General features: G+C 40.0%; 2 protein-coding genes, 1 long non-coding RNA gene and 1 pseudogene across 7 annotated transcripts; 3 read left to right on the top strand and 1 right to left on the bottom strand.

Annotated features, from left to right (window-relative positions):
* Positions 1 to 61,408: 61,408 nt before the first annotated feature.
* LOC122041229 lies at positions 61,409 to 64,060 on the bottom strand. Of its 5 annotated transcripts, none has more exons than XR_006128904.1 (4): positions 63,419 to 64,060; positions 63,248 to 63,345; positions 61,826 to 61,986; positions 61,409 to 61,662 (listed from the first exon to the last, which is right to left on the bottom strand). It is a non-coding gene; the product is annotated as an uncharacterized LOC122041229 (long non-coding RNA). The 5 variants fall into 5 exon arrangements; XR_006128901.1 differs by lacking the exon at positions 63,248 to 63,345 and having other exon boundaries at positions 63,419 to 63,506; positions 63,589 to 64,060; XR_006128903.1 differs by lacking the exon at positions 63,248 to 63,345 and having other exon boundaries at positions 63,419 to 63,701; positions 63,787 to 64,060.
* A 13,575-nt stretch (positions 64,061 to 77,635) lies between these two features.
* Positions 77,636 to 84,518, top strand: LOC122041228 (protein-tyrosine-phosphatase PTP1-like). The gene is made up of 9 exons (XM_042600844.1): positions 77,636 to 77,867; positions 78,072 to 78,171; positions 78,287 to 78,369; positions 78,486 to 78,623; positions 82,150 to 82,284; positions 82,806 to 82,954; positions 83,040 to 83,181; positions 83,992 to 84,073; positions 84,243 to 84,518. Exons 1-9 carry the CDS (start codon positions 77,697 to 77,699, stop codon positions 84,305 to 84,307), a joined length of 1,065 nt encoding a protein of 354 aa, XP_042456778.1. The 5' UTR covers positions 77,636 to 77,696; the 3' UTR covers positions 84,308 to 84,518.
* A 7,769-nt stretch (positions 84,519 to 92,287) lies between these two features.
* LOC122041227 lies at positions 92,288 to 99,221 on the top strand (annotated as a pseudogene).
* Positions 99,222 to 110,085: 10,864 nt separating this feature from the next.
* On the top strand, positions 110,086 to 117,013 carry LOC122041226 (probable catabolite repression protein creC). The gene is made up of 11 exons (XM_042600843.1): positions 110,086 to 110,508; positions 110,611 to 110,925; positions 111,010 to 111,118; positions 111,214 to 111,307; positions 112,523 to 112,610; positions 112,706 to 112,789; positions 115,115 to 115,211; positions 115,301 to 115,388; positions 115,767 to 115,872; positions 115,955 to 116,047; positions 116,177 to 117,013. The coding sequence occupies exons 1-11, from the start codon at positions 110,362 to 110,364 to the stop codon at positions 116,600 to 116,602; spliced, it is 1,647 nt and encodes a 548-aa protein (XP_042456777.1). The 5' UTR covers positions 110,086 to 110,361; the 3' UTR covers positions 116,603 to 117,013.
* The last annotated feature ends 27,166 nt before the right edge of the window (positions 117,014 to 144,179 follow it).

Here is a 144,179-nt window from a genome sequence, read left to right as displayed (position 1 = left end):
ACGAAAGAGTTAATGATTTATTAGGACTCATGCATACTAAGTATGCATCCCTTTTAATATAGCAGCTAGAGAAGGCTATCAACACTTCATTACCTTTACTGATGATTTCAGTAGATATGACTATGTGTATCTCATGATACACAAATCTAAGTCCTTTGAAAAGTTCAAAGAATTCAATAATGAAGTACAAAACCAACTTAGAAAGTATTTCAAGATGCTTGATCAGATCAAGGTGGAGAATACATAATCCAAGAGTTTCATGATAATCTCATTGACTTTAGGATCATATCTCAACTTACTGTTGGTGCAATATCCCGTGGGTCAAGGTTGACCAGGTTGACTAAGCTTAAGTTGGCTCAAGTTTGAGTCTCAATATTTGGATTTCGATGTTTGACAATACATGGAGATTGCAGATGTAATCGTCTGATTAGGGAGATTGTTGGTGCAATTCCCCTTTGGTCAAGGACTGACTAATTTGATGTGAAGAAGAGTTTAGTAGGTCAAGGCTGACCAGATATTTGATTGGGAAAGTCCTAACTAGAGGTTAGGCAAGGGAAAATCCTGGTGAGTGAAGCTAGGTGAAAGACCTAGTGAGTGAAGGTAGGCAGTTGGAAAATCCTGGTAAGTGAAGTTAGATGAAAGACCTAGTGAGTGAAGCTAGGCAGTTGAAAAATCCTGGTGAGTGAAGCCAGGTGAAAGACCTAGTGAGTAAAGTTAGGCAGAAGAAAAGTCCCGATGAGTGAAGTCGAGATGTGGGAAAATCCTGGTGAGTGAAGCCAGGTGAAAACCCTAGTGAGTGAAGCTACGTGAAAGTCCTGGTCAGTGAAGTCAGGCAGATGAAAAGCCCTAGTGAGTGAAGCTAGGTAGAAGGAAAGCCCTAGTGAGTGAAGCTAGGTAGAAGGAAAGACCTGATGAGTAAAGTCAGGCACGTGGAGATCCAGGTGGGTCAAGATTGACCGGACACCTGGTGTTGGAAAGCCCAAGTAGGTCAAAGGATTGACCAGATACTTGGCACGAAGAAATCAAGATGGGTCAAAGGTGACCGGACATCTGGTGGAAGTCTGAGTCATGGAGGACCGGACACTTGGCATGAGATGGAAAGTCCAAGTGGGTCAAGGTTGACTGGACACTTGGCACGATGAAAAAAGTCCAAGTGGGCCAAAGGGTTGACCGAACACTTGGCGACGAAGTCCCAGTAGGTCAAGATTGACCGGATGCTAGGCATGACGAGTTCCAACAGGTCACGGTTGACTGAATATTGGAATTGGAGACCCTAGACTTGAGTTAAGAAATTCAAAGGGAAGTCAATCGATCAACTGATCGATTGAACTGTGGTTCAATCGATCAGCTGATCGATTGAAGGTGTGCTATGAAGAAGGCTGACCCAATCGATCGACTAATCAATTGGACCCCCTAATTAATTGGGCTCCCTAATCGATTGGTCAATTGATTGGGGCAAGTTTTCTCGAGCACATAAGAAGGCTGAATCGATTAGTCGATCGATTTAACCTCTCCAATCGATCAGCCAATCGATTGGGATGTGACCATTACATAGGTAGTGAGCAATGGATGGCTGGGATGATGCTGATCTGACATGGTAATCGATTGGGAGCATGCCCAATCGATTGGGAGCCCTAAAAGAGCGAAGTATATAGGCGTTGGCGAGCTTCTTCTCCGCAACGCTTCTTCCTCGATCTTCACGTGATTTCTCCGAGCACTTACCACTAGTTCTTAGAAGCTCTTGGGAACAAGTGTTGTTGCACTTCCAAAGTTCAAGAGGTGTTCTTCACCAACAAGGTCAAGCAAGAAGAGGTTTTACTTTGTATTATTGTATTTTTCTTCTTGCGTGTGTTATATCTTGTTGTGTGGGTTTGTACAAGGCTTCTCCGCATTTGGTAGTTACTGAAAAAGAGTATTTTTTTTAGTGGAGAGTGCGTCATGTGTGGATCCTTAAATTAGTCACCTCTTCTTGAGGTGGATATCAAGTAAATCCTAGTGTTAGATGTTGTGAGTGTGATTTGTGTGTATTTCCGCTACATATCATCATCACGAAGCAAGAAACCGGAGCGCAATGAGCTATTCACCCACCCCCCCTCTAGCTACAAATCGAACCTAATAAGTGGTATTAGAGCAAGGTCTCTCTTCATCGGAATCATCACCGGAAAGGGCAACAAGCTAGAGGGAGAAAAAGTTGAAGCAAATTTCAACAATTCAAAGAATTTATCAAAAGCTCAACTTCAAGATGGAATTCCGAGATGGACTCGGATTCGACACAAGGGTGCCTCCACCATTCATATCCACAAGCTTCAATTCTTGGAAATCAAGAATTGAAAATTTTCTTATGATGGAGATAGAGCAATGGAAGGCTCTAATGGAAGGCTTCGAAGCTCCAAAGAATTCAAAAGGTAAGATCCTCAAGAAGAGAAAATGGAGTCAAGAGCAAATCCAAAGGTGCGAGGCGAATGACAAGGTAACTAAATTATTGGTTAATATATTGTCAAGCACAATTCTATGCAAAATAGGAGAATTTAAAGATGCCAAGGAGCTATGGAGCAAATTGGCTAAAATCCATGAAGAACCCTCCACTGCACTAATACAAGAGGAATCCAAAGAGGGTGATTCATTGGAAAAAGAGGAAGAAGAAGAGGACTCAGAGTTGAGAGATGCTCAATATGCAAAGAAGAAGTCCAAGAAGCTTCATCTTTAAGGGAGTGCAATGAAAAAGGCAAAGAGGGAGCATACTCTTTATTCCATGTACAAGATGAAGATGAAGAAGTCTCCACCTCTAGGATTGAGGGGGAGCGACATTCGGTGACTCCGGACTAAGAAGAGGAAGAAGCTTCTACTTCCGGGTCAAGCGAAGAAGAAGAAGATGGGGCATCCTCCAAAAATTAAGAGATGTCAAATGGAGGATCAAGTGTCATCCCTACACGTGAAGGTATAAGTGTCTCAATTAAAAATAAAAAACATATTATATATTTTGAGTGTAGGGAACATGGGCACTACAAGAGTCAACAACAACAACAACCAAGCCTTTTCCCACTAGGTGGGGTCGGCTGTATGAATCCTTTTACGCCATTGAGCTCTATCTCCTATCATATCATCATCTATATTTAAATAAATTTTATCTTGTTTTATTATTGCTAACCAAGTCTTCTTTGGTCTTCCTCTTCCTCGTTTGATATGTATGTTTATCATAGTTTCACATCGCCTAACTGGAGCATTTATTGATCGTCTAAGTACATGTCCGTACCATCTTAAACGTGTCTCTCGGAGTTTGTCCTCAATAAATGCAACTCCGACATTCTCTCTAATGCTCTCATTCCTTATTTTGTCCATCTTCGTATGTCCACACATCCACCTTAACATCCTCATCTCTGCAACTCTCATCTTATGTTCATGTGCTCAAGTCATAGCCCAACATTCAGCTCCATATAACATAGCAGGTCTAACAGCGGTTTTATAGAACTTACCTTTAAGTTTAAGAGGTACTTTACGGTCACATAAAACACCCGACGCTCCCCTCCATTTCACTCATCCTGCTTGTATTCTATGTAAGACGTCTCTCTCAATCCCTCCATCATTTTGTGAAAATGGTCCTAAATATTTAAATCTCTCGGTTCCGGGTAACTCGTCCTCTCTTATCTTAACAATTGTTTCATTACTTCTAATATTGCTAAATTTAAATTCCATATATTCTGTCTTTAATCTACTAAGCTTAAAACATTTCCCTTCTAGTGTTTTCCTCCAAGATTCTAGCTTAGAATTTACTCCTTCACGTGTCTCATCTACCAAAATAATATCATCTGCAAACAACATGCACCACGGTACTGTGTCTTGAATGTACGCAGTGAGTTCGTCCATAATTAGTGTAAAAAGATATGGACTTAGGGCTGATCCCTGATGTAACCCTATCTTTATTGGAAATGCTTCAGTTACTCCGCCTGAAGTCTTTACTTTGGTCGTTACATCCTCATACGTATCCTTAATTAGTTCAATATATGTTATGCTAACACCTCTCTTTTCTAAAATTCTCCATATAATTTCTCTCGGGACTCTATCATAAGTTTTTTCTAAGTCAATGAATATCATGTGTAGATCTTGTTTTTGCTCCCGATATTTTCAATTAATTATCTAAGGAGATGTATAGCTTCTATTGTCGACCTTCCAAGCATGAACCCAAATTGATTTTCTGTCACTGTGGTCTCCTTCCTTAATCTTTTTTCTATTACTTTTTCTCAAAGTTTCGTAGTATGACTCATTAGTTTAATACCCCTATAGTTTGCACAATTTTGTATGTCTCCCTTGTTCTTATATAAGGGAACTAGAGTACTTATCCTCCATTGATCAGACATTCTTTTCATTTTCAATATCATGTTAAATAATTTTGTAAGTCATTCAATACCTTATTTCCCTAAGCACTTCCATACCTTTATCGGAATATCATCTGGTCCAACGGCTTTTCCATTGTTCATCTCATTTAAAGTTTGTTTTACTTCTGAAGTTTGAATTCTACGATAAAAATTAAAATTTCTATACTCATTTGACCTAATTAAATTACCTAAGTTAAGTTCGTCACCTAAACCTTCATTAAAAAGTTGATGAAAATACCTCTTCCACCACTCTTTTATTCCTCCATCATTTACTAATACCCTATTACATTCATCTTTAATACATTTTATTTGGCTAAGATCTCTTGTTTTCCTTTCTCTCACTTTAGCTATTCTATAAATATCTCTTTCCCCTTCTTTTGTATCCAATTTTTGATATAACCATTCAAAAGTTTCATTTTTTGCTTCACTCACTACTTTCTTAGCTTCTTTCTTGGCTATTGTATATTTTTTAAAGTTTTCCTCGTTCTTACAAATATATAATTCCTCATAAGCTATTCATTTTTTCTTTCACTTTCCCTTGTACTTTCTCATTCCACCACCAAGATTCTTTACTTAGTGGTGCATGTCCCTTTGACTCACCGAGTACACTCTTAGCTACTATTTTCAACTTTGATACCATCTTATTCCATGTTGTATTAGAGTCATCGTATATTTCACCTAATGCTTGTACTTCTACCTTCTCCTTAAATATATTTTGTTTCCCATCCTTTAATTTCCACCACTTAATTCTAGGAATTGTATATATTTTCTTTCTATTGATACTATGTTTGAGGCGTATATCCAACACTACTACCCTATGTTGGGTAGTTAAGCTTTCTCCAGGGATGACTTTGCAATTTTTACAAATCTTTCTATCCTTCTTCCTAACCATAAGAAAGTCAATTTGCGATTTATTATTGCCACTTTTGAATGTGACTAAGTGTTCTTCTCTTTTCTTAAAAAATGTATTAACTAATATAAGATCATATGCTATCACAAAATCTAATATAGTTTTCCCCTTCCTCATTCCTTATTCCAAACCCATAACTCCCATGTACTCTCTCATATTCCTCATTTTTCACTCCGACATGCCCATTTAGATCGCCTCCTATTAAAATCATTTCATTTGGTGGAATATTTTGTAATATTTTATCTAAGTCCTCCCAAAACCTTGATTTGGTAGTTTCATCTAATCCTACTTGTGGTGCATATACACTAATTATGTTCATAGTTTCTTTCGTCACTATTATCTTAAGGGCTATAATTCTATCCCCTTTTCTAACTACTCCTACAACTTCATCCTTTAACAAATTATCTACAATGATACCCACTCCATTTCTTGCTTTACTCTTTCTAGTGTACATAACTTAAAACCCGAGTTCTCTATCATCTTTGCCTTCTCGCCTATGCATTTTGTCTCTTGTACACACAAAATACTAATTTTTCTCCTAATCATCATATCTACTACCTCCATTGATTTACTAGTGAGAGTTCCTATATTCCATATTCCAAATCTTAGATTATTAGTTTTCCTATCATATTTGTTCTTATCTAACCTATGGTGTGAGAACTTTTGCCTATTTAACACTACACCCAAGTTCTCATGGAGATGTAGTGGTCCTTGCTGAGACGTTACAACCGGGCCTTGAAACGCGAACTCTTGCATATTTATCACTACACCCGAGTTCTGGAGATGTAGCGGTCCTTGTCGAGACGTTACAGTCGGACCCTGCAACGCGTTCCTTCCGGGGAACAACCTAGCATTAGCACAATAGTTTAATGGCCAAGAAGAAGAGCCAAGTGGCACCTAAGGGTAAGGAAAAGCCCAAGGAGACCACCCCCACTACATAGAAAAGCAAGGAATACATTGTGTGTTTTCTTTGCAATCAAAAAGGACATTATCGGAGTCAATATCCTAAGGGGAAGAAATCGATCAAAGCAAAAGGAGGAAGCTCAAGTCAAGGGGGAGCTTGTAAGAGCAAACCCAAGGTATCATTTATCGAACTAACTCCTTTGAATAATGATAAAAAGCATGCTAGCTCTAATTTTTATCATTCCAATGCTATTTATCATAAAATAGGAGGCATGACAATGTTAGAAAAAAATATGTAGCTCTTCATGCCAAGACTACCACACCTAGGGTTAGGAAGGTAAATAAAAACTTAGGAAATAACTCTAAGGATCTTAGTTATAGGCCTAAAAGTAGAAATGCTCATAGAAATCAAGAAAGATCAAAATCTAAAGATTTAAGGTTGGAAAACCAAGCCTTGAGGTTAAGGTTTGACAAATTAGAAAAGATCGTAAAGAAAATGGAAAATATTATTAAGTGCCAAAATGAGCATATCCTAGGGAAGTTACATAAAAGCCATCAAATGACCATAGAGGTCTGGGATACAAACCAAAGGCCAAGAAAAATTTGGCTTCATATCATAGGGTTCCATATAGTTATGGAACCAACCCTAGGCCTAGTGGTCAAGTCAAAAATACAAGGGAAGTTATCTCTAGGAGTATTTTTAGAAAGACCAATGTGACCAAGACTTCTATGAAGTCAAAGAAAGTCACTAAGAAGGTCACAAGGGAAGCAATTCCTAGAGTTGACTTAGAGAAAGAAAGTGACCATGGCTCCTAACAAGCCTAGGAAGGTCATTAGGAAGGTATCTAGGGAAGTCATTCCTAGTGAATACCTAGAGAATTCAAGGAGCACCAATAGGTTTTGGATAATAAAATTGGAACTCAGCTCAATATTACTTGTTCCAATTACCTTAAGTTTTCCGTCGTTGTCGAACGCAACTGACCCTAAGTTCTTAAGTTGTAGCTTAGTGAATTTCAATCTGTCTCTAGTCATGTGTATGGAATATCCACTGTCTAACATCCATTGATCCAAATCTTTATGTTCCTACACAAAAAGTATTTGATTTGGTTTAATCAAAAGATAGTTTGATTGAAATCGGCTCCTTAATATTCCATCTCACCCAGTCTAGATTGTTAAATATGTTATTCCAATGGATGACTATAAGATGGTTTTGTGTTTAATTGAATTTATTAATTAGATTTATTAAGTTAAGTTAAGTTATGAATTGGTTAGATTGATTAGTTTTAATGAATAAGATTTATTAATTAATATTTATTAATTAATTAAGATTTATTAATTTAGATTAAATTATTAAGATTAATTAATTGATTAATTAAGATTTATTAATTAAGATTTATTAATTTAGAATTAATTAAGATTTATTAATTTAGAATTAATTAAGATTTATTCATTTAGATTAATTAATTAAGATTTATTAAGATGTATTAATTTAGATTAATTAATTAAGATTTATTAATTAAGATTTATTAATTTAGATTAATTCATTAAGATTTATTAATTTAGATTTATTCTAAATTTTACCTAAGTCCATGTCATCCTTTTCTAAATTATCAATCAAGGAACCTTATAGATTTTTGTGAGATGGTTTATCTTTGATTTAGATTATCATCTAAGAATTAATTTACATTTGAATTAGATTCAAGTTTTACAATCAGTCAATTAAATATTCATTTTAATGATTGTCTTCCAGGCTATGCCGAGGCACTAGACCTTCTTGGGTATGGAATCATCCATCACTTCTAGACAAAGTCTTTCAAAGAAATTGGATATTTAATTTCCTTTCTGAACCCCCTAGGTCTAACTAGTCAAGTGTAAATCATGCCTAGTTCCTTATCTCTCCTAGTCTAAGCATGCATAATGAAAGCAGTAAGGCAAGCATCAAACAAATATATTTATTGATAAAAACGGTTTTTCTATTGGCTCCCCCTAGATCATAGCCTCGATAAGGTCTATTAAGGTAATGGATTTGATCCTTGGAGACCTAATATTGACCAAGTCCAATTTGATTAATCAAGTTTGACTTGGGGACCCATGCTTAGACTAATTTTCTATTTGTTCTATTTACAAGCGATAAGTAAGATTTGTATTTTTGTTTAGCCTTAAATCCAAGTCTGGATCGGTTGTAGATGACTCTTAGTTTTCCAAGATTCAGATCAAAATTCTTAGAACCCAAGGTGAACCATTCCAACATGTCCTTAAGTTTTTTAACTTGAGTTTTTAAATTGGAATTTTCTTCCTTAAGTTGTTGGATTTAAGTTGAACTTCCATTTTGAACTGGCTCAGTCAAAGGACTTAGTTTAGTCTCCTCCTTAAGGATTGTTATATCCTTTTGGAGTGACTTGACTCGGAGGTTGAAGTTGTCTAATTTATGCATGAGATAATTAACTAAATTATGCAATTTATTTAATTGAGAGGTTCTTATAGTAGGGTTAGGCCCTTCAGAAACGAATACGGATCTGTGGCTTCTCTCAAATTCTATTTCTGACTCGCTCTTGGTTTCTGATTCGTCAACTTGTTCCTGGGTCATAAGTGCGAGGAAGCTCGTCTGTTCGAGATCTTTGTCAGAGTCTTCTAAAGAAGACTCATCCCATGTCGTCTACAGTGCTTTCTTCTTCTTTTGCTTCTTTATTTTCTTTTAGTTCGAATAGTTAGCTTTAATGTGTCCCTTCTTGTTGCAGCCGTAGCAGGTTACCTCGGACTTCACTTTTGGACTTGCTTGCACTGTCTTGGACTGAATCACCTTCTTGGTGAATCCTTTTTTCTTCTTGTAGAGCTTTCATACCAGATTTACCAGCTCAGTTGTGATTTCGTCGTCGTCGTCATCTGAGTCCAGTTCTTCTTCAGACTCGGGTTCAGTTCTGCGCTTACCTGCAATCAAAGCAATACCTTTCTCGGCCATAGGTGTATTAGACTGTTCATGTAATTCAAACTCTGAGAATAATTCATCTAATATAATTGAGGAAAGGTCCTTAGAGACCTTGTAATCATCTACCATTGATGCCCACAAGATGTTCCTATGAAATGCATTTAATGCATACCTGATGACGTCGCGATTTTTCACCTTCTGCATGATCGCGTGAAGTCCATTCAGTAGATCTTGTATGCGAGCATGAAGTTGGCTCGCTGACTCACCATCCTACATTTTTATATTATACAATTTATTTAATATTAAATCACATTTACTTACCTTAGTATCGGAAGTACCTTCGTGCAGCTCGATCAGCTTCTCCCATAGTTCTTTTGCACTTTTGAAGGGGTCGACCCAGTTTAGCTCCTCTTTTGTTAAGCCACATTGGAGAGTGTACGTCGCCTTGGCGTTGGCTTCTACTTTCTTCATTAAGGTTGTGTCCCAGTTCTCGCATGATACTAGTTTCCCAACGCTGTCAAGTGGGAGTTCGAGGCCCGTTTGGATGATTATCCACATCTCGACTTGCATCTTGAGGTGGTACTCCATTCGACCCTTCCAGTAGCCAAAATCTTCGCAGGTGAAGAGAGGAGGCAAGATGTGTTATAGCCTTCTTGGTGGGCCATTAAAACAAGAATCTCGCACACAAAAGAATAATAACAAATGTTCCAAAACTTGATCTTGGATTAATAGTGCGGTAGAAAAGTAAAACTAGCAATTCACTAATTTAAAAAATTAATAATAAAATAGTTAAAAACTATTAATTTTCAAAAAGAGCCCCCTCTGCTCGATTGGTGGTTTCACCAATTCAAAATAGTCTGGCTCTGATACCAATTGTAGGATCGAAAAAGCGCTAGAGGGGGGTGAATAACGCTCGTGGCTAAGTCGTTGTTTTCGTAAATACGCAGCGAAATATAGAAGTAAACTAAAAAGAAATTGCTAACACTTTTGGTTACTTGGTTCGGAGCTTGTGTCGACTCCTACTCCAAGGCCCACGATAGTTGATCGCTTTCGGTGGACAATCACTATAAGCTCGAGAATCTTTACAAGATTAATTACAAGTAGTGAACTTAAAAAGATTATACCGACAATAAAGATTGTGGAAGTAGTCGTTGATTGTCAGAAAATTAGCTAAGCGTCGTTGAGTCGTTTCGACGTAGAGCGCAGCTTCGAAGATTGATTGTAGAATGGTTATCTGAAGTAGCTGGTCGAGCCCCCTTTTTATAGCAGCATCAAGCCTAATCCAAATCCCCTGATCTTCAGGATCAAGCCTTGACTCAACCCAGATCGGTCAATTGATCCCCTGGTTCGGTCGACCGATCAAGGTTATGTGTGACCCTGCAAAACTATTAGTTTCCTGCAAAATATAGTTAAATAATATGAAATAAATAAGTTGACAACCTTTGGACTGCCTGATTCTGACTTCGAATTTCCTCCAAAAATCCTAGGTCTAACCGACGCCTACTGTTCCCTCAATGGGAAATGCATCCTCACCTACTCCACTCAGGAGAAGCTACTTGTTGCCAGACTGATCCTCAAGACTAACTGGACTTTTGCTCAGTGCCTAAAGCTGTAGGACTTTCTGCTGGACGTCCGCTCCACGACCCACCCAAACTTTCACCCGGCTCGTGACACCAGGATTTCAACCTAGAGCCCCCGACTCTAGGATTTTGTCCGAAGCTCTCGACCCGCCAAGACTTTCCGCCTAAGGTTACCACCCCCTAGGACCTAGGGTTACCACCCCCTACGATTTTCCACCTGCCTAACCATAGCTAGGGCTTTTGCCTAAGAACCCTTAGGACTTTCCTTCAATCTCATTCAAATTTGTTATACCACAAATAACCTTAACTTTAAACCCTTTGCTATTATCAAAACTCATGTTCGATCGTCGGATGCTTCCCACTCCAACAATGATTACCAGAGTTGATATATATTTCCTAGGTCTAGGGGTCTTTTTATAGTCCCTAGGAAAATTTATCCCATGTTGGAAGGCGCCTCCAGCAAGGTAAGTACAGATAAAACTTATCCTCTTGCAACGGTAAAATTTGCTTGGTCGAAGGTGCCTTCCATAAGGCTGGAAGGAGCCTTCGTACTGTTCATATAAGGTGTATTCCATCCATGGAAGGTGCCTTTCATAGTGAAGGTGTGGAGAGGCGTAGAGGCACCTCGAAGATGCCTTCAACTCCCTTTGAAGGTGCCTCTGGCAGTATTTCCAGCCTTCTTTTAGCTCTTCTACTGCTCCGATCGCCTGGGTGATCGCAGCCATCTAGGATAGGGCTCACCCGAACTCATTTCCCGATCTTCTCCTTGAGCAGGCTTCTGCTCTGACTTCACGTCCCTTAAAACATCGCGCATGTCATTCTCGTCCACCGGTGTACTCTTCCGCAGCACCTCATCCCTCAGATGCACCGAGCCCGTCGGCTCCCTTCCCGTGGCATTCTTCTCGCTAGCTGCATCTTCTGCTCAACTTCTTGTGTTCCTAAGCTCCTGCCTATTGTTCCCTCAATGGGGAATGCATCCTCACCTACTCCACTCAGGAGAAGCTACTTGTTGCCAAACTGATCCTCAAGACTGACTGGACTTTTGCTCAGTGCCTAAAGCTGTAGGACTTTCTGCTGGACGTCCGCTCCACGACCCACCCAAACTTTCACTCGGCTCATGACACCAGGATTTCAACATAGAGCCCCCGACTCTAGGATTTTGCCCGAAGCTCTCGACCCGCCAAGACTTTCTGCCTAGGGTTACCACCCCCTAGGACCTAGGGTTACCACCCCCTATGATTTTCCACCTGCCTAACCACAGCTAGGGCTTTTGCCTAAGAACCCTTAGGACTTTCCTTCAATCTCATTCAAATTTGTTAGACCACAAATAACCTTAACTTTAAACCCTTTGCTATTATCAAAACTCAGGTTCGATCGTCAGATGCTTCCCACTCCAACAATGATTACCAGAGTTTATATATATTTCCTAGGTCTAGGGGTCTTTTTATAGTCCCTAGGAAAATTTATCCGATGTTGGAAGGCGCCTCCAGCAAGGTAAGTATGGATAAAACTTATCCTCTTGCAACGGTAAAATTTGCTTGGTCGAAGGTGCCTTCCATAAGGCTGGAAGGAGCCTTTGTACTGTTCATATAAGGTGTATTCCATCTATGGAAGGTGCCTTTCATAGTGAAGGTGTGGAGGTGCATAGAGGCACCTCGAAGATGCCTTCAACTCCCTTTGAAGGTGCCTCTGGCAGTATTTCCAGCCTTCTTTTAGCTCTTCTACTGCTCCGATCGCCTGGGTGATCGCAGCCATCTAGGATAGGGCTCACCCGAACTCATTTCCCGATCTTCTCCTTGAGCAGGCTTCTGCTCTGACTTCACGTCCCTTAAAACATCGCGCATGTCCTTCTCGTCCACCGGTGTACTCTTCCGCAGCACCTCATCCCTCAGATGCACCGAGCCCGTCGGCTCCCTTCCCGTGGCATTCTTCTCGCTAGCTGCATCTTCTGCTCGACTTCTTGTATTCCTAAGCTCCTGCACACTTAGATACAAGCATCAAACATAACAAGACCTAACGTAACATGGTTGATCACATCAAAACTACCATGGGGTTCTAACAATAAGTAAGCTGAGCTCTCATATCTCCAGACTCTTGAGTCATTCAACCAAATTATAAGTGAGCAGAACCCTCGTGCTAAATGTCAAAGACTCTTAACTCATTCGAACAAGTTATAAGTGAGATGAACTCTCATACCTCCTAACTCTTGAGTCGTTTGGCCAAGTTATAAGTTAGCAAAGCCCTCGCACTAAGTATTAAAGACTCTCGACCCGTTTAGGGGAGTTACAAGTGAGCTGAGTTCTCATGCCTCAAGACTCTTGAGCTATTTGGCCAAGTTATAAGCGAGCAAAGCTTTCGCACTAAGTGTCAAAGACTCTCAACCCATTTGGACAAGTTATAAGTGAGTTGTAACGACCCAAATTTCCTCATTCCAAGTCCTAATAGCATTTAAAAATATTTAGAAATACTTAGAAATATTCTAGAGATTTTTATGTAATTTTTGGAGTTCGTTTGGTATTTTTACTAAACGAAAGAAGTTTCGACAAAAATAATGTCCAAGCCGAGATTCGAACCCGCGACCTCCGACCGAACCAAGTTTTAAGCAAATCCGGCTGACCAAGTGCCCAAGCGGGCGTTGCTGATTAAAGAAGGAACAAAAATCTATTTAAGCAGTAGTTGAGGAATAGGAAATAAATTGAAATAAAAAGGGGCGGCTGAGGAATCGAACCAGCGACCTCTGACCGGGTCAAGATTTAGCAAAACGCGACTAACCAGGTGGCCCAGCGAGCCTTGCTGATTAAAAAGGGGAATGAAATTTATTTAAGTAATAGTTAATAGGAAACAAAAAATAAATGGGAATAAAAGGGGCGGCTGAGGAATCGAACCCGCAACCTCTGACTTTCGGCGAATCCGGTGGACCAAGAATCCAACCGGACAGATCTGTTTAAAAAAGATAGAAAAATTTATTTAAGGAGTTAACAGAAATATTAAGTTATAAAAAAAGATAAGTTGATGCTCTGTTTTTCCGTGACCTTGCGTACGATGGCGGAGCTTAGGCAGAAAACAAAAGGGAGTTAGGGCATCGTCTCCGGCGACCGGCCAAGGTCCTAGAAGCCCTTCTTGTTCAGTTGTGAGTCCAAGAAGCAAGGTAAGTGCTACTCACCTACGGTAAGGGTAGTTTCGAGCTTTGATTTAGTGTTTCTTTTAGTTTTCGGAATATGCTATAAAGGATTGTGGTTGCTTGGGAATTTAGAGTAGATCCAAGATTTGTTTTTCCCTTGTAATTAGAAATTCGGATTTTTATGTGAGCTTATAGTGCAGATTTTTAATTAAGTCTATAGTGCAGATTTTAATTAAGCTTATAGTGCAGATTTTTATGTAGACTTATAGTGCAGATTTTAATTAAGCTTATAGTGCAGATTTTAATTAAGCTTATAGTGCAGACTTTTAATTAAGCTTATAGTGCAGATTTTTATGTAAACTTATAGTGAAGATTTTAATTAAGCTTGTAGTGCAGATTTTTATGTAAGCTTATAGTGCAGATTTTAATTAAGCTTGTAGTGCAGATTTCTTAGAGCTTAAAATGCAGATTCCTTTAGAGCAGATTTCTTTAGAGCTTGTAGTGCAGATTTTTTAAGAGCTTATGGTGCAGATTTCTTTAAAGTTTATAGTGCAGATTTTTTGTGGAACTTATAGTGCAGATTTTTGGTGGAATTTATAGTGCAGATTTTTTGTGGAACTTGTAATGCAGATTTTTGGTGGAACTTATAGTGCAGTTTTTAAAGAAAAAGATTATAGTGCAGTTTGGTTAAGTATTATAGTGCAGAATTTATGTTTGCATAGTATGCAGAAATAGTGTAGCATAGAATGCAGAATCTTGATTAGTATAGTATGCAGAGTTTTGATTAGCATAGTATGCAGATTTTTGTTTATGCATTTCAAAGTTATAATTTGTTTAAACATTTCAGTTTTTAAAGAAGCATTCTTTTATTAGAGGTATTAACAAGTATAAGAAAGATAAAGAAAGGAAAGAAAAAGGTCAATGCCTTAAATAGATCCCAAAGTCAAGACTTTAGAGATTTTGGCACACAAGGTGCTCGTTAAAATGTCAAGGCATTTAAAGAAGAAGTAATTAAGATAAATCAGCTTATGAATCAGTATTTTACTTTTATCAGTGGCACTGTGCTGGACTCTTAGTTGTCCTTGGGTTGGGCTCCCATAGTCGTCCCTAGGTTTAGATAACCTAGTAAACCCTACTAGATTCGGGACTAGCTACCTCGGGTCTAGTTAGGGGTGCGCGCATAGCAAGTACAGTTGTCGGGCCCATCAGTAGCATGATTATTATTTTTAACTATTATGAAAATAGTTTTCAAAACTTCACAAATCAGTTTTAGATTTATTTTATTCACATGCATATTCGAGTTTTGTGAGTTAGATAGCGTTTACTAAGCAATTTTACTTATAGTTGCATTTCCTCTTACTGCAGATAAAGGAAAGGAAAAGTTATAGCAAAGGAAGGCGACAAGGAGGTGCAGATGGATGTGTGATGCCTGGACTATAGAAGTCTTGGGACCTAGCATAAGAATTTATTAAGATTGTCATTTATTAAGAATGTATTAAATGAGTCATTTAGTCTTCCGCTGCTAGTTAATTGTATGTTTTGAGTTCTCCGAGAGTTTTAGGAATTTCTATCAACATGTGAACAAGGATAGTTAAGTAAAGTTAGTAGTCCAGTAGCGCTCCGCCTCATAGTCTAGTAGTGAGGAGGGTGGGGTGTTACAAATTGGTATCAGAATAGTTCCTATTCTCCAATATCACACATCAGCACCAACCTTGCCGTCTTCAAGTAAGAAAGTATTTAAAATTCTTTTATTAGTATGCTTTTCCTTATTAATTGTAATATAGAGAAACTCTTAGAAATATTTGTTTATAAGTGCTAAAGTGAGATAAAAATTTTGAGCACTGAGCAAAGTAACAGTTAAGGACAAGTACCCTCTTCCCAGAATAGATAATTTATTTGATCAGTTAAAGGGGGCAATAGTGTATCAGTTAAAGGGGGTAATAGTGCTCTCTAAAATAGACCTGCGCTCTAGGTACCATCAGTTGAAAGTGAAAGGAAGTGATACACCCAGAACAGCTTCCAGAACCAGATATGGACACTACGAATTCGTAGTCATGCCATTTGGGGTGACTAATACACCTACGGCCACCAGGGACTTTATAGCAGGTCTTCCAAGGACCACTAATGGGTACGATGCGATATGAGTGATAGTGGACCGAGAAGTTAAGAAGACTAAGGGACAGAGAAGTACCACTAGTAAAGGTCATCTGGCAGAACCAGAAGCACGAGGAAATTACTTGGGAGTGTGAGGACAGCATGAGGCAGAAATATCCAGAATTATTCTAAATTCGAGGATGAACTTTTTATAAGGTATGGGGGATTGTAACGACCCAAAATTCCTCATTCCAAGTCCTAATAGCATTTAAAAATATTTAGAAATGCTTTAGAAATATTCTAGAGATTTTTAGAAATTTTTAGAGTATTTTTATGTAATTTTTGGAGTTCGTTTGGTATTTTTACTAAACGAAAGAAGTTTCGACAAAAATAATGTCCAAGCCGAGATTCGAACCCGCGACCTCCGGCCGAACCAAGTTTTAAGCAAATCCAGCTGACCAAGTGCCCAAGCGGGCATTACTGATTAAAGTAGGAACAAAAATCTATTTAAGCAGTAGTTGAGGAATAGGAAATAAATTGAAATAAAAAGGGGCGGCTGAGGAATCAAACCCGCGACCTCTAACCCGGTCAAGATTTAGCAAAACGTGGCTGACCAGGTGGCCCAGCGAGCATTGCTGATTAAAAAGGGGAATGAAATTTATTTAAGTAATAGTTAATAGGAAACAGAAAATAAATGGGAATAAAAGGGGCGGCTGAGGAATCGAACCCGCAACTTCTGACTTTCGGCGAATCCAGTGGACCAAGAATCCAACCGGACGGATATGTTTAGAAAAGATAGAAAAATTTATTTAAGGAATTAACAGAAATATTAAGTTATAAAAAAAGATAAGTTGATGCTCTATTTTTCCGTGACCTAAACCATTCTCTCCTTCTCTTCTGCGTACGATGGCGGAGCTCGGGCAGAAAACAAAAGGGAGTTAGGGCATCGTCTCCGACGACCGGCCAAGGTCCTAGAAGCCCTTCTTGTTCAGTTATAAGCCCAAGGAGTAAGGTAAGTGCTACTCACCTGCGGTAAGGGTAGTTTCGAGCTTTGATTTAGTGTTTCTTTTAGTTTTTGGAATATGCTGTAAAGGATTGTGGTTGCTTGGGAATTTAGAGTAGATCCAAGATTTGTTTTTCCCTTGTAATTAGAAATTCAGATTTTTATGTGAGCTTATAGTACAGATTTTTAATTAAACCTATAGTGTAGATTTTAATTAAGCTTATAGTGCAGATTTTTATGTAGGCTTATAGTGCAGATTTTAATTAAGCTTATAGTACAGATTTTAATTAAGCTTATAGTGCAGATTTTTATGTAGGCATATAGTGCAGATTTTAATTAAGCTTATAGTGCAGATTTTAATTAAGCTTATAGTGCAGCCTTTTAATTAAGCTTATAGTGCAGATTTTAATGCAGATTTTTATGTAAGCTTATAGTGCAGATTTTAATTAAGCTTGTAGTGCAGAGTTTAATTAAGCTTATAGTGCAGATTTTTATGTAAGCTTATAGTGCAGATTTTAATTAAGCTTGTAGTGCAGATTTCTTAGAGCTTAAAATGCAGATTTCTTTAGAGCTTATAGTGCAGATTTCTTAGAGCTTAAAATGCGGATTCCTTTAGAGTAGATTTCTTTAGAGCTTGTAGTGCAGATTTCTTAAGAGCTTATGGTGTAAATTTCTTTAAAGTTTATAGTGCAAATTTTTTATGGAACTTGTAGTGCAGATTTTTGGTGGAATTTATAGTGCAGATTTTTTGTGGAACTTGTAGTGCAGATTTTTGGTGGAACTTATAGTGCAGTTTTTAAAGAAAAAGATTATAGTGCAGTTTGGTTAAGTATTATAGTACAGAATTTATGTTTGCATAGTATGCAGAAATAGTGTAGCATAGAATGCAGAATCTTGATTAGTATAGTATGCAGAATTTTGATTAGCATAGTATGCAGATTTTTGTTTATGCATTTCAAAGTTAGAATTTGTTTAAACATTTCAGTTTTTAAAGAAGCATTTTTTTATTAGAGGTATTAACAAGTATAAGAAAGATAAAGAAAAGAAAGAAAAAGGCCAAGGCCTTAAGTAGATCCCAAAGTCAAGACTTTAGAGATTTTGGCATACAAGGTGCTCGTTAAAATGCCAAGGCATTTAAAGAAGAAGTAATTAAGATAAATCATCTTCTGAATTAGTATTTTACTTTTATCAGTGGCACTGTGTTGGACTCTTAGTTGTCCTTGGGTTGGGCTCCCATAGTCGTCCTTAGGTTTAGATAACCTAGTAAACCCTACTAGATTCGGGACTAGCTACCTCGGGTCTAGTTAGGGATGCGCGCATAGCAAGTACAGTTGTCGGGCCCATCAGCAGCATGATTATTATTTTTAACTATTATGAAAATAGTTTTCAAAACTTCACAAATCAGTTTTAGATTTATTTTATTCACATGCATATTCGAGTTTTGTGAGTTAGATAGCACTTACTAAGCAATTTTACTTATAGTTGCATTTCCTCTTACTGCAGATAAAGGAAAGGAAAAGTTATAGCAAAGGAAGGCGACAAGGAGGTGCAGATGGATGTGTGATGCCTGGACTATAGAAGCCTTGGGACCTAGCATATTTATTAAGATTGCCATTTATTAAGAATGTATTAGATGAGTCATTTAGTCTTCCGCTGCTAGTTAATTGTATGTTTTGAGTTCTCCAAGAGTTTTAGGAATTTCTATCAACATGTGAACAAGGATAGTTAAGTAAAGTTAGTAGTCCAGTAACGCTCCGCCTCACAGTCTAGTAGTGAGGAGGGTGGGGTGTTACATGAGTTGAGCTCTCATGCCTCCAGACTCTTGAGTTGTTCGGCCAAGTTATAAGCAAACAAAGCCCTCATCCTAAGTGTCAAAGAATCTCGACCTGTTTGGGCCAATTTTAAGTGAGTTGAGCTCTCACGCCTTTAGACTCTTGATCCATTCACCAAGTTATAAGTAAGCAAATCCCTCGTGCTAAGTGTCAATGACTCTCGACTCGTTCGAGCGAGTTTTAAGTGAGTTGACCTCTCACGCCTCTAGACTCTTGAGCCTTTCAGCCAAGTTATAAGCAAGTAAAGCCCTTGCGCTAAGTGTCAAAGACTCTCGACCCATTTGGGTGAGTTATAAGTGAGCTAAGCTCTCATGCCTCTAGAATCTTGAGTCGTTCGACCAAATTATAAGAAAGCAAAACCCTCACGCTAAGTGTCAAAGACTCTCGACTCGTTCGGATGAGTTATAAGTGAGCTGAGCTCTCATGCATCTAGACTCTTGAGCCATTTAGCCAAGTTATAAGAGAGTAAAGTGTTGGTGCAATCGACCCAAGTTTGATCGGTACGATCATGGTTTTGATGTGTGTGTCAAAGAGTTTAAGTTAAGCTTTCATATTGGTTTGATATGTGTTTGAGTCATGCAAGACTAGGTGAAACACACATGAGGAGCTTGGTGCGGCTAAGCTTGGGAAGCTCATCCTATGGCTCAAGTCCATGAGATCGGTGAAGGATGGTGCATCCGAGGGACTGCGGACGAGGAGCAACGGAGTGAAGCCGAAGGAAGCAGACTTCAAGGCAACGTGAAGGATGGCACGGAAAGGAGTCGCGGGCTCGGGTGCATCTGAGGGATGAAGGTCGAGGAAGAGGACTTCAAGGGTGACTCCGAAGAGGATGAGTGTGAATGTGTAACCAGGACCAGTCGACTGCTGGAAGTTGCAGTCAACTGGTCTAGTCGACTATGCAGTTGACTAGGAGCAAACAGAAGAATTCTGTTCACTCAGCCAGCAGCGACCAGCCGACTGGTACTTTTATCAATCGATTGGTAAGTAGCCGTTGGCAAACCGTTGGCACTACAAAGTAGTCGTTGGCTACCTCCAACGATAGCACCAGTCAACTGATGGAAGTGTCAGTCGACTAATGTCGAGATGAGTTGATTTGTTGATCAACTCTCTTCTCTTATTTATAGGAAGCTTTGGAGCATGAAGGATGTTACTGATTATTGTTGAATCACTCTTTGTCATTGTCTAAAGCTTCAAAGCCATACTCTTTTTCCTACTCTTAAACTCTTTGTCATTGTAAAAGAAGAAGAGTGCTTTGTGAGAGGTTGCACTCCACTGAGAAGGAGTAAGCTCTAGCTGGAGATTGTCGGGGGCTGATCCACCGAAGGATCAAAGGTTCATCCACCTCAAGGACACGCCGTGGAGTAGGAGGAAGCAATCTCCGAACCATGTAAAGGAATTGTGTTAACGTTTATCTTCTTGTTTCTTTCATTGTTTTAATTTTTGTATTTTCGCTACGCACTAATCTTTTGTACAGAAGAATCTAAGTTGGGAGTGACCTAGCTATCCAACCCCCCCCCTTCTAGCCGGCCACCGATCACCTACAAGTGGTATCAGAGCGAGGATGCCCTTCAATGGACTAATCGCCGAGAAGAGCACTTCATCAAAATGGTTGGTTCAAGCATCCATCCACCCAAATTCGAAGGAGACTTCTCTTGGTGGAATAAGAAAATGGAGGTATTCTTCGAAACTGATTTCGATATAATGCTAATTATAGAAAATGATTTTGAGATGACTAGGGACTAAGACAACAAAATAATTGAGAAAATAAGGTGGAACAAGAAGCAAAGAGAAGAACACATAGCAAACTCAAGAGCATTGCATCATCTTCTAAGTGTTCTAACCCCAACAAGAAGTAACAAGGATTGGAAACTATTCAAGCACCAAAGACTTGTGGGAAAAGCTAGTGGAGCTTCATGAAGGGACATCGGAAGTAAAATTGGCAAAAAGAGACCTTCTTCGATCTCAACTCAACAACATCAAGCTTGAGAAAGGAGAAAAGGTATCAATTTTACATTCTAGAATTAAGGAAATTATTAATGGACTAACAAATGTAGGTGAGTCACTTTCAAATTGAGACATGATAATGAAAGCCCTAAATGCCTTCCCAAGAACCACAAATTGGATGTCAATAATAGACTCGTTCTACATCTCAAAGGATCTAGAGAAGTGCACTCTAGATTAGTTCTTCTCAACCATGGAGCTTCACGAGACTCGAGTTGAAGGGTTAGATGGAGAAGCTTATAAATCAAGAGGAGTAGCCCTTGTGGCAAACAAGGGAAAGGGTAAGAAGAAGAAGTCTTCATCCCTACCATCCTCCGACTCCGAAGAATCAAGTGCCTCAATGGATAGTGATCAAGAGGCGTATATGGTAAGGAAAATGAGAAGGGCATTTAAAAAGTTTTCAACTAACAAATCTCATGCTAGGAAAAGCTCAATAAGCAAAAGTAGAACAAGGAGGGTCATTTGCTACAATTGCCAAGGAGAAGGGCACATGAGGGATGAATGCCCTCTCTTGAAGAAGAAAGAAGAAAGAAGAAAGGAAGAAGGAAGAGAAGAGAAAGTCAAAAGAAAAGGAGAAGAAGGTCAAAAACCTAAAATCAACATGGGATAATCCATCGTCATAGGAGGAAGAAGAGCACCAAGTGTCCCATTTTGCTTTAATGGGAATTGATGATATAGCCTCCACATCATCAGAAAATGAAGAGGGAAAGATCTCAAGTGAAGATGAAGAAGGGAGCTCAAGTGAAGGGGGAGGTCAAATATCGGATTTGGATGTCTCGGTAAGTGAGGTATATAATCTTCCTTCTCATGTTTTAATTAAGATTATTAAAAGTACAAAATGAGGATTTGTTCAAGGCAAAAAGAAAAAATAAGTCCTTGAAAAATGATATTGTCTGCCTTGAATAAAAATTAGAATCCATGTATTATAAGGATAATGATATGCATGCATCTTCTATAAATTCAAATAATTTATGTTTATTAGAAGAAAATAAGACTTTAAGGGAAAAGGTAGAATACCTTACCAATGCCCTTAAAAAATTTGAAATTAGATCCAAAACCCTAAACATGATAATTGGGAACCAAAGGGCAAGTTTTAAGAAAAATGTGTTAGGATACAATGAACTCAACAATGAAAAGACCTATCATTGTCTACTTGCTAGGGGCAATCAAAAACTAAGACCATAGATAGAAAATGGATCCCCAAGGAATATTTGGTTAACCCAATTAAAAAGAATTTCTATTAGGTGTCAAAGTCAATCCTTAAGGGTTAGAGGATTTTGGGCTAGTCAACCAGTTAAATCATAATTCAAATCTTTGAAAAATGATTGACTTGAGACCTTAAGGGGGAACACTTAGCCTTGATAGAAATTCATGATAAAGTGGGCTAAGTAGAGGTTACCTTTATTTCATCTCACAATGACTTTCATTATTTTCTAAACATAAATATGAGATGATAGGATGATACAAATAATTCACTTATGTTTATGGCATTTTGATGAGTTATGAAATGTATCAATTATTAGTAATCATAGGTCAACTATAGGGAAAGCAAATGTTTAATTAATGGGCATCTTGCCCAAAGACCATAATTGGACATTTTAAATGTTTTGAAAATAATTATATATTTTATTTACTGTGGTATAGCTATTTTGAAATTTATGAATTCAAAACAACTTTTCAAATTGATACAAACTTAAGTGATTTTCAAGGTATTTGAGTTTTTATCAAAACTTCAAAAATATGATGAATTTTCATGGAAATATATTTTTCCCTGTTAAAGAACATTATAAGAAATATGTGTTCAAAATTTAATGATTTTTCAAATTTTCTAGAATTTTTTATGTATTTTTGAAGTTGACTTCAAAATGTTGAAATTAGAAATCAGTTTGTGTCAATCGACTGCAACAGATGGCAATCGACTGGTACATGTTTTCCAGCATTTCTAGAAGCTGATTGTGGTTCATTTAATCTACATTTGATGCCATGGTATGCATGATTGTTTGGTACAATCTTTTTGATAGTATCAAAGGGGGAGAAATGGGTAGGTTTAAGTTAGTAACATACTTGTGTGCAAAACTTAAAAATTAAGGTTGAGAGTGTTAGCTAGAGCTCTAGAGTCAATCATTTAATGATTATATTTTGGACTTGTTGTATCATATTCTATATAAATAAAGGCATTTGGTTTTTGGTTATTATACTTACTTGTATTGGTGCCAAATAAACTAAGTATAATAACGTCCTTGAGTAGACGGTTCTCACATATATCAATCGGTTAGTTGAACCGATAGTGAGATGATATAGGGAACACTACTCTTAATCATTCCTAGTCGAGTATTAACATTCAGGGACAATGTTAATGCAATAAGACTAGCATGTAGGTCAACTTGATGACTTGATCTCACAAGTCATGGATATAGAGATATCAAGTTGACACATGGGTATACATTGGAGAATGTATACTGAATGACCCGCCATGAGAAAGTATCATGGATCGTTATATGAGTGTCATATACTTTCTCATATGGCTATTAGTATGACTACTAGTCCTTAGACCTGAAGTCACCATGGATCCCTACATAAAGAGTTATGTACTTTGGTTTCGTCAAACGTCACCCGTAACTGGGTGAACTATAAAGGCGATTACTGGGTATGTAACGAATTATGCAGAGGGATGTGAGTGATGTAGATGGGATCTATCCCTCCTATATGACGGGAGCGACATCGATATTCTTGATAGAGTGAGACCAGAAGTGCATGGCCATGCCCAAATGAGTCAATATAGGATATTGAGCTCATTTGATTGAGTGAGTCTACTTGGAGTTCAAGATTTAGATTGATTAGAGGATGACAAGGTCTATGCCTCACATTGATCAATCTAGATGTCTAGGATAGAAGGACACTTGTCATATTTTGTGAGGAGTCACAATTAGTAGTCACAAGGTGATGTTGGATCTCAACATTCTTGTAACTTGGGTAGTAATGATGTGTTGCTAGATACCGCTCATTACTTATGCTCCTAAATGGGTTTAGGGGCATTGCCAACGTTACAAGAACCTATAGGGTCACACACTAAGGGTAATTAGATGGAGATTAGGTTCATTAGATGAACCTAAATGATTACGTTCATATGATGAACCAAATTGGATTAAGAGTAATCCAAAGTAAGCTAATTGAGTTGGACTCAATTTGGTTCATGTGTTAAGTGGGTCTAATTTGGACTTAGACTCATTTAATTAATTTAATTCAATGAATAGAGATTCATTAAATTAAAATTGACTTGAACCAATAGTTAGATTAGATCAACCAAGGGAGAGAAGTGGTCAAGTTTGACTTAACTTAAGTAGGAAGATGAAGAGTCAAGTTTTGACTTGACTTTGACTTGACCAATGTCACATCATCAAGACTTCTTCATTTGGTCAAGTTTGACTTGACCAAATGCCACCTCATGGAGGAGATCAAGAGACTTGACTCTTGATATTCCATGGGGGTTACATGCCTTGAAGTGGCCGACCACTTTTAGGTGGAATAGAAAATTGATTTTTCATTCAAGTGGTTGTAACTCCATCTTCTTCTTCCTCTTGAGTTTTCTTCTTGCTCTCCCTCTCCTCCCTACTGATCTCTAAGGTTGCTAGCACATCCTTAGAGATTTTTCTCCATCTCATGCTTGTGTGGATACACATAGAGAAGTGTCTACTTTGACACTTTCGAGATCCGGCGAACCGAGGACAAGCGGGATTGCAAAGGGCTTCGCATCAAGGGTATATTCTTTCTTCATGTAGATCTAGGAGTAGATCTAAGTTGTAAACTCATACTCATAAATTTTGTTCTATACTCTTCGCACGGATCCGTTGGCTAGGGTGATTCGGGGTTTCCGCGACGCGAAAAAGCGATTTTCGCGGCTCGAAAAACCCAACAGTGGTATCAGAGCCACGTGCGAAGCGAGTACGAGTTTAGATTCATATTTTTATGAAAAATATAGATCTGTAAACTTTCTGTAAATTCATGTTTTTATAGTTTTAATGGGTATTTTTCTCGTAGAAGCGAAGCACAAGTGTTTAGACACTTGTAGGCTTCGACTACCGAGAAGAATTTTCTGAAACGACAATGTTTCGCCCCAAAATTTTTTTGGGACAGCGGGCTTAGGCGCTGTTAGATCGCAAAGGAACCCTCGCGATGGTTAGATCGCGGGTAGGGGCGCTGCCCCTGGCCCCGCAAGGGGATTCGTTCCGTGATTGCGCCCGAAAACGCTAAACGGGACCGCCGGGAAAAATTTACTCATAAAATTGTAAAAAAAAATTATGAAAATTACATAAAATTATGAAAAATATATAATTTAGAATTATATATTAATTTTGTGATAGTCATGGCCCAAACGACCCAAATTGGATTTGGAAATGTGTTGTAATTCATAATACGGCCTGCGTGTCGTTATGTGATGTGCGTGCTGTATTTATTTTATTTTATTTTCGCGACCTGCGCGTCGTGCCTTTCTCTTATATTCTAGTTGTAAATTAGATTTAGACTCGAATGTAACTCGAGTTTCAAAATTGTAATGTACAAAATTGGAGTTGTGGAAGTTCCACTCGAGACGAAGTTAAGAGGAGGGCACGAGCAACACGAGGTGGTCAACGGAAGGAGCTTGAGAAGCTGTTGACCTTAGGTTGACCATCCGATCTTCTCATTGGCTTGAGAAGATCGTAGTAGGGCCATGACTAAATCACAAATTAATTTAATTAATTGCTTTTGTGTGTATGTGATGCATGCTAGTTAATTAAGTAATTAATTAGTGTCTAACGATTAGATTAGATCTAAGTCGTGCACATGATGCACCCTTCGATTAGATTAGATCTATCGAGTATATGATACGCATCATCATTTAGATTAGATCTAAATCACGTCAACTCGTAATGTCTACTATGTCGTGATACCTACCACTACCTCGATCGCATGTAGTTGTTGAATCTGCCAAAGCAGAGCAACACATACTATCTTGGTAGGGTACGGAGGGACAATCTTGGTCCCGCCTATCAACGCATGGGTGAGTACAACTCAATTAGATTGAGTATTCCTAATTAACTCGGTTAGATCAAGTATAACTATAGGCATTCTTCCAACGGTTGGAAAGTTAGGTCAAAATCACATATATATTAACTCTCGGGCGTATTAGCCAAAGCTAACTCGAGTTTTAATATAAATACGGATTTTGATTCTATAAACAAGAGTTGCATAGAGATGTAATTGGTAATCGTTACCTACCGATCATACTAAGTCTTGGGTGTATTAGCCAAAGCTAACTCAAGGGTTAGTATGATGTGGATCTTGTCCCACATGAATTATAGAATTCAATGGGAGCATCATTTAGTTAAAAGCCTAATTAAATGATTAAGAATATGATATTTATTTATGCTTTTATTTCTGTTGTAGATTACCATGACGTCGAATACGAACACCTTCTCCCTGCGATCTGTCCTCGAGAAGGACAAGTTCAACGGAGCAAACTTCCTGGACTGGTACAGGAACCTGAGAATCGTTCTCACCCAAGAACGTAAACTGTACGTTCTGGAGCAGCCCATTCCGGAGGCTCCTCTTGCCACTGCCTCGCGAGCTGACCGAGATGCTTTCAAGAAGCATCAAGATGACGCATTAGATGTGTCTTGTCTAATGCTCGCGACCATCAACTCTGAGCTTCAGAAGCAACACGAGTTAATGGGCGCTTACGATATGGTTGAACATCTTCGTCAACTGTATCAAGGTCAAGCGAGGCATGAGAGATTTGAGATCTCAAGGGTACTGTTTCAGTGCAAGATGTCAGACGGGGCTCCAGTAGGCCCATATGTACTCAAAATGATTGGGTACATAGAGAACCTACAAAGGTTGGGGTTCCCTCTTGGCCAAGAGCTGGCTACTAACCTAATCTTGCCATCCTTGCCAGATACTATAGTCAATTCATTCTAAACTACAATATGAACGAGATTGACAAGCCACTGCCCGAGCTGCTTAGCATGTTAAGAACTGCTGAGCTAAACCTTAAGAAGGCTAAGCCCAACACTGTTCTGATGGTTCAGAAACATAAGGGCAAGGGCAAGCCCAAAAGCAAGGGAAAGTCCCAAGCCAAGGGCAAAGGCAAGGCACTGAAGCCTAAAGGAGGGGTCGCCAAGGATGCTACCTGCTTCCACTGCGGTCAGACCGGGCACTGGAAGAGGAACTGCAAGGTATACTTGGAGGATCTTAAGAAGAAGCGAAGTGAGACTTCCACTTCAGGTATATATGTTATAGAAGTCAATCTATCTATTTCTACATCATGGGTATTAGATACTGGATGTGCTTCTCACATTTGTACTGATGTGCAGGCGCTGAGAAATAGCAGGGCATTGACAAAGGGCGAGGTGGACCTATGAGTAGGCGTTGCTGCTGTTGCTGTAGGGACTTACTTTCTATCTCTGCCCTTTGGGCTTGTACTAGAGTTAGTCGATTGTTGTTATGTGCCTGCATTAACTAAGAACATTATATCAGTTTCTTGTTTGGACAAGAAAGGTTTCTCGTTTACTATAAAGAACAAATGTTGTTCCGTCTATTTAAACGATATGTTCTATTGTAGTGCACATCTGATAAACGGACTCTATATTCTAGACCTTGAGAGCCCTATCTATAACATAAATACCAAGAGGTTCAAGTCAAATGACATGAACCAAACCTACCTCTGGCACTGTCGCTTAGGTCATATAAATGACAAGCGCTTATCCCAGCTCCATAAGAATGGTTTGCTGGACTCATTTGATTTTGAATCATATGAGATATGCGAGTCATGCCTACGAGGTAAGATGACCAAGACTCCCTTTAGTGGGCACGGCGAGAGAGCGACTGATTTGTTAGGACTTATACATAGTGATGTATGTGGCCCTTTCAATGTCGCTGCTAGAGGTGATTATAGGTACTTCATCACATTTACTGATGACTTCAGTAGATATGGTTATGTGTACTTGATGACACATAAGTCTGAATCCTTTGAAAAGTTCAAAGAATTCAAGAATGAAGTACAGAACCAGATTGGCAAGAGTATTAAGATACTTCGATCCGATCGAGGTGGAGAATACCTTAGCCATGAGTTCCGTGACTATCTAGCTGAGTGTGGGATTATATCCCAACTCACTCCTCCTGGAACACCACAGTGGAATGGTGTATCCGAAAGGAGGAATCGTACCTTATTAGATATGGTACGATATATGATGAGTCACACAGATCTTCCGACATACCTTTGGGGCTATGCTTTAGACACGGCAGCTTTTATACTCAACCGAGTTCCATCCAAGGCCGTGATAAAGACACCATATAGGATATGGACTGGGAGAGATGCCCAGGTGTCTTTCATGAGGATTTGGGGTTGTGAGGCTTACGTTCGATGTCAAGTCTCAGACAAATTAGGACCCAAATCCGACAAGTGCTTTTTCATTGGATATCCCAAGGAAACTAAGGGATATTACTTCTACATTCCCAGTCAGCACAAGGTAGTTGTGGCAAAGACTAGTGTCTTTCTAGAAAGGGACTTTGTTTCTAGAAAGACTAGTGGGAGCGCGTTCGATCTTGAAGAAGTTCAAGATGCGAACAATAGCACTGATGCCTCGATGGAAATTGAACTGGAACCACAAAGTGTTGTGGATGATGTTGTTCCACAAGGAGTTGAGGAACAACAACCAGTTCAAGTAGACATACCTCTTCGTAGGTCTGATAGGGTACGTCGTCAGCCTGAGAGATACTCATTTCTCTTGTCTGACCATGATGACATTATGCTCATAGAGGATGAGCCTACCACCTATCAGGAAGCTGTGATGAGACCAGATTCCAAGAAATGGCTAAAAGTCATGAGATCCGAAATGGAATCCATGTACACCAACCAAGTATGGACTTTGGTTAATCCACCTGAAGGGGTAAAATCCATTGGGTGTAAGTGGGTCTTTAAGAGAAAGACTGACATGGATGGACTTATCTATAAGGGTCGCTTGGTGGCTAAAGGTTTCAAGCAGATTCATGGTATTGACTATGATGAAACCTTTTCTCCAGTAGCAATGTTTAAGTCCATTCGGATCATGCTTGCTATTGCAGCCTACCATGACTATGAGATATGGCAGATGGATGTCAAACCCGTGTTTCTGAATGGAAACCTGCTCGAGGATGTGTACATGACACAACCTGAGGGTTTTGTAGATCCACAGCATACTAGCAGAGTATGCAAGCTGCATAGGTCCATTTATGGACGAAAGTAAGCTTCTCGGAGCTAGAATCTTCGATTCGATGATGCAATCAAACAGTTTGGTTTCATCAAGAACGAAGATGAGTCTTGTGTCTACAAGAAGGTTGTAGGGGATATAGTTGTCTTCCTCATATTGTATGTGGATGACATACTACTCATTGGGAAGGACATCCCTATACTTCAGTCTGTCAAGACCTGGCTACGGAGTTGCTTCTCAATGAAGGACTTAGGTGAGGCATCCCGCATTCTAGGGATACAGATCTATAGAGATAGATCTAAGAGATTGCTTGGCCTAAGTCAGAGTACATACATTGACAAGGTACTCCTACGGTTTGCCATGCAGAACTCCAAAAAGGGATTTCTGCCGATGTCACATGGCGTGAGTCTTTCGAAGACTCAAGGTCCCTCTTCTAGAGAGGAGAGAGACCGCATGGATCAGATCCCTTATGCCTCGGCCATAGGATCGATCATATACGTCATGCTATGTACTCGACCTGATGTCTCGTATGCTTTGAGCATGACGAGCAGATACCAGTCAAATCCAGGTGAAAGTCACTGGATAGCGGTCAAGAATATTCTTAAGTACTTAAGAAGGACTAAAGAATATTTCTTGATATATGGAGGCGATGATGAGCTAGCTGTAAAGGGTTACAGTGATGCTAGCTTCCAAACCGACCAGGATGACTATAGATCGCAGTCGGGGTTCGTATTTTACATTAATGGTGGTGCTGTCAGCTGGAAGAGCTGATTCTACAACAGAAGCCAAGTACATTGCTGCATCAGAGGCAGCAAAGGAGGCAGTTTGGATCCACAAGTTCATCACTGAACTTGGGGTGGTTCCTAGCATTGCTGACCCTATTGAGCTCTATTGTGACAACAATGGAGCTATAGCACAGACGAAGGAACCTCGCTCACACCAACGGACCAAACACATACTACGGCGCTTCCATCTCATTCGAGAGATCATCGAGAGAGAAGATGTGAAGATTTGCAGAGTACCTACAGAGGCTAACATCACAGATCCCTTGACCAAGGCTTTGGCACAGAGGAAGCATGATGGTCACACTAGGTCATTGGGGCTTAGAGCCTACACTGATTGGCACTAGTGTTAGTGGGAGATTGTTAGCTAGAGCCCTAGAGTCAATCATTTGATGATTATATTTTGGACTTGTTGTATCATATTCTATATAAATAAAGGCATTTGGTTTTTGGTTATTATACTTACTTATATTGGTGCCAAATAAACTATTATAATAACGTCCTTGAGTAGACGGTTCTCACCTATATCAATCGGTTAGTTGAACCGATAGTGAGATGATATAGGGAACACTACTCTTAATCATTCCTAGTCGAGTATTAACATTCAGGGACAATGTTAATGCAATAAGACTAGCATGTAGGTCAACTCGATGACTTGATCTCACAAGTCATGGATATAGAGATATCAAGTTGACACATGGGTATACATTGGAGAATGTATACTGAATGACCCGCCATGAGAAAGTATCATGGATCATTATATGAGTGTCATATACTTTCTCATGTGGCTATTAGTATGACTACTAGTCCTTAGACCTGAAGTCACCATGGATCCCTACATAAGGAGTTATGTACTTTGGTTTCGTCAAACGTCACCCGTAACTGGGTGGACTATAAAGGCGATTACTGGGTATGTAACGAATTATGCAGAGGGATGTGAGTGATGTAGATGGGATCTATCCCTCATATATGACGGGATCGACATCGATATTCTTGATAGAGTGAGACCACGAAGTGCATGGCCATGCCCAAATGAGTCAATATAGGATATTGAGCTCATTTGATTGAGTGAGTCTACTTGGAGTTCAAGATTTAGATTGATTAGAGGATGACACGGTCTATGCCTCACATTGATCAATCTAGATATCTAGGATAGAAGGACACTTGTCATATTTTGTGAGGAGTCACAATTAGTAGTCACAAGGTGATGTTGGATCTCAACATTCTTGTAACTTGGGTAGTAATGATGTGTTGCTAGATACCGCTCATTACTTATGCTCCTAAATGGGTTTAGGGGCATTGCCAACGTTACAAGAACCTATAGGGTTACACACTAAGGGCAATTAGATGGAGATTAGGTTCATTAGATGAACCTAAATGATTACGTTCATATGATGAACCAAATTGGATTAAGAGTAATCCAAAGTAGGCTAATTGAGTTGGACTCAATTTGGTTCATGTGTTAAGTGGGTCTAATTTGGACTTAGACTCATTTAATTAATTTAATTCAATGAATAGAGATTCATTAAATTAAAATTGAGTTGAACCAATGGTTAGATTAGATGAACCAAGGGAGAGAAGTGGTCAAGTTTGACTTGACTTAAGTAGGAAGATGAAGAGTCAAGTTTTGACTTGACTTTGACTTGACCAATGCCACATCATCAAGGCTTTTTCATTTGGTCAAGTTTGACTTGACCAAATGCCACCTCATGGAGGAGATCAAGAGACTTGACTCTTGATATTCCATGGGGGTTACATGCCTTGAAGTGGCCGGCCACTTTTAGGTGGAATAGAAAATTGATTTTTCATTCAAGTGGTTGTAACTCCATCTTCTTCTTCCTCTTGAGTTTTCTTCTTGCTCTCCCTCTCCTCCCTACTGATCTCTAAGGTTGCTAGCACATCCTTAGAGATTTTTCTCCATCTCTTGCTTATGTGGATACACATAGAGAAGTGTCTACTTTGACACTTTCGAGATCTGGCGAACCGAGGACAAACGGGATTGCGAAGGGCTTCGCATCAAGGGTACATTCTTTCTTCATGTAGATCTTGTTGGATCGAGATCGCGCTAGAGGGGGGGTGAATAGCGCTCGCGGCTATTTTGTTCGACTATCGGAATTGTAAAACGTTCGTAGAGTAATTAAAGCAGCGGAATAAAAGAAACAAACACAAGAACACAGTCGTTTACTTCGTTCGGAGCCTAGGTCGACTCCTACTCGAAGGCCCGCGATCCTTGATCGCTTTCCGTGGGCAACAACTATAATTTCGTATGGATATTACAGATGAATTACAAAATGTAACTATAATTAAAATTATACCGACAACAGTAGTAGAAAGGAAATCTGAGCTCCGGGTCGTCGGAATATTGCAACAGCACTTCGGAAGCAGCACTAGAGCAGACCACAGCAGAATGGAAGCTTGTGAATACTTGTTGAGAGCTGCTGGTCGAGACCTCTTATAAAGAGGGTTCAAGGCGCCTTACACTGTTCATCAAGGCGCCTTGAACGAGCCGAGTCACCCGCGTGGATCAGCACTGACCTGGTCGAACTCTATCTGGTTCAAGGCGCCTTCATCCTATCCAAGGCGCCTCCAACCTCCGGTCCAAGGCGCCTTGAACTCCATCCAAGGCGCCTCCAGTCAGCTGCTCGCAACCGAGGCGCCTCCAAGCTCCATGGAGGCGCCTCGGACACTGTTCATCCGAGTTGTAACTTGCTCCTTTGTTCCTGCAAAATGTGTTAGTCCCAAAACACATACCCTGCAAAACAAAGTTAGCATAGTACACATAAACTAAAGTATAGACAGTCTCCGGACTGTCCGAGTCTGACTTCGGGTTTCCGACCGGAAACCCTAGGTCGACTCGACGCCTACCGTTACGGGAACGCGCCTCACCTACTCCACTCGGAGATTTACATTGCCAGTCGATCCTCCAGATCGACCGGACTTTTGCTCGGCACTCGATGCTTGACTTTCTGAACATCCGCTTCACCCGGCCAGACTTTCACCGGTTCGCGACACGGGACTTTCCACCTAGGGTTACCACCCCCTAGGACTTTTGCCTGAAGCCATCGACCTGCCAAGACTTTCCGCATAGGGTTACCACCCCCTATGACCTAGGGTTACCACCCCCTAGGGTTTTACCTTGCCTAACAACAGTTAGGACTTTCCTGAAACACTCAGCAAAAGCTGTCAGATAACAACGCACCTTAACTTTGAATCCTTTGCCATTATCAAAACTTAGGTTCGATCGTCGGATGCTTCCCGCACCAACAATCTCCCCCTTTTTGATTATGGCAACACGTAATTCAAAGTTAAGAAAAATAAGATATGTAATAACTGCATAAAGTTAACCAAGCTTAAATAAACTTCAAATGTAATAACAGTTAAGCTGGAAACTTTTAACTTTGTAATATTAGACTCCCCCTTAAATAAAAGCCCTCCATTTATTAAATACTTTGAATTTTCCTTTAACTTTAATTACCTACTCTCCCCCTTTGCCATATATCAAAAATAAACCAGTTTGAGAGTAGACAGGGAAAATATTCAAAGAGGGAAAAAGATAAGTTTTCTTCTTAGCAAAACTACTTAGCCTTTTGAATTTTGGATTTCGCCAAATTTGAAAATAGTTAGCTATATTTTTAGCTTTGAAATGATTTGTCTTGAGAAAATGTTTTGCCAAATAGCTAAGTTTAGAGTACAATATAACTAAGTCTAGTTAAAATAGTCTTTTTTAAAAAAAAAAATAGGAGTATTTGAATTTTCAATAAAAAGGATTTGTTTAGAAAATATGAAGTCACTTAATAAAAACTTTTAAACGGTTACAAAAAGTTGACTAGATTTGAAAATAATTGAATATTCACTACATAGATAAGTTTTCTTAAAAACTGTAATTAAGTTTTGAATACCCATTTTGAAGAAAATTTGATACTAAGGAAATATTTAGTTTTAGGACAAAGGGAGTAGCAGTAGTTTGTTTTCTAATCCAAGCATGAGTCAAATTAAATTATTGAGTTTAATTTGATTAAGTATCAGAGCCTTTAAAATAATCAGGTAACGTAATTTGATTAGAACCTTAAGTACTATCATGCTTGACCAAAAATTGAAACATACTTTTCCCAATTGTCTAACCTTTAGCTACTAGCTGATTGCCTAGAGGGCAGTAGCTTTCACATGGTTAGTCAAGTTAAGTCCTTTTGGTCCAGTTAGAATTGGCTAGAGCTGGAAGACTTGACTTGATTACTCTTTATGATGTGTTTAACGCCCAGACTCATATTGATGCACAAATATAAGCATTCCTGAGTCTAGGCTGTACCCTATGCATCTCACGCCTTTCTAAGTTTTTCAAACACAAGCAAGGTAGACCTAGGTGTTTGTGAGATGCTTTGGTTTTAATCTAGGGGTACATGATGTCTAGGGGGAATACCTAAGCTAAATCCAAATTGAAAAAATCTAACAAAATTGGAGTTTTGAAAACTGTTTTCCCTAGCATTTGAATGAGTGATAAGTAAACTTAGATAATCATGCAAATAAGTATATGGACAGAATAAGGAAGTCTAAACAAGTGTGACAATAATCCACAGAATACTGCATAACAGAGTCATATCAAATAGCAGGATCATCTGCTCGAGGAGAACTAGCTGGAGGATCATGGGGCTGCTCAGGTGCTGGCTGACCTAGCCGTCGTATCTCGTCACGAAGGGACGTAAATCCAGCAGCCATCTCGGATCGAATAGAGAGAACTATCCATCGTGTCTGGATGGACTCAACCTCCAGTCGAGCAAGTCTGTCCTCAACGGAGAGTGAGGAAGAGGTCGAAGGTCCAGCTGAGGTGGATGGTCTGGCAGACGGGGAGGGATCCGCGAAAAGATCCTCAGCTAAGAAATCAGCCCACTCCTCTCCCTCGCCTGGTAAATCCTCGGCTGCTGGAGCGATAGGGGCAGCTGCCTGCTGTGGTCGTCCTATCCATGCTAGAACTCCATCAGCTGTGATATCGGCACTGGCTAGTCTACAACTACGGGATCCTAGCTCATCATATATAGTAAGAGGAATGACTGTTCCTCTGGTCACGTCTATACCCTCTATAGTCGAAAAGAAGCGTGTCAGAATATGACAATAGGGCATGTGGACTATCTTGGAGGTAACTGTCCCAGATGCACAGATAATGTTCTGGAACATATGCAGGGCAATATCGATATCCAATCGATGACATAGGGCGTACAAGAAGAATGAGTGTGAGGATCTCATCTTCGGGACATCCCGAGATGAGATCGGCAGAATACATGCTGTCAGGACCCTATACATCATGTAGTCCTGAATGCGAAGAGTAACTGACCTGACCTCAGTCAAGTCAGCAGGTCTCGCTACACCGAGGAAATACGTATAGATAGTATCTAACGTAATGTGGGAGTAAGGATCGCCAAATGGTAGATCCCTACTGGGGTAGCATAGAAAGGTAGACTCAGAATCCCTAAGTCCTAAGGTGGTGCGTAGTAGAGTGGGAGTAAGCTCAATGTCTACGCCAGAAACTCTGGTGCTGTACCTATTATCATCAATCCTCTCAAGATTGTGATAAAACTGTGCACACAACTCCTGGTTTACTGTATCGGTGCAGTAAACTACTTGATCCAGTTGATAGTGCTCTATCATTTGGATAGTTGGTTGACAATACTGGGTATAAAAAGTCTTATTTACATATCTTGGTTTGATAGGTTCAAAGACGTAATTAGCAAAGGTATCCCTAAGATGAATAGTTGGGAATCTGATATCTGCTGATGGAATTCTAGCTGGATTAAGATCAACATGTCGGCGTTTCCTATTTTGAACGATTTTTACCAAAAATTGACAGAAATAAGCAAAAAATTTTAAGTAGAACTTGATCGGAAGGGATTAGGATTATACCTAGGAGGCATTGTCACGTAGAGAGAAAAAAAACGGTTGAAGGCGCCTTAGTTGGGAAGAAAATGCACGAGTTTTGCGTGCTCGGCGTCGGCAGAAAACGAGCAGAAGAGCTTCTGTTCGTTTTGATATAAACGGTTGAAGGCGCCTTAAAACAAGGACTAAGGCGCCTTCAATAAACGGTTGGAGGCGCCTTGGGTTGATCCGAGGCGCCTTAAGACGAAGCGGCGGGAATCTTCCCGCGGCTTGCTAGGGCACCTCCTTTTGATGGGAGGCGCCTCCGATAAGCTCCAAATTTTAAATTTAATTTAAAATTTTGAGTTTAAAATGAAATTGAGTTTTAACTTTGATTTTAAAATTGATTCTTAGATTAAGTTTTAAAATAATTTTGAAATTAAGTTTTTAAAATAATTTTGAAATTGAGTTTCAAAATAAAGTTTTAAAATAATTTTGAAATTAAGTTTTAAAATAATTTTGAAATTAAGTTTTTAAAATAATTTTGAAATTGAGTTTTAAAATAAAGTTTTAAGTTTTAAAATAATTTTGAAATTAAGTTTTTAAAATAATTTTGAAATTGAGTTTTAAAATAAAGTTTTAAAATAATTTTGAAATTAAGTTTTAAAATAAAGTTTTAAAATAATTTTGAAATTGAGTTTTAAAATTAAGTTTTAAAATAATTTTGAAATTAAGTTTTAAAATTAAGTTTTAAAATAATTTTGAAATTGAGTTTTAAAATTAAGTTTTAAAATAATTTTGAAATTAAGTTTTTAAAATAATTTTGAAATTGAGTTTTAAAATTAAGTTTTAAAATAATTTTGAAATTAAGTTTTAAAATAATTTTGAAATTGAGTTTTAAAATTAAGTTTTAAAATAATTTTGAAATTGAGTTTTAAAATTAAGTTTTAAAATAATTTTGAAATTAAGTTTTAAAATTAAGTTTTAAAATAATTTTGAAATTGAGTTTTAAAATTAAGTTTTAAAATAATTTTGAAATTAAGTTTTAAAATTAAGTTTTAAAATAATTTTGAAATTAAGTTTTAAGATTAAGTTTTAAAATAATTTTGAAATTGAGTTTTAAAATTAAGTTTTAAAATAAAGTTTTAAAATAATTTTGAAATTAAGTTTTAAAATAATTTTGAAATTGAGTTTTAAAATTAAGTTTTAAAATAATTTTGAAATTGAGTTTTAAAATAATTTTGAAATTAAGTTTTAAAATAATTTTGAAATTGAGTTTTAAAATTAAGTTTTAAAATAATTTTGAAATTGAGTTTTAAAATTAAGTTTTAAAATAATTTTGAAATTAAGTTTTAAAATAATTTTGAAATTAAGTTTTAAAATAATTTACTAATGAATGTTATTACTTAGTCATCTCACCCGATCTAAATTTTCAATCAGGGAATCCTATGATTGATGTGAGATGATTTATTGTTGAATTCAGGATTTTGGTTTAACTTGTGTTAGATTCAGGTTTGGCTTTGGGTTCAACAAGTAAGCATTCTTTGGATAAACTTCTGGGCTATGGTGAGTCACAAGGAGCTCATTAAAGTAACCATGCCTTCGAGGTTTTCCAAATAGTCCTACCCATTGAACTTAATACCAATCCTTGGTCTAACTAGTCAGGATCCATTTAGGGGTAGCTTCGGTCAGTTCCACTTGGCCAAATGCACCAGGTCGAAGCCATATCTTCCTAGACATGCGATGCCCAAGCTTCCCTAACGTACTATCATCCAAAAATTTCACCAGTACTGTGGTTCAAGTTAACCTTAGTCCGTTTTAATCTAATCTTAATTACCATGCCGGGTAATGTACTCTTGTTTTACCCATTTCGGGTAGATTAGGTTCAGTTACCCTGCCGGGTAGTTTAGTTGGGGGTGCCAGCGAATCTGGATCCCTCATCTTTATTTTGAGTTTTACTTTCGAATTTTGAATTTAATTTTGAATTTTGAATTTTGAATTTAATTTAATTTTAATTTTGAATTTAAATTTAATTTAATTTTAATTTCGAATTTTTAATTTAATTTAATTTTAATTTTGAATTTTGAATTTAATTTAATTTTAATTTTGAATTTAAATTTAATAAATTCTTAGGATTGTTTTTCTTTTTGCTCCCCCTGGATCATGGCCTCGATATGGTCTATCGAGGTAGTGTATTTGATCCTTTGGAACCCAGTATTGTCCAAGTCCAACTTGATTAACCAAGTTAGACTTGGAGACCCATGCTTGGACTGTTTTATTACTTTGTTTGTTTATTAATGATATATAAGATTTATATTTACTTTTGTAACCTAGCCAAGTTCTGTTGTAGATGGCTCTTTGTGTCCCAAGAATCAAGTCCAAATTCTTGGAGCCCAAAGTAAACCGTTCTAAGGTATTTTCTAAATCTTTAACCCGATTTGTTAGACTTGAATTTTCTTCCTCAAGTTTTTGAACTTGAGTTGGAAATTCAGCCTGACTCTGGTCAGGTAAGGGTTTGGTGTTAGCCACTTCTTTAAGGACACTTACTTCCTTTAGAAGTGACTTAACCTTCAGGTTTGACTTAGCTAATTTGCGCAATAAATAGCTAACTAAAATGTTCAACCGGGAGACACTTACAGCGGGGTCTGGACCTTCGGAAACGGATTTGGATCCGTGGCTTTGCTCGGACTCTGCCTCAGACTCGCTCTCGCATCCAGATTCGACGACTTGGTCCCGGGCCATTAATGCAAGTAGACTCGTTTGTTCGAGCTCGTCGTCGTCGTCCTCCGATGAAGATTCGTCCCATGTTGCCTTAAGGACCTTTTTCCTTCTTTGCTTTTTGACCTCCTTCAGGTTAGGGCAGTTGGTTTTGATGTGCCCTTTTTGGTTACACCCGTAGCATGTAACTTCAAACTTCATCTTTGTATTTTGTGGGCCTTCCTTTGATTTTACTGCCTTCTTCAGATCTCTTTTGTCGAATCCTTTCGTCTTGTAGAGCTTCTTCACGAGGTTTACCAGCTCGGTTGTAATGTCACCTTCTTCATCCTCAGAGTCTGGTTCAGTTTCCGATGCTGGTTCGGATCTCCGTCGTGGTTTTGGTTCCCGGGTTCGGCTTGTACCTGCAACCAACGCAATACCTTTCTCGGTTGGCTGTGCATTAGTCTGCTCATGAAGTTCAAATTCACTAAAAAGTTCATCTAGTTTTAAAGAGGATAGATCCTTGGAAACTTTGTAGGCATCTACCATTGATGCCCACAATGTATTCCTTGGAAACGAGTTTAGGGCATACCTTATTACGTCCCGATTTTCTATCTTCTGGCCAATTCCGTGAAGAGAGTTAAGGATGTCTTGTATTCTTGCGTGAAGAGAACTCGCCGTTTCGCCTTCCTGCATTTTTAGATTATATAATTTATTAAGTAAAAGATCTCTTTTACTTACCTTGGTGTCATCAGTGCCTTCGTGGAGTTCGATGAGCTTTTCCCAGAGCTCCTTTGCAGAGGAAAACGGGCCAACTCTGTTGAGTTCTTCCTTGGTAAGACCACACTGAAGGGTGCAGGTAGCTTTGGCGTCGGCTTCTACTTTTTTTATTATAGGAGCGTCCCACTTCTCGCAGGGTGTGGTTTTGCCGTCGTCATCGACTGGCAGTTTCAGTCCTGTCTTTATGATCATCCATGTTTCAAATTGTATCTTTAGATACGTTTCCATTCTTCCCTTCCAGTAGCCAAAATCCTCTCCGGAGAATAGCGGGGGGCGTACAGTGCTGAAACCCTCTTGTTGGGCCATTTATAATATGTAACAACAAAGAAAGACAGAATATGTTCCAAGACTAAGTCTTGGATTAGTAGTGCTGGAATAAGGAATAATAAAGACGAACTCGAGTGGTGTTGCACCTACTTCGAGCAAAAGTCGATTCGAGGGAAACAAAAAATTAGAATATAGCTATAAGGCTAAATTCTAATTCGACTCCGAAAACAAAAAAAAATTGCGAAAAATTTGTTTTGAAAGGTGGTTGCACCAATTCAAAACGACCCCGCTCTGATACCAATTGTTGGATCGAGATCGCGCTAGAGGGGGGGTGAATAGCGCTCGCGGCTATTTTGTTCGACTATCGGAATTGTAAAACGTTCGTAGAGTAATTAAAGCAGCGGAATAAAAGAAACAAACACAAGAACACAGTCGTTTACTTCGTTCGGAGCCTAGGTCGACTCCTACTCGAAGGCCCGCGATCCTTGATCGCTTTCCGTGGGCAACAACTATAATTTCGTATGGATATTACAGATGAATTACAAAATGTAACTATAATTAAAATTATACCGACAACAGTAGTAGAAAGGAAATCTGAGCTCCGGGTCGTCGGAATATTGCAACAGCACTTCGGAAGCAGCACTAGAGCAGACCACAGCAGAATGGAAGCTTGTGAATTGTTGTTGAGAGCTGCTGGTCGAGACCTCTTATAAAGAGGGTTCAAGGCGCCTTACACTGTTCATCAAGGCGCCTTGAACGAGCCGAGTCACCCGCGTGGATCAGCACTGACCTGGTCGAACTCTATCTGGTTCAAGGCGCCTTCATCCTATCCAAGGCGCCTCCAACCTCCGGTCCAAGGCGCCTTGAACTCCATCCAAGGCGCCTCCAGTCAGCTGCGCTGGCCTTCGCACCCGAGGCGCCTCCAAGCTCCATGGAGGCGCCTCGGACACTGTTCATCCGAGTTGTAACTTGCTCCTTTGTTCCTGCAAAATGTGTTAGTCCCAAAACACATACCCTGCAAAACAAAGTTAGCATAGTACACATAAACTAAAGTATAGACAGTCTCCGGACTGTCCGAGTCTGACTTCGGGTTTCCGACCGGAAACCCTAGGTCGACCCGACGCCTACTGTTCCCTCTACGGGGAACGCGTCCTCACCTACTCCACTCAGGAGATTTACCTGTTGCCAGTACGATCCTCCGGATCGATGCTTCCGGACTTTCTGCTGAACATCCGCTTCACCGGCCAGTTCAGACTTTCACCTGGTTCGCGACACCAGGACTTTCCACCTAGGGTTACCACCCCCTAGGACTTTTGCCTGAAGCCATCGACCTGCCAAGACTTTCCGCATAGGGTTACCACCCCCTATGACCTAGGGTTACCACCCCCTAGGGTTTTACCTTGCCTAACAACAGTTAGGACTTTCCTGAAACACTCAGCAAAAGCTGTCAGATAACAACGCACCTTAACTTTGAATCCTTTGCCATTATCAAAACTTAGGTTCGATCGTCGGATGCTTCCCGCACCAACAGATCTAGGAGTAGATCTAAGTTGTAAACTCGTACTCGTAAATTTTATTCTATACTCTTCGCACGGATCCGTTGGCTAGGGTGATTCGGGGTTTCCGCGACGCGAAAAAGAAGTTTCCGCGGCCCGAAAAACCCAACAGAGAGCATACGTTAAGGGGGAGCTTGGATTTATGCTTCATGTTTACATATTGCTTGTAATTTCCAATGTTATTATTTGTGGCTAACTTAAACATATTGTCACACATAAAAAGAGGGAGATTGTTGGTGTAATCGACTCAAGTTTGATTGGTACGATCATGGTTTTGATGTATGTGTCAAAGAGTTTAAGTTAGGCTTTCATATTGGTTTGATATATGTTTAAGTCATGCAGGATTTGATGAAACACACATGAGGAGCTTGGTGTGGCTAAACTTGGGAACCTCATCCTATAGCTCAGATCCATGAGATCGGTGAAGGATGGTACATCCGAGGGACCGCGAACAAGGAGCAACGGAATGAAGCCGAAGGAAGTGGACTTCAAGGCAATGTGAAGGATGGCATGGAGAGGAGTCGCGGGCTCAGGTGCATCTGAGGGACGAAGGCCGAGGAAGAGGGCTTCAAGGACGACTCCGAAGAGGATGAGTGTGAGTATATAACCGGGACCAGTCGGCTGCTGCAAGTTGCAGTCAACTGGTCTAGTCGACTATGCAGTCGACTGGGAGTGAACAGAAGCATTTTGTTCACTCAGCCAGCAGCGAGCAGTCGACTGGTACTTTTACCAGTCTATTGGTAAGTAGCCATTGGCAAACTGTTGGCACTGCGAAGTAGTCGTTGGCTACCTCCAACGATAGCACCAGTCGCCTGATGGAAGTGGCAGTCAACTGGTGCTGAGATGAGTTGATTTGTTGATCAACTCTCTTCTCTTATTTATAGGAAGTTTTGGGGCATGAAGGATGTTACTGATTATTGTTGAATCACTCCTTGTCATTGTCCAAAGCTTCCAAGTCATACTCTTTTTCCCACTCTTAAACTCCATCTTGTAAAAGAAGAAGAGTGCTTTGTGAAAAGTTGTACTCTACCGAGAAGGAGTAAGCTCTAGCCGGAGATTGTCGGAGACTAATCCACCGAAGAATCAAGGGTTCGTCCACCCCAAGGACACGTCGTGGATTAGGAGCAAACAATCTTCGAACCACGTAAAGGAATCATGTTAGCATTTGTATTCTTGTTTGCTTTCATTGTTTTAATTTTTGTATTCCCGCTACGCACTATTCTTTTGTAGAGAAGAATCTAAGTTGGGGGTGACCTAGCTATCCAACCCCTCTTCTAGCCGGCCACCGATCACCTACACAAAGTCCTTGCGCTAAGTGTTAAAGACTCTTGACCCGTTCGATCGAGTTATAAGTGAGCTGATCTCTCACACCCCCAACTCTCAACCTATTTGGATGACTTATAAGCGAGCGAAGCTCTCGCGCTAAGTGCACAAGACACACATGTTGCTTGGTCATGTTATAATCAAGCGAAACACTCGCACTAAGTGCTCAAGGCAAACATGTCATTCAATCATGTTATAAGCGAGTTTAACTTTCATTCTACATATTACACAGACAAATCTAAAAAGCCAAGCCTCCTACACTAAGGATAAGCTAAATGATCATGAAACTCTAGAATAAAGAACTCAAAAGTATCAAACGGGCGTGCATGGATTCATACGTAGAAATTCTTTTACAGGGTGCCTATGGTGGGTACAAGAAGTTGCTGCCAAATTTATAAAAAGAACTACATAAAGTAGTCAAGCACGTCGTTTGGGAGTGAACCCACGATCTTCTCCATTTCTATAATCTTGGCCTATAGCTCAAGGGAGAGGTAGCCGCCTTCCTTCATCTATTGGAAGGTTCCATCAATGTCATAGTCAAAGAGATGAAGAGTCTAATCAGTGAACATATGGTTGAAATCATGGGAAAGAAGGTACTTCACCGTGAAAGATTCCAGCTGATCGAACTCCTCCTCCTTGAACTTATTGAATTCATCCTTAGACGCCTCCAACTTAGCCTTCAGCGCAACCAGCTCAGCATCTTTCTCATCAATTATAAGTTTGTGTTCCTCAAGCTGGAGCTCGCTCACCATCTGTTGAGTGGTGCGGCTAACTTGCTTGGTCGCTAATGCAGTTTCTGCCTCTTCAAGCTTCTTTCCTAAGATCCGAGCCTCCTTGTTCTTGATATCTAGGTCTTCAATGGCTCGGAGCTTTCTAGCATTGGCAGAATTAATCTTTGATTTAAAGTAATGAGCTTGCTTGGTTAGTTGGTCGAGCTGGAGTGTCTAATCATGATTCTTATTCTTTTTCACTGTGAGAGCCTACTCGGAACCCAACAGCTCCTCAGAGCTTGTGTCTAAGTCTTTCTTCACTTAGGTCACCTCCGCAGTTAACTGCTTGACCCAAGCCATTAAGGTGTCTATTTGTTTGACCGGTGCTCACAATTGTTGGTTCTCGTGCTCAAGGAAGACTAGCCTCTGGCACATAACTAGACTCTCCACCCAAAATTGAAATAGAAATAAGTCAATTAGTGTTGATCGAGGAAAGTAAAGAAAAGATTCATGCTAAACTTACCCCGATTGTTTTTTGATTAAAACTATCGGTAAGCTCCCTAGGTGGAATGGTCGCCGCTCTCATCTTAGAGTATGCCTAGGTCTACGCTAAGGGACCTTGAATTTTGATTTGGTACTATAGGGAGTGCAGCTCAATGTCATCTGGATGGTGTCACTCATCAGTGGGCAAGCGGATGATGGCTCTGATGTGTCTAAGGGACCTTCCAGTGCTTATTTAAGGTGGGTATTTTGTCGAAATAAATAATTTCCACTCGGGCTTAAAAAAAGAAAGTGTTTGGCTCGGACAACTTCAGATAGTAAAAATAGTGAAACATACGAGATACAAGGGGAATCACGTACAAATGGAATAATACATAAACCCCACATGGTAGCTTAAAGGAATTGGACACTAACTGATGCAATAGAATATAAAAGTATCTGTAAACTTCCAAGAAGAAGAGATGGATGGGAAAGCATAGGCCATCAAAGAATTAGTCTTTGAAGAAGGGAAGATAGTCATCTTGAGGTGTATGAGGGTGAGCATAAGCAGAGGAGATGGTGATTTGGTAATCATTGGGAATGTGGTAGGTGAGTTTCATTTGATCACCTCATCACCGTTAAAATCAGATGTGGTGAAGGTGTACCACAGCTCGGGGGATGTCGGGGGCGAGTGCTCCATGAAATAAAAGACAGAGAGTGGAAATAGAAAGGCATAAAGAAAGGAAGCTTACTAAAGAAAGGTCGTCGGCGACAAGCAAGGGACCAAAAGCAAGGGAGTGAACGAAGGGAAGACGAAGGCGATACAAGAGAGAAGAAGGAGATGAAGGGGCTTAAAAACCATGTCTGTAGTTGCCCCAAGTTGTTCGATCAAAGGTTTTAGAAAATGAGACTTAGTCTAAGCCATTGGATTTGAAAAGGCAGCCATCACATTGAATCCAAACAGTTGCTTGTCACATCACACATGCAGCAATAGGGAAAAGCAACATGTGACATTCGATTAAATGTGGCATTAATAAGGAAAGAGAGTGCATGATTAAAGGGTATGGCCAAGCATGCTTTGCATTAATGGTTAATGATTTGAACGATTTTTGAGAAATTATGATAACATCAGCGGTAATTAAAAGACACTTCGTGGAGGTGAGCAGTCAGAGCAGAGATCAAAAGGAAGTTAAAAAATGGTTGTGTTGGCCATGATAGATCTAAGCGATATCACTCTTGGCGTGTGAATGGTTGATTGAGAGGTTGATCAGAAGAAGTGCAAAGATGGCTAAAGTGCCTGTCATAGCCAAGTGGTGGCTCTAAACCCTAGCATCTCTGGTCGGAGAAAAGGCAACTTCTCGACAAACGATAGGAGGCAAGAGGAGTGAACTTCATAGCCGAGAGGCAACTCTAAACCCTAGAGCACCAGACTAAGAGAGAGCAGCTTCTTGAAGAATAGTATAAATATTGACTATGATAGCGAAGCGGCAGCTCTAAACCCTAGTGTTCACGGAGAACATTAAAAGTCCAGTCAGTCGGACTTACAACCTTCTTCGACTAGACTTAAAGGGAAGGCTTGTGATACAGTAATAAAGAGGAGCTCCACCAAAGAAGGGTCAAAGGGGGAAAAGGTCTGCTAACATGGAGGTCAAGGATAAAAATGGTCAAAGGCTCTGGTCGACCGATCGGATCAGATGAGCAGGAGCCCCCAGTCAACTGGACGAGGATGCCAAACGACCATTCTTTGGTAGTGGCAATTGGAGTTTAAAGGTGAGCGGCAATCCACGACAAGCTAGTCCTCGCTGATTGAGCGGCATGGCCGGTCAGACAAAATGTAACCGCTGACATTCGGGAAGCAGAGAAGGGAGCAAGCCAGCAGCTCTAAATGGCACAACTGTACAAGACAGCCAGTCCGAGGGGGATCCGGTCAACCTATAGTGGGACCCAATTACATATCTCATTATACTCTTTTGAAGGTTAGTGTCACTGATAACAGAGCATGCCCAGTAGATAAATCATACTTTATAAGCTTTCCACTTATCACATCAGAGATTTGCGCGCTCGCTTAAGGAAAAGTGTCAAAGACACTTTTTAACTTGTCTTTTCCTAGGATGTTTTGGAAAACATGTATACGCTTTAGGATGTGTGCTTAGACATTACAGTGACATTATAAAAGGGAGGTTCTCATCTACAGACGAAGGTATGCGCAACTTTGTTATTCAACACGCTCTTTGTTACAACATTCTTTCTATTCTCCACTACGTCGGAAATTGACTTAAGCATCGGGAAACTCTTTCCCAACTCAGTACTAATGCCTTTTGTGTTATAGGACCGTACAGAGTCATCGTTTCATCAACCCCATAGCCACGCCCCAAGCTTGCTACCTTCTCCACTTTCGGACAGGATCATTCAGGATACTAGGATGGAGTAATATATGAGTATGTTACTTAGTTGTTACCCTTATATGAGGATCCTTGAATTTAAATAGTAAATTTGGGGACCAAATGTTTATTAGTGGGGAAAAATGTAAGATGCGATAATTAAATAATAAGTGTTATTGGAGAAATAACTTAATAGAATTTTTTTAAAAAAAAATTAAAAAAATCAGGATTTAAACGGAGGTCATATGACACGTTTTAAGGGGATGGATCAATTGGGCTAAGAAAAAGTATATTTGGAATATCAATTAAGTGCGAGTTGATTGATTTAATTAACTTAAAGTTATAACTAATTAACATAAGTATTAATATAAAAAGCCTAAGTTTTCTGCAACCCCTAATTCCTCCTCCCAATCCCTAACACCACCTTTCCCTCTCCTTCTCCCTCTCCATCTCTCTCTCCCTTTTGCGTCACCACGGATCATCCCACTCCGGCCACAAGCAAGAGGCCACCGATCATCCCTCTCTTGCCCTCAAAGTTGCGCCGCCTGACCACCAGCGTTGCCTAGTCGTCGACACAGTACCTCTGCCTTCACGAGCAACCAATTCACCCAATGCCACCAACGGTGCTACACCCACCTCCTACTGTCGGTTCTTCTTCAGATAGAGGGCTATAGTGGACTGTGGAGGGTTATCGCCAGAGGGCTCAGTGAGGTCGGAGCACTGCCTGATTCTACAGTGAACAACCCTAGTTCTATTACCCTCTAGTGGCTTGTCGAGGGAAGGAAATAAGTTGTTTTCCTCTGCCTCAGCCCTCTTATCAATAGGAACAACTCTAGCGAATCATTGCTGGAACATTGGCATCTAGCCATTGTCCATTCAATGGTATATGTTGCCCTTTAATGTTTTCCTCCTTGACTTCATCTTATTAGAGTAATTTTGTTTAAGTGTTCTTTTGAATTGTTGTTATGTACCATTGTTGCAGCCCATGCTTGATTAGAGTTGGATGTTGTTTCCGATATGACTCAATGGATTTAGATCGGACACCTTAAGCTGGGATCAATAAGCAAAGGGGTTGAAGTTAAGCTATGTGAGTCCAGATTTGGAAACCTTATTGATGTATATTTTCTCCATAGATTAATTATGTTTAGCATATAATGCTATCGAGGATTGTAGGAGAATTGGGTAAATCTTGGATTGATGAGTGGGTTAAGGATAGACTTATTATCCAATTGATCATGTTGATGAATTAAGTATGTTTTGATCTATGAATGGAGCTAATTCATAAGATATGGATTGTGATGAAAGTGTTGATTAAGAGGTGAAATTAATTAGGGTTGATATTTTGGCTAACCCTAATTTGAACAATGAGTTGGGTTAATTGAAGTTAACTAATAATTTAGATTAACTAATGATCGTATTGACTAAAGATTTCTTAATTAGTTTTTGGGGATTTGATTAGTTATTTAATTCATATGAAATTAGCTAAATAATACATTGATGCAAGACTCTAATTTTGAGAACGACATCTTGCCTTGGGATTTATTTTGATATGAACTATATATAAAGGTGGGTACTTCTTCCTTGGTCTCTATAGTTCATTGAACTTAGTGCATGCTTTTAATTGATGTATTAGGTCTCTTTACCTTCAATTCACTCGTATTTATCCATGCTTGATACTTGCGTGCTTGATTATAGAGATGATCTAGTTATTTTTTATATAGTCTTAGCTTTGGATATCTATACTCTGTAGAGTATTCACATATATGGTATACAGTATAGGAGATATCATATTGATTGTTTAGATGCATGTAGTGTGTACATGTGTATGGTGTGCACTATAGGAGTTAATCTATTTGACTGCCTAAATGTTGTAGCATAACCACTGGTGCGAGGTGTATAATAAGAGTTGCTTTGTACCTTAATTATTAGTTGATTAGCAGACACCTGTGGGCTCTATTCATGCCTATAAACTTAGGTGATAGATAGATCATGTACTGGATGCACCTATGATGATGGAGCTATTGAATTGATGATGACTGTATCAATATTATGATTATTTACATTATGTTTTGCATTGATAGGTGTGGCTTATACTTTATGTGTTGTTGGTAAACACCTAATGGATCTTTTCATACATATAGATATATGTGATTGATAGATCATGATTCTGAATACACTTATATTATCTTGTCGGTTGCATTAATGATGCCTATGTTTGAGACATGGATACTAGCATCATGTACATCATACGCACTGTTTGCATGTTGATGACCATTGTCTCCCTTATGGTGTGAGAGAGTCGTTAGTCATATTCGCTTTTCACTAGGCCACTTAGGGGTAGTGGTAGCTAGAGTTGGGTGCAGCTTGTTTTATAGTGCCCACTCAAGCACTTAGGGGTAGCGGTGGCAGAGTTGTGTACATGCAGTGGACCTCTTTGTTATGTAGCTAGATAGCTACTCAACATCCTGCCCGACCGGCCACTCAAGAGCAGTGATAGTTGAAGTCGTGAGCAATTATCACAATTCTGCTTGTTCGGCCACACAGATATCGTGGTAGCTTGAGTGGAGTGTGGGAGTGACACACATGTTCATATGCACAGATGATGAGTGTTGCATAACTTGGAGCTACTTGTTGTCTACTGATATGTGCATTTATTATGTCTTATATGATCATGTTCTTATTTCTCTACTGAGACTGTATGTTTTGATTTCCATGCATTATCATGTCTATTACCCACTGAGTCACCCGTACTCACCACCCTATGTATGTTTTACTTCCCCAGATAGCAGATAGATGACACGTGGAGTTACCTGGAGACCCTATCTGCCAGTCCCATGTCGCATCGAGTATTTTCTTCCGTGATTGCTTTTACTTGCATTATTAGTTTTCAGACTTATTCATGTAATAAATATCTTGTTCCTTTGATTGGGTTATGTACGTGTTGTGGTAAGTTGTATTGGTACGTTGTTTAGACAGTTTATCTTGCATGGTTGTGTTTGTACCAGCCATGTAAGCTATGTACTTTTATTATCTTCTGCTGTGTTTGTACCAACCATGTAGGTTGTACATTTTTATTATCTTTCGTTGTGTTTGATTCTAACTGTGTGGACTGTAATTATTATACTTGTACAGCCTTGTAACAATGTATTTAGATTTTATATTTTATTATAAGGAAAAGATATTATCTGTTTATCGAACAAAATACTCATGCTAATAATATGTTATAGTTTTAAAAAGAATGAGTTGAAGAGAGAATCAACTTACGATTTATGTCTACCCAACACCGCTATTTCTAAAATAGACAGAGTGGTATAAAAATAAAAAATATAATAATTTATCAATTAATAATAAAATCAAATCAAATCAAATCAATCAACTATTATAACAAATTTAACAATTTTTTTTTTTACTTATTTGACAAATCAATAACAAGTCTTGATTAAAATATCATAAGAACCCAATTCTATAATACTAATTATCTTTCAAATGCAGAATAATTTTTGAGAGACAAAATTACACTAAAAAGATAGAATATTCCGTAATTTTTGAAATTAAGAACGCACCTAAGATTTTCAAATGCCAGAAGACACACCTAGATTTTTATTTTTTAAAAAGGTTCACTTAATTTCCAAATTACCCCTCCCATCGACAACACTTTTCTCTTTCCTCTCTCATTTAATTATCTTTCCTCTTTCATCTCATCTTTATTTTTTTCTTCAAGTGAATTAAACTTTAATTTAAAATTTGGTTGATAATTCTCTAAATTTATTTAATTTTAATTTTAAAACTTTAATAAAAAATTAAATATTAATGAAGATTAAATAAAAAAACTAAAAATATTTTTTTTATTTTTTAATATCTAATTTAAAAAATAAAATAAATAAAAAAATAATTTTATTAATAAAAATAATAAAATAAAAAAGTTAAGCACCATATCTTAAATACCATCACCATTATTGTATTGGTTTTTTAAAAAACCAACATCATAACTTAAATACACAATTTATTGTAGAAATATCAAAATCAGACATAGATAACATAAATATCTTCATTACACTATCCTTGTCCATTACATATCTATTTTTCAAAAATTCAAATCCTTTAGGTCCATTAATAAATTTTAGTCAAAATCTATTGATGGATCTATAGAGTTAATCATACTCATTCTAAGTGCTACATATTGTTGAAGTACCTCAGAGTTTATATGTGCTCAGAGATATCAGCTTGAAGTCATTAACAACAGTGATCAGAAGACTTTTAAAGTTTATAACTTTAAGATAATTGACACACATATATAACTTATTGTAGAAATATCAGAACTATGCACAGACATCATAAATACCTTTACTGCACTATTCTCTTCTATTATATGTCAATTTTTTAGAAATTTAAATCCCCTAGATCTATCAATAAGTTTTAGTTGAAATCAATTGATAAATCAAGAGAACGTTGATTGAACTCATCTAACTTCTACAAGGTTTTATGGTCCTCTAGAATCTAAATATGCTTTTTTTGTTATTTTTTAAAAAAATAATATCACAACGGTGTTGATGGTATTGATATTTTAAGTTGTGATATTAATTTTTAAAAAACTAATACCACAACAATGTTAATTTTTAAAGCATGATAATGATATTGATTTCTAAAAATCTAGCTCACATTGATGCTCATGTTTAAGGTGCAGCACTGTAGGTTTTATTTTTTTATTTATTATTTTTATTAATAAAATCAGTTGTCTTTATTAATTTATTTTATTATACTTAGATATTAAAAAATATTTTAAATTTGTATTTATATTCTTTGATTTTTTTATTAAAGTTTTAAAATAAAAAATAGATAGCTTGGGAGCATTATTTATTAAAATTTAAATTGAAGTTTAATTAAATTTAAAAGAGAATATATATATATATATATATATTACCGAAATACTCTGTATATAATAAAATTGTACAGATATTGAAAATTTATTATATTAAAATTTTAGTATGATTAAGTTTAGGATAAAATTTTAATATCAATATAGTATAATAAAAAATTCAAAATAAATACTATATTTATACTGATATTAAAATTTTTAATATATCATAAAATATATATTTTAGTATAATGTATTATATGGTATATTAAAATTTTCATATTTTGTGTCATTTAATGAACCTTGTCAACATTGAGAATTTTAGAGGCGCCTATATATATATATTCAATTTTAAATGGGATGGTATAACATTGTCGTCCATAGGCGGCCAGCTCTATAATTTGCACATGCTGAGTTAATTACTGAAGATGGACTACTTTGTCGAAAGATGAAAAAGTAATCAGACATGTGCTTGAAATTGATTAACAACGACCACTATTTTTTTTCTTTTTTTAATTGGCCTACCATTGATCGTAAAAAGTCAGAAATTAATTAACAAAGACCATTATTTTTTTCTTTTTTTTAATTGGCCTACCATTGATCGTAAAAAGTCAGAAATTAATTAACAACGACCACTATTGTTTTCTTTTTTTTAATTGGCCTACCATTGATCGTAAAAAGACAGTTAAATTAAATAAATTGAATTGAATATTAAAATTATATTCAATTCGATTTATTCTGAATTTTATTTTTTAAAATATTAATTCGATTCAATTCAATTTTAAAATTAGTAGACTGAATAAATTAAAATTTCAAACTAAACAAAAAAAATTAATCAATTAATCTCGAATAATTCATTAAGTCTGAGTAAAAATAGTCAAATCGGATAAATGACCTTTGAATTTTAAAATAAAATTTGATTCGATTTATTAGGAATTTCATTGTTTTTTTTAATAATTAATTTAGTTCTGATTTTAAAATTTCTTAGATGGCATTGGGTACACAAGTATGAAAATGGGGAATTGGATTTATTCTAAAATTTTGTATTTGGTTGATGGAAATAAAAATCAGATTTTAGAATGAAATTTTAAAATTTGAGTATTGATGAAACCCAACTCTTAGTTTCATAATATCTAAAAATTTGGATATTATCTAAATTATTTTTGATGAAAATATTTTTAATATATTTGTTCAATTTTTCTTTCATATCATTCTCATTATTTATCTTATCATACTTTCTCTCTTTGTTCATTATTCACACTTTCTCTACTATTTTTTTTCTCATTACACATTCTCTCTCTTTCTCCTTATTTTCTCTAATTACACTTTCTCTTTTCATTCCCTCCCATTACACTTTCTCTCTCCTCATCCTCTCTCATCATGTTTTTTTTTCTCCTCTTCCTCCGTGTTGGCCCTCGGACGGGTTGGCAGGGGCGCTGGGGGCGAGCGTATTCGTCTTTTACCACCATGTGTTTTTTTCTCCTCATACTTTCTCTCTCCTCAATCTCTCCTATCACTCTCTATCTTCTCATTTTCTCTCATCACGTTTTCTCTCATATTCAACTTTCTCTCACATCTATTTTTTTTCTTATTTTATTCTAATGTAATAAAAAAATTTTTGATTCATTCCGATAGAAAATATTTAACTAACTGATCCTGTCCGAGTGCTTAGTCGACCGTCGCTAGGGGCGTGGTGCTCTCGTTGACTCCGCGTAGCCCGGTGCGTGGCGTAGACCTTCGGCGAGAACCTGCAAGCACAAAATCAAGCCGGGAAGGGGTTCCCGGCGACGGTCCTCCGACGCTCAAGTCAACCTCCGGCAGCAAGAAATCAATGTAGAATGATGAGAACTGTAGCTACAGTGATGAATAGCGTATACCTCCGTTGAAGTCTGAAGGCCCTTATATAGGGCTTCTCAGGGGCTCGCGCACGCTCCCCGAGATGTGCACGACCCTCAAAGCATACCTGGAATGGGCGTGTCAGAAAAGCGTGTCTGTTCCCATACCTCAACAGCACGAGTATATCTCTGACGTGACAGTGGAAGCTTCCACTGTACGATTTTCTGCTGCTAACCATGCCCCCTGCAGACGGCACTAGTCCCTAGGAAGATATCGATACTTGCTCCCTTTGTCCTTTACCAGGCCGGGCGGATGGGTCGTTCGGCCAAACACCCTCCTCGAGCTGAGTGGAGGCCACTTTAGCTGGGCTGAGCTCACCCTATCGGGCGAGTGCGCTTTGACTACCGAGTCGATGTTTTGTCTACCGTCGGCCGAGTGGAATGCTTGCTCGTCCGTTATCATCTCCCATCTTGCTTTAAGAGCGTCGGAAGCTCGACGTCGAGCCGAGCTGTCGAGAAGCCGGGTCGGCTCTCCTCCAGCCGATCGAGGGGTAATTCGCCGACCGGGCGCCTACAGGGCGTTGACCACCTTGACCTCCTACTGGATGGGCCCCATTCCCTTACCACCGGATCACATGTCATCCCTTCAAGTCTAGTTGAAGGAGGCTAAAAGTCCGACTGACTGGACCAATAGTCTGGCGTGAGGTTGGCCAGTCAGCTAATGGGCAAGCCAAATCCCGTTCGGTTAATGCCAAACGGGCTCCTCTCCCCCTAACGGACTCTTCTCCCTCGGTCGGTGCTCCGTGCTATTGTACTTGGATCATTTTGGATACTTTTCCTCACCGTTGTCGAGCGAGCCGATCGGCTACTGCTGACGTCGTCTGAATCTCCTCGTGATACATGCAAATCGCTTCCATTAAGGCCGAGCATGAGCCCCTTAAATGCTGACCCGTGGGGGGGTGGGGGGGGGCCACGTGTCACTGACACAGTCGTCGCACGTCCAAGGTGACAGCTGCTGATGTGACGTTTGGTGATTTGAATTCAACGGCCAGATGTGTACTTTGATCCATGTGCCCTAGATCGGACGGCTCGGCTCGGTAAGCTCGGTCATGTCCATCTTTATAAAGCTTTGGCATCGCCGCTTTCTCGGCGCTCTGTTTCCACTTCTCCCTCGTTTGCTCCAGCAACTTCGCTTGCCTCCAGTGCTCCGGCGACTTCGTTTGCCTCTAGTGCTCCAGCGACTTCGTTTACCTCCAGTGCTCCGACGCCTCTTAGCTTTCTTCTTCAGCGCTTCATTTTCCTATAAGCTCTAACTTCTGCTTCTTTTCCTTTGGCTATCAACGCCCTTCTATATTCCGTCAATTCTGTTTATCGAACTCGTTGTCGATCCTGCCTTATCCTTCCGTCGACTCCTTTAGTCAATCCCTCCGTCTGTGTTTTTCGGCTATGGCCAGCTCCTCTCAGCCAGTCAACTCGGCCCCTGGTCCCTGGTATACCACCATGGCGACCAGGTTTGATGCCGACGACACGGCACATCTTATAAACGCCTTCGACCTCCTGTCCGACCACGAGCTTGTCTTGGCCGAATCGACTAATCGGCCACACAACCAGCCGACCGGCACTGTTTGTTTCTTTCGAGACCAGTTCGTGGTCGGTCTCTGGTTCCCTATCCATCCCTTCACAACCGAAGTCTGTAATTTTTTCCGCATCCCGCTTGCCTAGCTCGTCTCTAACTCTTTTCCGCCTGCTATGCGGCGTGGTGATGTTGTTCAGAGTGCACAACATCCCACTGACCCCTCAGGTCTTCCACTACTTTTACTATCCCGAACAATCTGAGCTAGGCACATATCTCTTCTAATCCCGGATCGGGTTAGTGTTTTTTGATAGGATGCCCTCCTCCAACAAGCACTGGAAGGAGTACTTCTTCTACATCAGATTCCCCAAGTGGCCTTGCTTCCGCACCCAATGGCAGACTGCTCTCCACCTCCGCCCGAACTGAAGAGGTACAAGACCCAGCCAGATTACCTCCATGTCGCTAACATGTTGGTCGATCTGAAGTTTGACATCCACAAATTGCTTCCAGAGGGGGTAATGCACATCTTCGGGTTGAGTCCGAGCATAGTGAAGCTCCCGAGCAGCTTAGGTAAAAAATATCTTGAGCCTTCCTCCTTTGAGTCTAACTGATTCTGTTTTTCTCTTGCAGTTGACATTATGATGCGAGCTCGAGCTGTCGGTATAATGAAGGCCAAGCAGGCTGAAATTGAGGCAGTTGTAGCCAAGGAGATGGACCGGCTTGGCTTGACCCCGGTCGGCTCAGAGGAGGTCACGACTGGGGAAACTGCCACTGCAGGCGAGGGGACCGCCAAACAAACGCCAAGCGTGGGCAGGACTACTAACTCAAGGGTGGTCCAAGAGGTGCCCCCTGTCATTCGAGCTGAGGGATCAGGGTCCTCGGGTGACGATGTGCCGCTCACCCGCAAGAGACGCCGAGTCGAGGTGCCCTCCCGGTCCGCCACGTCGGTCGTGCAAACTTCCGCGGGAGGCATCCCATCCACAGCCCCCACCACAGTGGAGGCCACATCCTCCGATCGGACCTCCTCATTGGCCGAGCTGCATGAGCCACTTCTCGTGCAGCCACTTACCTCCCTTCCTCCGACTGGGAGGAGGATAACTCGCTCAGCCATTCATCCTGTTCGCACTGCCCAGTCCTCCACCCCATTCGCCTCTACCCAATCAACGCCGGGTGGGAGACGATTCGTCACCGCCACCCTTCGTCTGCCAACCGAAGACCTTTGCGCGCCAGGCGACCAGGCCGAACCTCCCCAACATCAGGTCTACATCCGGGTCGGCTTGGCTGCGTATGGGAAGAGGCGAGGACGCGAGCAGTTCTGCAGTCCCCGAGCGCGCTGGCAGACAGTCATTTGGAGATGTCCACGGGGGTTAGTTCTCTTAGCTATCACTTTGTTAATTGTCTCCGATCGACACTAATGTTTGTTTGCAGTACTGGGTGGAGAGCATCACCCTGTGCCAGCGGCTGGCGCAGGTGGAGGACGAGCTGAAGAAGCTCAAACTCTCCAAGGAGGCTTCTTCTTCTCAGGGACCGTCGGTTGGTCGTCTGAAGGTCGATCTGGAGAGGTCTCAACGACTCCTGTCTAAGGAGCAGCAGAAATCGGCCGAGCAGGCCAGCAGACTAGGTCAAATAGAGGCACAGCTGAAGACCTATGATAGGAAGTTGGAGCTGGCCTCAACGAGGAAGCAGCGGGTCGTCACCGACCTAGAAGAAAAGAACATGCAAGCTAGGCAACTGGCCGAGAAGCTGAAGGAGGCAGAGGACTTCCTGGTCGCCAAGCGGGAGAGCCGCTCGGCCAAAGAGACTGAACTACAGGGCCATGTGAAGTGCCTTGAAGATGAGCTGATGGCGTCGCGTGCTGCTTTGAAGACGTATCAGGAAGCTGAGCCGGCTCACTTCGCCGCCATGAAGCATCAATACCTTCGCTCGGAGCCCTTTCTGGAGAAGGCAACGGACCATATTGTCCGTTCGTTCGAGCTGGCCATTACTGCCATGCTTGCCCAACTACAGGCAAACGACCACCTCCCTGAAGGTTTTTCCGACCGGGATGTTAACCGAGTCCAGCTCCTGGAGGGTATCCCTAACGAGGCGTTTGAATATATTGAGTGAGCAAGCGGTTAGTAGAGTTTTTTGTTGAGTCTTAGTGTAATCCTGCCGCTCGGCAGCGCCTATTAATGAAATCATTTTGCATCCTCCTTTATGTGTTGCTTGCTTTACCAAGTATTCGGATGCGTAGTTCCGTTCGGCTGCGGAACCCATGCCCTCATTGAAGTATTCGCCTAGGATCATACCTCTGGGGTTTAGAGTAGCCGCTCGACTTCCATTAGCATATGCGTTGGATTATTTTCCAAGGCCGGGCTTTAACGTCGCCGCTCGACGGTCTCCCATGCAGGGTATTTATTGTCGTTGCGTCGACTCTAGCGTTTAACGTCGCCACTCGACGGTCTTCAAGCCGGGTATTTATAGCCGCCGGTTCGGCTCTGGTGTTTAATGTCGTCACTCGACGGTCTTCAGGTCGGGTATTTATAGTCGCCGGTTCGGCTCTGGCGTTTAACGTCGACGCTCGACGGTCCTCAGGGCGGAGTATTTATGGTTGACACTCCGACCCTGGCGTTTAACGTCGCCGCTCGACGGTCTTCAGGGCAGAGTATTTATGGTCGGCGCTCCGACCCTGGCGTTTAACGTCGCCGCTCGACGGTCTTTAGGCCGGGCATTTATAGTCGCTGGTTCGGCTCTGGCGTTTAACGTCGCCGCTCGGCGGTCTTCAGGCTGGGTATTTATAGCCGCTAGTTCGGCTTTGGCTTTTAACGTCGCCGCTCGACGGTTTTCAGGGCGGAGTATTTATGGTCGCCACTCCGACCCTGATGTTTAACGTCGCCGCTCGACGGTGTTCAGGGCAGAGTATTTATGGTCACCGCTCCGACCCTGGCGTTTAACGTCGCCGCTCGACGGTCTTCAGGGCGGAGTATTTATAGTCGCCGCTCCGACCCTGGTGTTTAACGTCACCACTCGACAGTCTTTAGGGCGGAGTATTTATGGTCGTTGCTCCAACCTTGGCGTTTAACGTCACTGCTCGACGGTCTTCAGGCCGAGTATTTATAGCCGCCGGTTCGGCTCTGGCGTTTAACGTCGCCGCTCGACGATCTTCAGGTCGGGTATTTATAGCCGCCGGTATGGCTCTGGCGTTTAACGTCCCCACTCAACGGTTTTCAGGGTAGAGTATTTATGGTCACCGCTCCGACCCTGGCATTTAACGTCGTCGCTCGACGGTCTTCAGGGCGGAGTATTTATAGCCGCTTATTCAACTCTGACGTTTAACGTTGCCGCTCGACGGTCTTCAGGGCGGAGTATTTATGGTTGCCGCTCCGACCCTGGCATTTAACGTCACCGCTCGACGGTCTTCAGGGTGGAGTATTTATGGTCACCGCTCTGACCCTAGCGTTTAACATCGCCGCTCAACGGTCTTCAGGCCGGGTATTTATAGCCGCCGATTCGGCTCTGGCATTTAACGTCGTCGCTCGACGGTCTTCAGGCCGGGTATTTATAGCCGCCGGTTCGGAGCTGACGTTTAACATCGCCACTCGACGGTCTTCAGGCTGGGTATTTATAGCCGTCGATTTGGCTCTGGCGTTTAACGTCGTTGCTCGACGGTCATCCAAGTTGCCCAGCCGTTCAGTAATGATTTTGCAATCCTTTGCTTTTCGATTTTAGCCCTGCAGTCAAAAGACGTAGGGCAAAGAAGAGATACATGGTACTAAATACATCGGCACACCTTTCACCCAGCCCGGTACAGCTGGAGATGGTTCGCACTCCATGGATGTTCCAGTCGTCGTCCGTCTGCATCTTCTAAATAGTAAGCTCCCGAGCGGAGCTTCTCCACGATCCGGAACAGTCCAGCCCACGGAGCCTCCAGCTTGCCGACATCGCCGACCGGTTGAACCTTTCTCCATACTAGGTCGCCGACCTGAAATGATCGGGGCATCACTCGCCGGTTGTAGCTTTGCCTCATTCTTTGCCGATAGACCTCAGCTGAGCGACCGCCTTGGCGCGCGCCTCGTCCACCAAATCAAGCGCCAGTTGTCTCCGCTCAGCGTTGTTCGCGTCGTATTGCTGCACCCAGTAAGATTCTATTCCGACTTCAACGGGAACGACTGCCTCGCCCCCATACACCAAGTGGAAAGGCGTGACATGACACCCGTCCCCTCCTTTGGCGTCGTTCGGATTGCCCACAATACGCCTAGAAGCGCGTCCACCCAGCTGCCTCCGACGTGGTCGAGTCGAATTTGGAGAATCCGGAGGATCTCCCGATTGACTACTTCGACTTGCCCATTACTCTTGGGGTAATCCACTGAGGTGAAGGCCTGCTGGATGTCATATCCTTCGCACCACTCTCTGAGTTACCGACCGACAAACTATCTTCCGTTGTCTGAGATGAGCCGGCGCGGGATGCCGAACCGACAAATAAGGTGCTACCAGATGAACTTCTTGACCATCTGTTCGGTGATTCTGGCCAGCGGCTCGGCCTCTACCCACTTGGAGAAGTAATCAACGACAATGAGTAAAAACTTTCGTTGACTAGTTGCCATGGGGAAGGGCCCCACTATGTCCGGGCCCCACTGATCGAACGGGCAGGATACCACGGACGTCTTCATTTCTTCCGTCGGGCGGTGTGAGAGATTGTGGTACTTTTTGGCAGGACAAGCAAGTGGATATGGTCCGAGCAGCGTCCTCCTGAAGGGTCGGCGAAAAGTATCCAACCAACAAAATCTTCCTTGCTAGCGAACGGTCGCCCGGATGTCCTCCACAGGAGCCTTGGTGTACCTCCTGTAGTATATAGTCGATGTCTTCGGACCCGACGCATTTGAGAAGCGGTCAGGAGAAAGTTTTCTTGTACAGATGGTCTTTGATTAATGTGAATCTGCCCACTCGCCTCCTCAGCAGGTGAGCCTCTTCCCAATCAGAAGACGTAGCTCCTGCTCGCAGAAACTCTATCAACGTCATTCTCCAGTCGCTGGGAAAGGTGAGTCCCTCCATCCGGTCGATATGGGCCACGAGGGACATTTGCTCGATCGGCTGCTGCATGACGATCGGCGATATGGAGCTGGCTAGTTTCGCCAGTTCGTCCACCGCTTGATTCTTCACTTGGGGTACCTTCCTTATAACCACCTCCTGGAAATTGGCTTTCAACTTTTCGAATGCCTCGGCGTAGAGTTTGAGTCGAACGCTATTGATCTTGAACGTTCCGGAGAGCTGCTAGGCGGCTAACTACGAGTCCGAATGAATCAGAACTCTGATGGCGCCCACGTGCCGAGCGGCTTGCAGCCCGGCTATGAGAGCCTTGTACTCGGCCTCATTGTTGGTTGCTCGATAGTCCAGTCGAACAGACAACTGCATCCGCTCTTCTTTGGGGGAGATCAATAGTATTCCCACCCCACTCCCTTGCTGGGTGGAAGACCCATTCACGTACACCTTCCAGGTGACTTCGGGCTCGGGGTGTTGCACCTCGGTGACGAAGTCTGTCAGAGATTGTGCCTTTATGGTTGTCCGGGGCTGATATTTAATATCAAACTCGTTGAGCTCCGTTGTCCACTTGATCAGCCGCCCTGATACTTCTGGATTGAGGAGGAGTGGAGGACCCTGCTCAACGGGTTGTTGGTCATTACAATGATGGTATGCGTGAGAAAATACAGACGGAGCCTCCGAGCGGTGAGGACCAATGCAAAGGCGAGTTTTTTGAGACCGGTGTAGTGGGATTCAACGTCTTTTAATATATGACTCAAGAAATATATAGGCTGTTCCTCGTCGTCCGGCCTTACAAGGGTCGAGCCGACCGCGTGATGGGTCGAGGACAGGTAAATTTTGAGGGGTTCACCAACTATTGGCTTGACTAGCACTGGTAAGGAGTTGAGATAGGCTTTGAGCTCCTCGAACGCCCGATCGCACTCCTCATCCCACTAGAACTTCATGGCTTGGTGCAGGATCTTGAAAAACGGTAGGCTCCGGTCGGCAGACTTTGAAATAAACCTTGATAAAGCTGTTATCCGACCGGTAAGACGCTGCGCTTCCCTTAGGTTTCTTGGTGGTAGCATATCTTGTGGCGCTTTCATCTTGCTGGGATTAGCCTTAATGTCCCGCTCGGTCACAATGTATCCCAGGAAATGTCCGCTCTTGGCGCCAAATAGACATTTTTGGGGGTTGAGCTTGATTCCATACGTCCGTAGCGTATGGCAGGTCTCCTTTATATCTACACAGAGATCGGCAACCCGGAGTGATTTAATCAATATATCGTCTACATATACCTCCATATTGCGCCCGATCTGCCGCTTGAATACTTTGTTCATAAGACACTGTTAAGTGGCCCCAACGTTCTTCAAGTCGAACGACATCACATTGTAGCAGTAGGTGTCGTCCGCTGTGATGAAGCTAACCTTCTTCTGGTCCTCACGGGCGAGCGGCACCTGGTGATATCCCTAGTATGCATCCAACATACATATTAGCTCGCACCCGGCGGTTGAATCTACCATCTGATCAATTTTGGGAAGAGGATAAAAGTCCTTCGGGCATGCTTTGTTCAGGTCCCGAAAGTCGATGCAGACTCTCCACTTGTTGTTTGGATTGGAAACGAGCACTACGTTCGCAAGCCAGCTCAGGAATTGCACCTCGCGTATGTGGTCGACCTCCAGGAGCTTCTCAACCTCCGCTCGGATTATTTGATTCTATTCGGCACTGAAGTCTCTCTTCTGTTGCTTTACTGGTCGGGCGTCCGATCGAACGTGGAGCTCGTGCTGAGCTACGCTTTGGAAAATGTTGGGCAGTTCGTGCATTGACCATGCGAAGACGTCGTAGTTTTGTTGAATGCATTTGATGAGCTCTTTCCTCTGTTCCCCATCCAGGTCAGAAGCTATAAAGGTGGTGGCCTCCAGTCGGCAAGGATGAATCTGCACTTCCTCCTTTTCCTCATAAGCTAAAGTAGGAGGTTTCTCGGTTATACCGTTTACCTCGATCCGGGGTGTCTTTCGTGTGGATCTAGCCTCAGAGCGGACCATTTCCACGTAGCAGCGCCGAGCTGCTAGCTGGTCTCCTCGGACCTATCCTACCTGCACTACAACAAAAATGACTTTCCGCAGCGCGCGTTCATGTTATCCGCAGCGCACATCACATGCTGCACAACTTCATGCTGTTAAAAGTCATAACACATTCGCAGCGCGGGGTCGTGCGCTGTGGTAAATTATATTGCAGTGCGCGACCGCGTGCGCTGTAGTTAATATCATTCGCAGCGTGCAACCGCGCGCTACAGTTAATTGTACATAAAATAAAAAAAATATCACACATATAATTATAAATATCATACAATTATCACTAAAGGAATAACTATGTTACAGGCATATAAAAATAAATAAATATCATATAATTTTTCTTTCCAATAGAAATAACTATGAGCAGCAAGCCTTTCCTCTCCTATGTCTCTTTGAAGTAGTGCAAGTAGTTCAAAGTCCACATTGATTTTTGATTGTTGTGTTGGTTCTTCTAACTCTCTTGCATTGGAATACATAAAATAGCCACAACATTAATAGGTCACTCGATTCTCACAAGCTAACATTCATGAGACTAGTCCTACAAAAATCAAACGACATAAGTTAATATTAGATAACCAACCATTGATTCATGTGTCTGAAAAGAATCAAACGATAATTTTCTTATTATGAAATAAAGGGAGTTAGAAATACATTGATAATATAACAGAAAAATATTTTAATAGGTAGGGGCACTCACTAACCTTCTATGCTTTTACAAAGCATCCAAATTCCTAAAGTTCCAGACAATAAAATACGTAATGTTTAAAATTGTTTCTGCTCCAAATTCCTTTCTCCACTGACGCATAAGAGGGCCCACATAAGAGTTGCTTTCTCACGATCAAATTTTCTAGCTTTCAGAAACCTGCAACACGTAAAAGCTCACCCATAATCATTGTGGAAGTGCTGGAGATGGTAGCTACCAAGAGTAAATGCAACTTATAGATACAAATGAATATGTTCATAAACTGAAGTAAAAATTGCATTAACAAAAAAAAAGATTCCAGTTAGTTTGATATATTTTTACAAGGCCATTTAGTGGAAATACTCATAGATCGTTTACTTCATTGTGATAAAACCAACAGTTAAGCATACACTCATTCCTTTCATATGGTTCTTTCTCAATAATATTAATCTCAAGTTCAGACACATCAAGAGGTGTTCTTTCTCATTAGCAAAAGTTTTGGAGAATCATGCTTAATATATAGAATTTCAAATATTAATCGATCTAGCATACCCATGAAAGGATTAATAAGGTTGTTAATGTATATGAATTCCCAAACATGTGAATTAGTATGTTCATACATGCAAGCCTCGGGCAGAACTTAACTACAGAGCAGATGCACATAAAAGATTCAGTAATAACACCACATTGCAATACTATAACTAAAGAAGTACTTCATTAAGTTTAACTATTTATTGAATCTTCCAATAATAATGACTGATGGTTTTCAAAGAACATATCATTAGAACACATAGACGTTGACTAGATTCTATAATTACTGATCAACCAATATATCATAACTCAGAAGAAGCTTCAAAAAATCAAGGACCTTGTAACTTACGTTGCAACAATTTCTTTTCCAATTTTTCTATTCCATTTCATTTACTTCAAATTCTGTGCATCTTGCAAAAATACCACATGAATTTTGAAAATTACTATTTTTTCAGCACTGATGAAAAAAATTGAGTATTTCACATGCAAGTAGTTGTCAGGAAAATAGACTAAGAATAATACAGCAACCCTTTCACAATGAAGAAGCATGAAATTGATCTACAAGAAAAAAGAAATAGCACGGAAAAATTGTTATTCCCTCTAGAGTTTATAATCATTATCAAAATGACTCCATTAATGAACCGATCACTATTATATATATATGTTTTTATTTTACATCTCCATTGACCATTTAAAAAAACTTTTCAAAAATAAAGCATTGGACACCTATATCCTATACATGAATTACATAAACAAGGTTGACCTAAACTATTCCGCAACTGGAGATAAGGACGGAGCAAACATATATAAACATGGATGGTTATGCACCAATTTTGTAAATCAATAAACCAATTGAAGTATCAAAGCACATATGATCATTTTATACAACATAGGGCCAAAACGGACGTACAGATCCAACTGAAGGCAACTGAAATTGGGTGATAACATCTTCAACATTTTTTTTTAGTTCTTTTTTCCCACGCTCGGTTAGCTTTCATTCTGGTTTACCTTGAATGTAATTCTTACTTTATGAGCATCACAATAAATTCACTACTAACAATAAATTCAAAAGCATGCTTACTAGTTGTATATCCTGACGAGATACCTTCTTGACTTCTCCGCTCGACATCATGCCCTTCCAACCCAAAAATTTGAAACATTTGAATCTTCTGCAATAGATAGTGTCCCAAAACACATTCGATCATAGAGAACGACCTGATGAGCACATAGGAAAAAACTAAATAAACTCACTGAATCAAGACTGGCAAAAGATAATACACTTGGAGGTTTTGGGAACAGAGGGGTTGTTCTTGCGGTGGAAGAACCAGTTGTGGAGGTCCCAGGAGAACCAGTTGTGGGTTGTTCTTGAATAGATTCTTTTAGACATCAGAACTCTCGGTGGAACAAAAAAATACAAGGATTACAAGAGCGCCAAAAAAGCGATCCAACCTGAGAAAGACAAGAATTGCAAGAGTGCCAAAAAAAATCTTGACGAAGATGTTCAATTCGGTGGAGAGGGCTTGGTCAGACAAGGATTCACCAGAGAGAGGGCTTCGTCAGAGAGGGCTTCACCAAAGAGTGGAGGCTTAGAGTTGGTGCGCGCGGTAGAGAATCGGCCTGAAGAGAGTTCACGTGAGGTGGGTGCGAGATTAGGGTTGCGACTTCAGGAGTTTGGTTCGGCGTGAGGAGCTTGGGATATTTGTTTGCGTGAAGAGTTTCGGTCGTGAGTGGGAGAACTTCGCTAAATATTTTGACGAAAAATAATTCGAGTTGCAAGATTATTGTTAATATTTTATAATATTTATTAACAGCGTACATTTTTTACCCATCGTCATTTACATATATCTAATAAGTATTAAGAGAAACTCATTGAGGGCGGGACGAAAAAAGTCACTTTTGTTGTAGTGTTGGTCCTCGTCCGGGAATTTATTTTCTAACAAAAAGTCGAGACGACCGCTCGAAACTCGTTGAGGGCGGGGTGCCCCAGGATCACGTTGTAGGCGGAGGGGGTGTCTATCATGATAAAGTTAGTGGTCCGCATCCTCCGCAGTGGCTCTTCTCCCAGCGATATGACTAGTCTGGTGTGTCCGACCGGCAGAACCTCGTTTCCTGTGAACCCGTACAGTGGGGTTTGTAGGACCGTTGGGCCGGCTAGAAGGGGGGGTTGAATAGCCCTGAATCAAACACAACCCTTTCTCGAACAATTAAGCTAACACTTGAAAAATAGATTAAGCAGAAAATAAAGCATAAAAACGAGGCACCGGATTTGACTTGGTTACAACCGGGGAGGTTGTTAATCCAAGGAAGATGATTGCACTAAGAACTCCTTCAGGCGGAGAAGCCTCGTTTACAGCAGTGTAGGCACAAAAAGAAAGAAGCTAATCAAAGCAGTGGAAGCACACAAGTGTTGTTACAATTTCTGAACTGATGAAAAGCTTCTGGACCAAGGCTATATTTATAGCCTTGGTCGGGCCGCCTGGAAGGGTTCCGGGCGCCCTGGGGGGGATAAAACTTTATCCCCCAACGTTCAGATCGTGTAAATCGCGATCTTGGTCAAAATCAGGGTCCGGGCGCCCGGAAGCATTCCGGGCGCCCCGGAGCAAAAAGTCAACTGTAGTAGTTGACTTTTTGTCCGGGACCACTTCTCCGTTAAGTCCCCGTCTCGTTCCGGGTCTTCTGCTCCGGATCCGCTTGATTTGGGTGATCTCTGATATCCGGAATAGGGCTCACCCGAACTCATCTTCCGGTCTTCTCGAGCGTGCTTCCCTCCGGCTTCTCGTCCCTCGAAATTGCCGCGTGTCCCTTCTCGTCCACCAACGTACTCATCCGCAGACTTCGTCCCTCGATCGCACCCCGTGCCGACCTTCGCGATAGCTGCGTCTCTTGCTCCCCGAGCAATCTTCCGCTCTGGCTTTCGTACCTCGGAACCATCGTGCACACTTCCTTCTCGTCCGCCGGTATACTCTTCCGCAGCGCCTCGTCCCTCGGACGCACCGTGTGCCGTCTTTCTCGCTAGCTGCGTCTTCCACTCGAGTACCTGTGCTCCTAAGCTCCTGCACACTTAGACACAAGGTTAGAAACAAACAGGACCTAACTTAACTTGTTGATCACACCAAAACAACCTTGGGGTTCCAACAATCTCCCCCTTTTTGGTGTGATCAACCCAAGTTAAGCTAGGGCTAAAAATAGACATTAAATAACATTAAGTAAATTAACTTAATTTTTAATTTAAGTACAAAAAGATAGAGAAAAGATAAAAATCAAATTAAATCTATCTACCTCCCCCTAGACTTATACTTTCCCTTCTCCCCCTTTGATCACAAAAAATGGGGTTCAAAGAAAAACAATCTAAGGGTTAAATACTTAGAAAAAGTAAAAAAAAAAATTCTAAGTTTTTAAGAAATTTAGAAAATTTTTCTAAGTAATTTAAGCTGAGATTTCTTGTTTAGAAAGATTCTTAACTTAAAAAAAATGATTTTTGAGAATATAAAAAATTCTAAGTAAATTTCTAATTTGAAATAAAATGTTTTGAATAACCTTTTTCAAACATTAATTAATTCTTGTATTAATGCTTCATTAGTAAGTTAATTAAATATTTATTTCAATATTTTGGCTTCCAGGTCGTGGCGAGGCACTAGGCCTTCTTGGTTATTGGAGCAACAACCACTTCCTTAGACAAAGCCTCATAAAGAAATTATTTGTTTAATTCTCTCACTTAAAGCGCTAATTTTAATTTTAAAATTAATTTAAGCATGATTTAGGAACCCAATATAGGTTCCAACCTACTGGATTAACTAAAAGGTTTTTAGGGACATGTTTTCTTGAGATGTTCCTGATTTGTCCCGGGTGATATTTAAAGTACCAATTTAAATTATTAAATCTTCTAAAATTGGTTTTAGATGAACATGCATAGTTCTTTAAGTTATCTATTTGAATTTTCAAATTTTGATTTTCTAATTCCAATTTTTCATTTTTTAATTTTAATTTATCTAATTCTTCTAAGGGACAAGACTTAGCTAGAATTACTTTTAAATTTTTATTTTCACTTTCTAATTTGCAGCAGTCTTTTGTTAACAGTTTAACGAACTTAAACATTTTATCGGGAGGAAGAGATCGTACCTGACTTACCTTGTCGATCTCGTTGTCCGTTTCTCCCCCTGAGTTGCTGCTTTCTTCCGACGTGTCTCCCCCTTCATCGATGCTCTCAATGCTCATTTCGGAAGAGCTTGAATCGCAGTCGTCGTCTTGATGGCTCGCCATTAGTGCGAGTCCGGAGAATGCTTCGACTTTGGATTCGGACGACGTATCGTCCCACGTCGCTTTCAGGGCCTTTCGTTTCTGGATAGGCTTCTTTCCCTTCTTGTCTTTGTTCTTCAGCTTGGGGCAGTTGTCCTTGACGTGCCCTTCTTCGTCGCAGTGGTAGCAGCGGATCATCCTTTTCTTCTTCCCCTGCGGATGGTTAGCAGATCTAGATTTACAAAGTTTCTTGAATCTTCTTACCATCATTACCATTTCCTCGTCGTCGAGAGAGGATTCCGACTCAGGTTCGTCTCTCGAAGCTTTGAGGGCGACGTTGTTCTTGGGCTCCTTCATTCCTGCACATCTTGACTCATGGACTTCAAATGTTGAAAAAAATTCTTCTAATGAAATTTTTTCTAAGTCCTTAGAAATGTAAAAAGCATCTACTAGTGATGCCCATTTTGAATTTCTTGGAAATGAATTTAACGCGTACCTGAGCGAATCTCGGTTACTTACCTCTTCTCCGAGATTCGTGAGTCCGGTGATTATTTCTTTAATTCTGGAGTGCAGATGTGCGACTGTCTCGTCTTCCCCAAGTCGCAGGTTTGTGAGCTGATTCCGAAGCAGATCTCTTCTGGCGAGCTTGGCTTCGGACGTCCCTTCGTGCAGCTCGAGGAACTTTTCCCAAAGTTCCTTTGCCGAGTTGTATTTACCGATCCTGTTGACTTCTTGAGGCGGAAGTACGCTTAGCAGATGGTACTCTGCTTTGCCGTTCGCCACGAAGTCAGCCTGCTCCTTTTTTGTCCATTTATCTATTTCCTTGTCCTCTGGAGCTTCAAAGCCAAATTTCATCGTTAAAAATAGTTCAATATCGGTTGTAAGAAATACCTGCATCAGTTTTTTCCATGTGGTGAAATCCCCTTCGTATTTTGGCGGGTGGATGCTTGGTCCGGCCATTTCGTTGCTTCGTTCGGCAGTTAGTCCTCCTGAAGCGCCTCGGCTTTGATACCACTTGTAGGACCGTTGGGCCGGCTAGAAGGGGGGTTGAATAGCCCTGAATTAAACACAACCCTTTCTCGAACAATTAAGCTAACACTTGAAAAATAGATTAAGCAGAAAATAAAACATAAAAACGAGGCACCGGATTTGACTTGGTTACAACCGGGGAGGTTGTTAATCCAAGGAAGATGATTGCACTAAGAACTCCTTCAGGCGGAGAAGCCTCGTTTACAGCAGTGTAGGCACAAAAAGAAAGAAGCTAATCAAAGCAGTGGAAGCACACAAGTGTTGTTACAATTTCTGAACTGATGAAAAGCTTCTGGACCAAGGCTATATTTATAGCCTTGGTCGGGCCGCCTGGAAGGGTTCCGGGCGCCCTGGAGGGGATAAAACTTTATCCCCCAACGTTCAGATCGCGTAAATCACGATCTTGGTCAAAATCAGGGTCCGGGCGCCCCGGAGCAAAAAGTCAACTGTAGTTGACTTTTTGTCCGGGACCACTTCTCCGTTAAGTCCCCTTCTCGGTCCGGGTCTTCTGCTCCGGATCCGCTTGATTTGGGTGATCTCTGATATCCGGAATAGGGCTCACCCGAACCCATCTTCCGGTCTTCTCGAGCGTGCTTCCCTCCGGCTTCTCGTCCCTCGGAATTGCCGTGTGTCCCTTCTCGTCCACCAGCGTACTCATCCGCAGACTTCGTCCCTCGATCGCACCCCGTGCCGACCTTCACGATAGCTGCGTCTCTTGCTCCCCGAGCAATCTTCCGCTCTGGCTTTTGTACCTCGGAACCATCGCGCGCACCTCCTTCTCGTCCGCCGGTGTACTCTTCCGCAGCGCCTCGTCCCTCGGACGCACCGTGTGCCGTCCTTCTCGCTAGCTGCGTCTTCCGCTCGAGTACATGTGCTCCTAAGCTCCTGCACACTTAGACACAAGGTTAGAAACAAACAGTGTTGGAGGATCGGTGGCCGCTTGAAGGGGGGGGGGGGGGTTGGATAGCTAGGCCACCCCCAAATCGATTTCTTCTCTACAATACGTTAGTTTGCGCAAGCGGAAATATAGAAACTAAAACAATGAAACACAAACGAGAATACAAACGCTAACACGCTCGATGTAACGTGGTTCGGAGATTGCTTGCTCCTACTCCACGACGTGTCCTTGAGGTGGACGAGCCCTTGATCCTTTGGTGGATCAGTCCCCGGCAATTTCCGGCTAGAGCTTCTCCTTCTCGGTGGAGTAAACCTCTCACAAAGGCACTCTTCCTCTTTACAAGATGGAGTTAGAATTAGGAGAAAGAGAATTGACTTGGGAGCTTTGGGCACAGAATAGGAGTTAAACTACAAGCATCAGTAACCTCCTCAATGCCCCCAAAGCTCCCCTTAAATAAGAGGAGAGAGTTGATCACAAATCAACTCAAACCCTGACACCAGTCGACTAGTCCAAGCACCAGTCGACTGGTGCTAGCCGTTAGGCAACACCAACGGCTCTCTTTAGAGCCCGTTTTCTGCCAACGGTCATGTACCAGTCGACTGGTCTTAGGACCAGTCGACTGGTCCCCTTAGTCGACAAGCACAGAATGCTTCTGTGCATTTTGTGAAGCTGGATCAGTCGACTGGTCCCATGACCAGTCAACTGGTCCCAGTACATTCACTCCTCTCATCCTTTCCGGAGTCGCCTTTGAAGTCCTCTTCCTCGGCCTTCGTCCCTCAGATACACCCGAGCCCGCGGCTCCTCTCCGTGCCATCCTTCACGCTGCCTTGAAGTCCACTTCCTTCGGCTCCACTCCATTACTCCTCGTCCGCGTGGTCCCTCGGATGTCTTCCACACCATCCTTCACCGACTCAACGATCCGAGCCCTTGGATGAGCTTCCCGAACTTGGTCACACCAAGTCCTTATGTGTTCCACCAAGTCCTGCATGACTCAAACACATATCAAATACATATGAAAGCCTAACTTAAACTCTTTGACACACACATCAAAATCTAGGTCGATTGCACCAACAATCTCCCCCTTTTTGATGTGCGACAATATGTTTAAGTTAGGCACCAATAACAACTTTGAAAGGTACAGGCAATATGTAAATATGAAGCATAAAACCCAAGCTCCCCCTTAACACATGCTCTTAATCTTAATTTCAAAGATTTGCACCCAAGTAGATTTCTAACTTAAACCTACCCATTTCTCCCCCTTTGACACCATCAAAAATATTGTACCAGATACGTACACATACTATGGTATCAGTTCCAACCAAATTTGAACAAAAAATTTGATTTTAAAAACCAACAGAATGCTGAAAGGCTGGCACCAGTCGACTGATATCTGCACCAGTCAACTGGCACAAACTGAACATCAATTTCAGCCTACGGCAGCCAACTTCAGAAATCCATAAAAAATTCTAGAAAATTCGAAAAATCATGAAATTTTGAACACATATTTCTTATAATGTTCTTTAACTAAGAAAAATATGTTTTCATGAAAAGCCAACCTATTTTCAAAATTTTGACCAAGTTTCAAAAATATCGAAAACATGCAAGTTTGTATCAATTTCAAGCTCAGTTTTGCAATCATATGTTTTTAAAATAGCTAGACCACAGTAAATAAAACATAGAATTGTTTTCAAAACATTTGAAATGTCCAACTATGATCTATGGGCAAGATGTTCATTAATTAAACATTTGCTTTCCCCATAGTTGGCCTATGATCACTAAACATTGATACACTTCATAACTCATCAAAATGCCATAAGCATAAGTGAATTACTTGTATCATCCTAATATCTCACATTCATGGTTAGAAAATAATACAACTCATTGTGAGATAAAGATAACCTCTACTTAGCCCTCTTGATCATAAATTTCTATCAAGGCTAAGTCCTCCCCCTTAAGGTCTCAAGTCAACCATATAGGAAAAATTTGAATTATTGACTTCCATGGTTGACTTGCCATAAAATCCTCTTAACCCTTGAGGATTGATTTTGACACCCAATAGAAATTCTTTCTAATTGGGTTGACCAAGGACTCTTTGGGGATCCATTTCCTATCTATGGTCTTTGTCTTGGATTGTCCCCTAGCAAGTAGACAATGATAGGTCTTTTCATTATTTTGTTCATTGTATCCTATGCCATTTTTCTTAAAACTTGCCATTTGGCTCCCAATGATCATATTTAGGGTTTTTGAGCCAATTTCAAATTTTCTAAGGGCTATGGTGAGGTATTTTACTTTTTCCCTTAATTTCCTATTTTCCTCTTCTAAACATGAATCATTTGAACTTGTAGAGGAAGCATGCAAATCATCATCCCTAATAGGCAAGGATTCTAATTTTTCTTTAAGCATGCAAATGTCATTTTTCAAAGATTTATTCTTTCTTTTTGCCTTAAACAAATCATCATTTGTGCTTGAAATAATTTTAATTAAAATATGGGGAGGAAGATTATGTACCTCACTTACCGAGAAGTCCGAATCCGAAGTTTGACCTCCCCCTTCACTTGAGCTCCCCTCTTCATCTTCACTTGAGCTCCTTCCTTCTTCTTGCTCGGATGAGGTGGAGGCTACATCATCAATCCCCATGAGAGCAAAATTGACTATGTGATGCTCTTCTTCTTCCGATGAAGATGAAGGATCATCCCATGTTGCTTTTAGGTTTTGAGCCTTCTTCCCCTTTTCTTTTGTCTTCTCCTTCTTCTTCTTCCCTTCCTTCTTTTTCAAGAGAGGACAATCATCTCTTATGTGTCCTTCTCCTTGGCAATTGTAGCAAATTATCTTCCTTGTCCTACTTTTGCTTCTTGAGCTTTTCCTAGCATGAGATTTGTTAGATGAAAAATTTCTAAAAGTTCTTCTCATTTTCCTTACCATATACGCCTCTTGGTCACTATCCATTGAGGCACTTGACTCATCGGAATCGGAAGATGATGGAGATGGAGTTTTCTTCTTCCCCTTTCCCTTGTTTGCCACAAGGGCTACTCCTCTTGATCTATGAGCTTCTCCATCCAATCCCTCAACTCTTGTTTCATGAAGCTCCATTGTTGAGAAGAGTTCATCTAGAGAGGATTTCTCTAGGTCCTTTGATATGTAGTATGTATCTACAATGGAACTCCAAGTTGTGGATCTTGGAAAAGCATTTAGGGCTTTTGTAATCACGTCTCGATTTGAAAGTGTCTCACCTACACTTGTTAGTCCATTAATAATCTCCTTGATTTTACAATGTAAAATTGATACCTTTTCTCCTTTCTCAAGCTTGATATTATTGAGTTGAGTTCGAAGGAGGTCTCTTCTTGCTAATTTCGCTTCCGATGTTCCTTCATGAAGCTCCACTAGCTTTTCCCATAACTCCTTAGCGCTTGAGTAGGTTCCAACCCTTGTTATTTCTTGTTGAGGAAGGACACTTTGTAGATGATGTATGGCTTTAGCATTTGCTAAATGTTCTTCCCTTTGCTTCTTGGTCCACCTTGTTTTCTCAAGTATCTTATTGTCTTGATCCCTAGGCACTTCGAAACCATTTTCCATGATTAGCATTATGTCAAAATCGGTTTCGAAGAATACCTCCATTCTCCTCTTCCACCAAGAGAAGTCTCTTTCGAATTTGAGTGGATGAATGTTTGAGCCGGCCATTTGATGATGTTGTTCTTCTTGGCGATTAGTCCGTTGAAGAATTTCCTTGCTCTGATACCAATTGTTGGAGGATTGGTGGCCGCTTGAAGGGGGGTTGGATAGCTAGGTCACCCCCAAATCGATTTCTTCTCTACAATACGTTAGTTTGCGCAAGCGGAAATATAGAAACTAAAACAATGAAACACAAACGAGAATACAAACGCTAACACGCTCGATGTAACGTGGTTCGGAGATTGCTTGCTCCTACTCCACGACGTGTCCTTGAGGTGGACGAGCCCTTGATCCTTTGGTGGATCAGTCCCCGGCAATCTCCGGCTAGAGCTTCTCCTTCTCGGTGGAGTAAACCTCTCACAAAGGCACTCTTCCTCTTTACAAGATGGAGTTAGAATTAGGAGAAAGAGAATTGACTTGGGAGCTTTGGGCACAGAATAGGAGTTAAACTACAAGCATCAGTAACCTCCTCAATGCCCCAAAGCTCCCCTTAAATAAGAGGAGAGAGTTGATCACAAATCAACTCAAACCCTGACACCAGTCGACTGGTCCAAGCACCAGTCGACTGGTGCTAGCCGTTACGCAACACCAACGGCTCTCTTTAGAGCCCGTTTTCTGCCAACGGTCATGTACCAGTCGACTGGTCCCCTTAGTCGACAAGCACAGAATGCTTCTGTGCATTCTGTGAAGCTGGATCAGTCGACTGGTCCCAGTACATTCACTCCTCTCATCCTTTCCGGAGTCGCCTTTGAAGTCCTCTTCCTCGGCCTTCGTCCCTCAGATTCACCCGAGCCCGCGGCTCCTCTCCGTGCCATCCTTCACGCTGCCTTGAAGTCCACTTCCTTCGGCTCCACTCCATTGCTCCCTCGTCCGCGCGGTCCTTCGGATGTCTTCCACACCATCCTTCACCGACTCAACGATCCGAGCCCTTGGATGAGCTTCCCGAACTTGGTCACACCAAGTCCTTATGTGTTCCACCAAGTCCTGTATGACTCAAACACATATCAAATACATATGAAAGCCTAACTTAAACTCTTTGACACACACATCAAAACCTAGGTCGATTGCACCAACAAACAGGACCTAACTTAACTTGTTGATCACACCAAAACAACCTTGGGGTTCCAACAGGGTTGTCATGGGCAACAGGGTTGTCATGGGCAACAGCTCGGCTCTGTCAATCTGGAGTTGGTCAAATGCTTTCTTGAACATGATGTTAAACGAGCTGCCTGTGCTAATAAATATATGGTGAATAGTGTAATTGGCTATTAACACTTTGATGATGAGGGCGTCGTCATGCGGTTCTTCGACTCCCTCGAGGTCCCTCGGACCAAAGTTAATCTCGGGCCTGTTCACCTTATCTTCGCTGCAGCCCACATCGTGGATCCTTAGCTGTCGAGCATGCGACTTCCAGACCCGGTTGGAATCTCCGCCGGTGGGCCCTCCTGCTATGATATTGATCTCCCCCCGAGCAGCGTTGGTTATGTTTTCTTCCTCCCGTGCAGATGGCCTAGTTCGCTCGTGAGAGGTCCGAGGCTGATCACCGTGATGTGGCCGCTTGGATGATCGCCTAACTTTTCGTCGCCCGGCGTCCTGGTGTCGATACCGCTGGTTGGGCGAGGGCGATCGGCGGCGATAGTTTCTCGGCATTGGCGAGACAACTGGGGCGAACCTTCGATAATCGCGGGTGTTGTGGCTAGCCGACTGGTGTAGGGAACAAAACATGGGAGTCTATACCTTTCCCCTTGCCTTCGGTCGTTCGGATGCCACATGCTGAACGACGCGTGGTCTAGCTTCTTGATATAGCCTCGTCCTCTCGGCTTGAGGCCCTCTCGGTGGTTGACTGACCGACTATCTCCGCTCGGTTGGCGCTGGTGGTTAAGTAGGCATCTCTTTCCTTCTGGCCGCCTGGGCCTACTCCACATTGATGTACTCGCTTGCCTTTATTAGCATATGGTCGTAATCGCGAGGCGGCTTCCGGATGAGCAAACGGAAGAAATCCCCAACGGTTAGTCCTTGGGTAAAGGCGTGTATCATGGTCTCGGATGAAACTGTCGGGATATCCATGGTCGTCTGGTTGAATCATTGGATGTAGGCTCGGAGAGTCTCTCTGGGCCCCTGCTTCATAGAGAATAGGTTGACGCTCGTCTTCTGATAGCGCCTGCTACTTGCGAAGTGGTGGAGGAATGCCGTTCGGAAGTCCTTAAAACTCCGAATCGATTTGTCCGGCAACCTCCGGAACCATCGTTGCGCCGAGCCGGATAGGGTAGTGAGGAAGACTCGGCACTTAACTCCGTCAATGTATTGATGTAGAGTAGCAGCATTATCGAACTTACCGAGATGGTCGTTCGGGTCAGTCGCACCACTGTATTCTCCAATCGCCAAGGGGGCATAGTGCCTCGGGGGCGGATCCTGCAGAATCGCCTTTGAGAACTAGCGATTGATCTGCTCAGGAGAAGAATCAGTTCGAGGCTCCTTGCCTTTCTTGACGTCCCGCACGGGCGCTTCATCAGTTGACAATCTTGGTTGGCCTGCGCGAGTTCGGAGGGAGTCTGGAATAGGGCCCGATGGAAGGGAATTGGCGCGAGTGGTGCATCTCCTGGCGTGCCGGTCTGTTTTTGTTCTGCGCCCAAGTAGAAAATTGTTCCGATCGATCTTCCAACATCGCTCGGCCACCGGATGTAGAGGTGGCTTGCTGCGCAAGCCACTCGGTTTGTATTCGCAGTTGCTGCTCAGCTATTTTTGTCGCTCGTGCCTGGATGAGCGCGTCGAGTTCTTCTGGAGAGAGCGTCACGGTATGTGGGCGTCCAGCTTCCTCCATCTTCTCGACTCGGATTCAGGTGCGTTCCCACAGACAGCGCCAATTTGATCCTGTCCGAGTGCTAAGTCGACGGTCGCTGGGGGCGTGGTGCTCTCGTTGACTCCACGTAGCCCGGTGCGTGACGTAGACCTTCGGCGAGAACCTGCAAGTACAAAATCGAGCCGGGAAGAGGTTCCCGGCGACGGTCTTCCGACGCTCAAGTCAGCCTTTGACAGCAAGAAATCGAAGTAGAATGATGAGAACTGTAGCTACAATGATGAATAGCGCATACCTCTGTTGGAGTCTGAAGGCCCTTATATAGGGCTTCTTAGGGGTGCACACACGCTCCCTGAGACGTGTACGCCTCTCAAAGCATACCTGGAATGGGCGTGTCAAAAAAGCGTGTCTGTCCCCATACTTCAACAGCACGAGCATATCTCTGACGTGACAGTGGAAGCTTCACCGTACGATTCTCTGATGCTAACCATGCCCTACAGACGACACTGGTCCCTAGAAAGATATCGATACTTGCTCCCTTTGTCCTTTACCGGGCCGGGCGGACGGGCCGTTTGGCCAAACACCCTCCTTGGGCTGAGTGGAGGCCACCTTAGCTGAGCTGAGCTCACCCTATCGGGCGAGTGTGCCTTGACTGCCGAGCCGATGTTTCGTCTACCGTCGACCGAGCAGAATTCTCGCTCGCCCGTTATCCTCTCTCGTCTTGCTTTAAGAGCGTTGGAAGCTCGGTGTCGAGCCGAGCTGTCGAAAAGTCGGGTCGGCTCTCCTCCAACCGATCGAGGGATAATTCGTCGACCGGGCACCTGCAGGGCGTTGACCACCTTGACCTCTTACTGGATGGGCCCCCTTCCCTTACCATCGGATCACTAACCAAATATTATTTTTAAGAATGATATTTATGCTCATACCATTCCCATTTCACAATACTATCATTCTCATTTCTATTCCGATCCTAGGAAATAACCCAATGCCATTCAATTTATCTGAATAGATGAAATAATTTAAATTTTATTAAATCAAATTAAATTTTTACACCTCAATTAGAAACATTTAATTAATTTGATTAATTGTATTTACTACTGAATTAATCAATATTTTATTGGTTCAGCTTATTCGATTTTTCATAAAAAATTGGTCAATTCAATTAGTTTAAAAAAATCGATTCGATTCCTTTAATTTAGTTCGATGTGAATTGGATACTCATCTCTAATCGGGTATCATAGAAATTTTTTATCGATGATTAGAATAAATAGAAAAGTATTCATAGTAGACGGTAGATGGATGTAATTGTCTTTTACAAAAACAAATTATCTATTAATTCAATAAAATTGGGATTAAATTTTTAAATAGAATGTTGCATCATTACCCGGAATGACGTGTATTGGTATATCAAATAGAAAAATTGTTTTTATTTTTTTATTAATCTTCTTATATATATATTTTTTTAAATTATTAAAGTTTTAAAATAAAAATAGATAATTTAAAGCATCGTTTATTAAAATTTAATTCAATTTAAAAGAAAAAAAAATAGAGAGAGAAAAAAAATTAAGTGAAAGAGGAAAGAATAGTGGAAAGAAGAGAGGCTGTGCCTTTTAAAAAGAATTAAATTTAGATGCACATTTTTTGAGGATTTTAGATGTGCCTTCAAAAGTTACTTGTAAAATATTATTATTATTTTTTCCAATTTTAATGGTGGATGATAATGTATAATATTGTCGTCCCCTAGGCGGCCATGATCTATGATTTGCACATGCTCACAGTTAGTTAACGAAAATGGACTACTTTATTAACAGATAAAAGAAAAATATAATCCCAGATAAATTCATTGATTATTTTCAGAAATTTTTCATCGGCCATTAACCCAATATCCTTTAATTACACCTCCTATTTAAAGAAAAGATTCGAACTACGGATATTTAAGAGATAATCTGAATATCTTACTGTGACATCATAGTCTTGAGGATTACTTTGTTAAAAGAAAAAAAAGTAATCAGCCATGTGCCTGAAATTAATTAACATTGATGAGTATGTTTTTTATTTTTTTAATTGGCCTACTTGGGGTGATCATTAAGTTTGGGTAAGTAAAATTGAACCAGCTGAATTTATTCCAAATTTTATTTGTTTAAAAAATTAATTAATTCAGTTTAGATTTAAATTTAAAATTTTTTATTTAGTTAAATTAAATAGATAGAATAAATTAAAATTTTGAACCAAATTAATTTTTTTGACCCTAATTTTTAGATTGAATCGTAAATAGGAAATAAAAAAAACTATTCTGGTTCTAAAAGAAATTCTAGATAATATTTGTTATTCTAAATTTTTTTTATATTTTCTTAATCTAATGATAAGGAGAAGAAAAGATTGGATAAAAAAAAATACTATTTTAAAATTTTATTCAACAATTGACTTGTGTCTAGGCGGGAATCCAATATTTATTTTAATTAAATATTCACACACCTATTGAAATTTATAGCCGTCGTTAAAATAAATTAGAAATGACCTTCGTCAACAGCAGGCCGCTTTTTTTTTTTTTTAATTCAATTGAGATTAAATTTTTAAATAATTAAGAACGATGCACCATGGCCCGGGATGACGCATATTGGTATACCAAATTTTATATAAATGAACAGGCTGCCTCTTCCTTCCCGTTGAAGGTGTTAACATCCTGAGAAGAGAGAGAAAAGAGATCGGACCGAAGCGACGTTTCCGGTGATGGCTGTAGCTTCCTCTGCCACATACAGCCCAACAGACGCCTGCTTTGATCCACCGCCACCGCTCCCGCTCTCTGGCGAGCAGCTGAAACACTGCTCTGAAGCACTCGCTTTCTTCAAGAAGAAGCTCAAAACCCCTGTCAAGATCCATCAAGAGTTTGATCGCCTCCAGGTTCCTGTAGATTTCTTCTGTTACTCTCTTTCGATTGACGCCATTTGTTTGTATCTAAATCTAGCATAGTAGTTTTTCCTATTTTTTTTGGATTTTGTCCCCCTTTTTTTTCGTTGCATTTTTTGGATTTGGGTATTGCTTCAGTTAGTATATTTATTATCTCGATTACATCTGAGATACGGGAAGGTTTTTCTTTGTCAACAGGAGGAGTTGAGGATTACCGAGGGTGAGATGATGAGAAAGTGTTCTGTGGCGATGCAACATGTAAATTTACAGAAAAACCGTTACCCGGATGTTTTACCATGTAATTACACTGAGTAATCTTTGTTTTCAGATGATCAATTTGGGTTTCTTTATTTTTCTTCCTTTTTTGGAACTTGGAAAGAGAAAAAACATTTCTTGAGTTCAATTTCTTTCAGTCGATGGCAACCTGATCACTCTCAGTTCTACGAGGGAAAGCAGCTCGAAGGGGAATGGTTATATCAATTCAAGCTTTATTGGGGTATGATCATAGCACTGACATTTAATTTTATTGGGTTTCTCATGTTGAGTATGCCCTGCGGAACCAATTGGTGAAACTCTCTGGGAACAATTTCTATTGTCAAAACTATTTTGCAGGTTGCTCCTGGTGAAAATGTTTCACAGTTTATTGCTACTCAAGGTCCACTTCCTGAAACATTGGAAGATTTCTGGGAAATGATATTTCAGTATCGTTGTCCTCTAATTGTAATGCTAACCCTTACTGATAATCACGAGGTATTTCTTTACTTCAATCTACTTTGCAATCATGTTTTTGTTGACATCCATCTAGTTCTGCTTCACATTCTTCACAATTTATAACCATGGTGAGCTTACTTAAAGCAGTGACTTAGAAAGAAAAAGGATTGCCAGTACTATGATTATGAAATTTAGTGATCTTATTAAATTTTTGAAATTACTTCAATTCTTTAATTGATGTATTGAAATATATACACCACAACAATTTTCTAGTATGTATCAATAACTATCTAAAGGTGGATATCATTGTGCAAAAAACCTTTTATTTTATCTTACTTGGATATTATAAAACTTGATTAACTACTTATCTCAAAGGTTTAAGCCATTGGGAAAGTGATTAGTCCATACATCTATGTTCTCATTAACGTCCTCACAAATTGGAAATTGAATGGGATTGGACTTTATTGGCTAATTAGGCATATATTTTATTGACACTGAATGGATTAGTATAAATAGATTGATTCACCTTGCCCTAATCTTTAATTATATAATAGGTTTATCATAAACTTCTCAATGTACAAAATGACCCCTTAACAATACTCTCCCTTAAGATGGTGCATAAATATCTTTTAAGCCTATCTTACTGACAATATAAGAAAAAGAAGAAGTATTATAATCAAGCAAGATTTAAAATCTCTACCCAAGTCAACTTTTTGGTCCCCATCCAATGAGGCATACATGGCTGCTGAGTGCAGCTGTTAGTGGGCGTTCCAAACATTAAAAGCGGAGAAGGGGAAGAGCAAAGGAGAAGGGGGAGAGAGAAGTTCATGGCATCGATCATAGAAGTTTCACTTTGCAGATGGTAGGCTATACGCCAATTGTGAAACACCCTTCCACTTGTTGATTCGCTGATGGAGAAAGGACCTCCATGAATGTAACCCAATTAGTATTAATGTAACATTCTATTTTAAAATCATCTTGCTGAGTGAAAACCAAATCTCAATTGGGGAAATTTTTATGATTTTTTAAAATATGATATACAACCCCTATATGTTGCTCAAGTGGATTATGCATACTTTTTTATGCAATATATGTATTACTAGGTTTGGTATATAATAGATAAATTTATCTGCCAACCAAATTTTAGTATCAGTTCTCATAGGCTTGTAACCAAGTTTCAGTCAATCGTCTAACATATTCAATGACAAGAATATAATGTGTTTATTGAATCAGTTCAATATCTAAGAAATACCTTTATTAATCTAAATCCCTCACATCAAACACAATGCCTAACTAATTTTTCATCCAATTAATCTCATTTACATTACCTATAGTGACAATTATACTATCCACATACACAATTAGAGTAGTGTTCTTCCTTTCATTATGTTTGAAGAGCATAATGTGATAGTAATTTCTTTGTTTGTAATAATCACTCGACTAAATCTATCAAACCATGCCCTAGGTGACAGTTTTAATCCATAAAAAGATTGTCTCAGTAAACTCACCTTATCATTGTAACCTGATTATTAAATTGAAGTTTTATGCATATATATTTATTCCTATAAATCTCCATTATAAGTAAACAAATTTTACATTCAACTGGTCTAGCTTCCAATTTAGTATTGTTGCATATGAAATTTGAGTACAAATTAAATTTATCTTAGCAATAGGCATAAAAGGCTCAACATAGTAACAACCATGGATGTGGGTATATCTTTTAACAATCAAGCAAGCTTTAAGTCGATTTTATTTCTTTTTGGTGTTTGTTAACTATGTACTCCCATTTGCATCTAACAAGTCACTTTCCTTCAATTAAAGGCACTAGTTCCCAACTTTACTTTTTTGCCAAAGCTCTGATCTCTTCAAAACATCGCTTCCTTCCATCTAGGATCAACAATAGTCTACTTCCAATTCCTAGAATAATATGAGAGGATAAAGATGCAACAAAAGTTCTATATGCCGAGAGAAGAGATCATTTGAAATAGAGATATATCATAATGATAATGAGATAGAAGTATAGGGGATGAGGATCTTTCCTATGAGTGATTGGGAGCAATAAGGATATCTAAATTAGTTGACGGAGAAAGAGGGAGAATGAACCATATTACAGGTCTTGTTCTGACTTCAAGACATGATAAGCATAATGCTCACTTAATTGCACTAGGTGATTTCTATCCTGTCCTAGTTACTATATTCGGATTAGTCGAAAAGGGGTGATAGTTTAGAGGCAAATACGTGAAACAAATGGAGGAGAAGTACAAGAGGAGACAATACAAACTTAGGGAAGCTAATCTAAGATTCACATTTCACTAGGCAAGATGAAACCTTACACTCAAGGTGATAATGTTGAGACTATTGTGCATTCCTCTACATTCCAAGATTCTCATTATATTTTAGCTTTAGAAGGATGGTAATATCCATATTGACAACTTCTACGACGAGGAGGGAGAGGAGGTGGGCAACTGAAGAGATCGGTGCTAATGTAGATCTTGAGGATGAGTGAGCTAACAATGTTGGTACTATATTCCTCTGAAGTGGTTGGACTAGTGTCTAATGCTGTGTAAGAACATGAGCAATCAAATCATTGATCATGGCAGGAGTTGAACTTGAGCTTCGACTCTAATATTTGAACCCCTTAATCTCTACCTATATAATGTGGCATGTTTATCACATGACATGAGTCCCTAAGCTTCTCAATATATAAAATAACCCCTTAAAAATATGATCCATACACAAGACCTTTTGCTTTAATATCATTTCAAAGTTGATCAATTGATCACTTGTTCGAAAAACTGAGCCTTTTAAAATGGTTATGATCTATGAATTTAAAATTTTAATAGGTTCTCATAACTTGATAAGGATAGATTGAAGAAGTTATTAGATATTTGTAATATTATGGGATCACATGCCCTTCAGTTGAAATAAAAATTATACAAAATCTAGAGGCATGATGCTCAATTGTCAAACTGAATTTTAGACCCATTGGAACCTCGTGACTTTGACTATTGTACTTACTGGCAATTGTGCTTTGAATGACTTTTTATTTGTAAAGAGCAATTTTATTGGAAGCTCATAAATTATATCATTTATGAATGGAGGAATATTTTAAGTAATGTACTAAATGTTTTTGTCTTCCAACTGATATACAAAAAAAGATCTCATGTGATATCCACTAAAAATAGGATGCACACTAACAGTCAAAACTCAAAAGATCCTCTTCTCAATTTGACTTGTCTTTGAAGTTGGAACTACTCCCTTGTTGTAAAAGAAATACCATGTTTTTCTTTTTTTAGTTTGGATAAAAACACAAATGTCAGAATTAGGCCCAATTACTTCATTGACTCTTAAAAATGGAGTCAGTCAAGAAATTCAACTCTTGGGCTATTTCGGAGAGGATTCTGTTCATCTAGCTTAAGAATCATCTCTATCCTTTGGCACATGCAGCACAATATTGTGTCCATGAATGTTTTTCACATTTTTCTTTATTTTTGAGGTTCTCATTGTTGTTTGTATCATGTTCAGTTTTCTTAAGCAATAATATTTATCTTGGAAAAATTGGCAGATTATGAAAAAATGCGCCGATTATCTTCCAGCAAACAATGGGTGTGGGCAATTTGGGAGAATCAGTGTTGAGATCAAGCATACAAGTTATGTTTCTTCATTAGTTCTTCGCTACTTGGAGGTGAAACACAGAGAGGTGAAACAGATGCTGAATTTTTTTTTTAACCCTGATGTTATATAAATAGTATGCATAAAATATGTTTTCGGCCTTTTGCATGTGGAGTTTGAGCAGTTTGCTCAATTTTATACAATGCAATTATTGTAAATCATTTCTCACCTTTCTGCTTGATGTTCTCCTTACAAGCTACTATTTAGTTCATTTAACATTATTTGAATGCTTTTTGGCTTCTCTAAAGAAGGTCCATATGTGGTTTGGCTCCTCCTTATTGATTTATTGGCTTCTCTAGCCAGTATTTGCAGTTAATGTTTTGTCCTTTCATTATTCAATGAGCTTAAATTATTTGGTACTTAGAATCTGAAGTTGTATTGCTATATAACCTTATCTGAGAATAGTTGAGTTTCAAGTAATTATTCTGTTGTTCAATTGAATTTTATGTCTTTATTATCTTTTATATAGAATCTTCTCATTATTGAACTTTAAACTTGATCCTTAATCTTTGATATCGTGATGTTATATTTGGTGGTTTTTTTTTGTAGTTGGTGAAGCCAGCCCTTTCTGTTCTCCATATCCAACATCTTGAATGGCCTGATCATGGAGTGCCCGGTGATACTTCAGCAGTTCGAGAAATTTTTAAAAGGACATATCATGTCCCACCCAAAGATGGTCCTATTGTCGTGCATTGCAGGTTTAAATCTAAAGTTCCCTCTATTTTGTCTCGATATACTTCTTCCTACGGTTCCATTGTCTAACACAATCTTGCTATCACTCAGTGCAGGTATTGGAAGAACCGGTACATATTGTGCCATACACAACACAATCCAAAGGGTTCTCATTGGTGATATGTCTTCCTTAGACCTCATGAAAACTGTTGCTGAGTTCAGATCTCAACGGATTGGGATGGTCCAGACATTGGTATCTTATTTCAGATTCTCAATCATGTTTTCTACCAAGTAGCATATGAGTTTGCGAGGATGTGATCCACATATCCTTTGGTGGGGGACATTGTTTTGTAAAAAGATACCAACCAATTTTAGCTTCATAGGTGTTTGGTTGGGAAAATTTCTTTTTACATTTTTTGTTTCTTAGAGAAAATAGAAATAAACTAAATATCTATTTTTTTTTTGACAAATTTAAACTTATTAGAGATGAATGGTGGGGTAAATATTTACTTTTTTAGAATTTTAATGGCTTTATTTTATTTTCTGAAATATGCCAATTAAATATAGAAAACCTTCATGTATAACCTTTCCAGATTAGCCGATAGCTTTGTGTCATCAGAACTTTTTACCATTACATGGGACCATGTATTATTGAAGTTATGTAGAACTCAAGGAATTACTTGCACCCAAGTCAGAATTCCCCCCATACTTAAGAGCCGATATCTTAGCTTGCGTGTTTTCGCATGCATAAACAAACAAGTAGTTTTCACATTCCACAGGCACTAATGATGATCATTAGAAAGTGACTTTCTTCGATCAAAGTCATCTTTATTACATGTTCAAGGAATGGACCAATTCGATGTATATTTATGCATGTTGAACATTTGATGAAATGAGAGTCAATTGGGTCTCATTGTTACCACCAGAAAATTCCTAAAGTATAATGTGTCATGATAACTTGAGCTAAGAATGCCATTGATACCGTCTGATTTAGTAGAAGGGCTACTATCATCAGCAATGCTTACTAGTTGTACCACTGAATACTTTCTACTATGATTCTCAGGAGCAATACTTCTTTTGTCACGATGCAATTGTGGATGAAATAGAGGATCTTATCCAAAAGTCGAAATCAGAAACTCATGAAGGTACTTTGCATCTTTTGTATCTCATCCATTCATTATGGCACGAACAAAAAGAGAAAAATCTTCAAAATTGAGCTATAGATGCATAAATTACCTGTAGTCATAATCTTCTGAAACAAACCTCGAATATTATTATTACCTTTAATTTATTTCTGACTTTATTTCCATGAAGGGATAAACAGCCTTGAAGCACTACGGTTTCCAGCACAAGTCCCAGATATTCCACCGAGAGCTTAAAAGAGTTCGATCGGATCCGATCCGAGATCTATTCCCTTTAGTTTGGACATTGTTGATTTTCCAAATCGAGAGGATTCTTTGTTTGTAGGTGGTATCTGTGGGTGATTAGTTAAGCAACTAAGTTAATTGATTGGTTGTGAGTGATAGTGTTGTGTCCATTGCTTTGTCTTGTATAACATGCCATAATATCGAATCAGCTTCTTGTTAAATCTTTTATCTTTTATCTTTTATCTGTTAGACACAAACAATTTAATGTCGGAGATTTATGGGTACTTAATTGAATTTAAAATTTACTCAGAATTTAAATTCAACTTACGGTCGAAATGACCTGAGCAGATAATCTCAGGCTGCTAGCAGGGTCTGGTTTCTGTAACGCAGCAAAGCTGAGCGACAGGGTAGATCTGCAGAGCGGTAGAGTAGGTCTGTAGAGTGGCAGACCAGAGCGGAAGACTAAGTCTGCAGAGCAGAAGAGCAGGTTTGTAGAGCGGCAGACCAGAGCGGAAGGCCAAGGCAGGTCTGCAGAGTAGCAAACCAGAGCGGCAGGACAGAGCAGCAGACCAGCGCTGTAGTGTGAAAGACCAGAGTGGCAGAGCAGGTCTACAGAGCGGCATACTAGAGCAGCAGAACAGATCTGCAAAGTGGCAAGTTTGCAGAAAGGAAGACTAAGTCTGCAGAGTAGAATAACCAGGTCTGTTTGAGCAGGTCTGCAGAAAGGATGACCAGGTCTGCAAAAAGGAAGACCAAGTTTGCAGAGCAGAATGACCAGGTCTGTTTGAGCAGGTCTACAGAAAGGAAGATCAGGTTTGCAGAGCAGAATGATCAGATCTGTTTGAGCAGGTCTGTAGAAAGGAAGACCAGGTCTGCAGAGCAGAATGACCAGGTCTGCAAAAAGGTCGGGCGAAAATCCCGACCGAGCAAGCTGATCGAGGCCTGCGAGTAGTAGTTTCCTTGAGACAGATTTGCCCACCTTCGGCTGTGCTTCGAGGTTTACTCGGGTGGTCTGTTTCCCAAGATACAACGGTCTGACTGTGAACTCCACCAAGCACCGGTGGTCACGATGAACTGAGTGGTACCCGAATGCCGTGGGTAATCTGCAGAGCAGGAGTTGCACGACAGAGAAGGGGAATGAGGAGGAGAGCTTCTGCTTGCTTTTGCTGTGTTATCTGCGTAACCTTTTGCCTGTGGTCGCAGCCTCCTTATATAGGAACTCAAGGCCAAAGGACAACATTAATGATCAATTAATGATCATTACTTAACGCCAGCTTTTCACTTGGCCGTTTTGATTATGCATTAATCTTTCTTTAATGCATCTTGATCCTGTTCGAACCAAGAGTCAACGAACGCTGGGGATGCGGCGCTTCCTGCTGGATCCTCGAGTGCTCCGGCGAACCTGCAGCAAAACCGAGCCGGGAGGGGTGTCCCGGCGACAGCCCTCCGACGCTCAAGTCAGGCGAGAAATAACAAGAAGGTGGCCTCAAGATGAAGATTTTTCATACCTCCGGTGAAGAAATGGAGGCCTTATATAGACCTCCGGAAGAAGCCTGGGTGTGCCAATCAAAGCGACCACCTGCCTTTGACCATGCCCAGGTATGGGTCTGTCAGAAGGGCCATGCCCAGATATGGATCTGTCAGGAAGACGTCCATGAGGCCATACTGCTACTGTATCAACCTTTCCATGATGTGACGGCAAGATCCTCCATCGTGCGATCTTGTGTACGGCCTAATCATCAGACATGCTTCTGCTGATATCCCATATCCCGAGCCGAGCGCATAGGCCGCTCGGCCACCTTTGTACCCTCGCCCTTATCTTGGCCGAACGGATAACCCGCTCGGCCCATCGGTTCCAGCCGAGCGGACTCCCGCTCGGCCCTTCGATCCTCCTGCCTTGGCGTCGGAAACCCAAGCCCCTGGATGGATTATCTCTAGCTCCGCTCGGACCTACTCAGCTACTCGACGTGGCCATTAACCGCTTAGTCATCCCTTCATCGGTCCTCAAGCTGAGACCCTTCAGGAAAGGGGTCCCCCATTCTTACCGCCGGATCACTTGCCTTCCCTTCAAGTCTAGTCGAAGGAGGCAGTGAGTCCGACTGACTGGACTATATGTGTCCGAGCGGGCGGTCGCCGCCTTTCCGTAGCTTATAATATCCCTGGGGCCGTTCGGCCCTTCTGTCAAATTCAGTCGTTCGGCTCTTCATTTCGGTTGTCTTGTCGCTCAACATGGATGTTTGCTTGTCTAGATCTTCTCGAAAATCACGCAAATCCTCTCCATTAAGTCGAAGCATGCGCGGTATGGGCGCATTAATTGTGCCTGGCGACAGAGCGCCACGTGGCTCTTCTCGCGTGGCGGTGATGATCCGTACGATGGGACGCTAGTCATTTTGAAACGGACGGCTAGATGATGACTTCGTCTTCCGTGACCTGCATCCGACGGACGAGGCCGACCAGCCTCGTTCGTATAAAGCCCTCGTCTTCGCCTTTTACGCCGCATTCTCTGTTTCATCGCGTATTCTCCGTCGAAGGTGCCCGCTGCTGCTGCATCATTCCGGCCGTCCCAGCTCTCGCCTCTTGGTGGTCTTCGGCTCTTTGGTGATCCTTTCTGTCTACCTTCCCTCAGTAAGCTTCTCCCTTCCCTACAAGGCCTTCCCAACTTGTTCTGCCTCCTTTGTTCCCATTCCTTCGATTTCTCGCTGTCTTTTTGCTCCTTCGAGATGGCAAGCTCCTCTGAACCCGCTGTTGGGGTTCATGGCCCTTGGTACCTGACTATGGAGAGCCGATTTGATGAGGAGGGCGCTCGGCGCCTTGTTCGGACGTATGGGATTCCCGATAACTATGAAATAGTTGTAGCCGACCCGTCTGACCGGCCCCATGACCCACCGATCGGTACCGTTTGCTTCTTTTTAGACCAATTCCAGGGCGGCCTTAGATTTCCTACCCATCCATTCATTTTGGAGGTTTGTAATTATTTCCGCATCCCGCTCGGCCAACTTGTGCCGAATTCCTTTAGACTGCTGAGCGGGGTGGCGTCCTCTTTAAGCTGCACAGTATCCCTCTTGACCCCAAAATATTCCACTTCTTTTTCTACCCTAAACAATCCGAGCTGGGGACTTTTATTTTCCAAAGTAGAATAGGCTTTAAATTTTTTGACAATATGCCGACCTCCAACAAGCACTGGAAAGAATTTTTCTTCTACATCCGACTCCCCGAGCGGCCAGCATTTCGAACCAAATGGCAAACCGCCGTGCCGACCCAGCCGGATCTCGGCAAATTCAGAAGCAACCCAGCATATCTTCATGCGGCGAACTGGTTGTCCGGTCAGCGATACAAGATTGACCAGTTGCTTCTCAAGGGGGTGTTGTATATTTTCGGATTGTCTCCCGTTCGGGCAAATCTCCCCTTCCGCATGAGTAAGGATTCTTTACTCTCTTAGTTTTTTTTGTCTAATTGATTTTAATTTCTTTTACTGCAGCTGAAGTCATGTGGCGCTCCAAGGCTACCGCTCATCTGAAGTTGAAGGCTGTGGAAATTGAAGCGGCCACCAAGAGAGAGCTCGCCGAGCGGGGTCTCATCCCCAGCCGCCCGGCGGATGCAGGAGAGGGGGGGCGCAGTCCGCCCCTGAAACAGAAGCTGCCCCATCCGCTTCAACAGAGATTGAGGCGGATCCTATTTCCTCAGCCCCCGCCGAGCTGGGCGTTCCCCAGGTCGGGGATCCACCACTGGAAGTTCGGCGAAAGCGTCGAAGAGACTCCAGCCTTCCGCCGCCACAAGAGGGAACACCACAGGCGCAGATCGGCGTAACTTCGCCTGCTCGCACGCCATCACAGATCGGGACTCCAGCGGCCTCACCTACCGCACAGCCTTCCGGCTCTCCTTCCCGGACTCGTCGCCGCTTACGTCGGTTGGGCGAGACGTCCACCATGGGATTTTACCCTTTGAACCTTCCCTTGTGAAGATTTGGTTGCTTACTGGCTGATAGTATACACGATGTCCTTGAACTATATTGTCGTCTGTGTAAGCAGTGATAAATCTCACCCAAGACTCTCCCTGATACAACTCAGTTCTCATGAGTGTGTTCGTTCTTGGCCATGAACATGCCTGGTTCTATGAGAAGCTCTAAGAATTGTGCCTCCAATTCTCTTCAAAGCGGCCCCACTTCTTTCTCACATAGGTGATCCCTCAAGAGTTACCAACTACTCTTTTTGATCATTAAAATCCCATCGGCTTATCCTGCTCTAGTCACTGTTTCATTGGGCTACCCCCCACAATGTGTCTAGTCAGTGCAGATTAGTTATCCCTTTGAACCTAGTTCTTGGGATCTTCAGTCAGCATAGGTTGAGTGTCCTTTGTACTGATCGCTGACATCGGCATCAAGCTCATTCCTCTTGATGAGCGTGCAACTAACTCTCGATTTAACTCCTTGGTTAGCGAATCCGCTAGGTTATCTTTTGACTTCACATAGTCAACAGTGATAACTCCCGTTGAGAGTAGTTGTCTAATGGTATTATGTCTACGACGTATATGTCTAGACTTACCATTATACAGATGGTTTTGTGCCCGACCGATTGCTGATTGACATCGCAATGTATGCAAATCGCTGGCACTGGTTTCGGCCATCATGGAATATCTTCTAAGAATTGTCGTAACCATTCAGCCTCTTCACCACATTTGTCAAGAGCTACAAACTCAGATTCCATTGTGGATCTAGTTATTACGGTTTGCTTAGAAGATTTCCAGGAAATGGCTGCACCTGCTAGAGTGAAGACATATCCACTCGTAGACTTCGAGTCTTTTATATCAGATATCCAACTCGCATCGTTGTATCCTTCGATCACAGCAGGATATCTTGTATAGTGCAGTCCATCTTCACGAGTATATCTCAAGTACCTCAGTACTCTTGTTATCCCTTTCTAGTCCTCAACACCGGGATTACTCGTGTATCTACTCAGTTTGCTTACTGCATAGGCTAAGTCTGGTCGTGTACAACTCATCAAGTACATCAGACTTCCAATTACTCGAGAGTATTCTATTTGAGAGATACTTTCACCTCAATTTTTCGATAGATGTTGACTCGTATCTATCGACGTTCGTGCCAACGCAGTATCACCCTTGGTGAATTTCTCAAGAATTTTGTTCATGTAATGGGACTGACTAAGAACAAGCTCTTCTGTCGTTCTAAGAATTTTGATTTCTAGAATCACATCAGCTAGACCCATGTCTTTTATGTCAAATCTTGAGTTCAACATATCTTTAGTGGATTTGGTTTTCTTATCATTGCTCCCAATGATAAGTATGTCATCTACATAGAGGCACAAGATGACATAGTCACTCTCTGTGGCTCTCATGTAGACACATTTATCACATTCATTGATCTTGAATCCACATTCCTTCATGGCATTATTGAATTTCTCATGCCACTGCTTTGGTGCTTGTTTCAAGCCATATAATGACTTCACCAATCTACAGACCTTATTTTCCTGTCCTGGCACAGAAAACCCCTCAGGTTGGTCCATGTAGATTTCCTCTTCTAAATCTCCGTTTAGAAAGGCTGTCCTTACATCAATTTGATGTATTTCGAGATTCCATAGAACGACAATAGCCAACAATACTCTAATGAAAGTTATTCTCGATATCGGAGAGTATGTATCGAAGTAATCAAGGTCTTCTCGTTGTCGGTATCCTTTAATTACCAATCTGGCCTTGTATTTATCGATTGTGCCATCTGATTTCATTTTCTTCTTGAAAATCCACTTGCAACCTAGTGGTTTACTTCCCAGAGGAAGATCCACAAGTTCCCAAGTGTGATTTTGCAAGATAGATTCTATCTCAGATGCAATTGCCTCTTTCTAGTGAGGTCCATCAGAAGAGCCTACAACTTCTGAATAACTTCAGGGCTCGCTCTCCAACATGAAAGTGATAAAATCCGATCCATAAGATTTTTCTACCCGAGCTCTTATGCTCCGTCTAGGCTCAACCTCACCGGGTTCCTCGTCATCATCATCTTCTTCTTCGCCTTGTGTTTCGGTTGCCCGTTTTGAGGAGCTAGCATCCTCACGGGTCTTATACGGAAACACATGCTCGGAGAACGAGGCATTTTTCGATTCAATTATCGAGTTCTTGTGTATCTCCGGTATGTGTGACTCCTACACACAAAATCGATAAGCACTGCTGTTATGTGCATATCCAATAAATATGCAATCAATAGTCTTTGGTCCTATCTTAATCCTTTTCGGATCAGGCACCAACACTTTGGCAAGATACCCCCGCATATTGGTATATCAAATAGAAAAAATATTTTTAATTTTTTATTAATCTTCTTTTGCATTTTAATTTTTTTATTAAAGTTTTAAAATAAAAATAAAAATAGATAAGTTTAGAGCATCGTTTATTAAAATTTAATTCAATCTAAAAGAAAAAAAAGAGAGAGAGAAAAAAAAAATAAAATGAAAGAGGAAAGAAGAGTGGATAGCAGAGAGGCTGTGTCTTTTAAAAACAATTAAATTTAGATGACCCCCAATTTTAATGGTGGATGATAATGTATAATATTATCGTCCACCAGGCGGTCATCTCTATGATTTGCAGCTCACAGTTAATTAACGAAAATGGACTACTTTGTTAAAAGAAGAAAAAGTAATCAGACATGTGCATGAAATTAATTAACATTGATCACTATGTTTTTTATTTTTTTAATTGGCCAACTTGGGGTGATCATTAAGTTTGGGTAAGTAAAATTGAACCAGCTGAATTTTTAAATAAAATCCAGTTGAATTTATTCCAAATTTTAATTTTTTAAAAAATTAATTAATTCAGTTTGGATTTAAATTTTAAAATTTTTATTTAGTTAATTTAAATAGATAGAATAAATTAAAATTTTGGACCAAATTAATTTGTTCAACCCTAATTTTTAGATTGAATTACATTATGTTAAATTGAATTTAATTTTTAGATCATAATTACATAAATTTAATTAATTTGATTAATTTAATTTTTAATAAAATTAATTGATATTTTATCGATGTATTTAAATTTTTTTGATTCTATCCATATACCAACATCATAATCTTACTATTTTATTAAAAATCTCCCCCCTTTACTAACTAATTTTGATGAAGCCTAAAATGAATTTACATTACTGTAATTTTTTCTATTCACACTAAAAATAATTCCAAGGTTTATTAATAACTCCACAAACGAAACAATCAGTGATCTAGAGTTCGAGACTCAATTACGACGTATTATTATGAATTTTTCTCATCATTAATTTTCTCTGGTTGTTTTATATAAAAAAATATAATTCTCTTTAGTCTCATATAATTGACAACACTATAATAAAAAAAGCTTCTATAAATATTTTAGACCGACGATGTTAAAAAATATACTTTTCTTAATATCTTTTACTAAAATAAGTATAATATTAAATTAAAATAATTTTTTGCATAGGAAAATCCGTTACAGTAGTTTATTACTGGGATTTTCAAAGACCCAAATAATTTATATATTATTATATTACGTATGCAATACGTGTGCATGATCACACTAGTATCATATTATAGAGGGAGATCAGAATGAGATATTGGTAGAAAATTAAGGATATAGGCTCGTGTAAGTAGGAAATAAAAAAATCTATTATAGTTCTAAAAGAAATTCTAGATAATATTTGTTATTCTAATTTTTTTTTATCTTTTCTTAATGTAATGAGAAGGAGAAAAAATGATTGATAAAAAAATACTATTTTAAAATTTTATTCAACAATTGACTTGTGTGTAGACGGGAATCCAATATTTATTTTAATTGAATATTCACACACCTATTGAAATTTATAATTTATATCCGTCGTTAAAATAAATTAGACTTCGTCAACAGCAGGCCCCTTTTTTTTTTTTTTAAAAAATAATAATTGAGATTAAATTTTTAAATAATTAAGAACAACGCACCATGGCCCGGGATGACGCATATCGGTATACCAAATTTTTATATAAATGAACAGGCTGCGTCCTCCTTCCCATTGAAGGTGTTAACATCTTGAGAAGAGAGAGAAAAGAGATCGGACCGAAGCGACGTTTCCAGCGATGGCCGTAGCTTCCTCTGCCACATACAGCCCAACAGACGCCTGCTTTGATCCACCACCACCGCTCCCGCTCTCTGGCGAGCAGCTGGAACACTGCTCTGAAGCACTCGCTTTCTTCAAGAAGAAGCTCAAAACCCCCGCCAAGATCCATCAAGAGTTTGATCGCCTCCAGGTTCCTGTAGATTTCTTCTGTTACTCTCTTTCGATTGACGCCATTTGTTTGTATCTAAATCTAGCATAGTAGTTTTCCCTATTTTTTTTGGATTTTGTTTTTTTTCCCTTTTTTCGTTGCATTTTTTGGATTTGGGTATTGCTTCAGTTATTATATTTATTTTCTCGATTACATCTGAGATACGGGAAGGTTTTTCTTTGTCATCAGGAGGAGTTGAGGATTACCGAGGGTGAGATGATGAGAAAGTGTTCTGTGGCGATGCAACATGTAAATGTACAGAAAAACCGTTACCCGGATGTTTTACCATGTAATTACACAGAGTAATCTTTGTTTTCAGATGATCAATTTGGTTTTCTTTATTTTTCTTCCTTTTTTGGAACTTGGAAAGAGAAAAAACATTTCTTGAGTTCAATTTCTTTCAGTCGATGGCAACCTGATCACTCTCAGTTCTACGAGGGAAAGCAGCTCGAAGGGGAATGGTTATATCAATTCAAGCTTTATTGGGGTATGATCATAGCACTGACATTTAATTTTATTGGGTTTCTCATGTTGAGTATGCCCTGCGGAACCAATTGGTGAAACTCTCTGGGAACAATTTCTATTGTCAAAACTATTTTGCAGGTTGCTCCTGGTGAAAATGTTTCACAGTTTATTGCTACTCAAGGTCCACTTCCTGAAACATTGGAAGATTTCTGGGAAATGATATTTCAGTATCGTTGTCCTCTAATTGTAATGCTAACCCTTACTGATAATCACGAGGTATTTCTTTACTTCAATCTACTTTGCAATCATGTTTTTGTTGACATCCATCTAGTTCTGCTTCACATTCTTCACAATTTATAACCATGGTGAGCTTACTTAAAGCAGTGACTTAGAAAGAAAAAGGATTGCCAGTACTATGATTATGAAATTTAGTGATCTTATTAAAATTTTGAAATTACTTCAATTCTTTAATTGATGTATTGAAATATATACACCACAACAATTTTCTAGTATGTATCAATAACTATCTAAAGGTGGATATCATTGTGCAAAAAACCTTTTATTTTATCTTACTTGGATATTATAAAACTTGATTAACTACTTATCTCAAAGGTTTAAGCCATTGGGAAAGTGATTAGTCCATACATCTATGTTCTCATTAACGTCCTCACAAATTGGAAATTGAATGGGATTGGACTTTATTGGCTAATTAGGCATATATTTTATTGACACTGAATGGATTAGTATAAATAGATTGATTCACCTTGCCCTAATCTTTAATTATATAATAGGTTTATCATAAACTTCTCAATGTACAAAATGACCCCTTAACAATACTCTCCCTTAAGATGGTGCATAAATATCTTTTAAGCCTATCTTACTGACAATATAAGAAAAAGAAGAAGTATTATAATCAAGCAAGATTTAAAATCTCTACCCAAGTCAACTTTTTGGTCCCCATCCAATGAGGCATACATGGCTGCTGAGTGCAGCTGTTAGTGGGCGTTCCAAACATTAAAAGCGGAGAAGGGGAAGAGCAAAGGAGAAGGGGGAGAGAGAAGTTCATGGCATCGAACATAGAAGTTTCACTTTGCAGATGGTAGGCTATACGCCAATTGTGAAACACCCTTCCACTTGCTGATTCGCTGATGGAGAAAGGACCTCCATGAATGTAACCCAATTAGTATTAATGTAACATTCTATTTTAAAATCATCTTGCTGAGTGAAAACCAAATCTCAACTGGGGAAATTTTTATGATTTTTTAAAATATGATATACAACCCCTATATGTTGCTCAAGTGGATTATGCATACTTTTTTATGCAATATATGTATTACTAGGTTTGGTATATAATAGATAAATTTATCTGCCAACCAAATTTTAGTATCAGTTCTCATAGGCTTGTAACCAAGTTTCAATCAATCGTCTAACATATTCAATGACAAGAATATAATGTGTTTATTGAATCAGTTCAATATCTAAGAAATACCTTTATTAATCTAAATCCCTCACATCAAACACAATGCCTAACTAATTTTTCATCCAATTAATCTCATTTACATTACCTATAGTGACAATTATACTATCCACATACACAATTAGAGTAGTGTTCTTCCTTTCATTATGTTTGAAGAGCATAATGTGATAGTAATTTCTTTGTTTGTAATAATCACTCGACTAAATCTATCAAACCATGCCCTAGGTGACAGTTTTAATCCATAAAAAGATTGTCTCAGTAAACTCACCTTATCATTGTAACCTGATTATTAAATTGAAGTTTTATGCATATATATTTATTCCTATAAATCTCCATTATAAGTAAACAAATTTTACATTCAACTGGTCTAGCTTCCAATTTAGTATTGTTGCATATGAAATTTGAGTACAAATTAAATTTATCTTAGCAATAGGCATAAAAGGCTCAACATAGTAACAACCATGGATGTGGGTATATCTTTTAACAATCAAGCAAGCTTTAAGTCGATTTTATTTCTTTTTGGTGTTTGTTAACTATGTACTCCCATTTGCATCTAACAAGTCACTTTCCTTCAATTAAAGGCACTAGTTCCCAACTTTACTTTTTTGCCAAAGCTCTGATCTCTTCAAAACATCGCTTCCTTCCATCTAGGATCAACAATAGTCTACTTCCAATTCCTAGAATAATATGAGAGGATAAAGATGCAACAAAAGTTCTATCTGCCGAGAGAAGAGATCATTTGAAATAGAGATATATCATAATGATAATGAGATAGAAGTATAGGGGATGAGGATCTTTCCTATGAGTGATTGGGAGCAATAAGGATATCTAAATTAGTTGACGGAGAAAGAGGGAGAATGAACCATATTACAGGTCTTGTTCTGACTTCAAGACATGATAAGCATAATGCTCACTTAATTGCACTAGGTGATTTCTATCCTGTCCTAGTTACTATATTCGGATTAGTCGAAAAGGGGTGATAGTTTAGAGGCAAATACGTGAAACAAATGGAGGAGAAGTACAAGAGGAGACAATACAAACTTAGGGAAGCTAATCTAAGATTCACATTTCACTAGGCAAGATGAAACCTTACACTCAAGGTGATAATGTTGAGACTATTGTGCATTCCTCTACATTCCAAGATTCTCATTATATTTTAGCTTTAGAAGGATGGTAATATCCATATTGACAACTTCTACGACGAGGAGGGAGAGGAGGTGGGCAACTGAAGAGATCGGTGCTAATGTAGATCTTGAGGATGAGTGAGCTAACAATGTTGGTACTATATTCCTCTGAAGTGGTTGGACTAGTGTCTAATGCTGTGTAAGAACATGAGCAATCAAATCATTGATCATGGCAGGAGTTGAACTTGAGCTTCGACTCTAATATTTCAACCCCTTAATCTCTACCTATATAATGTGGCATGTTTATCACATGACATGAGTCCCTAAGCTTCTCAATATATAAAATAACCTCTTAAAAATATGATCCATACACAAGACCTTTTGCTTTAATATCATTTCAAAGTTGATCAATTGATCACTTGTTCGAAAAACTGAGCCTTTTAAAATGGTTATGATCTATGAATTTAAAATTTTAATAGGTTCTCATAACTTGATAAGGATAGATTGAAGAAGTTATTAGATATTTGTAATATTATGGGATCACATGCCCTTCAGTTGAAATAAAAATTATACAAAATCTAGAGGCATGATGCTCAATTGTCAAACTGAATTTTAGACCCATTGGAACCTCGTGACTTTGACTATTGTACTTACTGGCAATTGTGCTTTGAATGACTTTTTATTTGTAAAGAGCAATTTTATTGGAAGCTCATAAATTATATCATTTATGAATGGAGGAATATTTTAAGTAATGTACTAAATGTTTTTGTCTTCCAACTGATATACAAAAAAAGATCTCATGTGATATCCACTAAAAATAGGATGCACACTAACAGTCAAAACTCAAAAGATCCTCTTCTCAATTTGACTTGTCTTTGAAGTTGGAACTACTCCCTTGTTGTAAAAGAAATACCATGTTTTTCTTTTTTTAGTTTGGATAAAAACACAAATGTCAGAATTAGGCCCAATTACTTCATTGACTCTTAAAAATGGAGTCAGTCAAGAAATTCAACTCTTGGGCTATTTCGGAGAGGATTCTGTTCATCTAGCTTAAGAATCATCTCTATCCTTTGGCACATGCAGCACAATATTGTGTCCATGAATGTTTTTCACATTTTTCTTTATTTTTGAGGTTCTCATTGTTGTTTGTATCATGTTCAGTTTTCTTAAGCAATAATATTTATCTTGGAAAAATTGGCAGATTATGAAAAAATGCGCCGATTATCTTCCAGCAAACAATGGGTGTGGGCAATTTGGGAGAATCAGTGTTGAGATCAAGCATACAAGTTATGTTTCTTCATTAGTTCTTCGCTACTTGGAGGTGAAACACAGAGAGGTGAAACAGATGCTGAATTTTTTTTTTTTAACCCTGATGTTATATAAATAGTATGCATAAAATATGTTTTCGGCCTTTTGCATGTGGAGTTTGAGCAGTTTGCTCAATTTTATACAATGCAATTATTGTAAATCATTTCTCACCTTTCTGCTTGATGTTCTCCTTACAAGCTACTATTTAGTTCATTTAACATTATTTGAATGCTTTTTGGCTTCTCTAAAGAAGGTCCATATGTGGTTTGGCTCCTCCTTATTGATTTATTGGCTTCTCTAGCCAGTATTTGCGGTTAATGTTTTGTCCTTTCATTATTCAATGAGCTTAAATTATTTGGTACTTAGAATCTGAAGTTGTATTGCTATATAACCTTATCTGAGAATAGTTGAGTTTCAAGTAATTATTCTGTTGTTCAATTGAATTTTATGTCTTTATTATCTTTTATATAGAATCTTCTCATTATTGAACTTTAAACTTGATCCTTAATCTTTGATATCGTGATGTTATATTTGGTGGTTTTTTTTTGTAGTTGGTGAAGCCAGCCCTTTCTGTTCTCCATATCCAACATCTTGAATGGCCTGATCATGGAGTGCCCGGTGATACTTCAGCAGTTCGAGAATTTTTAAAAGGACATATCATGTCCCACCCAAAGATGGTCCTATTGTCGTGCATTGCAGGTTTAAATCTAAAGTTCCCTCTATTTTGTCTCGATATACTTCTTCCTACGGTTCCATTGTCTAACACAATCTTGCTATCACTCAGTGCAGGTATTGGAAGAACCGGTACATATTGTGCCATACACAACACAATCCAAAGGGTTCTCATTGGTGATATGTCTTCCTTAGACCTCATGAAAACTGTTGCTGAGTTCAGATCTCAACGGATTGGGATGGTCCAGACATTGGTATCTTATTTCAGATTCTCAATCATGTTTTCTACCAAGTAGCATATGAGTTTGCGAGGATGTGATCCACATATCCTTTGGTGGGGGACATTGTTTTGTAAAAAGATACCAACCAATTTTAGCTTCATAGGTGTTTGGTTGGGAAAATTTCTTTTTACATTTTTTATTTCTTAGAGAAAATAGAAATAAACTAAATATCTATTTTTTTTTGACAAATTTAAACTTATTAGAGATGAATGGTGGGGTAAATATTTACTTTTTTAGAATTTTAATGGCTTTATTTTATTTTCTGAAATATGCCAATTAAATATAGAAAACCTTCATGTATAACCTTTCCAGATTAGCCGATAGCTTTGTGTCATCAGAACTTTTTACCATTACATGGGACCATGTATTATTGAAGTTATGTAGAACTCAAGGAATTACTTGCACCCAAGTCAGAATTCCCCCCATACTTAAGAGCCGATATCTTAGCTTGCGTATTTTCGCATGCATAAACAAATAGTTTTCACATTCCACAGGCACTCATGATGATCATTAGAAAGTGACTTTCTTCCATCAAAGTCATCTTTATTACATGTTCAAGGAATGGACCAATTCGATGTATATTTATGCATGTTGAACATTTGATGAAATGAGAGTCAATTGGGTCTCATTGTCACCACCAGAAAATTCCTAGAGTATAATGTGTCATGATAACTTGAGCTAAGAATGCCATTGATACCGTCTGATTTAGTAGCAGGGCTACTATCATCAGCAATGCTTACTAGTTGTACCACTGAATACTTTCTACTATGATTCTCAGGAGCAATACTTCTTTTGTCACGATGCAATTGTGGATGAAATAGAGGATCTTATCCAAAAGTCCAAATCGGAAACTCATGAAGGTACTTTGCATCTTTTGTATCTCATCCATTCATTATGGCACGAACAAAAAGAGAAAAATATTCAAAATTGAGCTATAGATGCATAAATTACCTGTAGTCATAATCTTGTGAAACAAACCTCGAATATTACTATTACCTTTAATTTATTTCTGACTTTATTTCCATGAAGGGATAAACAGCCTTGAAGCACTACGGTTTCCAGCACAAGTCCCAGATATTCCACCGAGAGCTTAAAAGAGTTCGATCGGATCCGATCCGAGATCTATTCCCTTTAGTTTGGACATTGTTGATTTTCCAAATCGAGAGGATTCTTTGTTTGTAGGTGGTATCTGTGGGTGATTAGTTAAGCAACTAAGTTAATTGATTGGTTGTGAGTGATAGTGTTGTGTCCATTGCTTTGTCTTGTATAACATGCCATAATATCGAATCAGCTTCTTGTTAAATCTTTTATCTGTTAGACACAAACAATTTAATACCGGAGATTTATGGGTACTTAATTGAATTTAAAATTTACTCAGAATTTAAATTCTACTTACAGTTGAAATGACCTAAGCAGATAATCTCGGGCTGTCAGCAGGGGCTGGTTTCCGTAACGCAGCAGGGCTGAGCGACAGGGCAGATCTGCAGAGCGATAGAGCAGGTTTGTAGAGCGGTAGAGCAGGTCTGCAGAGCGGCAGACCAGAGCGGAAGACTAAGTCTGCAGAGCGGAAGACTAAGTCTGCAGAGCGGAAGAGCAGGTCTGTAGAGCGGCAGACCAGAGCGGAAGACCAAGGCAGGTCTGCAGAGCAGCAGATCAGAGCGGCAGGGTAGGTCTGCAGAGCGGTAGGGCAGAGCAGTAGACCAACGCTGTAATGCAAAAGACCAGAGTGGCAGAGCAGGCCTGTAGAGCGGCAGACTAGAGCAGCAGAACAGATCTGCAGAGCGGCAGGTCTGCAGAAAGGAAGACCAGGTCTGCAGAGCAGAATGACCAGGTATGTTTGAGCAGGTCTGCAGAAAGGATGACCAGGTCTGCAGAAAGACTAGGTCTGCAGAGCAGAATGACCAGGTCTTTTTGAGCAGGTCTATAGAAAGGATGACCAGGTTTGCAGAAAGGAAGACTAGCTTTGTAGAGCAGAATGACCAGATCTGTTTGAGCAGGTCTACAGAAAGTAGGGGTGTCAAAAATGAACCCGACCCGACGACCCAACCCGAGTCAACCCGAAAAAAATCAGGTTCGAGTTGGGCATTTTCGGGTTCGGGTCGGGTTCGGGTTGGAGGGTTGGAGAGTAAAAAATTTTCGGGTTGGGTCGGGTCGGGTTCGGGTTGACCCGGGTTGACTTAAATATAGGGTTTTGTGGATTTTTTGGGGGTTAAATCAAATTTTATTTTAAAAATTTAGATGTTTTTATGTATATTTGTATGATAATGATGGAGTATTGAGATAAAAGTGAAGAATTATAGGGAAAATAGCCCAAAAAAGTCGTTTTGAATCGGATTTTCGGGTTATATGGGTCAGGTTCGGGTTGGTCGGGTTGGTCGGGTTCGGGTTCGGGTTTAGGCGTTTTGGGTTGAACTCGGGTTCGGGTTGGGTTAAAAAAAAAAAAACTCAACCCGACCCGACCCACCCGAATTAACACCCCTAGCAGAAAGGAAGACTAGGTCTGCAGAGCAGAATGACCAGGTCTGCAAAAAGGTCGGGCGAAAATCCCGACCGAGCAAGCTGATTGAGACCTGCGAGTAATAGTTTCCTTGAAACAGATTCGCCACCTCCGGCTGTGCTTCGAGGTTTACTCGGGTCGTCTACTTCCCAGGATACAACGGTCTGACCGTGAACTCCACCAAGCACCGGTGGTCACGGCGAACTGAGTGGTATCCGAATGTCGTGGGCAATCTGCCGAGCAGGAGTTGCACGACAGAGAAGGGGAATGAGGAGGAGAGCTTCTGCTTGCTTTCGCTGTGTTATCTGCGTAACCTTTTGCCTGTGGTCGCAGCCTCCTTATATAGGAGCTCAAGGCCAAAAGACAACATTAATGATTATTACTCAACGCCAGCTTTTCATTTGGTCATTTTGATTATGCATTAATCTTTCTTTAATGCATCCGTTACACAAGCAGCAAAAAGATATATGTGGCAAAATGTTGGTTGTTCTGTTTGGGCAAATTTTGCCCCGACCAGTCCGATATTCGTGTGCGCAAGTCGCGCTCGCGCACGAGTCAACTTGGTTCAGTGCAATCCGGACTCTGGATTTGCACCCTCCCTGCGCACCCACGCGTGAGAGAGAGTCTCTCCCCATGCATTTGTTCACATCCTCAATATATGTGAATCAATATAAACCAACAAAGATGCCAAAAAACTCCCAATGTGAGACTAAAGTCCCATGCACAATAGAGCTTCTTCTCTTCCTCCTCTTCTTCATTCACACTTATTCAACAATCCCGTATATGAATGGAGATAGGGTATGTGATAGCATTCAGCAGTCGAGTCAAGTATAGGATAGGTAGGTTTTACCCTTTGAACCTTCCCTTGTGAAGATCTGGTTGCTTACTGGCTGATAGTAGACACGATGTCCTTGAACTATACTGTCGTCTGTGTAAGCAGTGACAAATCTCACCCAAGACTCTCCCTGATACAACTCAGTTCTCATGAGTGTGTTCGTTCTTGGCCATGAACATGCCTGGTTCTATGAGAAGCTCTAAGAATTGTACCTCCAATTCTCTTCAGAGCGGTCCCACTTCTTTCTCACATAGGTGATCCCTCAAGAGTTACCAACTACTCTTTTTGATCATTAAAAGTCCATCGGCTTATCCTGCTTTAGTCATTGTCTCATTGGGCTACCCCCCCCAATGTGTATAGTCAGTGCAGATTAGTTGTCCCTTTGAACCTAGTTCTTGGGATCTTCAGTCAGCATAGGTTGGGTGTTCTCTGTACTGATCGCTGACATCGGCATCAAGCTCATTCCTCTTGATGAGCGTGCAACTAACTCTCGATTTAACCCCTTGGTTAGCGAATCTGCTAGGTTATCCTTTGACTTCACATAGTCAACAGTGATAACTCCCGTTGAGAGTAGTTGTCTAATGGTATTATGTCTACGATGTATATGTCTAGACTTACCATTATACAGATGGTTTTATGCCCGACCGATTGCTGATTGACTATCGCAATGTATGTAAATCGTCGGCACTGGTTTCGGCCATCGTGGAATAATATCTTCTAAGAATTGTCGTAACCATTCAACCTCTTCACCACATTTGTCAAGAGCTACAAACTCAGATTCCATTGTGGATCTAGTTATTACGGTTTGCTTAGAAGATTTACAAGAAATGGCTGCACCTGCTAGAGTGAAGACATATCCACTCGTAGACTTCGAGTCTTTTATATTAGACATCCAACTCGCATCGCTGTATCCTTCGATCATAGCAGGATATCTTATATAGTGCAGTCCATTTTCACGAGTATACCTCAAGTACCTCAGTACTCTTGTTATCTCTTTCCAGTGCTCAACACCGGGATTACTCGTGTATCTACTTAGTTTGCTTACTGCATAGGCTAAGTCTGGTCGTGTACAACTCATCAAGTACATTAGACTTCCAATTACTCGAGAGTACTCTATCTGAGAGATACTTTCACCTCAATTTTTCGATAGATGTTGACTCGTATCTATCGGCGTTCGTGCCAATGCAGTATCACCCTTGGTGAATTTCTCAAGAATCTTGTCCACGTAATGAGACTGACTAAGAACAAGTCCTTCTAAGAATTTTAATTTCTAGAATCACATCAGCTAGACCCATGTCTTTCATGTCAAATCTTGAGTTCAACATATCTTTAGTGGATTTGATTATCTTATCATTGCTTCCAATGATAAGTATGTCATCTACATAGAGGCACAAGATGACATAGTCACTTTCTGTGACTCTCATGTAGACACATTTATCACATTCATTGATCTTGAATCCACATTCCTTCATGACATTATCGAATTTCTCATGCCACTGCTTTGATGCTTGTTTCAAGTCATATAATGACTTCACCAATCTACAGACCTTATTTTCCTGTCCTGGTACAGAAAACCTCTCAGGTTGATCCATGTAGATTTCCTCTTCTAAATCCTCGTTTATAAAGGATGTCCTTACATCCATTTGATGTATTTGGAGATTCCATAAAACGACAATAGCCAACAATACTCTAATGGAAGTTATTCTTGATATCGGAGAGTATGTATCGAAGTAATCAAGACCTTCTCATTGTCGGTATCCTTTAATTACCAATCTGGCCTTGTATTTATCGATTGTGCCATCTGATTTCATTTTCTTCTTGAAGATCCACTTGCAACCTAGTGGTTTACTTCCCAGAGGAAGATCCACAAGTTCCTAAGTGTGATTTTGCAAGATAGATTCTATCTCAGATGCAATTGTCTCTTTCCAGTGAGGTCCATCAGAAGAGTCTACAGCTTCTGAGTAATTTCGGGGCTCACTCTCCAACATGAAAGTGATAAAATCTGATCCATAGGATTTTTCTACCCGAGCTATTTTGCTCCGTCTAGGCTCAACCTCACCGGGTTCCTCGTCATCATTATCTTTTTCTTCGCCTTGTGTTTCGGTTGCCCATTTTGAGGAGCTAGCATCCTCACGGGTCTTATACAGAAACACATGCTCGAAGAACGAGGCGTTTCTCGATTCAATTATCGAGTTCTTGTGTATCTCCGGTATGTGTGACTCATACACACAAAATCGATAAGCACTGCTGTTATGTGCATATCCAACAAATATGCAATCAACATTCTTTGGTCATATCTTAATCCTTTTTGGATCAGACACCAACACTTTGGCAAGACACCCCCACATTCGTAAGTATTTGTAGGACGGTTGTCTTTTATTCCACAACTCATAAGGGCTCTTATCTATATTCTTTCGGGACACCTTATTTAAAAGATAATTAGCTGTTAACACAGCTTCCCTCTACATGGACTCTGGCAATCCAGAGCTCAATAGAAGAGCATTCATCATCTCCTTTAGAGTTCGATTCTTTCGCTCAGCAACTCCATTTTGCTGATGAGTATAAGGAGCTGTTGTTTCGTGTCTGATCCCATGTTCAGCACACAACTCAGCAAACGGTGACACATATTCACCGCCTTGGTCAATTCAAACCACCTTAATCTTTCTATTAAGCTGGTTTTCAACCTCATTCTTGTAGAGAGCAAATTTCTCTATAGCTTCATCCTTACTTTTGAGAAGATACGCATAACAATATTTTGTGTTATCATCTACAAAAGTGATGAAGTATTTATTACCACCACGTGTTGGTGTACTGGTGTCGGCCTTTTAGCATGTCACGAGGCGCTCCAAATTAATTAAAATTGAAATTCATTAAAATTAAGACAAGTGTCGTAGTAACGAGTCCCAAGTCGTATTTTTCCAAGGATAACTAGTGAATGTATGCATATTCTAGAATTGATTCAAATTGAGTTATTACATCCACAAGGTCAATCTAGCACTTCCATTTAACTTGCAATTCAAATTAACTTCATCTAATAAAATCACTATTAAAATAAGATCAAAGAAAATTCATTCTAATCTAAACATGATCCATTTCCTTCTCATCAAATAAGCATCAACTAAGCTCGGATTCTAATGCCTCATTGAATCAAATAGATCAATTATTATCTCTTAAATTCACAATCACAGTAATCATGAAACTCAAGAGCTCATTTCACTTCTAGAAACCGAACTAGCATCCTATTCTCAATAACAATTAACCTCACCAATCAATCTCAAGCAACAAATCTTCAACTCTCACTCTCATTCAACAAAGTTTACTAGAGGATAATAATGAAAGGCTCAAGACAAACATTTGCATTCAAACTCCATTCACATTCACCACAATTCCAATGCTTAGAACAAAAGTTTCATTGACTCATTAATTGAAACTAACTCTAAATTACATGAACCAAAATAGAAAATTCAAACTAGGAAATAGATTGCAACTATGTTAGTAGCTAAACACTATTTAAGATGTAGAAATTCAACAAGATCAGGAAGTAAGTGAGATAATTCAGATTTGGGAATTTCAGAAAACATGAAACAAATAATAAATGACAAGTAATGAAATCAGACCACAAGATCTGAGCATGTATGTGGACAATTTAAACTAATTGCAAGAAAGGTAAACAAGAAAACGTTCCTCATCCACAGATCCTTGCCGCAAGCCTTCTTCACCCTGCTGTCACTACAGAACCACCATAGAGAACACCCTTCTAGTAATCGACTTTGAATCTTGAGTTCCCACTAGTCCATTCGGATGTTCATCGCCTTAGAGAACACCCTTCTAGCTCACACTCGAGTGGAATCCATATCACACGAAGAAAATAGAGGTTGAATCTGGAAGTTGCTTCACTCAACCGATTGATCAGATCGGTTGGAGATGCTGATGGAGTGGCAATCGGGAATGCGATCGGAAGCTTCTGGGAACGCCCTCGAGCTCCGATGCTGATGGAGATCACAGATCTGGGAACGCCTCTCACTTGTGATCCGAATGTGAATCAGAACTCAAACGCGCGGACTGGGAACACCTCTGTCGCTCTCTGTGACCTCGGACGATGATCGTCGGAGCTCAGGAATCGCCGCCGGAAAAGAACACTAACATCTGGATCTGGAATTTGGAACGGGAACTCGATGTTGCGGAGGAGAAGACGAAGCTACTGTAGCAAAAATCGCGACCGAGCCCGTCTTCTACACTGTAGCTTCTCGCTATTTAAACAACTCCCTCTCTGATCGGACGGTCCAGAATGTTTTGAGCTTGATCAACGGCTGGATGAACTCAGATCTGGATCAAAACCCTTGGATCTTCATCTACGGCTGTGATGTGCTTCCTTGTAGCTTGGATGGACCAGATCCTAGACGGATGGCTCAGATCTCTCTGATCTTCAATGGATGGTCCAAAACACTCCAAGGGTTGATCGACTTGATTAGCCCTTGATTTGAGCCCAAATGTGGCCTGTTCTGATCGGGTCCATGACCTTTTTGATGCCTACAAAATAAGAATCAAATATTAGCACCAAATACTATAATAATAAGCCAATTTGCAATTAAGTCCAAGATAAAATGAAATTATGAAATGTAGAGTAAATATGACTTTAAGCTATGAAAATATCATTAAAAACATACATTATGAATCAAGATAATATAACCAAAATCATGGTTATCATGTACCTTTTAGGTCGCACACATCAGTGTGGATTAGATCAAGTGGTTCATTACTTCTTTCAATATGTGGAAAGGATAATCTTGTCATTTTCGCTTCAACACAAATCTCACACTTATGTTTTGGGTCAAGGTGGAATGTAGGTATACTTTGCATATTAATTAATCTACGCAATATATCGTAGTTAACATGTCCTAGTCTACCATGCCACAAACACGAAGACTCAAGCATATAAGTGGAAGAACTTTCAATTTTATTTATCTTAGGCCTAATCGTCATTACATTGAGCTTAAACAACCTATTAGATACATAGCCCCTTCCTACAAACACTCCATTCTTGGACAATACAACTATGTCCGACTCAAAGACAATGCGAAAGCCATGCTTGCTTAATAGTGATCCGGACACTAGATTCTTTCGAATCTTCGGAACATACAACACATTGTTCAGAGTGAGATCCTTGTCTGAGGTCATCTTCAGCACCACTTTTCCTTGCCCCTCGATGTCCGAGGTTGCTGAGTTCCCCATGAACAGTTTGTCTCTAGTGACTTCCTTGAAGTTGTGAGCAGCTCCTTGTTGTAGCACATATGTCTGGTGGCTCCAGTATCGATCCACCATTGCCACGGGTTTGAACCGATCAGGTTCAACTCAGAGACCACAGCGCAAAGGTCGCCCATTTCTGGTCCCTCGTTCAGGTTGGCCTCTTGCTTCTTCTTCGGCTTTCTGCACTCCGAAGATTTGTGAACCACTTTGTCACAGTTGAAGCACTTCCCAGAGAATTTCTTCTTGCTGATGCCTCCTCTGGGTCCCATCTTGGAAGACTTGGGGTTCTTCCGTTTCGAGCTTTGACCGTGCTCGACCACGTTGGCTTTCACAGTAGCCTGAGAGAATAGTTTCCTCTCTGAACTCTTGTTATCTTCTTCGATGCGAAGTCGAATAATGAGTTCCTCCACATTCATCTCCTTCCGCTTGTGCTTCAGGTAGTTCTTGAAGTCCTTCCAGCCGGGAGGCAGCTTCTCAATGATAGCAGCCACCTGGAAGGTTTCACTCAGAACCATCCCTTCTGAGTGGATCTTGTGCAAGATCACCTGAAGCTCCTGGACTTGGCTGATCACTGTCTTGGAGTCAACCATCTTGTAGTCCAAGAATCGACCCATGATGAACTTCTTTGTCCCTGCATCCTCCGTCTTGTATTTCTTGTCCAGGGACTCCTACAGCTCCTTAGCCGTTCTCTTTATGCTATACACAGCGTACAACGAGTCGACAAGGCAGTTGATAATGTAGTTTCGGCAAAGGAACTCAGAATGAGTCCATGCCTCCACTGAACTGATGGTCTGCGCATCAACATCCTCAGCTCGCTTGGGAGGGTCCTCGGTCAAGAACCGAGCCAGATTGAGCGTGGTCAGGTAGAAGAGCATCTTCTGCTGCTACCTCTTGAAGTTCAGTCCACTGAACTTCTCTGGCTTTTCCCCATGACTGATTGACACAGTTCCAATCGGGGCGGAGGGGGTCTGTACTTGTTGAGTCTGTTGCACCTCAACATTCTGTTCCGTGGCATTCTCAACAGAAACGAGTCTGTTTCAAGATTGTTAGACACAAACAATCTAATGCCGGAGATTTATGGGTACTTAATTGAATTTAAAATTTATTCAGAATTTAAATTCAACTTACAGTCGAAATGACCTGAGCAGATAATCTCAGACTACCAGCAGGGGCTGGTTTCCGTAACGCAGCAGAGCTGAGCGACACGCCAGATCTGCAGAGTGGTAGAGCAGGTCTGTAGAGCGATAGACTTGAGCGGAAGACTAAGTCTGCAGAGTGGAAGACTAAGTCTGCAGAGCGAAAGAGCAGGTCTGTAGAGCGACAGACCAGAGCGGAAGACCAAGGCAGGTCTACAGAGCAGCAGACCAAAGCAGCAGGGCAGGTCTGCAGAGCGGCAGGGCAGAGCAGCAGAACAGCTCTGTAGTACGAAAGACCAGAGTGGCAGAGCAGGTCTGTAGAGCGGTAGACCAGAGCAGCAGAACAGATCTGCAGAGCGGCAGGTCTGCAGAAAGGAAGACCAGGTCTGCAGAGCAGAATGACCAGGTCTGCAGAAAGGATGACCAGGTCTGCAGAGCAGAATGACCAGGTCTGTTTGAGCAGGTTTGCAGAAAGGATGACCAAGAGACCAGGTCTGCAGAGCAGAATGACCAGATCTGTTTGAGCAGGTCTGCAGAAAGGAAGACTAGGTCTGCAAAAAGGAAGACCAGGTCTGTAGAGCAGAATGACCAGGTTTGTAGAAAGGTCGGGCGAAAATCCCGACCGAGCAAGCTGATCGAGGCCTGCGAGTAGCAGTTTCCTTAAAACAGATTCGCCCACCTCCGACTGTGCTTCGAGGTTTACTCGGGTCGTCTATTTCCAAGGATACAACGGTCTGACCGTGAACTCCACCAAGTACCGGTGGTCATGGCGAACTGAGTGGTACCCGAATGCTACCGCGGGCAATCTGCCGAGTAGGAGTTGCACGACAGAGAAGGGGAATGAGGAGGAGAGATTCTGCTTGCTTTCGCTGTGTTATCTGCGTAACCTTTTGCCTGTGGTCGCAGCCTCCTTATATAGGAGCTCAAGGCCAAAGGACAACATTAATGATCAATTAATGATCATTACTCAACACTAGCTTTTCACTTGGCCGTTTTGATTATACATTAATATTTCTTTAATGCATCCGTTACACAAGCGGCAAGAAGATATATGTGGCAAAATGTTGGGTGTTCTGCTTGGGCAAATTTTGCCCCGACCGGTCCGGCATTCGTGTGCGCAAGTCGCGTTCGTGCACGAGTTAACTTGGTTCAGTGCAATCCGGGGCAAGTCGCGCTCGTGCACGAGTCAACTTGGTTCAGTGTAATCCAGGCCCTAGATTTGCACTCCCCTACGCACCCACGCTTGAGAGAGAGTCTCTCCACATGTATTTGTTCACATCCTCAATGTATACGAATCAATATAAATCAACAAAGATGCCAAGAAACTTCCAATGTGAGACTAAAGTCCCATGCACAATAGAGCTTCTTTTCTTCCTCCTCTTCTCCATTCACACTTATTCAACATTATCTAGGCAAATTGGGTGACCATTTGATTTTGCAAAATCAAAGGCAGCTTGATCCTGATCTGTTAATGTGTCATTTTCCATTCTCTTTTTCTCTTTTGAGTTAGGGTTAAGCTTATGCTAATGACCTTAAAGCACACTGATTAACCTTTTTTTTAGGTGTGTTGCTAGAGTTATGAAGGTGAGTGGGTCGTAACTAATAGAGAATCCTCATTCATGGTAAAAGGTTTTTGTTTCAAACAATTGATTCCATCAGTATTTTGATTAAATTTTTATATAGCGAAAACTAATGCAGGAGTGTTTTTAAGTTAATTTTTATAATACCTCCTAAACTAGGTAGAAATTTGATCCATGCTAAACTTGAACATGATCACTCTATCTATCGTCCACTGACATAGTCGAATTAGTATTTCGATAATAGATTATTATACGAGAATAAGGATTGAATTTTTAAAGAAACAATTTATTTAGAATAAAATATTTTCCACTTAAAAAAAATCATTCAATCATCATAATTTATTATTTTTATTTTACTTTGGGGGTAAGAGATGAGAAATTATTGTTTGGAGTCAGTGATGAGAAATTGTCATTAGAAGTTTATGTATATTGGGAAGTTAACTCTTAAAATATTCTTTTTAAATTTTTTTTATTAGCATATAATTTCAAATTTAAAGATTAAGATAATAATATTTTATTTTTTTATAACATTCTCGTAAAAATTTCATGAAAATGTGCTACAAATTGACGTTTTTATATTATATATTTTTTGAGGAATATTGTTATATTGTTTATTAGTATTATAACAAATAATAAACCATATATCAAAATGTTAATTGAAAAAGGATTTCTTAAATAATTCAAACTCTTGAGGTGTAATTTGTAAATTTCACGTCTGCATTGACCAGGCAGGCAGAAACAGCAAAACCACGCAGTCTACTTTTTTGCTTGGTTGACTTTATCAATCGTTCGCCGTTGATTCTCTTAATCAACCAGCACTTCGCATTATGGACGATCGTGATCAACAGACGCCACCATTTCCAGCCCAATTTCCCCTGCCCTCTTTGCTTTTACAATCCCCACTTTTCCTTAATTTGTCGTCTCCCCTTCTCTCTCTCTCTTTCTCTCACATCCTCGATTACTTCTCTGCAGAAGCCGACGCTGCCATAGGAGATCGACGACGAAGAACGACGCAGGATCAAACCGGCAGTTGTTGGCGGCTTCCACTCTGTAGATATTTCTTGCTTTAGCCCTAATTCCTGTCTGTTGATCGCCTCCGATTCGGAGGGAGACGAAGAAGAGTGGAGGAATGATTGTTAGACCGCCATTGGTGTGATCGGGAAAACCTAATTCGTTGACCATGTCGTCTTCGTCCGCCCCCGTGAATCCTCAGTCGCCGGGTCTCAAGACCTACTTTAAGACCCCGGAGGGTCGGTACAAACTGCAGTACGAGAAGACCCACCCAGCCGCTGTTCCGCACTACTCCCACGGCAAGACTGTATCGCAGGTGTCTCGGCCTTGGATTCTTTTCTCTCTCTTTTTTTTTTTGGCACTTGTTTTAGTAGTTTGTTAGAAGTTGTAATTTTGTGATCGTGGTTTCAATTTGCAGTTGACTATCGCATATCTCAAGGAGAAACCAACGAACCAGGCTTCGTCTACTCCGTCGACCCCGAGTTCTGGTGGTGTGAGGTCAGCAGCCGCTAGGCTGCTTGGTGCGGGAAATGGAAGCCGGGCGCTCAGCTACGTCGGCGGTAATGGGGTGAGTCGGGCGACATCAGGAAGTAGCAAGATTGGAGGTTCTGTCGGAACCTCAACAGGATCAGGTAGTTCACAGCCGGTGGCTAACTATGATGGGAAGGGCACTTATCTTGTCTTCAACTCGGCCGACACTCTTTTCATCAGCGATCTCAATTCACAAGACAAGGTTTTCATCTTGTTAATTAGATCGCTTTATTTATTTCACTGAACTTGATACATGATTACAGCTGATGACTTGTCCTTTTTTTAGGATCCCATCAAGGCCATCCATTTTAGCAATTCTAATCCAGTTTGCCATGCCTTTGATTCAGAGGTGAAGGATGGACATGATCTGATTATTGGTTTGCACTCAGGGGATGGTATTTCAATTTTTCCCACTCCAATTTAGACTACCGTTTGCAATTTTCTTGGTAAATTGACGATTAATATTTATTCCACCTGCTTGGTTTTCTAGTATACTCGGTGTCGTTGAGACAACAACTCCAGGATCCAGGAAGGAAGCTTGTTGCAGCTCAACATTATAATAAAGATGGTGCTGTTAGTAATAGGCATGTATTACTCATTAGAACATGATTAAAATTCTTATGATTGACAGCACACCAATCCTTTGATTTTGGTCTTCATTAAGTTAATTATTTCACATTTCATTTTTTCTTTAGAATATGCATGCCAAATTCTCAGGATGTCTATTGCCCTCTATGTAGTTCTAATTATAACCTAAATACCCTGAATTCACTTTCTACCCTTGTCACAGAGTGTATGACTTCATGTTTGAAAGTTTGCCCATTTTCATTCTCGTGATATTGGTAAATAATGAATATACCTAACATTAATTCCTCCATTTACTGGTGGTATCTCAATGCATGTTAGGAAGAGATTTGGATGTTGCATATAATGTAAATGACATCCAGTAAATGCTTCCTATTAGGAAATTTTGTGATATTCTGACCAAGTATGAGTTTTTTTTGTTTCTGAGTTAATGCATTTTTTAAGCTATTTGACAAATGGTTGATTTACCATGATCTAACTTTTTTAGAAACCATTTGTCTTCCTTAGTGCTCCACAGTTCATTCAGTTTTTTTTGTCAGGTTATTTATAATTTGTGGAATTCAATGGAAAATAGTACATTTTTATCAATGTCTTCCAGAATTGGAAATTGGCGGGGTTTCCAAATCCATGACAGGAAGGATTGCTCATCCTGATGGTTGCATAATTAATTTTGGTAACCATGTAGAAGCCTTTAAAGGTTGTACTTTGATCAAAAAGACAAAAAGGGAAGGCATATTTGAGAGAATCTGATTTGATAAGTCATCCTGTGGAGAAGAAACATAATTTAGTCTTACAGGTTGATTGCAGTAATACTGATTTAGTCATTTGAATTGTATTTTAATTATCCACAGATTACCTGTGTTTTCCACTTTTTTCTTGAACTCTTTAGGATTTTCAGCTGATGCTTCTATCCAGGTTTTAACAGATATAAGCTAAGTGACATGTGAGTAAATGCGAATTATATATGTAATTATTCTCACATGCTATCCTGAAAAAGTGTTATTTTCTTTAAGTTCTCAAATGATGGATTAATATTGTCAAAAGAAGGTACCATTTTTTCTCATGCGTCCTGTGCATAAATTTTGTTGGATAAGGGGTGCAGATGTTGTTGGGAGGTAGTATGGACTGTTTTATATGCATTGTTGAGGTCTTTTGCTTGCTTTCTAATTATCAGTCATACATATTTTATTTCTCTACTTCCATTGTTTTTGCAGTAAATGCACTTGTATTGCATGGGTTCCAGAAGGTGATGGCACATTTGTTGTTGGTCATGCTGATGGAAATGTATATGTATATGAAAAAGTCAGTCATCGACAAAAAATTAGATAATACTCTGAATTTTATCAACTCTTTCTTTACCTTAAATTGTTACTGAAATTTCCACCTTTTATCCTTAGAACAAGGATGGAACTGCTGATTGCTCTTTTCCCATCATTAAAGATCAAACTCAATTTGTTGTTTCCCATGCACGGTCAAACAAGGTAGCATCTTTAAGATTTGATGATAATCTTCATTGTAGCTCTTTTATGTGCATTATGGCATACATTTATTTGTCATTATTCGTTCTGCCAATCTGTGGTGCAGTCACTATGCAGCTAACTACCTGAATTATTTGGTATATTCATATGTACTTATTTAATATCTTTCTCATAATATCTTTGTATTCATTATGTTTGTTTGCCCATGATGTGGTTGTATATATGCTGTGACAAACTGTCCTTGATAGCAAGGTGTCTAGCCTTAACAGATGTCTGATATGCTGATGTCAAGTGTTTAGCCACAGCATATCATTCTATCTTTGTGTTCTGTCTTTATACAATTCCATTCTTATGTTCTTAGCAAAAACCTTGTAAATTTGTGCAGTATTCTTAGTCCATTGATTATCTCTTCAAGAATTTCAGAATTAGTTAGGTCTCTTGTGATAGTTGAGTTCTCTAAGCTTATTCTTTAAAAAATATGCTTTACTTGTGCTTGATTTTTTTTTTTTTTTCAGGTGAACTTTGAAATGATGTTTATTATGCATGCTCACTATTTTCTTGTAAAAGTTACTGCAGTGATGATGAGCTCAGATATTGAACAAGGCTTTGATAAATTAGGAATAAAAAATATTACTTTTGCATGACTTGATTTCCTTGTGGAGTCAAAATTAAAGGGTAATTTTTTATTTTTGACCACTGTATTTTGCCACACTTAGGAAACCTCAAATTGTCACTACAACACAAAGTTAATGCAATTGAGGTGGTTGTCCTTTGAATAAAAATCATGATCTAATGTACAGTTACATTGAGTAATTGCAGCTTACTTTGTAATCCTACTAGATTAAGGACACATGCGAAATAGTTTGTTGTCATGGTTTCTCTTTCCACACGTCAACCATAAAACAACTAGAGCTAAAAATGGTGTATGTTCAGGACGACAATGCACTATTAAAGTCAAGGAAAAATGTTTAATTCAGTCTCCTGAATAATGAAATTTTAGTAAATAATACTTTACTGTTTATTCACCCATAAGACTGCAGAAAGATCCATTATGTTTTATGAAGACTCCAAGATGCACTGATAATAACTGTTCCTAATGGTGGTTTACAAACCTTATCCACTGGAAGGGGCTTTGAATATTGATGGTACTTTGTTGTCAGATTATATCAATTTTAGTCCACTCATTTAATGGGTGAGAATGATGCAAAATAAATAAACCAGCTCACAAAATTAATTGATTCAAATAAAACTAATTCAAAGATGGATATTATTTTATTTTACTTTTAAAATAAATTTAGTCTATTTTGTTGTCTTAGTTGGACTGGCTCTACTGTAAAAGCTTATATAAAAGTGCTGCATATATTGTATGCCTGTGTGCAGCATTCCTAGCTATGAGTATGAAGCGAAACTTGGAGAAGAGCATGAAATATGCTTTGGTCAGAGCATGAAATATGTTTAGGTCATATTCTAATTATTGGAACTACATTCTTTAAAAACTGATTATGGATTTGTTTGAACTACCAAGACAAGCCAGACCATGGACCCTCTCAGTTACTTCACTGAGGTTTTATATAAATATGATTTATAGGCAGCTTGTATTTTGGATATTAGTTTAACATAGGAAGCTCTAGCTTGAGTAAACATTAAAATTCAACTCATTCTTGAAGAAAATTTGATTAGGTTCTCAATTGTATTTTACTAAAACTAAAACATCACTGTCACAAGTTTGAATAGCCTTGTGTTTATTTCTTCTTGTAAATTTGATCACGGGACATGTTTATCCATAATAATGAATGTGAGGCTACAGAGTGGTTTGAGTTGATAAACAAGGATTTCTATGCTAGTCTTTGTTTGGTATTCTTTGGCGCTTTAAAGTTCCAACTCCTATGATATGATTAAATGTAATTTGAGTTGTGGTCACCCTGGCATATTCATACTGTTTACATAAAGCATCATAAAATGTCAATATTAATCTTATTTGGACTTATACACATTCTAAATCTCTGCATAGATCTAATACAAACTTAACCATTCTAATTCATGGAGATGGACATCTATTTAGCCAATTTCTTATTAAGTTAATTGTTCTTGGTTCATAAATAATGTTTCATCCGGAGACTTGATTTTTTTTCAGCATGCATAGTTCCCTTCTTTTGGTTTTAGGATTTTATTCATGATCTTTTTGTTGGCGTTTCTGTTTCCTTGTGCTTTTAGGATTTTATTCATGATCTTTTTGTTGGTGTCTCTTGACATCTGAGGATTTGTTCATGATGGTCTTGGAAATTGTTATGTTCTTTTAATTACTGACATCAGTTGATCTTCTTACAGAGCAATCCAGTTGCTAGATGGCGAATTTTTCAGGGTTCAGTCAATAGTTTATCTTTTTCATGTGATGGAACATGCTTAGCTACTGTTGGTCGAGATGGTATGCATTTAATAAGCAATTTTGCAATTTCTGCTATGAATTTGCTCTATTGTGTTTCCTGATTAACCTCAAACAGCTTAACATGGCAGGTTATTTAAGAGTTTTTGATTTCGCAAAAGGGCAACTAAAATTCGGTGGGAAGAGCTATTATGGTGCCTTGCTATGTTGTACTTGGAGGTATCTACTACGTACCCATGCAATTCTTAATATTCCACATAATTGACCCTCATTTATTGGTAAATCTAGTTATCCTGCTAAGTGGTTATTCCTTTCAGAGCTAACTTTTTTAGAGATATTGATGCGTATACAATTTGATAAAATAAACTGCTGAGGTAGCTTTTTAACATCTAAACCTCAGGATCTTACCTACACATTTTCTCAATGCATACCTTTCTATTTTCCATTGATGTGTTTTGTCATGGTGCGTGCCATATCATCTAAAGACTGCAGAAGATCTTTGTTTCTGCAAATATGCCATTATTGAAAAACTTTATCAATAGTTCAAGATTAATTTAATTATGAGGAAGTTAGATTGACTGCTATTAACTATTTTAGTTCCGATGGCAAATATATTTTAACCGGTGGAGAAGATGATCTAGTGCAAGTTTGGAGTACTGAGGATAGGAAGATAGTAGCATGGGGTGAGGGCCATAATTCATGGGTATGTCTAATAAAACGAGACAACCAGTTCCTATCTGATTTATTTGTCCATTTCAAGTACACTTGTAATTGATGATCATCAGGTTAGCGGAGTTGCTTTTGATTCGCATTGGTCAGCGCCAAATTCGGAAGGCACTGGTGAAAATGTCGTCTATCGTTTTGGTTCAGTTGGTCAGGTAAAGTTTATAGTAGGTTGTGAAGCATTGTTTTGTGTGTTTGAGCTACTTGGACCTTCATTTTGAAGGCTTTAGAGGCTGTATGTTTTCTCCTTCGATAACTGTATCTTTATGGATACACCCTTGCAGGACACACAACTACTGTTGTGGGACCTAGCCATGGATGAAATTGTCATCCCACTTCGTGGTCCTCCTGGTGGTTCACCGACTTTCAGTAGCGGAAGTCATTCTGCCCACTGGGATAGCGTTATCCCTGTGGGCTCCCTCCAGCCTGCTCCGAGAATGCTAGACATCCCTAAAATTTCGCCTCAAGTTGTCCACAGAGCGCATGTTGATCCCCTCTCTGGCGTGATATTTACCAATGAATCTATTGTAACGATTTCAAGGGAGGGGCATATCCGGATTTGGATGCGTCCTGGTCATGGTGAGAATGGTCAATCGAACTCTTCCGATGTGGTTGTTCCCACTTCTAGTCTGAAGGACAGACCTGCTGCATACCCCATCAAGACCAGCGGCTCCAGTTACAAGCATTCGTCCTCAGTTCTTTTCCAATGACAACTTTGCCCTGCTTGAGCAGTCGATCTGCGTTCCTAGTTCATGTGTCGATGTGATGATTTGCGGCCAACGAAGAAAGGTGATTGATCCGGTTACATCATTGGGAGAGTGAGCCGCCCATCCTGTTTTGTTTCCTCATGCTGTAAGTGAATTGTTAGCAAAAGTTGGTGCTGCCATTTGTGTGGCAGCTGAGCCAATAATGGAATATACTATTTCTGTAGATACATATTCCAACTGATAGGCTAAAAGCAACCTCACATCATTCTCTCGCTCGCTTGCTATACTTTGGATATGTCCTGTTTTGAACTACTTCTCTTTGTTCTGTTTGGAACATTAGACATTGCAACAAAGAAAATTTTAGACATTCTGTAAATCAACATGGAGAATAGTGAGTTGAGGAGTTTTGTTTTACTCAGAGACCCCTCTGTTTCGGCTCCCCTCTGTTTTGGCTCTGCAGTTTCTGTGTTTATTTTGCTTGTTTTATTATTTAGTCGCTGGTCCTTTGAAGGCAATCTTCCACCATCATCATCATCCTCAAAATAATTTTATCCTATTAGGTGAGGTCGATTATATGAATTTTTTTACGTCATTAAGATCTATCTCACACTATATCATCATCTATATTTAAATAAATTTTATTTTATTTTATTATTACTAACTAAGTATTTTTTGATCTTTTTTGTTTGATATGTGTATTTGTTATAGTTTCACATCGTCTAATTGAAGTATTTATTGGTCGTCTAACTATATACATGTACCATTTGAAATGCGTCTTTTGAAGTTTTCTCTGAATAGATGTAATTTCGACTTTCTCTCAAATGCTCTAATTTTTTATTCTATCTATCTTCGTATGTCCGCATATCCATCTTAACATCTTTATTTCTACAACTCTTATCTTCTGCTCATGTGCTCAAGTCATAATCCAATATTCAGCTTCATATAACATAACATGTCTAATTACGATTTTATAAAACATTCCTTTATGTTTTAGAGATACTTTACAGTTATATAAAACACCCGACGCTTTTTTCCATTTCAACTATCCTGCTTGTATTTTATGTAACACATCTCTCTCAATTCTTCCATCGTTTTATAAAAATGATCCTAAATATTTAAAGGTCTCGATTTTGGAAAACTCATCATCTTATATCTTACCAATTATTCCATTACGTCTAATACTGCTAAACTATATTATGTCTTTATTTTATTAAGCTTAAAACCTTTCTCCTCTATGTTTTTCGTCAAAATTCTAGTTTAGTACTTACTCCTTTGATGTTTTCTCTACGAAAATAATATCATCTGCAAATAATATGCACCACAATACTGTATCTTGAATGTGTATAGGTAAGTTTGTCTATAATTAGTGTAAAAAGATAGAAACTTAGAGTTGCTCTTTGATGTAAGTCTATCTTTATTGGAAATATTTCAGTTACTCCACCGGAAGTCTTTACTTTGGTTGTTACATTCTCGTACATATTCTTAATTAGTTAATATATGTTACGCTAGCATCTCTGTTTTCTAAAATTCTCCATATAATTTCTCTTGGAACTCTATCATAAGTTTTTTCTAAGTCAATAAATATCATGTGTAGATCTTGTTTTTTGCTTTCGATATTTTTTAATTAGTTGTCTAAGAAAATGAGTATCTTCTATTGTCGACCTTGCAGGTATGAACCCAGATTAATTTTTGATCACTGTGGTCTCCTTCCTTAATCTTTTTCCTATTATTTTTTTAAAAGTTTTTTTGGTATGACTCATTAGTTTAATACGCCTATAGTTTGTACAATTTTATACGTCTTCCTTATTCTTATATAAGGGAACTAGAGTACTTACTTTCCATTGATCAGATTTTTTTTTTCATTTTCAATATCATGTTAAATAATTTTATAAGTCATTTAATACATTGTTTCCTAAACACTTCCATACCTCTATCAAAATATTATTTAATACATTTTCTACTTCTGAAGTTTGAATTATACTATAAAAATTTAAATTTCTATACTCATTTGATCTACTTAAATTACCTAAGTTAGTCATCTAAACCTTTATTAAAAAGTTGATGACAATATCTCTTCCATCACTTTTTTACTTCTTCATCGTTTCTTAGTACTTTATTACATTCATCTTTAATACATTTTATTTGGATAAGTTCTCTTATTTTTCTCTCTCTCACTTTAGCTATTCTATAAATATCTCTTTCCCCTTCTTTTATATCCAATTTTTGATATAATCGTTCAAAAGTTTCATTCTTTACTTCATTTACTACTTTCTTAGTCTCTTTCTTGACTATTGTATATATATATTTTTTAAATTTTATTCATTTACAAATATATAATTTCTTATAAGCTGTTTATTTTTTCTTCATTTTTTCTTGTACTTTTTCATCCTACCACCAAAATTCTTTATTTAGTGGTGTATGCCCCTTTGACTCATTGAGTACTACTATTTTCAATTTTGATACTATCTTATCCCATGTCATACTAGAGTTATCATATTTTTCACCTAATACTTGTACTCCTACATTTTCTTTAAATATATTTTATTTTCATCACTTAATTCTAGAAATCATATATATTTTCTTTCTAGTGATATATAAGTTAGTAAATTGATTCTCTATTATATATTTAAATAAATTTTATTTAATTTTTAAAATTTATTTTCCTTCTATTTATACAACAATCAAGTTTTATCTTCTACCCTTTGGTGTATTATTATTTATATTTAAATAAATTTTATCTTATTTTATTGATATTAATGAAGTTTTTTTTATTGATATGTATATTTGATTATTTGTTATAGTTTCATATTACCTAATTAATATTATTTGATCGAAATAGACAAGAGAGAGGGGTTAATCTCGTTCGTTCTAAAATATTTTCTTTTTGTAAATCAAAGTATCAGCGGAAATAATGAAGATAAAGAACACAATTAGGTTTTATTTTGTTCGTAATCTAACGACTACTACTCTAAAGCTTATACTCGTTGATCACTTTCAAATGGACAATCACTAAAGTTCTTCTCTCTGTCAAACTTTCAAAGAAGAAGTAAGCTCATACAATATGGAGGAGGATAGTAATAATATTACTATATTAAAATGCAAGTATGATAAAATAATACCGACAATAAGAGTGGAAGATTAAGCGTAGTTGTCGGTGAGTCACTTGGTGTCGTTGTATCAACACTTGTACGAATATCACTAGCAACAACAAGATGGAGCGATGAAAGAATTGTTGCTCAGTCTAGGATCTCGAGACTTTCTTTTATAGGTTTCATTTGGTTGACTAAAAAATTATTCGGTCGACTTATGCTTTTCGTTGATTGAGCTCCGCATCCATCCTTGTTTACTCTGATGTGATTGATCTCGTAAATTACGTTGTTCGGTGAATTGAAAATTTTATTCGTTGACTAAACCTCGAGAATTTTCTTTCCCGCGTCGTCCGATCAAATCCAGAACCTCTTTCCAAAAGGGGTTCCATTGACTGATCCCATTTATCAGTCGACGAAACCATGGTTTCCATCTTTGTAGTAATACAGATCTTGTTGTGCGTATCTACCTAGATCAGTAGACCGATCCACATGGTTCGATCGATTGAACCCCTCGGTTAACTTGATTTCATGTTTTTTACAAAACAGAGTTAGCATAACCAGAATAATAATAATAGTCCTGCAAAATAGAGTTAGATAATATATAATAGTATACATGTGTAATATAGATAGTTAGGACTATTTTGATCTAGACTTAGAAATCTTCGTTGATTTCATCAATTGGATCATCGCCTAAGGTTTGTCTAGACTGAGACACCATCTCACCACTCAACTCCAAGAGGAACTTACTTTAACATATCCATCAAATATATGGTCCTCCAGATCTGTTTGGACATCTGCTTAGCATCTGATCAGTCTGCCAGGGCTTCCTCCTGGTTCAATATCTGGTCCTCTCTGACCTATCGAATCTATCTTGCCAGATGTTTGGTCCACTTGACCCATATAGATTTCCTGTTTGATTTCCATGATTTGTCGAGACTTTTACCGCCTATTATTTGGTATAGTTGACATACTAGGATTTTTTAAGTTTGAATAACCTATACATTTGATAAATTTATTAGATTACAACAAGACTTAACTTAAACTTTTAACAACATCAAAACATAAGTTCAATTATGATATATCTTACACTAATAATCTCTTCCTTTTTATGCTTGATTACTTGATTTAAGTTAAAATAATAAATGTGAGACAACTTCCTCTCAAGTTAAACTCTCCTTCTAAATTCAATATCTCTGAGTTGCTAAAATATTTCTTAACTTTTAATATCATATCTTCTCCTTTGATACGTATTAAAAAAATAGAATCATTGCTTAAATTTTCAGTAGAGTTTTGAAATAAACAAAAATATTTTTATAGTTTTCCAAAGCTTCCGAACCAAAATACTTTGTTTTTTTAACAAAATATTTGAAATGTATTTTTTCAAAAATGTTTTAGGATGGGCTTAAAAAGGATTCTTAAAAAAACATTGAAAGATAGATTTTTTAAAAAATATTTTTCAAGGACATAATTTTTAAAAATATTTTCTAAATAATATTTTCAAGGGTGAAGAATTTTCAAAAATAATTTAAAAGAAAAGAGTTTTGGAAGAGAAATTTTAAGAATGTTTAGAGATTTTTCCAAGACAAATATTTAAAGAAGAAGATTTGTTAAGCCGGAAAAGATTTTTCTAAATAAAATTTTAAAAGAATTTTTTAAAAAGAGATTCCCCCTCTGACATTTTTTTGAGTTTAAGATAAAATCCTAAAGTCCATATAATATACATAGATTAAAAAATAAATTATCTATGAAATTGTCCTTATTTTAAAATTTCTAGCTTGATCAGTTTTTAGTTGATTATCATAAGGTAACAGCTTTGGACTAAGTTAAGGGGGTGTTTGGTTGGAGGGAATGAGAGTGAGGAATGGGAAAGGGATTGAAAGTGGATATTTGGTTGGGAGGATTAGTGGTGGGTCCCACGGATTCATTACCCCAAACATGGGAATGAACCATTCCCTAGCAAAAGGAGGGGAATGGGAAATCCCCCATTCCCATTCCCCACTTCTATCAATCCTATTCTCATTCACATTCCCTTATGTGAACCAAGTACCTCCTAAGTTTTTTTTTAATTTAGTCAAGTTTAGTGTTACATCCAGCAAATTTTTAACTAAGAAGGATCAGTCAAATTAATTAATGTATTATTTTTAGCCCAAAATTATATCGATGCATTGATATAGATATAAGCATATAAAATTTAGGCTTGATTCTAAGCATCTCACTCTATTCTAAATTTCACAATACACATGCAAGGAATTTTAATGTGTTTGTGAAATGCTGACGGTCTATATCATATGTTCATGCTGTCTACAGTATATAGTGTAGGCTAATTCCAAAACTTTTGAAACTTAACCTTATAAAACATAGTTTTGAAAAACATGAGTGTTGAGAAAAATATAAGTTTTAAAAGAAAACATAAGTGGTTGAAAAAGAAAAACATAAGTTTTTGTTGTATTCTAATCCTGTCACGCCCCAAGGGTAAGATTATCTGATGAAAATCGGATAACACTTCCTCTCTAGCAGTGACAAATGAAATATGTATACATTGCTCCAAGGCTACTCATAAGCCAATAACAGCCCATACGGCTAGATATAAAATACAACCACGTAGTTATATACACAGTCCACATGGCTGGAACAAAAAAAACATAACTACACAGTTGTATAGTAAGCAACCCACACGGCTATAACAAAATACAGTGGAAGTTACAAAATAACGAACGTAAAATCACAATACAATTAACTGCGAGCCGGTCTGGCTTGACACAACCACATTAAAACAATTACAAGAAGTCACAAAACTAAACTCCATACAAAAGATATATATATATATATATATATATATATATAACAAATCCAAAGCTAATAATGCGAACGAAAGTAATAATAGAAGAAGTCACTCAATGTGACATGAGACTGATTGACAGGATCTCCAGGTGACTCCATAAATTCTTTACCTGCTACCTAGCGAAAGAAAACCATATTATGGGGTGGTGAGTGCTAGGACTCAGTGGGTAATAGACAAATAGTGATATAATAAAAAACTAGATACAAAGGTAGACAGTCTCATAGAAAAAATAGCAAATACTATAGTGATATTATAATAAATGTCCATACCTAAAACCATATCCTACGTTAGTAATAGAAGGTTAGGAGTAGTAAAGATCTGTTACAGTACTGCTCATAACTACAGGGATAACATGTGAGGTAAATACATACTACTAACAAGTAAGCTAGTGTCTAAGCACATGCAACAGGTATATAACTCAACATATGTAAACATATCACATGGATATAATAAAACAACTGCATAAGTAAGTAATCAACAACATCTGCAGATATAATAATAATAGCGTATGCACAGATGGTCACCTCGCTCACCCCTCTACACCATGACTCTTGTATAGTCAAGAGGTCGGATCGATGATAACTATACTCACTCCAGCCACCACTACTCTCGAGTGACCGAGTGGATAGGTGCTGAGTAGCTAACTAGCTATGTAGCAATGGAGTCCCTGCTGCTCGTATCTCCAGCTATCACTACCCATGAGTGACTGAGTGAGAGCATGACAAGACAAGAGGCATCTGTTTCAGCTACCACTACCCATGAGTGGCTGAGTGTGCGACGCTGGTTAACGACTCTCGACTAATAGGGAGAATTTATCTTTGACATGCATACAATGATATGATGCGCAAGATGCAACAGTCATTATATATATATAAATAGAAATCAGGTATGCTACAGAAAGCCAGCATGTTCAATAAGGTGTGTAAATAAATATAAATCAAAGCAAGTAAATATGATATCTAGTATATGCTAAATATCATAGATGACAACAAGAGACTGTATAGATATCAAATCGATTATCAAAAGATTGGGTGGATAAGTATCAAGTTCAGAAAAAAATACGAGTGGAGTCAAGATAAATACAGTTACTATCCAAATATATCTCATGCACTAAGGTCAAAGAACTAAAAAATCAAGGTAAAAAGTACCCGTCTTCATCTGTCGATCATGCTAAATAATCACATGTCGAGACGCTCGTCTCAAACTAGTATCCTGCAACACAGAATACATAATATAGCTAAGTTCTATTATAAACCAAATAGCTAAACCTAATCCTAATTCGATTAGGAAACCATACTTTAATTCCATTTAATAATCCAACACTTCCTCCACAGCTAATCTTCTTATGAATTAATCTAATTTAATTAGTTAACCCTTCTTATTAACATGTTTCAATAATCCAACAAAATAGGAACTAACAATCCAACTAATATAATCTATTTTAACAATTCTCTAATTAAATGATTCATTAATAAATCCAAACTTGTAACTCCGTATCAAATTCATTCACAACTAAACAATCAACTACCCAATCACTATGTTGTTAACCGATATCTCTACATAATTTACCCACCTCAATTAATCTAATACAACTTAATCTCTATAATCAATTATCCTATCATTCACTCCATTATATCATCTACTAACCATGATAGGGAAATGAACGAACCAATCTTACCCAAATCGGAAGACTCCGCAGTTGACTTACAACCAGAGGTGCTTACTATCGAGAAAAGTGACTAGAGCAAGGTTGAGTTGCAGATCTCCAAATCTAGCACCCTACAACACCATCAACACATTTGCATATGAGCATTACCTCTAAATCTAAATCCACAATCCTTAAACAAGAGATCTTACCTTCAATTGATCTCTAATTTGTGTTCGGATCACTAACACCTACAAAGATTCTGGCTAGAACAGTGTTGCTTGGCCGATATAGGGATTCCAGCTAGGAGCTTCACTTCGAAGAAGAGGGAGAGATACGACACTAACCATAAAGGTAGAGGGTTAGCCAAAGGAATATGAGGTCAGAGCCGCGACGCACAGATATAGTGACTGCAAGTCGATGACTCCCCACCCTTAGCCGAAAACTCCCTTGTGTGGGGTGGCTCAAACGAAACGAAATGTGGGGGAGGAGGAGAGCAGCACCCTCGGCCAACAGTGGATCGGGGGTTCGACAAGTCGGCAATTGAAGTAAGAGAGGGAGGGCTCGACCGACATTGAGGGGCTCTACAGCTCTCGCAACTGCCTACGACACTGCCTCCTTTGATGACTGTGGCTGCTGCATCATCAACTGGTCTCCTGAAGTGGGTCGGCAACAGTAGCACGATCGAGCCTAGGCGATCAGAGGAGAAGGGAAGTGTAAAATATCAAAAAATGACGGATAATAATAAGGGAATTTTATGGAATTTTTGGAAATTTTTCGAAAATTTTTCGGAGCTCGTATGGACAAGTTTACGGGGATAAAAAGGGGGTCTGGTAAAGCCTGTTTAGACAACCCCATTTAAACGAGGAAAAGTTGCATTTTTCCTTTTTCTTTTATTTTCTTTTTCTTTTAATTTTCTTCTCCTTCCCCTGTGACCTCACTCGAGACTCGCCCGCGTCCTTTTCTTCCCCCCCGCCGAACTCATCTTGCCCTAACCGCACGCGCTCGCGGCGGTTCCTCCTTCCCGAGCATACAAATCTCCGCAGCCACTTCTTCTTCTCGCTTCTCTTTGTTGCCTCTGCCTCCGCCGCTGAGATCAGGATGCGCCGTTCATCCTTGTGAGCCGACGCCGACCGTCGGCCCTACTCCTTATCCCCGACGCCTTCTTTGCCCGAGTGTGTCTCGGGCGATCCACCTTACCTGTGCCCAGCTTCCTTCAGCGCTGACCTTACTCCGCCCGACGCCGCGGCCTCCTCTGCACTCACTCACTCCGACTTTTTCAGTCCGAGCAGTGGGGTTGGGAGCTAGTGTTGGTGGTTGTCGGAGATTGTGATGCTGCAAACAGTTTCAACTCTGTTGCCACTGCCAACCTCCGCCAACCTTTTCTTTCTCTCTCGCGGTTCCACAGCCGCTGCTGCCGACAACCTCAACAGGCTGACTTTGTAGCCTCCGTCGGCCACAAGACTCTGGCAGCAACTTACTCCGACAGAGAGGAAGTAGCTAGCAAGGTGAGCAGTTCTATTTGCATGTGATTTTCGGCCTTGGTACTCAATAGATCTTTATATGGATTACAAAATCCAATCTATAGTACTATTATCTCGTTGAATTCTAAATAGCAGATGCTGATTTAGGGGTTCTCGATCTATAAGGCAGTAGCTTCAATTGATACCGGCCAGAACGTTTGATGACAACTTCTCCGGCCGAGGGTCTACAGAGATGCCACTAGTTTAGGGTAAGTGGGGTTGTGAATCTATATGGATGCTTGGATTTGCTTAGTAGATGATGGAATTAATTAATTGATGATTCATGAATAAACCTAGGATTAAGGTTAGTTTGGGGGATACTCAATCATCGTGGTTGATTACAGTCACCCTAATCAGATTAGGGATTTTATTTAGCTTGTAATTAACTAAATACATTATGTGGTTACAGGACTTTAGTTCGAGATGGTGTCTCGACGAGGGATCTATTTCGGATTTGATCTTTCTATTGGAGGCATGTACTTTTGACTTATGTCATTTGATATACATAGTAGTGAATATAACAAGTTGCATTAATTATGTTTTTATTTGTTCCGGTTAATCACTACCCGATATTTGTTACATGATTGATTGATTGTTTGTTTTGCATCTCATGTATTCCTTACCTGTTGATACATGCTTATAGGGGTAGTGATATACCATGCTTCACCATGTTTAGGACCTAGGTTTTATACCTTGTGTACCTTTGATTTGATTTGATTCGATTCGTTGACCTATGACGCACTTATATATATATGGATTAGGTCAGGATATGTTGTGGTTAGTGCCATGCACCATTTGCATGATTGCATGCTGTGCGATAGTTCGCTCCATTATTGTTGAGCACATCGCCAGTTACATGGATCTGCACACACCACCACTCATGGGTTAGTGGTCGATTCAGGCAGAGTGTGTTGCAGCAGGGACTCTGTTAGGCACCGTTGGTCCGCTCATGGGTAGTGTGACACAACGTGTTATCCGGCAGGGATTCCTCCCCGTCATCGTGTACCGGGAGTTGAGAGCATTGCACTCCCCCATTTATGATTTGGGGTAGGAGGATAGGTGTACTCCGACAGCATCCCGTCCACTCGGTCATTCATCAGGAGCAGTGACGACAGAGTGCACGGTTGTCACAGCCCTACCCACTCGGCCTCACTATTGGGTGTGAGATGATCGACTGGCGTCAGGGGTGACCAGGACGCATCATTGGCATCATATGCATGATGCATTTATTGCTTGTGTTTGTGTTTGTTGCATTTATATGCTGCATATTGTTTGGATACCTATGTTTGACATGCATACAGGATTTCTATACCACTCAGACTGTTTGTCTTTATACCCAGGTCCTGGTTAGTACAGTTTCTCTCCTGTTTACTTTAGTTGCATTTTATCTTTCTTATATCAGGAGATTGTACGCATGATTAGAGCTAGGTGTTATTTCCCTACTTTGTATATCAGTTGTACCTGCTGAGTGTTGGACTCACCCCGCCTCCATTGTTGATATTTTCAGGTTGATGCTGTCAGGAGAGAGTTCCAGTCGCTAGTCCCCTACAGACCTCGAGGATATTATTGGACTTTTGGTTTTTCTTACATAGACTATGCTAAATTTGTTTCAGATTCTGTTTTTGTTTGATGATACTTGGACATTGTATGGATTTTGTGATGTCGATGAATTTGGTTTGTGGATTTGCTTTTACTACATGCCTGCTTAGATGGCAGAAGAGGTAAGTTGGTTTTATTGTCGGATTTGAGCTTTACGAGTGTAGTGGAGTAGGGTTGTTTTCGAGTCATGATATTACTGATCTGTGTACTTATATATAAACTGCGTGGATGTATGTGTGGTTGTATTTTATTATTTTTTTTATTATTCCAGCAGCCTGTGGCTGAGGTATATGAGGATGTAGAAAAGTTTCAGATTGTCCATCGTACAAGGGAGATGCTCTCGAAATTTTCTCGGACAGGGACTCCTCTGGGGCGTGACAATTTATTTGGTATCAGAGCCAGGTTTTTACGATCGTTGTTTTCGTATTTTGGATATTTGGGATAACCTGATACCAATTTATATGGTATCAAAGCGCCAAGGTTTGGCGATACTAGTTTGATTTCCGTGGGTTGGATTTTCGAGATTTATCTGATACCAATTTAATTGGTATCAGAGCGGGTTATGATACCTGCTTTTGGTGTTCTGGATATTAGGATATCTATTTCAGTTTGTACGGATTTTTGTTATGGTTATGTCTCGGACTTTCGTTTCAGATTTATATGGATTTTCGGTGATTTTCTCATTTGTAATTTTGAGGTTAATTTGGGGACTGGACAGCGACGGAACATCTCCAGACGGCATATAGGTATGATGTTTATTTTATGATAGTTATGACATGTATTAGCATTTTATCTTTAGTACCTATCTGGTTGTTGTAGCCCATATTACATGTGATGGGTTAGCCACTGATCTTGGTCGACCTTAATAGAGATCAAGGATTATAGGTCTTGGGTGATTTTTTTTTCATATTATACCATCAGTAGTTTTAGCTTCTGTTACTACTAGTAAGCTGGGTAGTAGATGATACCTACATATTCTTGTTGACTTAGCTAGTAGAGTTTTTATACTCATATCTTTTGGATATTAGGGTACCCGATACAATGAAAATTGTTCATTTGGGAGTTACCATGTTTGATCATTGTTGAGAATGGTTTGAGGTTGAGGGATATTTTGAGATTAGATATTGTGATATGTTGATTTCTAATGATTTATGAGAGTAAATGTTATGTGGTTGTCTGATGATCTATTACTAGATATTTGTTTTGATGATCTATTAGTGGATAACTATTTTGATGATCTATTATTTGGGTTGTCGTTGATGGTGACATAGTGAATGTTATGTATGATATTCACAGGTTGGATGATTATAGTCGGTGATCAGATTATAATCGGGTGCTAGAGAGTTTTACGGTTGAGTGTGCCTATGAGATTTTAATAAAATCTGGCTAGTTGTGGTTAGTTAACAGGATGATAAAAAATTGATATATGCTTCCTCTGATATTGAACTATGTGGATAAATAATGAATTGATGTTTTGAATGCTAACTAGCTCTCCTGGGGAGTAGAGATTTATTCATCTGATAGTATGTGGGCTGATATTTTTGAGGATAAAAATGAGAGTGTCTGATGTTCTTGAATTCTGACTTTTTCTTTTGGGTCGTACACATTAATACATATGATATTATGTGGGTTGACATTCTCTAGTTTGAGTTGATGTATTTAGTGTTGAATTGACCCATGAACTAATTTAGTTATTTGACAATTTGGTGATTTCCTTTGAACTAGAGCAGGGTTGTTACTGGATGATTAGGCTGCTTTATTTTGGGGTGTCTATGATTGATGTATTCCTGCTTGATACCTATGCATGATTTTGTTTAGGTATATACCCGTAACCTATGAGTGTTGGTAGAATAAGGTTGGTCTCTTTAATTGAGCTAGTATGCTGAATATGCATGTCTATGTTGCATGTATATTATGATTGTTATGTGTTGTAGGAGTCCTGTGGTAGACTGTCCATTTGCAAGTAGTATAGGTATACATGTTCTGTTATGGGTTGTAGGTTCCTTGTGGATCATAGCTATGTAGTTCGGTGTATGTATTTGATTGTATTATTGAAAGTATCTTGTCGATCTAATTTATGCTGTGGGATGTGCACATGAGTTTAGGTATTTTTCTTGATGTATCTTGTCGATTTAATCTGTGTCGTAGTATGTGCGCATGTGTTTGAGTGTCTTAATTGGAAGTATTTTGTCGATTACATCGGTGTTGTGATATGTACATATGGGTTTGATGTGGTATCTGAGGTATTTTTTTTTATTATGTTTGATTTTGAGTGCACCTGGGTTTAGTATGCTTTGTTGGAAGTATTACGTTGATTATACTTTTGGCATAGGTGTATATATGCCATGTGAGGTTGTTTGAGGTGTATTGTCGATTATACCTATGTTGATATATGCACACGGGTTCGGTAGGTATTGTTGGAGGTATCACACTGATTTATACCTGTGTGTGTGTGTTTGGTGTATAATAATTGGAGGATTATGTTGATCATACATATGTTGTGTGAGCAAGTGTGCCAGGTGTATTGTTGGTTTGTGATAGAGTATTGCCCTTACATATTTCGGATTGTTTGTGGTAGAGCGTTGCTCCCACGTATGTGGTATTTCTTGTGATGGAGCGTTGCTCTCACACCGGTGGATATATTCTTTGGTGATTTGTATTGTTGGTGATTATATTTCAAACTTATTGTCAGGGATCTTATGGTTAGAAATGTCTGTGATACGGACATTATGGGTCATGATTTTACCATTTGGGTTTAGAAAGCCTTAGATGTTTTCAGAGACTGGATGATTTTGGTATTCCCAGGATGTTTGGATCAGTTTCCATTGTCTTTGTTGACGATGTTGTGATTTATTTCGGATCCACGGTGAGTCACGCACATCATCTTTGCATAGTTCTAGAGATGTTTAGATGGAAACGTCTAGATGTGAAGATCAGTAGTACGTATTTTGGTTGTCTTCTGTGAGATGTTTGAGACACACGGTCACCAGTAGGAGTATACCGTGGTTCTACAGGAGATCGAGGTTGTTACCGTTGGGAGTAGACGGAGTCTATAGAAGAGGCTCGCAACTTCCTTTGTTTGACTCGATATTTCCGGAGATACGTTGAGGGTTTCTCACGGATTGCTATGCTACTTACACGCCTGACAGGAAAGGTGTGAAGTTCACTTGGACTGAGGATGACAAGACCAGCTTCTAGGAACTGAAGCGGAGATTAGTGCCGGCTCCGATTTTGGTTTTTTTTACCTTTTGGAGAGGACGGATATGCCCTCTACACCGACGCATCTATTCAAGGTTTGAGCGCTGTTCTGATGCAGCACGATATGGTAGTCTCCTATGCTTCTCGTCGGTTGAAGGATCATGAGAAGAACTACCCTGTACATGATCTGGAGCAAGTCACCATTATTTTTTCCATGAAGATTTGGCGACATTATTTATATGGCGTTACATTTGAAATTCTCACTGACCATAAGAGTCTCAAATATCTGTTTACTTAGAAGGAACTTAATCTCCGACAGAGGAGATGGATGGAGTTCCTAAAAGATTATGATTGTACCATTAGCTATCACCCGGGGAGAGCTAATGTGGTTGCCGATGCGCTTAGCAGGAAGTCCGGAGGGATTTTAGCTTGCCACCGAGTTGTGGTCACAGACTTGATTTAAGGTTCCTCCGATTTGGTCCTTGAGGGGTAAGGACAGACAGAGCAGGGTACTCTGGTTACCATGGTTGCTCAGTCGTTGATCAGGACGAGGATACGAGAGCCCTAGGCTGCTGATCAGTATTTGTAGTTTATTTGCAGCCAGATAGCTTCCGGGCAGTAGACCGAGTTCACACGAGACGAGGAGGGTGTTATACACTTCCGAGGCAGATTATGCGTACTTCAGTCTCATCCGGTCTTATAGGAGTTACTTCCGGAGGCTCATCACTCATGATTTGCTGTCCATCCAGATGGGACCCGTATGTATTGAGACTTGAGGCGTTTCTACTGGTGGAACGACATAAAGAAAGACATCACAGATTTCGTAGCTAGATGTCTTGTCTGTCAGCAGGTAAAAGCTGAGCACCAGAGACCTGCAGGATTACTTCAGCGGATTCCTATTCCTGAGTGGAAGTGGGATCACATTACTATGGACTTTGTGGTAGGGTTGCCGAGGACACAACGAGGTCATGATGCGTTTTGGGTAATCGTTGATCGATTAACCAAATCCGCGCACTTCTTAGCGATCCGGAAAACTGATTCCCTAGATCGATTGGCAGATCTGTATTGCCGAGAGATCATCAGATAACATGGTGTCCCATTGAGTATTATTTCGGATAGAGACCTTCAGTTCAGCTAAGGTTTTGTGTATTGGATTTGGAGGCACTTGAGAGGACCACTTGTCATTGGTAGAGTTCGCCTACAACAACGGTTTGCATTCGGCTATTCGGATGACACCGTTTAAAGCGTTGTATGGTAGTCCTGGTCGGACACCCACCCTCTGGGATGAGGTTGGAGAGGACAGTTGTTGGGATCTTGTAGAACTCAGCATGAGGCAGAGTTGATCCGTACTATCAGACGGAGAGTGTCAGAGGCATAGGACTGCTAGAAGAGTTATGCTGACCGAAGTCGGAGACTTTTAGAGTTCTCCATTTGCGACCATGTATTTCTGCAAGTTTCACCTGTTGGGTTTTTCGGGCCGCGAAAACCGCTTTTCGCGTCGCGGAAACCCCGAATCACCCAAAGCCGTAGATCCGTGCAAGGAAAACCGAACGAAAAATTACGAGTACGAGTTTCAAAGACTCTAGATCTACACTAGATGAGAGTTATACCTTCGAAGCGTGCCCTTTCACGTTCCCGCTCGTCCAAGGAATTACCGAATCTCTAGAGTATCAAAATAGATACTCCTCTAGAAGTATCCACACGAACACGTAGGTGGAGAAAACACACAAAAGGTGTGCTAGCACCTTGTGTGGTCATGGCAAGAGGAGGAAAGGGAGAGAGCTCTCTTGAGGAAGAAGAAGAAGAAGTAATGCCTTGAAATGAAAATCAAATTTCATTCACCACTTTTGTGTGGCCGGCCACTCCATGGAGTGTAACTCCCATTCCACATTAATCACAATTAATGTGAAGCCATTAAGAGGTGTTGTGTAACTCATATGATGTGGCACATCATGAAGATGTGGACCATTACCATTGGTCCACATCTTGCCACCTCACAATGATGTGGCAAATGAGTAACCTCCACTCATTTAATGTGGCCAACCCACATTAAATGCAATGGAGGCTTGTAACCTCCATGAGGTGGCAAAACAAGATGATGTGGAACAACACTATTGGTCCACATCTTGCCACCTCACTCATGATGTGGCAAAGAGTCAAGTCAAACTTGACTCTTCCTCTTCCTCTCTAGTCAAGTCAAACTTGACTCAATCTCTCATGGTTGATCTAATCTAACCATTTGATTCAAGCCAACTTAATATAATGAATCTAATTCATTAAATTAAATTGATCTAATGAGTCATAATCTAAATTAGACTCATTAAATACATGAATCAACTTGAGTCTAACTCAATTAGCCCAATTTGGATTACTCTTAATCCAATTTGATTCATCAAATGAATCTAATCCTCTTGGTTCATCATATGAACCAAAACTCCATCTAAATGTCCTAAGTGTGTGACCCTATAGGTTCTTGTAACGTTGGCAATGCCCTAAACCCATTTAGGAACATAAGTAATGAGCGGTATCTAGCAACACATCATTACTACCCAAGTTACAAGAAATGTCGAGATCCAACATCACCTTGTGACTACTAATTGTGACTCCTCACAATATGTGACATTGTCCTTCTATCCTATACATCTAGATTGATCAATGTGAGCCATAGACCGTGTCATCCTCTAATTAATCTAAATCTTGAACTCCAAGTAGACTCACTCGATCAAATGAGCTCAACATCTAATGTTGACTCATTTGGGCATGGCCATGCACTTCGTGGTCTAACTCTATCAAGAATATTGATGTCGCTCCCGTCATATGGGAGGGATAGATCCCATCTACATCACTCACATCCCTCTGCATAATTTGTTACATACCCAGTAATCGCCTTTATAGTCCACCCTGTTACGGATGACGTTTGACGAAACCAAAGTACATAAGTCCTTATGTAGGGATCCATGGTGACTTCAGGTCAAAGGACTAATAGTCATACTAATAGCCACATGAGAAAGTATATGACACTCATATAACGATCCATGATACTTTCTCATGGCGGGTCATTCAGTATATATTCTCTAATGCATACCCATGTGTCAGCTTGATATCTCTATATCCATGACTTGTGAGATCAAGTCATCGAGCTGACCTACATGCTAGTCTTATTGTATTAACATTGTCCCTGAATGTTAATACTCGACTAGGAATGATTTAGAGTAGTGTTCCCTATATCATCTCACTATCGATTCAACCAATCGATTGATATAGGTAAGAACCTACTACTCAAGGACGTTACTATACTTATTTTATCTGGCACTAATACAAATAAGCATAATAACCAAAAAACCAAATGCCTTAATATATATACAAGAATATGATATACATGGGTCTATACAATCATCAAATGATTGGCTCTAGGGCTCTAACTAACAATCTCCCACTAGCACTAGTGCCAATCAGTATAGGCTCTAAGGCCTAATGACCTAGTGTGACCATCATGCTTTCTCTGTGCCAAAGCCTTGGTCAAGGGATCTGCGATGTTAGCCTCTGTAGGTACTCTGCAAATCTCCACATCTCCTCTATCGATAATCTCTCGAATGAGATGGAAACGTTGTAGAACTGCTGTGAACTCTGCCAGCTCATAGCACTACCATTCAAGCAAAACATGAACCTCGACTGTGATCTTTAATTATCCTGATCGGTCTGGAAGCTGGCATCACTGTAACCCTTTACAGTTAGCTCATCATTGCCTCCATATATCAAGAAATATTTTTTAGTCCTTCATAAGTATTTAAGAATATTCTTGACCGCTATCCAGTGACTTTCACCTAGATCTAACTTCTCGTCATGCTCAAAGCATACGAGACATCAGGTCGAGTACATAGCATGACGTACATGATAGACCCTATGGCTGAGGCATAAGGGATCTGATCCATGCGGTCTCTCTCCTCTCTAGAAGAGAGACCTTGAGTCTTCGAAAGACTCACGCCATGTGACATCGGCAGAAATCCCTTCTTGAAGTTCTGCATGGCAAACCGAAGGAGTACCTTGTCAATATATATACTCTGACTTAGGCCAAGCAATCTCTTAGATCTATCTCTATAGATCTGTATCCCTAGAATGCGGGATGCCTCACCTAAGTCCTTCATTGAGAAGCAACTTCCTAGCCAGGTCTTGACAGACTGAAGCATAGGGATGTCCTTCCCAATGAGTAGTATGTCATCCACATACAATATGAGGAAGACAACTGCGTTCTCTACAACCTTCTTGTAGACACAAGGCTCATCTTCATTCTTGATGAAACCAAACTGTTTGATTGCATCATCGAATCGAAGATTCCAGCTCCGAGAAGCTTGCTTTAGTCCATAAATGGACCTATGCAGCTTGCATACTCTGCTAGTATGCTGTGGATCTACAAAACCCTCATAGATAAGTCCATCCATGTCAGTCTTTCTCTTAAAGACCCACTTACACCCAATGGGTTTTACCCCTTCAGGTGGATCAACCAAAGTCCATACTTGGTTGGTGTACATGGATTCCATCTCGGATCTTATGACCTCTAGCCATTTCTCGGAATCTGGTCTCATCACAGCTTCCTGATAGGTGGTAGGCTCATCCTCTATGAGCACAATGTCATCATGGTCAGACAAGAGAAATGAGTATCTCTCAGGCTGACGACATACCCTATCAGACCTGCGAAGAGGTATGTCTACTTGAACTGGTTGTTGATCCTCAACTCCTTGTGGAACAACATCATCCACAACACTTTGTGGTTCCAGTTCAATTTCCATCGAGGCTTCAGTGCTAGTATTCGCATCTTGAACTTCTCCAAGATCGAACGTGCTCCCACTAGTCTTTCTAGAAACAAAGTCCCTTTCTAGAAAGACCCCAGTCTTTGCCACAACTACCTTGTGCTGACTGAGAATGTAGAAGTAATATCCCTTAGTTTCCTTGGGATATCCGATGAAATAGCACTTGTCGGATTTGGGTCCTAATTTATCTGAGACTTGACGTCGAACGTAAGCCTCACAACCCCAAATCCTCATGAAAGACACCTGGGCATCTCTCCCAGTCCATATCCTATATGGTGTCTTTATCACGGCCTTGGATGGAACTCGGTTGAGAATGAAAGCTGCCGTGTCTAGAGCATAGCCCCAAAGGTATGTCGGAAGATCTGTGTGACTCATCATAGATCGTACCATATCTAATAAGGTACGATTCCTCCTTTCGGATACACCATTCTTCTGTGGTGTTCCAGGAGGAGTGAGTTGGGATAGAATCTCACACTCATCTAAATAGTCACGAAACTCATGGCTTAAGTATTCACCACCTCGATCTGATCAAAGTATCTTAATACTCTTGCCAAGCTGGTTCTGTACTTCATTCTTGAATTCTTTGAACTTTTCAAAGGATTTAGACTTATGTGTCATCAAGTACACATAACCATATCTACTGAAGTCATCAGTAAATGTGATGAAGTATCTATAACCGCCTCTAGCAGCGACATTGAAAGGGCCACATACATCACTATGTATGAGTCCTAACAAATCAGTCGCTCTCTCGCTGTGCCCACTAAAGGGAGTCTTGGTCATCTTGCCTCGTAGGCATGACTCGCATATCTCATATGATTCAAAATCAAATGAGTCCAGCAAACCATCCTTATGGAGCTGGGATAAGCGCTTGTCATTTATATGACTTAAGCGACAGTGCCAGAGATAGGTTTGGTTCAAGTCATTTGACTTGAACCTCTTGGTACTAATGTTATAGATAGGGCTCTCAAGGTCTAGAATATAGAGTCCGTTTATTAGTGGTGCACTACAATAGAATATATCTTTTAAATAAACAGAACAACATTTGTCTTTTATTAAAAAGTAACCTTTCTTGTCCAAACAAGAAACTGAAACTATGTTCTTAATAAGAGCAGGCACATAATAACAATCGTCTAAATCTAGTACAAGCCCAGAGGGCAGAGATAGATGGTAAGTCCCTACAGCAACAACAGCAACCCGTGCTCTATTGCCTACTCGTAGGCCCACCTCGCCCTTTGTCAATGCTCTGTTATTTCTCAGCGCCTGCACATCAGTACAAATGTGAGAAGCACATCCAGTATCTAATACCCATGATGTAGAAATAGATAGATTGACTTCTATAACATATATACCTGAAGTGGAAGTCTCACTTCGCTTCTTCTTTAGATCCTCCAAGTATACCTTGCAGTTCCTCTTCCAGTGCCCGGTCTAAACGCAGTGGAAGCAGGTAGCATCCTTGGCGACCCCTCCTTTAAGCTTCAGTGCCTTGCCTTTGCCCTTGGTTTGGGACTTTCCCTTACCTTTGGGCTTGCCCTTGCCCTTGTGCTTCTGGACCATCAGAATGGGCTTAACCTTCTTAAGGTTAATCTCAGCAGTTCGTAACATACTAAGTAGCTCGGGCAGTGGCTTGTCAATCTCGTTCATGTTATAGTTGAGAACGAATTGACTATAGCTATCCGACAAGGACTGCAAGATCAAGTCAGTGGCCAGCTCTTGGCCAAGTGGGAACCCCAATCTTTGTAGGTTCTCCATGTATCCAATCATCTTGAGTACATAAGGACCTACAGGAGCCCCGTCTGACATCTTGCACTGAAACAGTGCCTTCGAGATCTCAAATCTCTCATGCCTCGCTTGTCCCTGATATAGTTGGCGAAGATGCTCAACCATATCATAAGCGCCCATCAACTCATGTTGCTTCTGAAGCTCTGAGTTCATGGTCGCAAGTATTAGACAGGACACATCTAATGCGTCGTCTTGATGCTTCTTATAAGCATCTTTGTCGGCTCGCGGGGCATTGGCAGGAGGAGCCTCCGGAATGGGCTGCTCCAGAACGTACAGTTTACGTTCTTGGGTGAGAACTATTCTCAAGTTCCTGTACCAGTCCAGGAAATTCGCTCCGTTGAGCTTGTCCTTCTCAAGGACAGATCGCAGGGAGAAGGAATTCGTGTTCGACGTCATAGTTATCTACAACAGAAAAATTTGCAGAAATAAATATCATATTCTTAAAATCATTTAATTAGGCCTTTAATTAAATGATGCTCCCACTGAATTCTATAATTCTTGTGGGACAAGATCCACATCATACTAATCCTTGAGTTAGCTTTGGCTAATACGCCCAAGGCTTAGCATGATCGGTAGGTAACGATTACCAATTACATCTCTATGCAACTCTTGTTTATAGAATCAATATCCGCATTTATAGTAAAACTCGAGTTAGCTTTGGCTAATACGCCCGAGAGTTAATATAGATGTGATTTTGACCTATCTTTTCCAACCGTTGAAATAATGCCTATAGTTGACTCGATCCAACCGAGTAACTAGGAATACTCAATCTAATTGAGTTTGTATTCACCCATGCGTTGATAGGCGGGACCAAGATTGTCCCTCCGTACCCTATCAAGATAATATGTATTGCTCTGCTTTGGCAGATTCAACAATACATGTGATCGAGGTAGTGATAGGTATCACGGCACGGTTAGGCATTTAGAGTTGGTTCGATCGAGATCTAATCTAATCGAAAAGGATGCATCTTGTGCACGACTTAGATCTAATCTAATCGCAAGGGTGCATCATGTGCACGACTTAGATCTAATCTAATCGTAAGACACTAATTAATTAATTACTTATTAAACATGCATCATATACATAAGCAATTAACTAATTAATCTATTTGTGATTTAGTCATGTCCCTACTACGATCTTCTCAAGCCAATGAGAATATCGAATGGTCAACCTAGGGTTAACAGCTTCTCCAAGCTCCTCCCTTTGACCACCTTGTGTTGCTCGTGCCCGCCTCGGAACTCCGTCTCGTGTGGACCCTCCACCGCTCCAATTTGTACATTACAATTTGAAACTCGAGTTACATTCGAGTCTAACTAATTTACAACAAGAATATAAGAGAAGGCACGACGCGCAGGTCGCGAATATAATACAACACTCGCAAACACATAACGGCACGCAGGCCGTATTATGAATTACAACACAATCCAATCATATTGGGTTTTTGGGCCATGACTATCACAAAATTAATATATAATTCAAAATTATCTATTTTCATAATTTTCTGTAATTTTAAAATTAATTTTTACAATTTTTACGAGTAAAATTTCCCGGCGGACTCGTTTAGCGGTTTCGGGCGCAATCGCGGAACGGATCCCCTTGCGGGGCCAGGGGCAGCGCCCCTACCCGCGATCTAACCATCGCGAGGGTTCCTTTGCGATCCAACAACGCCTAAACCCGCTGTCCCAAAACGATTTGGGCCGAGACATTGCCGTTTCGGAAAAATCTTCCCGGCGGGTTCGTTTTTAGCGATTTCGGGTGCAATCGCGGAGAAAATCCCCTTGCGGGGTTAGGGGTAGTACCCCTACCCGCGATCTAACCATCGCGAGTTGCTCCTAAGCGATCTAATGGCACCCAAGCCCGCTGTCCCAAAAATTTTTGGGGCGAAACGAAGCCGTTTTGGAAAAATCTTTCCGGTAGCCGAAGTCTACAAGCGACTAAACACTTGTGCTTCGATTACTCGAGAAAAATGCTCATAAAAACCCAAAAATCATAATTTTACAGAAAATTACAGAAACTTTAGTTTTCATAAAACCAAAAAAACAAACTTGTACTCGCCTTGCACGTGGCTCTGATACCACTGTTGGGTTTTTCGGGCCGCGAAAACCGCTTTTTGCCTCGCGGAAACCCCGAATCACCCAAAGCCGTAGATCCGTGCAAGGAAAACCGAACGAAAAATTACGAGTACGAGTTTCAAAGACTCTAGATCTATACTAGATGAGAGTTATACCTTCGAAGCGTGCCCTTTCGCGTTCCCGCTCGTCCAAGGAATTGCCGGATCTCTAGAGTATCAAAATAGATACTCCTCTAGAAGTATCCACACGAACACGTAGGTGGAGAAAACACACAAAAGGTGTGCTAGCACCTTGTGTGGTCACGGCAAGAGGAGGAAAGGGAGAGAGCTCTCTTGAGGAGGAAGAAGAAGAAGTAATGCCTTGAAATGAAAATCAAATTTCATTCACCACTTTTGTGTGGCCGACCACTCCATGGAGTGTAACTCCCATTCCACATTAATCACAATTAATGTGAAGCCATTAAGAGGTGTTGTGTAACTCCTATGATGTGGCACATCATGAAGATGTGGACCATTACCATTGGTCCACATCTTGCCACCTCACAATGATGTGGCAAATGAGTAACCTTCACTCATTTAATGTGGCCAACCCACATTAAATGCAATGGAGGCTTGTAACCTCCATGAGGTGGCAAAACAAGATGATGTGGAACAACACTATTGGTCCACATCTTGCCACCTCACTCATGATGTGGCAAAGAGTCAAGTCAAACTTGACTCAATCTCTCTCATGGTTGATCTAATCTAACCATTTGATTCAAGCCAACTTAATATAATGAATCTAATTCATTAAATTAAATTGATCTAATGAGTCATAATCTAAATTAGACTCATTAAATACATGAATCAACTTGAGTCTAACTCAATTAGCCCAATTTGGATTACACTTAATCCAATTTGATTCATCAAATGAATCTAATCCTCTTGGTTCATCATATGAACCAAAACTCCATCTAAATGTCCTAAGTGTGTGACCCTATAGGTTCTTGTAACGTTGGCAATGCCCTAAACCCATTTAGGAACATAAGTAATGAGCGGTATCTAGCAACACATCATTACTACCCAAGTTACAAGAAATGTCGAGATCCAACATCACCTTGTGACTACTAATTGTGACTCCTCACAATATGTGACATTGTCCTTCTATCCTAGACATCTAGATTGATCAATGTGAGGCATAGACCGTGTCATCCTCTAATCATTCTAAATCTTGAACTCCAAGTAGACTCACTCGATCAAATGAGCTCAACATCTAATGTTGACTCATTTGGGCATGGCCATGCACTTCGTGGTCTAACTCTATCAAGAATATTGATGTCGCTCCCGTCATATGGGAGGGATAGATCTCATCTACATCACTCACATCCCTCTGCATAATTTGTTACATACCCAGTAATCGCCTTTATAGTCCACCCTGTTACGGATGACGTTTGACGAAACCAAAGTACATAACTCCTTATGTAGGGATCCATGGTGACTTCAAGTCAAAGGACTAATAGTCATACTAATAGCCACATGAGAAAGTATATGACACTCATATAACGATCCATGATACTTTCTCATGGCGGGTCATTCAGTATATATTCTCTAATGCATACCCATGTGTCAGCTTGATATCTCTATATCCATGACTTGTGAGATAAAGTCATCGAGCTGACCTACATGCTAGTCTTATTGTATTAACATTGTCCCTGAATGTTAATACTCGACTAGGAATGATTTAGAGTAGTGTTCCCTATATCATCTCACTATCGATTCAACCAATCGATTGATATAGGTAAGAACCTACTACTCAAGGACGTTACTATACTTATTTTATCTGGCACTAATACAAATAAGCATAATAACAAAAAAACTAAATGCCTTAATATATATACAAGAATATGATATACATGAGTCCATACAATCATCAAATGATTGGCTCTAGGGATCTAACTAACATCACCCATGAAAGGGGTGAAGAGATTTGACCTCAGAGGTAAGCCAACTCCGTGATACATTGGACCTTTCCAGATCTTGGAAAGGATTGGAGCAGTAGCTTACTGGTTGACACTATAGTCGTCCTTGGCAGGCGTTCACGCCGTATTCCACGTATCTATGCTGAGGAGATACGTACCCGATCCGATACATGTGTTGATAGATAATCTCAGTTCCCTTCAGCCTGACGTCACCTATGAGAAGGTTCCGGTATGGATTTTAGACCGGAAAGAGCGTCAGTTGCGGAACAAGAGAATTTAGCTGGTTAAGTCGGATGATAGTATTATTTGGACGAGGAAGTTACTTGGGAGCTCGAGGATACTATCCGAGCTCGATATCCCCATCTTTTCACATGAGGTGTGTGAGTTATTTTCCGTTCAGCATTTTATACTCTTTACCTGTTGTTAGTATTTGCTGATGGTAGATAACGAAATTTGGGGACCAAATTTTTATTAGTGGGGGAGAATGTAAAATACCGGAAAATGACAGATAATAATAAGGGAATTTTATGGAATTTTTGGAAATTTTTCAGAACTCGTATGGACGAGTTTATGGGGATAAAAAGGGGGTCTGGTAAAGCCTGTTTAGACAACCCCATTTAAACGAGGAAAAGTTACATTTTTCCTTTTTCTTTTATTTTCTTTTTCTTTTAATTTTCTTCTCCTTCCCCTGTGACCTCACTCGAGACTCGCCTGCGTCCTTTTCTTTCCTCCCCGCCGAACTCATCTTGCCCTAACCGCACGCGCTCGCGGCGGTTTCTCCTTCCCGAGCATACAAATCTCCGCAGCCACTTCTTCTTCTCGCTTCTCTTTGTTGCCTCTGCCTCCGCCGCTGAGATCAGGATGCGCCGTTCATCCTTGTGAGCCGACGTCGACCGTCGGCCCTACTCCTTATCCCCGACGCCTTCTTTGCCCGAGTGTGTATCGGGCGATCCACCTTACCTGTGCCCAGCTTCCTTCGGCGCTGACCTTACTCCGCCTGACGCCGCGGCCTCCTCTGCACTCGCTCACTCCGACTTTTTCAGTCCAAGCAGTGGGGTTGGGAGCTAGTGTTGGTGGTTGTCGGAGATTGTGATGCTGCAAACAGTTTCAACTCTGTTGCCACTGCCAACCTCCGCCAACCTTTTCTTTCTCTCTCGCGGTTCCACAGCCGCTGCTGGCGACAACCTCAACAGGCTGACTTTGTTGCCTCCGTCGGCCACAAGACTCTGGCAGCAACTTACTCCGACAGAGAGGAAATAGCTAGCAAGGTGAGCAGTTCTATTTCCATGTGATTTTCGGCCTTGGTACTCAATAGATCTTTATATGGATTACAAACTCCAATCTATAGTACTATTATCTCGTTGAATTCTAAATAGCAGATGCTGATTTAGGGGTTCTCGATCTAGAAGGTAGTAGCTTCAATTGATACCGGCCAGAACGTTTGACGACAACTTCTCCGACCGAGGGTCTACAGAGATGCCACTAGTTTAGGGTAAGTGGGGTTGTGAATCTATATGGATGCTTGGATTTGCTTAGTAGATGATGGAATTAATTAATTGATGATTCATGAATAAACCTAGGATTAAGGTTAGTTTGGGGGATACTCAATCATCGTGGTTGATTACAGTCACCCTAATCAGATTAGGGATTTTATTTAGCTTGTAATTAACTAAATACATTATGTGGTTACATGACTTTGGTTCGAGATAGTGTCTCGACGAGGGATCTATTTCGGATTTGATCTTTCTATTGGAGGCGGGTACTTTTGACTTATGTCATTTGATATACATAGTAGTGAATATAACAAGTTGCATTAATTATGTTTTTATTTGTTCCGGTTAATCACTACCCGATAATTGTTACATGATTGATTGATTGTTTGTTTTGCATCTCATGTATTCCTTACCTGTTGATACATGCTTATAGGGGTAGTGATATACCATGCTTCACCATGTTTAGGACCTAGGTTTTATACCTTGTGTACCTTTGATTTGATTTGATTCGTTGACCTATGACGCACTTATATATATATGGATTAGGTCAGGATATGTTGTGGTTAGTGCCATGCACCATTTGCATGATTGCATGCTGTGCGATAGTTCGCTCCATTATTGTTGAGCACATCGCCAGTTACATGGATCTGCACACACCACCACTCATGGGTTAGTGGTCGATTCAGGAAGAGTGTGTTGCAGCAGGGACTCTGTTATGCACCGTTGGTCCGCTCATGGGTAGTGTGACACAACGTGTTATCCGGCAGGGATTCCTCCCCGTCATCGTGTACCGGGAGTTGAGAGCATTGCGCTCCCCCATTTATGATTTGGGGTAGGAGGATAGGTGTACTCCGACAGCATCCCGTCCACTCGGTCACTCATCAGGAGCAGTGACGACAGAGTGCACGGTTGTCACAGCCCTACCCACTCGGCCTCACTATTGGGTGTGAGATGATCGACTGGCGTCAGGGGTGACCAGGACGCATCATTAGCATCATATGCATGATGCATTTATTGCTTGTGTTTGTGTTTGTTGCATTTATATGCTGCATATTGTTTGGATACCTATGTTTGACATGCATACAGGATTTCTATACCACTCGGACTGTTTGTCTTTATACCCAGGTCCTGGTTAGTACAGTTTCTCTCCTGTTTACTTCAGTTGCATTTTATCTTTCTTATATCAGGAGACTGTACGCATGATTAGTGCTAGGTGTTATTTCCCTACTTTGTATATCAGTTGTACCTGCTGAGTGTTGGACTCACCCCGCCTCCATTGTTGATATTTTCAGGTTGATGCTGTCAGGAGAGAGTTCCAGTCGCTAGTCCCCTGCAGACCTTGAGGATATTATTGGACTTTTGGTTTTTCTTACATAGACTATGCTAAATTTGTTTCAGATTATGTTTTTGTTTGATGATACTTGGACATTGTATGGATTTTGTGATGTCGATGGATTTGGTTTGTGGATTTGCTTTTACTACATGCCTGCTTAGATGACAGAAGAGGTAAGTTGGTTTTATTGTCGGATTTGAGCTTTACGAGTGTAGTGGAGTAGGGTTGTTTTCGAGTCATGA

Source organism: Zingiber officinale, chromosome 2A, assembly GCF_018446385.1.
Source record: "Zingiber officinale cultivar Zhangliang chromosome 2A, Zo_v1.1, whole genome shotgun sequence".
Lineage (NCBI taxonomy): Eukaryota > Viridiplantae > Streptophyta > Magnoliopsida > Zingiberales > Zingiberaceae > Zingiber > Zingiber officinale.
This window is presented reverse-complemented; position numbering and strand designations above follow the sequence as displayed.

Coding starts and splice junctions, on each gene's coding strand:
- LOC122041228 (XM_042600844.1), top strand. CDS start 77,697: ATGGCTGTAGCTTCCTCTGCCACATACAGCCCAACAGACGCCTGCTTT. Junction 78,172..78,286: donor TTACCCGGATGTTTTACCAT/GTAATTACACTG, acceptor AATTTCTTTCAG/TCGATGGCAACCTGATCACT. Junction 78,370..78,485: donor TCAATTCAAGCTTTATTGGG/GTATGATCATAG, acceptor ACTATTTTGCAG/GTTGCTCCTGGTGAAAATGT.
- LOC122041226 (XM_042600843.1), top strand. CDS start 110,362: ATGTCGTCTTCGTCCGCCCCCGTGAATCCTCAGTCGCCGGGTCTCAAG. Junction 111,119..111,213: donor TGGTTTGCACTCAGGGGATG/GTATTTCAATTT, acceptor TTGGTTTTCTAG/TATACTCGGTGTCGTTGAGA. Junction 115,212..115,300: donor AGCTACTGTTGGTCGAGATG/GTATGCATTTAA, acceptor TTAACATGGCAG/GTTATTTAAGAGTTTTTGAT.